Source organism: Eumetopias jubatus, unplaced genomic scaffold (assembly GCF_037043125.1).
Source record: "Eumetopias jubatus isolate StellerSeaLion01/CBP00866 unplaced genomic scaffold, mEumJub1_p1.0 scaffold_11, whole genome shotgun sequence".
Classification (NCBI taxonomy): Eukaryota; Metazoa; Chordata; class Mammalia; order Carnivora; family Otariidae; genus Eumetopias; species Eumetopias jubatus.
In genome coordinates, this window is record NW_028274817.1 from 76,578,136 (window position 1) to 76,719,470 (window position 141,335).

General features: G+C 39.8%; 1 protein-coding gene and 1 non-coding gene across 6 annotated transcripts; one reads left to right on the plus strand and one right to left on the minus strand.

The window, feature by feature from the left end:
- Nucleotides 1-32,047: 32,047 nt before the first annotated feature.
- On the minus strand, nucleotides 32,048-119,135 carry PHF8 (PHD finger protein 8). Of its 5 annotated transcripts, none has more exons than XM_028092867.2 (22): nucleotides 118,529-119,135; nucleotides 117,310-117,499; nucleotides 98,375-98,460; nucleotides 97,897-98,005; nucleotides 93,501-93,661; nucleotides 92,741-92,882; nucleotides 91,198-91,384; nucleotides 88,819-88,981; nucleotides 84,020-84,107; nucleotides 83,544-83,650; nucleotides 81,942-82,033; nucleotides 79,383-79,472; nucleotides 77,235-77,537; nucleotides 76,372-76,475; nucleotides 71,745-71,923; nucleotides 71,367-71,452; nucleotides 70,676-70,809; nucleotides 69,751-70,064; nucleotides 47,887-47,982; nucleotides 38,879-38,988; nucleotides 34,342-34,678; nucleotides 32,048-33,240 (listed from the first exon to the last, which is right to left on the minus strand). In XM_028092867.2, the coding sequence occupies exons 2-22, from the start codon at nucleotides 117,405-117,407 to the stop codon at nucleotides 33,152-33,154; spliced, it is 3,075 nt and encodes a 1,024-aa protein (XP_027948668.1). In that variant the 5' UTR covers nucleotides 117,408-117,499; nucleotides 118,529-119,135; the 3' UTR covers nucleotides 32,048-33,151. The 5 variants fall into 5 exon arrangements, with proteins under 5 accessions (XP_027948668.1, XP_027948667.1, XP_027948670.1 ...); XM_028092866.2 differs by having other exon boundaries at nucleotides 118,441-119,135; XM_028092869.2 differs by having other exon boundaries at nucleotides 118,562-118,681.
- Nucleotides 119,136-120,958: 1,823 nt separating this feature from the next.
- On the plus strand, nucleotides 120,959-121,066 carry LOC114200657 (U6 spliceosomal RNA). Its single transcript, XR_015769531.1, has one exon. It is a non-coding gene; the product is annotated as a U6 spliceosomal RNA (small nuclear RNA).
- Nucleotides 121,067-141,335: the final 20,269 nt, after the last annotated feature.

A 141,335-nucleotide genomic window follows, 5' to 3' on the forward strand; every position in this document is an offset into this window, starting at 1 on the left:
GTAACAGAAATAACAGTAGGCATGCACCCTCTTCTACAGCTCCAGGTCATGCTGGTGCTGCCAGTAGGTTATGTACATATATGGTAATACCAAGGTAACCACAAAGAAAACTATTCAAAATTATATATTTAAAAATACTAAAATAATTCAAGATGGAGCCCTAAAAATATTAAAGGCACAGGAAGGCAAAAACAAACAAACAAACAAACAAACAAACAAACCCAAAACCAAAAAACAGTGGAATGAGTAATAGAAGAAACTAACAGAAACAAATAGTGAACTTAAACCCTTAACATATCAATAATTAATTTAAATGTAGATGGTCTAAACACACCAATTTAAAGCAGATTCAAAGACAGGATAAAAAACACATCTCAACTGTATGCCATCTACATGAATTTCACTTCCACATAATAATATAGGTAGGTTAAAGGTAAAAAAAAATGGAAAAGGATATGTCATGAAAAAATCATTAGAAGAAGCCCTGTAAGGATGGCTAGTATCAAAAAGTCAAGAAATAACAAGTGTTGGTGAGGATGTGGAGAAAAGGGAACCCTGGACACTGTCGGTGTGAATGTAAATTGGTGTAGCCACTGTGGAATAAAGTATGGAAGTTCCTCAAAAGATTAAAAATAGAAATACCATATGATCCAGTAATTCCAGTAGTGGGTGTTAACCCAAGAAAAATATAAACACTAATTTGAAAGGATATTAAGCACCCCTATGTTTATTGTGGCATTATTTACAATAGCCAAGATATGGAAGCAAGTTTTGTGTCCATTGATAGCTGAATGGATTAAAAAGAATACTACTCAGCCATAAAAAGAATGGTATCTTGCCATTTTTGATAACATGTATGGACAGGGAGGATATTATGCTAAGTGAAATAAGTGAGACAGAAAAAGACACATACCATATTATTTCACTTATATGTGAAATCTAAAAAACAAAACAAACAAGCAAGCAAAGAAAAACCAGAAACAGACCCATAAATACATAGAAGAAACTAGTGGTTGCTAGAGGGAAATGAGGTGGGAGCACGGGCAAAATGGGTAAAGGGGAGTGGGAGATACAGGCTTCCAGTTATGGGATGAATAAGTCACAGGGATGAAAGGTGCAACATAAAGAATACAGTCAATGGTATTGTGATAGCACTGGCTGGTGACAGTGGTAGCTACACTTGTTCTGAACATAGGATAATGTGTCGAATCACTGTGTTGTATGCCTGAAACTAATGTAACATTGTGTGTCAATTTTATTTCAGTAAAAAAAGAATCACTTCAAAAGAAAAGTATGGCTTAAAAAAAGTATGGCTTAAAACTGGGGCTTTCAAAAACTGAACACATAGAGGAAAGGAAATAATTTAAATCATTTTACATTCTAATGAAGATGATCTGGCTTTGAATTTTGGCCCACCTGAAGCTGAAGACTAGAGGAATCAAGGCAAGAACCTAGCTGCACTTGGTATTTATTAGTACCTCATATATGTAGCACCAGAATTGTCATTTGAATTGCAAATTAAATGTCCTTTATAGTTTTGCTGATTCTCTAAAAACAAAACAAACTAAACAGAAAGTAACAAGTGTTGGTGAGGATGTGGAGAAATTGGAAGCCTGTGCACTGTGGTGACAATGTAAAATGGTGTAATCACTCTGGAAAACAGTATGGTGGTTCCTCAAAAAATTAAAAATAGAATTACCATATGATTCAGCAATTCCACTCCTGGGTGTATATCCAAAACAATTGAAATCAAGGTCTCGAAAAGATATTTGTACACCCATGTTCATAGCAGCATTTTCCACAATAGCCAAAATGTGGAAGCAACTCAAGTGTCCATCAGTGGATGAATGGATAAACAAATGGGTAATATTCATACAATGAAATATTATTCAGACTTAAAAATGAAGGAAATTCTGACATATACTACAAAGTGGGTGAACCTTGAGGACATTATGCTAAGCAAAATATGTCAGTCACAAAAAGACAAATACTGTATGATTCCACTTATATGGGGTGTATTAGAGCAGTCAAATCCATAGAGACATAAAGTTTAATGGTGGCTGCCAGGTCCTGGGAGGGGATATGGAGGCAATGGAGAGTTGTTGTTTAATGGGTATAGAGTTTCAGGTGTGCAAGATGAAAAATTTCTTGAGGTTGGTTGTACAACATTGTCAATGTACTTAACACTACTGAACTGTACACTTAAGAATGGTTGGAGGACTAGGCGTTATAAGTAAACAATGAATCATGGAACACTACATCAAAAACTAATGATGTACTGTATGGTGACTAACATAACATAGTTAAAAAAAAAGAATGGCTAAGATAGTAAATGTTATGTATATTTTAAACACAATTATAAAAAATTAAAAAAACAAGGGATGCTAAAATAAATTTATGTTTATTTAATTTAACAGCTGGGTAAAAATGGACCAATCCTCAAAAACCACAAACTACCAAAATGCAGCCAAGAAAATAGACAAACTGAATATACATATAACCATTACAGTAAACAAATATATATTAAAGCCTCCCCAAAAAGAAAACTCCAGGACCAAATGGTTTCACTGGATAATTTTACCAAACATTCAAAAAAATAACACCAATTTTATATACACATGGCAGAAGAGGGAACACTTCTCAGGGGCGCCTGGGTGGCTCAGTTAAGTGTCTGCCTTTGGCTCAGATCATGATCTCAGTGTCCTGGGATCAAGCCCTGCATCAGGCTCCCTGTTCGGCGGGAAGCCTGCTTCCCGCTCTCCCACTCCCCCTGCTTGTGTTCCCTCTTTCGCTGTGTCTTTCTCTGTCAAATAAATAAATAAAATCTTAAAAAAAAAGAAGAGGGAACACTTCTCATTTTATGAAGGCAGAATTACCCAGATACCAAAGAAGAAAAAGATTGCATACAAAAAAGAAAACTAGAGACCAATATCCCTCCTGAATATAAATTCAAGAATTCCCTCCCAAAAATTTAACAAATGGAATCCAGTAATGTATAAAAAGTATTGTATGTCACAACCAAGTAGGATTTACTACAGGTATACAAGTCTAGTTCAATATTCAAAAGTCAGTCAATGCAATCCAGCTGATCAATAGGAAAAAGAAGAAAAATAAAATTTTATATATGATGATATAGAAGAAAAACCATATGATTTTTCAGATACTGTTGATCTTCAGGATTGGCACATAATTTGCACAGAAAAAGGATTTAAGAAAAATCCAACATCCATTCATGATTGCAAGAAGAAAAATCTCTTACTACCCGAGGAATAGAGCAGAACTTCCTCAACTTGAAAAGAGCATCTTAAAAAAAAAAGATTATGCTAAGTGAAATAAGTCAAACAGAAAGACAATTATTTTTCACTTATTTGTGGAACATAAGGAATAGCATGGAGGACATTAGAAGAAGGAAGGGAAAAATGAAAGGGGGGAAATCAGAAGGGGAGACAAACCATGAGAGACTATGGACTCTGGGAATCAAACTGAGGGTTTTAGAAGGGGAGGGCTGTGGGAAGATGGGTTAGCCTGGTGACCAGTATTAAGGAGGGCTCAAATTGCATGGAGCACTGGGTGTTATATACACAAACAATGAATCATGGAACACTACAGCAAAACCTAATGATGTACTGTATGGTGAGTAACATAACATAATAAAAAATTATAAAAAAAATAAATTCCAAGCCACTATAACCACATCCTAGCAAACATATCCTCATCCTCTCATAGTCAAGAATATACTAAATGTATATGTATATACTTATAATAATATGATTTTGACAGATGGTTAATTCTAAATGAATGTTTCAGAATGAATAAAACTTATTTTTCAGGTTTCTTTTAAAAAAAAAACCCACAGGTAATATAATGATGTGAGCTAAATGTTCTTTCTTTAAAACTGAGTACTAAAAGATCTAGCCACTGAACTAAGGCAATTAAAAAAAGGTAATACAAATTGGAAAGGAAGAAATTAAACTCTCCTCACAGATGATATGATTGTCTATGTAGAAAATGAAGGGAAACTACCAAAAACAAAACAAAAAAAATCCACCTAGACTAAGAAGTGAGTTCAGCAAGGTCACACAATACAAGATCAATACACAAAAGTCATTTATATTTCTATATGCTATGGAAATCAAAACACAAAAATGCAATACTATTTACAATTGCTCCAGAGGAAATGATATGTATAAATCTAACAAAAGTGTACAGAATCTGTATGATGAAAATTATGCATTGCTGATGAAAGAAATCAAAGAAAACCTAAATGCCAAGAGCTAGGGGAGAAGCAGTCCAGGCAAACATCTCATCAATATTCAACTAACAGGAAAGAGGAAGGTTAGAACCATGTGGCCTCTCCCTTACACGCTAAAAGAGCACACCATCTACTAGAGAATAGTGACCTAAAAAGATCAGTATTAAGACACATTTTAGCAAAATTACTGGGCCTTTTTTTAAAGGGAAAATATCTAGGGCATGGGAAAAAATAGAACTTGTGACTTACAATGTTAAGAAATTTAGATTATCATCAGACTTTTCAACAGAAACATTTTATACCAAAAGAAAATGGGGTCACATATTTAATAAAGAAAAGTGGTGTAAGCTAAGGATTTTATATCCAGCAAAACTGACTTTCAAGTATAAATGACACAGAGAAACTGTTATCAATATGCAAGACTCAAAGAATATCATTTCCCTAAGCCCTTCCTGGAGAAGAATCTACTGAGAAGATTTAGCTTCAGATAACCAAATATATGTTTATAATCAAACATAAGGACTGATTGTGAGCATTAAATATATAATTATGGTAGAACTAAGAATCGACATGGGTTAAGTGGGAAAGAGTATTATGTAGGCTATCTGCTCTGATACTGTAAATACATATGACTATTTTTAAAAATTGGTGGCAGAAAAAAAATTGGTGGCAGATAAAAATGGGGATAACATGTACCAAAAATGTTTTACTATCTCCAGTAATTATATTAATAGTATTATTGGCATAAATATAAATGGTAAGTAAGTGAAAAAGATGAGGATGACAATACTCAACTGCAGTCTAGGGATTCACATTTGGTTAATAAAACTACAAAAAATTACAAGGAAATGATTGCTATAAAATTCAGGATAATGGTTTCCTATCTGCAGTAAGAGGGTCTGTGACCGGAATGTGGTACATGGAAGGGGCTTCTTAGGTGACTGGCAAAATTCCATTTCATACCTGAGTGGTTTTCACCTTATAACAAATTCATTAAGCCACACATTTATTCCATGTGGTTTTCTATGTTTGTTTTATTTTACAACATAAAGATTATTTTTAAAAAGAGAGTATCAGAAACTCATGTAGAAGTTGTCCCTTTTCCTCTGTAGCTAGGGTTACTATTCTTCATCCCAAACTATTTAAAAGAATCTGACTTGATAAAGTGTTGTGAGGTTGCAAATAGTCACAACAATATCAGTTTTGTTTCTCTGTGCACAATAGAGGCTTCTGTGTATTGAATAACTTATAAATTGTTATATTCTCTCTTTATATAAATATAGCCTTGGAAATATCATTTGTACAAGATATTGTAAGATTCCAAAAACTTGAGAAATTGTTGCAATGTCCTGTTAAAATCACCTCTAAAAGAAGCCTGTAATTCTTATTGGTTGTCTTATTTGATAAAATCTTTGCCCTGGTAATAATGTTGCAATTGACATCTCTGTGTTACTAATGGATTTAAATAATTATTTGTAAGGTTGCTCAATCAAATCAGAAGCCAATCACTAGCACTTTCTTCCCTTTCCATATCAATGACTTTTAAAAGCACCCTTACTTTGAAAAATTTCTCTTTCAACAAAAAAACTATATTATAAGATGGAAAACTCTATAATAATTACAATAAATAAACTACTGTTAGACACAACAGGGTCAAATCTCACAATGTTTACAAAAAGAAGCCAGACACAGAAGACTATCTTACTATATAATTCCATTTATATAAAGTTCAAAAACAAGCAAAACTCATCTAAATTGTTAACAGATAGATTATTACCTATTATTTGGAGAAACTTAGTGACCAGGAGGGAGCATGAGGGGGAGACTTAAACAGAGAAATAACTAGGGAATATTTTGAGGTAGAGCTCGGATCCTACCATTACAGGAGTAGGTGCTATCAAGCTAGCAGGCATTTGGAGTTGCATCTTATATTTCATTTGTTGTTTTCTGAATATATATCTCCATTTAGAACTTTATAGGGAATGTTGACAGTGGCCTGGGAAAAGATTCCATTAACCCTGGGTCCTCTGACAATCATTTGCTCTTAATGCCAGTTAAAAATACCAAAATAACCAATTACTAGGAAAGAGACTCAGAAATTTGACTCATCAAAATGGTGGAAGAAAAACATTGCAATCACAACAAAACTAATTCAAAAGAGAAAGAAAGAAGAGACTTTTCATTCAGCATCATCTGTTTAGTGCATATATTGCATCCAGCAAGACACATACATGACAGGACAGGGAATCTCATGATCATCTGTTGTTGGGTTATGTCCTTGGAAGAGAAAAAAAATCTCTTGTCAGCAAATCTGGCTTCCCTAGGTTCTGCTCCTGGCTGATTTCTCTTGTCCTTGTCTCAGGGACAGTCCTGGCAAGATTACTGGGGAGGTTGACCCCCGGGAGTTGTATGGGTACATCAGCCCATCACTGGCTGGGGCTGGCATCATTCTCCTGGAGTCTGGGAACTTCCAGAGGAGCTAGGACTCCTGGCCATGCTGGTTTAGTTGCATACAGCCTCTGTTCTCAAGGCTTGAGATTATTCTGGTGACATGACTCCACTTGATGATCTGTAAATTTTGATTTTTTAAGACTCTGTTGTCCATAGGACCATGCCAGAAATTGCTCCATTATCTTATAGCATTCAGATTTGGGAATGAAATCACTGAAGGTAGTTTGACACTCTTTCTTTTGTAGGTATCCTTTTCTGTCTGAGAAGTCAGTACAATGTTTCAGAATTACATACATCTGATATTTTTGACCTTTTAAAAACTTTTTATTTTGAAATAATTACAGAATCAAAGGCACAGATCTTATTTTGAGTCTCAGCTCTGCCACTTGCCAACTGTGTCCTTAGCAAGTTATTTAAACTCTCTGAACCTAAATTAACTCTTTGCAACATTTCTACCATGGCACTTAACTCCACACCCAACTCCCAGGACCATGCACTTGCTGGCACTGATCCCCATCCCCAGAATCACTCCATTAGTTAAAAACTGTCCCTGACCATATAGCATCATCTCCACTACCCCAGACCCAGTGCACTAGGCAACATCGCTGCATCTAATCCTTACAGTTTGAGGGTTCTTGACGTTTCCTAAGCCAGAAACACATGGTCCATTGTACTGGCTTTAAAGCTACTCCACCAGTCTGCAATAGAATTCTGATAGTGTTAGTGTCCATTAATCTATGATAAAGACTTACTATCTTGACAATCTAGTGACCTAGCTAATTCCACCCTGCTTCCAGTCCCTGTTTCCCTGGTCACTGCCCGGATCAATACATTTTCTCATTTTTCTCTCTCTCTAATGCTCTGGCTTCATCTCCCTTCATGTACTGCACTCTATCCCTTCTCCTTCATCTCTCAGATCCTTACAATGTACTCCCTGGAATTTCTGTTTTGTAATACAGACTCTTCTACGTTCTCAAATTCTCTGAATATTCTTTTCTTTTCCTGCCTTAACTCAACCATAGCTATCCCCAGTCATCCAACTTGTATAGCAACTCTCTGCAGTGTGGCTGCTCATTCTCATACTCCCCACATATAGCAGGGTGGAGACAAAATTTGGTGTCATCATTACTTCACAGTGCCACCTCAAGCAGTACTTCCTCTTTATTATGAAAAAAACCATGCTTCTTTGAGGCTTCTGCCATTTGGCTCTACCACTCTTCATTACTGTCATCTACAAATGCATTAGACACATCACCTCACACATTTATAACCTTGGCACTTGGTTCATAGTCCTCTTCACCTCAACTCCTGCCATCATCCTGAATAAATCCAAATATTCATCCTATCAAAACACCTGGTCTCCTTTCCATGTTCTCGTCTCTGATGTTTTTTTCTTCCACTCATCTCAGTTCCTTTATGACTACAATTACATTGTGGATTTATCATAAAGTAAAATTTCTCCACCTCAGAAACTTATTTAAATATCTACTCTGACCTTATAGTTTGATACTCCACTGCTTTCACTCCACCTCTTTGTAGACTTCATCAGGATTGATAGAACTGACCCATCTACTTTTTTCCTTTCTTTTTCCCCCCTCTACTCTGTCATTTTCCCCTTATCCAAATTAGAATCCATGGCTCATATTTTCAATGACTGTTTTGCAAATCCTTCATTCATTTTCCCTACTGACTTTTCTTTGCAATCATTAGACAAATCCCAACCATGGATATTATGTCCCCTCCCAGCTTGCACTTGGCTGTGAAGTACAGCTATACAGCTACAGAAAGTCATATAATGTGGCACATTGGTACCACTCTAGATAAATGGTGATAAATGAACCCTTTAAGCTGCCCAGGGGTCCTATCATATTTCTGTTGTGAATTTACTCTTCCGTTATCAACAAAACTCTCATTCAAGCTCCTATGCCTTTACACTTATCAAATGACCTTGTCTTCTCATTTAGACAGAAACTCTCACCTAGAAACAACCTCACCTTTCCACCACTAAATCTATAAAACTATCTCTATTTGCACCAAACCTCACATGTTCCCTCCTCTTTTCTAAACCTCAACCACCACCTGTACTTTCTTTGTCCTTCTGGCATTCTCAGTATCATTAAGTATTGATATCCCCTTGTGTTGTTGTATTTCCAGCTTAACTGTATTGAAAACACTGTCCTCACTTTGTCATTATTCATGCACTTTCCAACCTCCTTTAGTCTGGTTTGGGTCCAACAACTCTTAAACATGCTCTTGCTAAGATCATTAATGACCAACAAATTACTGAACTCAATGACCACTTTTAAGTCCTCAACTCATTGACTTCTCAATATCATTTAACATAGAGTTGATTATCCCCTCCTATTTTGAATATTCAGCTTTAACTTTCTTGGTAACACATACCTACCAGTTTGCTATAAACTTTTACTATATGTACCCATTAAATACAAAAATTCTTCAGAGATATCTCCTAAAGCTCTTCTGTATTTTATGCTATCTCTCTAAAAAAAATCTCATACACACCTATGGATCTAAGTACCACCTATGTGCTGATAAAAAGTGCTTATTATAATAAATTCAAGCAATGTAGAAAAGTACAAGGAAGAAAGCAAAAAAAATCACCTTAAAATGCCACACTCCAAATCAGCCATCATTAACATTAGGTGAACATCATTTCAGACAACTCCCAATGCATGAGAAAATGTTGTCATTAAGTTCTTCTATAAGATGATGCATTAGTGGGCAATTTTCTTTTGTCCTTGGGTTGTGTTTTCCTTCAAACGAGGTTTTAAACCTGTCTTTGCATATTATGTTCCTGTTTACTTTTTTTTTGCTTTACTACGTTTGTGTAATAGTCTGTTTCTTTTCATGTTGCTTATACTTAAATCGAAAGCCATGTTCAGTCTGCTATTTTCTCTGATATGGGGCAGATGAATTTTCCCACACTCTTATTTACCTTATCTGGAAATTTTTCTCCCCCTTCTCAGGACTACACTGTAAGATGTGTGTCCATCTCACTGTAGCTTAAGGGTTCACAGAATGGTGGTAATAGTGGTGGTGGTGAGTAGTCACTTGGAGGGTCTGGGCTCTAACGCTTTTCAGATTTATGACATGGGGTTAGCTTACTTCCTTGTTTTGTTGTGCCTTGTGGGCTTTTTGCTGGATTTTACTATTTTTCTTTGGGGTTCATTTTAGTAGGCATAGGAGGAGGGAAATTCTATGATTTGACTTTATGCCACCATGTTTTTTCCTGGCAGCTGATGGCATAATTTATATTTCCAGTCTGGACTTAGCTTTGTTCTCTGGATTCATATAACCAGTGGAGTCATCGACATCCCCCCTTCTATGTTGTGGCAATCACTGTCCTTGGCCTACCCACAACAATTTCCTGCCTCACCTTTCCCATGCAGATATTTCACAGAGATCCCTTGATTTCAAGGAAGAAATGAGAACTGATCTAAATGGGTGATAGTGTTCAGATTCCTCTTAGTTGTTGATTGGCCTAAGGGTGGGCATGCAAGGGAGGTTAATGTGATACAAGAGGAATTCTACCAGGGAGAAACTTCCCTTTCTGAACAAAATGACAAAGCCTCAAAGGAAGAAAACCTTTTCCTGCTTTTCTCTTCTTCCTGCCTTGGACTTGGATGCATTGAACAGCATTTGTGACCATGAGGAAAAAAGCCAAGAGAATTACAGTGATGTCGACAATGATATTTTGAATCACTGAACCAACTCCAGCAACAACCTTCACATAGAGACCTTTCATTTTGTGAAAGTTTAGGCCCCGTTTGTTTAAACTACCCCTAATTGGGCATTCTGTTGGCATCTGCATTGGTATCAGCAGCCAAAAGAATTACTAACTGTGATGCACACACCTCAAAATGAACGTAAGTGAACTCATGATCCTCTTCACTAAACTCTTTTTTTGAAGATTTTTTATTTATTTATTTGATGGAGAGAGTGCAGGAGAGCACAAGCAGGGAGAATGGCAGAGGGAGAGGAAGAGGAAGAAGCAGGCTCCTGGCTGAGCAGGGAGCCCGATGTGGGGATCAATCCCAGGACCCTGGGATCATGACCTGAGCCGAAGGCAGACGCTTAACTGACTGAGCCACCCAGGCACCCCTCTCTTCACTAAATTCTTTCAGTCTCCTCCATTTTAGTAACTTTTTAGACCACCCACTCAGTTGTCTAAGTCAGAAACACATGAGTCTCCTTTGAATCTTCTGCACTCACACACACCTCAACATCCTATCACCAAATGTTGTCAATTCTACCTCTTAAATATCTCTCCAATCTTTCCATATCTGCTGCTACCTCTCTAGTCTAATTTAGCAGCATCTATCTCCTGGACCACTGAAAATCATTCTTAACACATCTCCTCTGGCCCATCTCCAATACATTTTCCAAAACCAGCAATAGTAATGTTTTTAAAGAAACATATCTGATCAAGGCCATCCCTTTGCTTAATACTCTCTAGTGGTTTCCTACTTAACTTAGAGTTATGTCCAAACTCCTTACAGGGCCTACAAGACCTTATGTGATGTGAACCTTGCCTACCTCTCTAGCTTCATCTCAGCCTTGGTCCTCCTCAATCTCCAGATTGGCATTACTGGCTTTCTTTTACTTTCTTAACCACTTTAAAGTCTTTTTCATGTCAAGAACATATATACTATATATATATTATATGCAACATATTTATAATAATTTTACATGTGATATATATTATACAACTATAGGTATTTAGAATAACCTAGGAAAGTCAAAGATGCCCATGATCTATGATCCAGAAAATTCTACTTTTAGGTGTATATCATAGAGCAATACTTTTTCAAATTGCTAGCTACAGCATTTTAGTGAATGTGTTGTGAAACTGATGTAGTGGGTTGTGACTATCATTAAATTAACTAGAAGAAAACAGAGGGTGGTAAATCAGGATATGTAGTCTTAGGTATTTTAGACACATTCTTTAAATTCTTTTAATCTCTTCCCCCATCTGTGTAACTCCATACATGCTATTTCCTCAGCTGAGATCATCCCCCTTTTATAATCACCTCCTAGAAGTACTACATCTTTCTTCATCTCACAGGCCAGAACTTAGTCACATATATACAATTTGCTGTGATGGAAGCTGAGGAATATAGGTACTTGGTGCCATTTTCTAGAAGCACTTTCACATACTTCTTGCCATGGTCTCCTTGTCTTAATTTTGTAATCTTATTCTTTTAATGCCTGAACAACTGACCAAACCATTTGTGGCTAACCATTACTTAGTACAGATCCTAGCTGTTGCCATCTCACCTTCTAGGCAAAATGAACAATCGCATATAACAGTCAAAGTTTTGCCCCTTGAGAATTCTTTTCTCAATTATCTTTCAGAACCACCCCCTAAATGGAGCTGTTATGCTGCTGTCATCCACTTCCTGCTGTTCAAATCATATGCTCAAGCTCTGGTCTATGGATCTTCAGCAAATAAAGTAAGGAGAGAAGGAAAAATTGGAGATTTGTCAACACCAAAGCAGTGTGTTTACTGGACTCTTTCTGATTTTACAAGGTCACTGTGATTCCTGCTGCCTGCTCTCCTCATTTTCTTTAATTTCTTCCCATTCCCAATCCTGGCCCACTCTTTTCTCATTGATTCCATGAGATGCCCCCCAATCTTCAGCCCAACATGTACTTTCAAGAAATTCTTTTATGCTTAAGTTGACCAGAATTTTATGTTGGTTGTAGTCCAAAATCCTGGCTGACAATGGAAATGATATCAGGAAGTAGGATTCAGGCAATGACCCCCTGGGAAATTTAGGATTTTTTATCAAATTGAGATGGAACAGAAGACAGTAAAGCTCTTTTTTGTTTTAAAGATTTTACTTATTTATTTGAGAGAGAAAGAGATTGAGAGAAAAAGTGGAAGGAGGGGCAGAGGGAGAAGCAGACTCCCTGCAGAGTGGGGAGCCTGATGCAGGACTCGATCCCAGGACCCTGGGATCATGACCTGAGCCAAAGGCAGATGCTTAACCAACTGAGCCACCCAGGCACCCGGCAGTGAAACTCTTATTCATATTTCTAGATAGGAATATAGTGGTGAAATAGTTAAGTTATTGAGCACCTAGAATAAGGTGTCAAAGGAAAACAAATTTTGAATGATTACAGAGCTTCTGTCTAGAGAATGTGAAGAAGACATGAGGAACTCAATGACCATAGGTCATGGTGGCTTTATCTGACCTACTAAATAAATTAAGGCAAGGATGTGATGAACTCCCTAAATTATCATCACAAAGTATGGATTAAAATTCAAGTACGTTACACCTAAAGGAGCTAGAAAAGGAAGAGCAAATAAAACCTAATCCAGCAGAAGAAGGGAATAATAAAGATTAGAGCAGAAATAAATGATATAGAAACAAAAAAACCCCAGTAGAACAGATTAATGAAACTAAGAGCTGGATCTTCGAAAGAATTAATAAAATTGATAAACCCCTAGTCAGACTTATGAAAAAGAAAAGAGAAAGGACACAAACAGATAAGTTCATGAATGAAAGAGGAGAGATTACAACCAACACCACAGAAATACAGTTATAAAAGAATACCATGAAAAATCATATGCCAACAAACTGGGCAATCTGGAAGAAATGGATAAATTCCTAGAAACTTACAAACTACGAAAACTAAAACAGGAAGAAATAAAAAAAACTTGAACAGACCCATAATCAGTAAAGAAATTGAGTCAGTAATCAAAAATCTCCCAAAAAACAAAAGACCTTGGCCACATGGCTTCCCAGGGGAATTCTACCAGACCTTTTTTTTTAAATAATAAGGAATAATAAGCCCTAACATTTTTTTAAATTTACATATAATGTATTATTTGTTTCAGGGGTACAGGTCTGTGATTCATTAGTCTTACACAATTCACAGCGCTCATCATAGTACCTACCCTCCCCAATGTCCATGACCCAGCCACCCCATCCCTCCCACCCTCCTCCACTCCAGCAACCCTCAGTTTGTTTCCTGAGATTAAGAGTCTCTTACAGTTTTTCTTCCTTTCCAGTTTCATCTTGTTTCATTTTCCCTCCCTTCCCCTATGATCCTCTGTGTTGTTTCTCAAATTCCTCATGTCAGTGAGATATAATGATACTTGTCTTTCTCTGATTGACTTATTTTGCTTAGCATAATACCCTCTAGTTACATCCATGTCATTGCAAATGGCAAGATTTCATTTTTTGATGGCTGCATAATATCCCATTGTATATATATACCACATCTTCTTTATCCATTTATCTGTTGATGGACATCTAGGCTCTTTCCATAGTTTGGCTTTTGTGGACATTGCTGCTGTAAACATTGGGGTGCATGTGCTCCTTCGGATCACTACATTTGTATCTTTGAGGTAAATATCCAGGAGTGCAATCCTGGGTTGTAAGGTAGCTCTATTTTCAACTTTTTGAGGAACCTCCATACTGTTTTCCAGAGTAAGTCCTGACATTTACTGATGGCTTAACAGTGTGCCAGGATCCCAGCCCTGCTCCTTTTAGTCTTTCATTTTTATCCTCATAATAGTCAAATCAGGAAGATGTTATTACCTCTCCCATTTTATCAGTTAAAAAAACAAGGATTGTGGAGGTGATTAATTTTTCATCCATACAGATCCTAAGAGGGGGCTAGCATTCACATACAGGCTCTGAACCTCCACCTGAACTGTGCCTATGGTGTTGCTGACAAAGAAAATAGCAATCTTTTCTTTTTTCTGTGCCCCAAGTCCATAAAATTATACACATGCTTCTATTTGACCAAACTTTAAAGCATTTTCTCAAACATGTGTGCCCAAGGTTGTCTTGTTCAGGAAAGGGATTGGGGGGCACCTTTTTTTGTTGTTGCAGGAGGTGATTTAATTTACATAGCAGCCACTTGGGGCCCAGCCAGAGCTGGGACAGTGGGGGGATCTATAACCACAGGGCACCCACTGCCCATTCCCTTGAAGACCAGTTCTGACAGACACTTAAATGAGGCTCCCTGCGTTGTGCAGAGGATGTTCCAGTCAAAAGGAGATTTGGAAATAAGGCTGTCCCTGAAGTTGGGGGAAGTCCATGGCCTGGAGATGGTTGCCTACATGGGGACTGGGGGACACTTTTTTTTTATTATTATGCTCAATTAGCCAGCATATAGTACATCATTAGTTTTTGATGTAGTGTTCAATGATTCATTAGTTGTATATAACACCCAGTGCTCATCACCACATGTACCCTCTTTAATACCCATCACCCAGTTGCCCCATCCTCCCACCCCCCTCCCTTCTGTAACCCTCAATTTAGTTCCTGGAGTTCAGAGTCTCTCATGGTTTGTCTCCTTCTCTGATTTCTTCCCATTCAGTTTTCCCTCCCTTCCCCTGTGATCCTCCACACTTTTTGCTGGGATCTTATGTCCTATTGAAATGTGCACTTTATTTTTTTTAATTTTTCCAGCATTTACATTTTTTACTTTTTTTTCCCACAGGCAAACTCTACCAAACATTTTTCTTTCTTTTTTTTAGTACACTATAAGTATTTAATGTAGTGTTCAATGATTCACTAGTTGCATATAACACCCAGTGCTCATCACAACATGTGCCTTCCTTAATATCCATCACCCGGTTACCCCATCCCCCTACCCCCTCCCTTCTGTAACCCTCATTTTGTTTCCCGGAGTCCAGAGTCTCTCTTATGGTTTGTCTCCCTCTCTGATTTCTTCCCATTCAGTTTTCCCTCCCTTCCCCTGAAGACATAACTTTTGTTCTTTTTTTTAATTTAAAATCAATTAGCCAACATATAGTACATTAGTTTCAGATGTAGAGTTCAGTAATTCATCAGTGACATATAACACCCAGTGCTCATTACATCATGTGCCCTCCTTGATGTCCATCACCCAATTACCCCATCATCCCACCCATCTCCCCTCCAGCAACCCACAATTTGCTTGATCCCAAGACCCTGAGATCATGAACTGAGCCGAAGGTAGACAACCAACTGAGCCACCCAGGCACTCCCTCTACCAGACATTTATTTTTATTTTTTATTTTTTAATTTAATTTAATTTTATTATGTTATGTTAATCATCATACAATACATCATTAGTTTTTGATGTAGTGTTCCATGATTCATTGTTTCCATATAACACCCAGTGCTCCATGCAATACGTGCCCTCCTTAATACCCATCACGGGGCTAACCCATCCCTCCACTCCCCTCCCCTCTAAAACCCTCAGTTTGTTTCTCAGAGTCCATAGTCTTTTATGGTTCATCTCCCCATCCAATCCCCCCCCTTCATTTTTCCCTTCCTTCTCCTAATGTCCTCCATGCTATACCTTATGTTCCACAAATAAGTGAAACCATATGATAATTGACTTTCTCTGCTTGACTTATTTCATTTAGCATAATCTCCTCCAGTCCCATCCATGTTGATGTAAAAGTTGGGTATTCATCCTTTCTGATGGCTGAGTAATATTCCATTGTATATATGGAGCACATCTTCTTTATCCATTCATCTGTTGAAGGGCATCCTGGCTCTTTCCACAGTTTGGATATTGTGGACATTGCTGCTATGAATATTGGGGTGCATATGGCCCTTCTTTTCACTACATCTATGTCTTTGGTCTACCAGATATTTAAAGAAGAGTTCATACCTATTCTTCTCAAACTGTTCCAAAAAAATAAAATGGAAGGAAAACATCCAAATTCATTCTATGAGGCCAGCATTACCTTGATTCCAAAGCCAGACAAAGACCCCACTAAAAAGGAGAATTACAAAGATACAGATGTAGTGAAAAGAAGGGGCACATGCACCTCAATGTTCATAGCAGCAATGTCCACAATAGCCAAACTGTGGAAGGAATCAAGATGTCCTTTAATAGATGAATGGATAAAGAAGATGTGGTCCATATATACAATGGAATATTATTCCACCATCAGAAAGGATGAATACCTACCATTTGCATTGACATAGATGGAACTGGAGGGGATTGTGCTAAGTGAAATAAGTCAAACAGAGAAAGACACTTATCATATGGTTTCACTCATATGTGGAATATAAGGAATAGTGCAGAGGACCACGGGTGAAGGGAGGGAAAACTGGGAAGAAATCAGAGAAAGGGACAAACCATGAGAGACTCTGGACTCTGGGAACCAAAATGAGGGTTACAGAAGGGAGGAGAGTGGGCAGATGGGGTAACTGGGTGATGAGCACTGGGTATTATATACAGCTAATGAATCATTGAATCATTGAACACTACATCAAAAACTAATGATGTACTATATGTTGGCTAATTGAACAAAATAATAAACATAATAAAAAATAAAAAAATAAAAAATAAAAAGGAGAATTACAGGTCAATGTCCCTTATGCAAGAATTCTCAACAGAACACTAGCAAATCAAATTCAACAGTACATTAAAAGACTTATTCACCACGATCAAGTGGGATTTATTACTGGGCTGCAGGAGTGGTTCAATATCTGCAAATCAATCAATGTGATACATGACATTAATAAGAGAAAGGATAAGAACCATATGATCTTCTCCATAGATGCAGAAAAAATATTTGACAAAATACAGCATCTTTTCTTAATAAAAACTCTCAACAAAGTAGATATAGATGGAACATACTTCAACATCATAAAGGCCATATACAAAAGATGCACAGCTAATATCATTCTCAATAGGAAAAAATGAAGAGCATTTCCCCTATGGTCAGGAACAAGACAAGGCTGTCCACTGTCACCATTACTATTAACATAGCACTGGAAGTCTTAGCCTCAGCAATTAGACAACAAAAAGAAAGAAAAGTCATCCAAGTTGGCAAGGAAGAAGTCAAAGTTTCACCCTTCACAGTATAACATGATACTCTGCGTAGAAAACCCAACAGACTCCACCAAAAAATTGCTAGACCTAATACAAGAATTCAGCAAAGTTGCAGGATATAAAATCAGTCAACCTGTTGCATTTCTATACACCAATAACAAAGCAGCAAAGAGAGAAATCAAGGAATCAATACCATTTGCAATCGCCCTCCAAATCATAAGATACCTAGGAATAAACCTAATCAAAAAGGTAAAATATCTCTATGCTAAAAACTTAGAACACTTATGAAAGAAATTGAAGAAGCACAAAGACATTGAAAAATATTGCATACACATGGATTGGAAGAGTAAATATTGTTAAAATGTCTATACTACCCAAAGTAATCTACACATTCAATCCAATCGCTATCAAAATAACACCAGCATTTTTCACAAAGCTAGAACAAACAATTCTAAAATTTGTATGGAACAAGAAAAGACCCCAAATAGCCAAAGTAATGTTGAAAAAGAAAAGCATTAAGGAGGGCACGTGTTGTGATGAGCACTCGGTGTTATACGCAACTAATGAATTGTTGAACACTACATCAAAAACTAATGATGTACTATATGTTGGCTAACTGAACATAAAAAAAAAAAGCAGGAAAGAATATCCAATGGAAAAAAGTCTCTTCAACAAATGATTTTGGGAAAACTAGATGGTGATACTAAGAAGAATGTAACTGGACCACTTTCTTACACCATACACAAAAATAAACTCATAATGGATGAAAGACCTAAATGTGAGGCAGGAAACCATCAAAATCCTATAGGAGAACACTGGAAGTAACCTCTTTTACCGTGGCTGTAGCAACTTCTTACTAGACATGTCACAGGAGGCAAGAGAAACAAAAGCAAAAATGAACAATTGGGACCTCATCAAGATAAAAAGCTTCTGCACAGTGAAGGAAACAATCAACAAAACTAAAAGGCAGCCTATGGAATGGGAGAAGATATTTGCATTGACATATCTGATAAAGGGTTAGTATCCAAAATCTATAAAGAATTTATTAAACTCTACACCCAAAAAACAAACAATCCAGTTAAGAAATGGGCAGAAGAGGGTTACCCAGGTGGCTCAGTCATTAAGTGGCTGCCTTTGGCTCAGGTCGTGATCCCAGGGTCCTGGGATTAAGCCCCAAATTGGGCTCCCCGCTCAGCGAGAAGCTTGCTTCTCCCTCTCCCACTCCCCCTGCTTGTGTTCCCTCTCTCTGTCAAATAAATAAATAAAATCTTTAAAAAAAAGAAATGGGCAGAGGACGTGAATAGACACTTTTCCGAAGAAGACATCCAGATGGCCAACAGATACATGAAAAGATGCTCAACATCACTCATCATCAGGGAAATACAAATCAAAACCACAATGACATACCACCTCACATCTGTCAGAATGGTTAAAATTAACAACACAAGAAACAACAAATGTTGGTGAGGAAGTGGAGAAAGGGGAACCCTCTTGCACTGTTGGTGGGAATGCAGACTGATGCAGCCCCTGTGGAAAACAGTATGGAGGTTCCTCAAAAAGTTAAAAGTAGAACTACTGTATGATACATCAATTGCACTACTAGGTATTCACCCAAAGGACACAAAAATACAGATTTGAAGGGGTACATGCACCCTGATGTTTATAGCAGCATTATCAACAATATCCAAAATATGGAAAGAGCCCAAATGTCCATCAACTGATGAATGGATAAAGAAGATGTGGTGTATGTGTGTGCGTGTGTGTGTGTATGGTATATAATGGAATATTATTCAGCCATCAAGAAGAATGAAATCTTGCCATTTGCGATGATATGGATGGAACTAGATTGTATTATGTTGTGAAATAAATCAGAGAAAGACAAAGACCATATGATTTCACTCATATGTGGAATTTAAGAAACAAAAGAAATGAACATAGGGGAAGGGAAGGAAAAATAAAATAAGATAAAAACAGAGAGAGAGGGATGCCTGGGTGACTCAGTCAGTGTCGACTTGATTTTGGCTCAGGTCATGATCTCAGGTGAGATTGAGCCCCGCCTCAGGCTCTGCACTGGGCGGGGGGCCTACTTAAGATTCTCTCTTTCCCTCTCCCCCTCCCCCCCCAACTCTCTCTCTGTCTGTCTCTCTAAATAAAAACAAAACAAAACAAAAAACAGAGAGGGAGGCAAACCACAGGAGAGTCTTAACTATAGAGAACAAACTGAAGGTTGCTCGAGAGGAGGTGTATGGGGGTTGGGCTAAATGGGTGATGGGCATCAAGGAGGGCACTTGTTGTGATAAACACCGAGTATTATATGTAAGTGATGAATCACTAAATTCCACCCTGAAACCAATACTACACTATATGCTAACTAATTTGAATTTAACAACTTTGGGAAAAAGACTATCTTTCCTCCATTGAACTGCTTTTGCACCTTTGTGAAAAAATGAGTTGGCTGTATTCGTGTGTAGATAGGTTAGCTCTTTCTGGGTTCTTGTTTTATTGATCTCTGTCTTTATCACTGTGGCTATAAAACTTGTTGAAGTCAAATAGAGTAATTCTTCCTACTTTTTTCCTTCCCCAGAACTGTGTTATCTATTGTCTTAGCTTTCCATTACCTATTACAGATTATCTATTACTGGCTTGGCTCAAAACAACATAATTTTATTCTCTTAAAGTTCTGGAGGCCACCTTAGAGATGTTGGTAGGTTTGCCCTCTTTCCAAGAGCTACAGGGGAGAATGCTTCCTTTCCTCTTTTAACTTCTGGTGGCTCCAGGTGTTCCTTGGCTTGTGACTGCATAACTCCAATCTTTGCCTCTATCTTCACATGCCTTATCCTTTGTGTTTGTGTCATCTCTTCTAAGGACAGTTGTCATTGCATTTAGTGCTCACTCAGATAATCCAGGATGATCTCATCTCAAGATCCTTAGCTTAATCATATTTTCAGGGATCCTTTTATTGAATAAAATCACATTCACAGATTTGGGGTTTAGGATGTGGATGTATGTTTTAGGGGACCAACATTCAACCCATTTCAATTATTCTAGTTCCTTTGCTTTTCCATATAAATGTTAGGATAATATTATCTGTCTACAGAAAAATCTTGCTGGGAGCTTTCGTAGGAATTCCATTCAACTAATATATCATTCTGAGAGAAAAAATATCCTTACTATGGTGAGTCTTTTAATCAATGAGCATGGAATGTCTCTGTTTATTTAGATCTTTGATATCTGTCATTAGCATTTTGTAGTTTTCAGCATACAAGTCTTATACATATTTTGTTAGATTTACATATAAGCACTTTGTTTATTTAGCAATTGTTCATTTTAAATTTATATAATTTAATTTTATGCTACTATATAAAATACAATTGATATTTTTGTATGTTTATCTTGTATAGCCTAGCTGATGTCACTTTTCAGTTCCAGGAACTGTGTTCAACTGGGTCATTTCTATTCTATCTTCAATTTCTCTGGTTATTTTCTCATTTGTCTTCATTCTGCTGTTGAAACCAGCCACTGTTTTTAATTTTAGTTATTTTGTATTTTAGTTCTAAAATTTCCATTTGGTTCTCCATTATATCTTCTATTGCTTTGTTGAGACTTTTAATTTTTTAAATTTATTTCAAGTGGGTTTGAAATTGCTTGTTGAAGCATTTTTATTATGCCTCCTTTACAACACTTGTCAGATTTTATCATCTGTGTCATCTTGGTGTTAGCTCTGTTGTCTTTTCTCATTCAATTTAAGATTTTCCTGGTTCTTAGTACAACAGGTGATTTTTTTTATCTAAGCCTGGAAATTTTAGGGACGCCTGGGTGGCTCAGTCAGTTAAGCATCTGCCTTCGGCTCAGGTCATGATCCCAGGGTCCTGGGATCGAGTCCTGCATCAGGCTCCTTGCTTAGCAGGGAGCCTGCTTCTCCCTCTGCCTGCTGCTCCCCCTGCTTGTGCTCTCTCTCTCTCTCTCTCTCTGACAAATAAATAAATAAAATCTTTTAAAAAATAGAACAGATCCTCCCCCAAAAAAGTAGAACAGGGGCACCTGGCTGGCTCAGTTGACAGAGCATGTAACTCTTGTCCCACACTGGGAGTAGAGCCTACTTAAAAAAAAAGCCTGGACGTTTTGGGTATTACTTCATGAGACTCTGGACCTTAGTTAAATCTTCTGTTTGAGCTGGCCTCTTTGAGAAGGCTCTGGCAGGGGAAGGTGTGGTGTCACCTCTTTATTGCCAGGTAGGGGTGGAAGTCCTAGTTCTGCACTTGGCTTTCTCTGATACTACCTTGATGGTGGGTGGAGGGAGGTTGGAGACTCTCAAAACAACCCAGAAAGTGTCTAGACTCTTTGCTTGGTCTTTGTTCGCGAGGGTGGGGGGTGGAGTCATAGCATTTCTGTGATTTGCTGCAGTAGAATAGTCATTGTCTAAAAGTTTTCTATATTGCTTTATTGGTCCTTTGGCCAGAGAAAGCAGGATTTTCATGTCTGCCTCTGTCAGGTGTTTGTGGGTTGCTGGCTTCTCCAGTATCCAGTTTAGGATGTATGAGGCAAAAAGTAAACCAAGGAACTTACTACAGTGTTGTTCCTCAGGTCCCAATGCCCTAAGTGGACCTGATTTCTCTCTACCATTCAAAGTCCTATCCCTGTTTTCAATATAATATCCAGGGTGTTTAGTTGTACTTAGTGTATGGAATAGGGAAAAGTATATCTTCATCTTCTTTGAAGTAGAAGTCTCCAACATCTTATTTATTTATTTATTATTTATTTATTTATTTATTTATTTATTATTTATTTATTTATTTATTTTTAGAGAGAGAGAGAGCAAGTGAGTGGGGGTGGGGGGACAGAGGGAGAGGGAGAGAGAGAATCTTAAGTAGGCTCCACATCCAGCAGGGAGCCTGATGGGGGGTTTGATCTCACGACCCTGAGATCATGACCTGAGCCAAAATCAAGAGTTGGCCATTTAACCAGCTGAGCTAACCAGTTGTCCCACCAACATATTTTTTAAAAGATTTCTCTTGATTCTGTGTTGAGATTAGACTACAGGGGATAAAAATGGAGGAAACAGTGAGATAGGTTAGGAGGCTATTGTAGTTTTCCAGGTAAGAAATGATGATGGTTTTGGCTAAAGTGACAGCAGTGGAGATGGAGAGAAGTGGTGAGATTCTGGAAACATTTTGAAGGAAAGCCAACAGGATTTCCCTACAGCTTGGATATAGGTTGAGAGAGAGAGATGAACCAGGGATTACCCAAGTTTTTGACTTGAGCAACTGGAAGGATGAAGTTGCCATCTACTAATATGAGGGAGGCCAGGGGAGAAGCAGGTTCAGGGAGGGGAGAACAGGAGTTACATTTTGGATATATTTCCAAGTGAAAATGTTTAGTAGACAATTATACATTACTTTCTCCCCTTTCCCCCTATTTATAACTTCTGCAACTCCAATTACTCCTTTATGAGACCTTCTCATTGTTTTCCACATATTCTAACCTCTTACCTTTTTCCTCTAACTCTATGTGCCATTTGCTGAGTAATTTCCTAAGATCTGTCTCCCATTTAAATGATCTCTTCAACAGGGTCTAATCTGTTTAATTCATTCATTATTTAATTTCAATTATTGCATTTTTCATTTCTAGAAATGTTTTGGTTCTTTTTTTCAAATTTGTCTATTGTTTTTATTTATTTAAGATTTTCTTTATTTATCTGACAGAGAGAGAGACAGCTAGAGAGGGAACCCAAGCAGGGGACAGTGGGAGAGGGAGAAACAGGCTCCCCGCTGAGCAGGGAGCCTGGTGTGGGGCTCAATCCCAGGACTCTGTGATCATGGCCTGAGCTGAAGGCAGATGCTTAATGACTGAGCCACCCAGGTGCCCCTGCCTGTTGTTTTTAAATAGTGTTTTGTTCTTCTATGTTTTTTATTTCTTCTTTTATATCCATAGTCAATTTTAACATACTTTATTGGGTTCTTCTATTATCTGAAGTTCATGGAGGTTTAATCCTCCTATCCGTTATGTTTGTTCCTGCTTATTGTGAATTAATTTATGTTCACCTGGGTTGTATTTATGAAATTCTTGTTCAACCTGGTTTACAGACATGTTCATACTGAGAGGTTTGGTGTTTGCTTTTGCCAGATGCCCCAGAGAAACCAATTTTTCTGTTCATTTCACAAGTTGTGGATTCTGGGACCACATGAGCAGTATAGGCTTGAATCACAAACCCATGTGAAGCTCCATTACATGATGAAGAATTCATATAGGAGAAAAATTTGCCCCCCTTCCAAAGCCCAGGCCAAGACAGACAAGCTACCTCATTGTGTCCATATGCCAGTGGGAAGTCTACTTTAGAAAATATACCTTTCCCTGAGGGTATAGATCTTTAAGGACGTCCTCATCTCAAGTGGGTCCATGAGCTTTTCTCCTATGTCTTTTGTGTTAAGACTCAATCCCCTAATCTGTACTTCTGAAACAAATAATGCAATATATGTTAAGAAAGGAAAAAAGAGAGAGAAAAAAAGAAGATAGCAGGAGGGGAAGAATGAAGGGGAGTAAGTCAGAGGGGGAGATGAACCATGAGAGACGATGGACTCTGAAAAACAAACTGAGGGTTCTAGAGGGGAGGGGGGTGGGGGGATGGGTTAGCCTGGTGATGGGTATTAAAGAGGGCACATTCTGCATAGAGCACTGGGTGTTATGCACAAACAATGAATCATGGAACACTACATCAAAAACTAATGATGTAATGTATGGTGATTAACATAACAATAAAAAATTTTTTTAAAAAACTCAATCCCCTAGGTGCTACTCATTATATTTCCTGAACTGGGTAATGATTACACAGATGCATTCACTTTTTTGTAACAATTCCTCAATCAGCACATTTGGAGTTTGTGCCCTTCTCTGTATGCATATTATACTTCAATTAAAAATTATATAAAAAATCTACAAGTATTTAAACACCTGCAACATGTTAATTCTCTCCAAATTGATCCATAGATTTAATGCAATTCCTTTCAAAATATCAGCAAAGTATCTCTAGGCACAGAAAAGCTTATTCTAAAATGTATATGAAAAGGCACAGGCCCTGGGATAGATAAACAATCTTGAAAAAGAAGAATAGAGTGGGAGGAATCACTCAACTTGATATTAAGGTTTACTGTATAGCTACAGTAATTGAAACAGTGTGGTATTGGTGGAAGGATAGAACATATGATTAATGGTCATAGGCCAGAAAAGAACCTTGACCTAAACATCTTACAGTATACAAAATTTATCTTAAAATGGATCATAGATATAAATGTAAAACATAAAACTATAAAACTTTTAGGACGTTGGAGAAAATTTTCATGACCTAAGGTTAGTCAAAGAAATTTTAAGCATGATAATTTATAAAATAAATAGATAAATTAGAATTTGTCAAAATTAAAAAGGTTTGCTCTACAAAAGATAATGATAAGAGAATAAAAGGACAAGCTACAGACTGGGAGAAAATATTTGCAAAGCACATATGAAAGAATTTATATCCTAAATACATAAAAAGTTCTCAAAGTTCAATTGTAAGAAAACAAACAGGCTAATTAAAAATATCAAAAAACTTGAACAGGCACTTTCTAACAAAGAGGATATACAGATGGCAAATAAGCACAAGTGGAAGCATTGTGTTGTGTGCAGCCATCTTGTAACCATGAAGAAGTATCCAAAGACAAAGCTAATACAACGCGAGGGCAGAACTGAGATACTCAGAACCAAAGCTCTGATTAAATTTTGCCTAAAATCCACATACTTCTAAACTTTGCAATTACATGAGTTAATGTTCCATGCTTGACTTGGGTTTTCTGTGTTTTTTGTAACTTAAAACATCTTTGTGTCTACCAATCTTATTATCAAAGTAAACAATCTTCAAGATTTAACTCCTCGCACCTCCAGGAAATTTTTCATGGCTGCTAAATGCTCTTTTTCCCTTTTTCCTCTGAGGTCCTCCAGTCTCAAGAGTCTGAATCTTTCACCTTATCTCTCCCTGTTCCCCAATCCCCTTTCCTCTACACACACATGCACATACACTGCAAAACCTTGTGACACTTATATTTTATCTCATTTTCCATTCTTTCCTGTTATAGCACTGACCCTGGTGCAATGCAACATTCAACATTTGTCACACTGAACTGTGACCATCAGTGTTTGTCTCCCCCTGCAAGACTGTAAACTCCTGAGGGCCTGGCAGTCCCTTGACTCCACTCTTCTCTGCTTCACTGTTTCATGAATTGACCTATAAAGATGAGGCTCTGTGGGGGTATTGGAGAGGCTGAAAGGCATCCATTCAAGTTTGTTTACTAATGCTTGTGTATCCCCTCTGGTTACCTGCCTTCATGACTTCACTGGAGAGGAAGCCACTCAGGCTCTCTCCACCTGGATCATCTATTTTCACACATTTCAAATCCTACACTTTCAAACTCAAGGCCTATTCTGGAAGGGGAAGGGTTGTGATTTCCTGGGAAAGGATACGTGGGAACTCCCTGGGTCAAGGATAATGTTCTGTATCTTGATAGGGGTGTGCGTTATATAGGTATATACATTTATCAAAACATATGAAACTATACTCTTAAGATATGTGCATTTCATTATATGGAAATTTTAGCTAAAAAAAGAATCACAAATGTATATTAAACTCTGTTTAATGGCATGCATGCAGAAGTGTTCAGGGGACATATACAAATGTCTAATTTGAAGTACATAAAAAATAAGATGGGTTGATGGATAGATAGAGGGATGAATAGGTATGTGTGACAAAGCAAGTGTAGTAACATGCTAATTGTAAAATCTAGATGGTGGATATATATGGGTGTTCATGGAACAATTACTTTAATCTTTTTCAGATTTTATTTTATTTATTTATTTGAGAGAGGGAGAGTACAGAGGGAGAGTGAGAGGGAGAAGCAGACTCCCTGCTGAGTGGAGAGCCTGATGTAGGCTCAATCCCAGGACCCTGAGATCATGACCTAGCCGAAGGCAGACGCTTAACTGACTGAGCCACCCAGGCGCCCTTACTTTAACTTTCTGAATGCTCGAAAATGTTCATAGTAAAATGTCAGGGGAAAAAAAGGAGTGTGGTTTAACATCTCTGGTATCTTCACAGCCACTGCCCTGGTTTAGACCTCATTGCATCTTAACTGGAATCTTGCAACCCCTTTTCACACTGGCCTCCACACTAACCCGCTTCTGTCTCTCCCACCCCAAGTATCACCAGAGAAAACATCCATGATCAGATCACTGCCAACCTCTTTAGCTTCATTCCCCAACACTTGCCATCTTACTCTAGCCTTTACACCAGCCAACTCAAGGGCTGGTAGTTCCACCCACACAGCAGGCTTCAACTTTCCACTTTTGCTTATGCTATTCCTTTTGCTTGGAATTCTCTATTCCAATACATTCTTCTGCCTTCCCTTGCCTAGTGAATGCCCTTCAATATTCAACTCAGACTTTCTAAAAGTCCTTTCTGCTCCTCAGACAGGGTTCAGTCTCCTTTTTTCATGCTTCCATAGCACCCCATATTTATTTGTAACATAGTATTTATCCCAGTATGCTGTACTTGGGTTCCAAGTCTGGGTACTAAACTTTATGCTCCTTGAGGATCAAGCCCTCCAATGGCATGCACAGGGCCTGACACAAGAGGCTTTGATAAACCACTGTAAAACTGAACCAGTGATATTGAACTAGCATGGATGATACTCTGGCAAATTTCACCAACTTTGTGTCATGAACTTAGTTAATCTCCCCTACAGGAGCATAAGGCTCACCACACCTATTGACTCAAGTCATTTCTCTGTGTCTTTCAAGCACTTTCATCATGGAGCCAAGTCAATTTCCTACCACAGTTTGGAATATTCTCTCCAATTCCTTTGAAGGCTTGATATTTCTGTATCTTTATAAGATTATAGGATTTATTGGGAAAATTTTAAGTGGGGAAAACTCACTGATCACCTGAGTGTCAGATACTAAATTAAGTTCTTTAAAGAAACTAGCTACTTTAATTCCTCCCAACAACCCTGTGAGGTAAAGATTATATCTTCATTTTACAGATGATGAAACTGACTCAAGGAAATAGAAGGTAGCCAGCTCAAGATCACATAGGTGGTAGAGCTGGAATTCAATTTTGGGTCTTTTCAACTTCCAGGCACATCCTCTTTCTACCACAGCCCATTGTCTTCAGGTTGTGCCATGTTCTGAAAAGCCTTGAAACCCAGAAGGTATAATAAGCAGCAGGAAGCCAGGAATGTTCTTGTGCAGGAGGGGATGATGAAAAGAGGACTTTCAGGGGATAACATTGAAAAGTTGTATATTGATAGAATGGAATGTGAAGGAGGCTTGCTAGGCTCCTGACAAGAAAAATATAAAATGGGTATTGTATATCTCTTACCACATTCATTGGTGAGTGCTGGCATTATGTTGTGGTCCTATGGGGAAGGAGAGGGCCTCAAAAGGTGAGCTATTTTGAGAGCTAAAAAGCCAAAAGGGATAAAGGAGTGCAACTTCTGTCTTGTGGGTTGTATGAGTGGACAACTCCATGGGTCTGCCTCCTGGAAATAGCCTAGGATTTCTGCCCTTTATGAGATGTAGAAGTCTAGGAACAGGTCAGAATTGACTTGACAGTTGGGTGAAGGTTACCTTAGGGAAGTGGCATTTGATAGGGCATTAGAAGATGAGATAGTGCCCTCTCCACCCCTTCTTCACTAACTCCCTCACTGGTCTCCCAGACTTCATCTTGCTTCCTTCTAATCCACTCCTGACTTTGACTGACAAAGGGATATTTTTAAAAAGCAAGTTGGATCATGTCATTTTCTGCTTAAAACCCTTTAATGGTTGTCATTCATGGGATACAGTTTTTTGACTAACATCAAAATTACATCTCTTCCAATTACATATCTGATATTAAAAATAAATATCATGCCTAAAAACCAATCAGCTCTGATCATGTCTTCTCCAACTACACATTCCCCCTTGGAGATTCTGTATGATGATCCCCCAGGTGAAAGTCACAGCTGCAGTTATACTAAATTGCTTGTCCTCTATACACACATGGGTGCCCCCCTCCCACTTGTTTTTATTCATGCTACTGCCTTGGCTTGGACTACTCTTCCCACTGTTCTCCACCAGACTGGCTGATTACTTTAAATGCTTCAGCTCAGGAATCACCCCTGACAGGAAGACCTGCTTCCTGAATTCCCTGCTTTTCCTCAGGACAAATTCCCTGACTACCACCTGTGCTCATCTCTATCACCACACTGTACCATATGGTGCTCTTCTGCTCCACTCAGTTTAGTGGAGGGCAAGTGCCATTTCAGTCAACTTGGCATGAACAGGGTCCTGTTGGAAAGGGAAGGGCCTGTGTACTTGAGGCAGGGAACCCCATATGAACAAGCAGATTTGGGGATCTGTACTCAGGACAGGTCAGGTCTAGGAAGATTCGGTTTGGGAATCAACAGTATCCATAAAGTTTGGGGGTGACCATGCTTCTAGAAGCCTTCATAGTTGAAATAATTCCATCTGGGCAGTGTAGAAACTGAGATCCAGACGATGAGCAATATCCCCCAAATTACTTGGTCATTGAAAAGGCAGGCTCTTAGTGACAAGTCCTGTGTACTTTTCCACTCTATATTGGAAAGAGGAAAGACTGGAGTTGGGTGCTCGTTTTCCTAATTTTTAGACAGGAGCCTCTGATCTGCTGGCACCTCCCGCCTGGATGAGAAGCAAGGTGACCAAGACTCTAACTTATCCTTTAACCTGAGGCTGGTGACCGTGCTTTGGGCCCCTTCCTGGGGAGGGTGGGTTGGGAGTTGATGACAAAGAGAACCCAGCCCATCGTTCCTGCAAAGGCTCTGAAATCCCTCCTCTTTCCTGTAGCATTTCTACCAGAAGACACAGTTCCCCATGCCCCAGACAAGAACTCTTTCTCTTTAGATCCTAATACCAAGATTCAGATTGAAAGAGCTGGAGGAGGCCATTCAGCCAGCAGGTCCCAGATCCACAGTAGTAGAATCTCTAGGATGAAGAAATTCTCACTGGGTCCAAACTCCTTTTACAGTGACTCTCAGACAGTAAGCAGTCCATCCTGAGTCACACAGAGTCAGGGTGGTAGTGGATTTGGAACTGAGGCTCCTGACATTATCCCAGCGGGCTCTCCTCAGGACATAATTCTCAATGCTACATTTTGCACACAACAGGTGCTCAATAAACATCTGTTGGTCATTGATCTGCAAAAGATTTTCTAAGTGAGGGGAAAGAACGAGTTTTGGACTCAGGTAGATCCTGCTGTGGAAGACCACTGGCAAACTTCAGTCTCCTTTACTGTAAAATAGGACTAACAACTATCTCAAAGGTTGTCAGTGAGAATTAAATGGGATATCCTAGTAAAACCTTTAGCCCATGCCTGGCATAGAAAAGGCACTTTATAAATAGTAGTGGTTATCAGTAAGCGGTAGAACAGCGATAAGAACACAGACTCTGGAACCAGGCTGGCCCCACAACTTAAGATGTTTGATGCTGCAAGGTTTCTCTGCCTCTGTTTTCTTATCAGCAGGATGAGGATGTCAGTGAGGATGAAATGAATCACTATACATAGAACACTAAGAGCATGTCTAGCGCAAGGAAATGAGCGTGCCGTGTTAGCTCTAATAATTAATTCTATCCCTTGAATGGGACTTAAGCACAGTAATCAAGTTCAGCCTGGAGGAGCATGTCAGAAAAAGAGAGAGGGAAGAAAAACAAAACCCCCAAACTCTACACTCAAAGAGGATACAGGTATAGCTACTAAAAATAGCCCATGGGAGATATGGAAAGGCTTCCCAACAAACTTGTCAGCCACTTTGAATTTCTGCCCCCTTTCTTTTCTGCTCACTGTACTTCTACTATTTGTTTTTGGTGTGTCAATTGTGTCTCTCATGAAGGCTGGGATTCTGTCCCTTCCCCACCTCAGGTGTAAGGTTGTGCTGAGTTCATGAAAGGGAGGGAGAGAGAGAATGTAAAGAGAAGGCGGCACTCCTGGACCCATCCCACCACCCCACCACCCACCACCACCAAAAAAAGAATTCCAAGCAAAGCAATTGCCAAGATAAATCACTTTTATCTCTATAGGAAAGGGAGGATCTAAAAAAAATATAAATTACATTAGTAACACAACATAAGAAAAAAACAGGGGAAAAAAAACAACAGAGAAGCCTGTATGATGCTATTCTAACCTGTTTATAAAAAGGCCCTGCATCAGAAATTCACAATCCTACCCACTTCTAAAAATATATTTAGACATGTACAGAAGCGGTGGGCTTGTTTTTAAATTGTTTGCTTTTTTTGTAAAAATATATTAAAGGTGAATAGAAATCCTCTCTCCCTGCCCCCTATCCAACCCCCAGCTCTGTGCCGGGGATTGGAGACCAGAGGTAACTCTCACCATGTTCTACACCTTAGTTACTACCACTCCCAACCCCTCCCCAACTCACTTCACTTAGAACCTGAAACATAAAAAAAAAAAAAAAGCACACTAGCCTCTTTGGAAAAGCATAACTCTGAGGGTAAACTTGCTTTTCATTTAAAACACAAAACAACAAACAGGAGACTCTGAGAGCCCAACTAAACTAAACGGAAACCCAGTCAAATGGAGGTTGGGTTTCAGCTCCACAGAAACTTCTAACAAAGAAACAGGGGAAAGAGGCCTGGAACCAGGGGGATTTGCTAGCAATTAGCTGCCTTTGAAAGATCAAGGGGGTGGGTGTTAATGGGCAGAAGGGCTGGGGTCCTGGTCTTGGTTACAGCAGTCAGGGCCTAGTCAGGCAGTTGCCTACACAGGGACACAGGCTGCCCCCCTTCCCTCCCCTCACTACCCTCTGCTGCCTTGAAATTCCCAAGAAAGCAAAGCTGGGTGGAAACCGAGGAGAGGGGAGTGGGGACCTCACGTGCTAGGGGGGAGGTAGCCAGGCTTTTTGCCTTTGGTGTGACTAGATGGAGGACTGCATGGCCCCTGGGGTCCCCAAAATAAAAAAAAAAAGCGGATGGGTTTAAGGGACCCCTGATTCCAAATAAGGAGAGTAGATGTGGGCTGTAGAGAAAACAAAGACAAACTGGAGACACAAAGACGACAAGGGAAGCCTCACATCCTCCTGTGGCCTGCATGGTAGCTGTTAAGTTCCCCAGAAGCACTGGGCAAACTGGGGTGAGGTTGAAGTGGGGAGTAGAGGGCAAGGATGCACTCCACTTGGGCAGTACCAAAATGGAGGGAGTGGGGCATTCTCCATCCAGCCTAGGGTGCCAGGGAGGCAAGACAGGCAAAGGTGGAGGGAGCTGGGGGGGAGGAGGAGGAGGGAGAGGGGTTGGGCACTATCTGGACAATAGAGACATCCACAAGGGGAAGACAGGGAGTGGAGGATCAGGTGATCTGCTCCTTTACAGATGGGCATCTGCTCTCCCAGGCTCAGGCTCCCAAGTAACCCATCTGCACTCTGCTTGAGCGTTGACCAGATGTCTTGGAGCACAAAGGCCCAGGAGTGAAGATGTGAGTTCTGAGGTCTTCTTCAGACCAAGACCTTAGGTGGGGAAAGAAGCAGGGAGGCTCCTGATGGAACCCAGGGGTGAGCTGTCCTGTCATCCTCTCCAGAAGGTCCAGGCTGTGCTCTGTGGTACAGGTGAGGAGAGCAGGCTGTACACACAGCCAGGGTTATCTGCTTCAGTGGTAGGAACTTTCAGGCTTTTGGAAGATGGTTTTTCACCTGCTGGGGCCCAGCTATAGCCATGTGAATAATGTTCTGCAGGACCTCAAAATCCAGGCAAATCCCTGAAGCTCACCCTGGGACAGGAGACCTCATCTGTAGCCACCCGAAAGTAGCTTCCTCCAGTGGGCTACAAAGTCATGGTTAAAGGCTTGGGTGTCGGTCCTCTCCCCACCTTGAGAAGTGACAGAAATCTCTCTTCTTCCCAAAGATGAGTGAAGTCAGCCCATAACCTTTCTAGTCCACCTCTGAAAATGGCCCATGGTGGGGCAGTAAGGAGACTCTGGAATCTCCTCTTTATTTTCATGAAACATTTGGCAAGAGGGGGCAGAGGCTAGACCCTTCTCCCAGGAACGAGTCTGGAATGGGACATGTCCACTGGGTTGGGGGAAGGAAGGGGAAGGAAATATGGGCAGAGGTGGACAGGCTTCTGGAGACAGGGCTGGAGCTGCAGGAAGTGTTGAGCACTGGGCCTCCCATTTCATGACCAGGGAAACAGCAAGGGGCCCAGGCTCACTTTATGCCTCTCCTCATCCTGCCTTCCAGCTTTAAGTGGGGATGAGAGTAAAGGGCAGACAAGGCTGGTACAAAGGAAATGGGTTGGAGCAGCAGCAAAGAGGGTTCTAGTCAGCCAGAAACCTCTCCCATTCACCTGCTACTCAGAGGTATGGAGAAGGAAGGCAGGATGCTCTAGTGGAAGTAGGGAAGGGAGTTAGGGGAGTTGGTGAAGGGGCCCGTTGGGGAGTCCGTGCCTTTGGTCAGTTCCAAGAAAGCAGGACAGTGCGCCTCAGCACCTTGTCCGGGGCAGAAAGGATCCAGGAGTGCCCCGAGAGTTGACAATGGAGAAGGCAATGGGGGTGAAGGGGTGAGGGGCAGGACACTAGGGGGTTCACAGAAGTAGTTTGCCATTTCTGTGGATTTTCAGGATACGGCCAAGTCTCTGTTTTGCTGTGGCCAGACCCTTTTTAGGACGCTTTCCTGTGGGGAAAAGAGAGGTAAGTAAAGGCTATGGCACGGGCTTCAGCAGCAACTCCAGCACCAACTATCTTCAGTCTACCCCCCTCCTCTGTTCCTCTGCCCACAGAGTCTCCCCATCCTTATGCTGGCTCCAGGCACATCTTGGGCAAGAAGCCTTCCTTACCCACTTCCATCCAACACCATATGCCTTGGCTCTTCCTCCTATGACCTGCAGCAGCTATCAACTCCCTGCTTAGTCTGTCTGGTTCCTTTTCCTCAGATTTTTTGGTCCCAATCATTTCCTTCCTAAATTCTGTGGGGGTTGTGGTTATGCCTCCCTGTCCTCTTACCCTGACCACTGGGATTATATAAGCACCTGGTTAGTGATTAGAGCTCAGTGTCCCTGAAGGTGCCATCCCCAGGGTTTTGTTTCATTAGAAACCCCCATCTTAAAAGAAAAGAAAAGAAAGGAAAGGAAAGGAAAAGAAAATTAAAGGAAAGGAAAGGAAAGGAAAGGAAAGGAAAGGAAATAAAAGAAAAGAAAAAGAAGGAAGGAAAGAAGGAAAGAAAGAAAGGAAAGAAGAAAAGAAAGAAAAGAAAGAAACCCCCATCCTCATCACCCAATGCCACACTGATCTCACCACCCTTGAGTGGCATATCTAGGGACTGGGCTTTGAGGGCCAAAGTGAGGAAAAGGAGGGCCTGAGCACCCCTCCCATCACCTCTTCCTCTCTCTCCCCACATCAAATCACCTCTCATGTCCCATGGAACCTCCTTCATACTGGATCAATTTATCCCCTCCCTCTCCATTCCCTCTGCTATAGCCTCAGCCTCTCTTCACAGCAGCCTGAACCTATGTATATGCCTCCTCCCTAGGCTTCCCACCTGGAGCCCACCCTCTCTACTCTGGTCACCAGAAGGCCCCTTCTAAACCCACACCTGAAATGCCTCTGTTTAACACCAGTTAATGTCTCTTCATGGCCTAAGAGATCAAATCCAAGCACCTTAGGTTGGCCAACAGTGTCCCTCCCTCCCAGGTATTCTCATCTACCAGAGTGCTTAGGGTTTGGAGCTGGTGACCCTAAGATCCTTCTCAGTTCTGCAACCATATGGCTGTCATACCTTGTCCTGCTTGGTTGCTCTGAGAGCCAACTGAAGGGCGCCGCTGGGTCAAGAAGACGCCAGGGGCCATGGGTGTGGTGCTGCGGTTTGCCTGGGCCATACCAAAGGCATTGGGACGAGCAGTATATTCGTGGTCAGCGAGACTCCCTGAGAGGGCCTCTTGTTTAGGTTCAGGAGGAGGAGGGGGTGAGGAGGAGGTGAGAAGCTGCGGTGTAGTGGCCAGAGTTGGGGCTGGTGCTGCCACACTGAGATTAGACTCTTGAGGGCGAGGCTGTTCTACCTCCTTCAACAAAGGCTTCTTCTTGATATATTTCTTCTTTTGGGCCTTCTGCAGCTCCTGAAATACAAGCCAAGTGGGAGGTGAAAATTCAGAAGTGGAGAAAAGAAGATAATTGCCCAGACAGGAAACTAGACACTGGTCAATGTGGTCCTGCAGCCTCCACCCCAAGTCTAGCCTGGATGTATGTACACACAAGACACAGGCCTTCTAACATCTGAGATCAACTCTTTGGTACCATCCATCCTTAAGTTACCACTGCCACGAAACAGTACAGTGGTAATGGAAGGGTAAATGAATTCAGAGAGTTGGGTTTTGGTCCTAGCATTGCCATTTATGAGGTGGACCATGGACACTTCTAATAAGAATAGCTAAATTTATGACAGCAGCTAAGGCCCTTTATACAGTTGACCCTTGAAAAACGTAGGGGTTAGGGGTACTGACCCCCCATGTGGGCAAAAATCCACATTTAACTTTTGACATCCCCAAACTTAGCTACTAATAGCCTATTGTTGATTGGAAGCCTTACTAAGAACATAAATGGCTGATTAACATATATTTTGTTATATATATCCTTACAATAAGGTAAGGCAGAGAAAAAAAATACTAAGAAAATCATAAGGAAAATACAGTTATAGTACTACTGTAATAAAAAAAAAATCTACGTATAAGTGGACCTGTGCAGTTCAAACCCGTGTTGTACAAGGGCCAACTGTATACTTACTTCATTTATTCCTCAGAGTAGCCATGAGAAGGAAAATCTCTCAGTTTATAGATGAGAAAACTGAGGCGCAGGGATTAAATAAGTTGAGCCCAAAGCCTCACAGGCGAAGAGTTGTTGGGTCCAGGATTCAGCCAGGTCTATCTGAATACCCACCCTGCACATTTCTCAAAAAGGGGCCTCTGTTAGTGAAAGAGCAGTAGTTTTGGAATGAAAAAAAACTTGGGTTCAAATCTAGGTTTGTGCTAAGTGGGATGACCTCCGTCAAGTTACTAACCTTTGTGAATCTCAATTGCCTTATCTGTAAAATGGGCAAAATAAATCTGTTTTTTAGGGTTGTCAGAAAGATTAAATAATGATGTAACAACATATACCACATAGAAGGTACTCAACAAGTGGTAAACTATTATTCCATGTTCATCTCTTACAATGGTTTCTCTTCCTCCTCCTGGTCTTTTCTTTTAATAGAGGACTTGGCAATCCTCCAGGTCACTGGGTCTTAAAAACCTCAATTTTGGATGGGAGGGATAAATAAGGAGTTGTGTCAATTCTCCCAGTATCTTGGATTTCATCCATCCATTGCTCTATGGATCTACTATCCACTGTGTAGTGGGTACCTGTACAGTAGGCATCTGAAGCCCTGAGAACCTGGAAAGGTGCTGCTGAGAGCATGTGAATGACTTCACCTCCTGAAATGCTACACAGCCACACCAACTCAGTGATTACATTTCTTTGCCTTGGCAACACGGGCCTATTTCCGCCTTTGGAAGATCTGACAGGCTGTGGCTATCATAGGAATTTCTGGGGGATAAGAATAAGAATATTAGTAATACATGCCAGGTACTGTTTATAATTTAACTCATTTAATACTCAGAAGAAGTGAGAAGAAAGAATGAAAATCCCATTTTTAAGGAGAAAAAACTGTGGCACAGAGAGATTAAGTCATTTTTCCAAGGTTATAGGACCAATATGTGGCCAAGCTAGGATTCAGACCTAAGCCATCCGGCTTCAGAATCTCTTTTCTCAACCATACTGCTACTCCACCCGTACCAGAAACTACATTTCTGTCCCCATTTCTCCCACCTGAATCCAGAAATTATCTATCCACACCTAGATCATATAGCCTAAATTTTTCTATCTTTGTTGCCAATCTCCTTGTATAATTCATCCAGATTCCCTCACTGAACACTAGACCGTCTTAGGACAGGACCACTTACACCTTGCAAATTTCCTTGCTCAAAAACCTGTTAGCAGATCTGACTTTCATGGTCTTCCATAGTCTGGTCATTCATACTTACCCAATCCATAATGATAACACTGAAAAACTAACACGTCTATAGTACTTGCTCTGTGGCAAGTGCCATTCTCAGAGCTTTCCCACACATTACCTCATCTAGTCCTCAAAGTTTAGGAGGAAACTGAGGCACAGAGAAATCAAGTAATGTGCTAAAGTGGTAGAGTGAGGATTTGAACTCAGGCAGGCTGGCTCTACAATTCCTTTTTTCATCTGAATTTATCTTACCCCATTCCCCAACATGAAGCATCTCCAATGCTCATTCATTCATGCATCCATTCACTCACTTGCCCAACACGGACTAAACACTTGTTTAGTATAGTGCGGATATCAAGTTAAATTAGATATATCCCCACCCTTGAGGCACTCACAGTTTAATAAGGGACACAGAAAAGTATACTTATAAGTACCATGAGAGAATATGACAGAAGCACAGAGGCCACTGAAATAAATTGGTGGTAGGTGGTATGAAAGAGTGTTAGGTAAGGGCATCTGAAAGGGACGATCCCCAATGCGCAGAGGAGACAACCTGTGCAAAGGCACAGAGGCATGAGACAATGTGATGTACACTAAGCAAATTACAAGCACCATGGTGCAATAGTATGGCTGGTGCAAAGCGGGGCTGGTAGGAGGTTAGGGAGGAGAGGTGACTAGAGACCAAATTAAGAGGATCTTGGGTGCTTTGCCAAGGATTTCCCTTCTCCTGGAATGCCTCCCTGTTCCTTCTAAAAGCTTAGCCTGCAAAACCCCTCCCAAATTTCAAATCGTCTTCTTTAAGGTCATCCCTGACCAAACCGAACAGAAGTGAGCTCCTTAGAAGGCACTAGAAGTAGTTTTCACACCTTTAATTAATTTATCTGTTTATTTAAAACAGTAAAATCCCACTCCCTTTTTTTCCAAATTACATCTTAGATGGCACCAGGATATACATAACAGAAGTTCTGGTCAAAGAAGGTTTGCTTGGCCTGCTTGGTCTCTGCTGGCTCCCAACAACAGCTACTGAGACATTTTTAAGCAACTCTAGAGCTCCATATAACAGCATATTAAAAACATCATTCTATTAAATTCTACTTAAATAGGATATAATTATTAAATTATGTAAACATTTAACTGTTTTATTGAAATAGCCAAGTTACAGGAAGTTTGAAGTTAGAGGGTATGAGTTTGAATCTTGTCTCCTCCATTTACTGGCTGTATTATCCTGGACTAGTCACTTAAAGAGAGCCTCATTTTCTTCACCTGCAAAATGATGAAAATATCACCTACTGAAGCAGGCTACTAGGCAGATTATATGAAACATTGAACATGGAAGCACCTAACGTAAAGTAGATGCTCAACAAATGCTCTAAGCATAAGTAGCCAAGGGGATGTTGATAAGGAGAGAATCAGAAAATTCAACTCCAACTGCTCCCAGGGCTGCTGAGCACAGTATACACATTAAAGAACTTTGCAAACTGTAACCTGCTAGGAGGTCAAGTTGGTTCTAGTGAAGTGACCCTGTAGGATAAAAACTAGTGGGTGAAGTTTTCTTGGGAAGTAGGGAGTAAATATTAAGGCAATAATATTTGGTATACCTCTGGTTCTTTCTTTTGTTGTGAATTCCTCCTAGTCATTTTGCCCAGAGAAGAATGGGTAAACAAGAGGACAAAATCAAAAATATCAACCATGACGCAAGCGAAATACTCATATGTGGAATATAAGAAATAGCATAGAGTATCAGGGGAAGGGAGGGAAAACTGAATGGGAAGTCATCAGAAAGGGAGAAAAACCATGAGAGACTCTTAACTACAGGAAATAAACTGAGGGCTGCTGGAGGGGAGGTGGGGGGGATGGGGTAATTGGGTGATGGGCATTAAAGGAGGGAATGTGATGTGATGAACACTGGGTGTCATACGCAACTGATAAATTACTGAACACACTACATCTGAAACTAATGATGTACTATATGTTGGCTAACTGAATTTAAATTAAAAAAAATAATAATATTTGGTATAGAGGACAAGGAAAGCTTCTCCCCCAAAAACAAATTCTGATACTGGCTGGGTGGCTGTGAACTCAAATATACTCAGCTGGTAACCTCCTCGGGGCTTCATCTGAAGGCAAATGCTCTCATTCAAGGACAGAGAGAGTTGGCCTGCTTAGTCTCCGCTGGCTCCCAACAACAGCCGCTGAGACATTTCTAGTTTTTGTCCTAAAGGCAAACTGGGATCAGTAGCAGGGCCACTGCCTGGGTGTCAGCACCTACCTGCTGGGCTAGCTTCGCAGCTGCTGCAGCCAAGCCTGTCTCAATGGAAGCTACCCGGGTCCCCTCACGCACAGGACGGTCCTGCTTTGGTAGAGTTGGGGTCACACGGGCTGCAGAGGAAACAGGATGAAAACATTTATCTCAATGTCAAGCATATTCCCTACCTCTGAGCCCCCCAAAGGTGGTCTCATCGGTCTCCCAGATTCTAGCTTCTTACAAAGTCCGATTTTGTTTCCCATCAGGTAAGAAGCTAATTTACAAATGCTCAAAGTACACAAAGCACACAATGATTGTAGGATAAAAATTAACTTTGCTGAACTGGCATTTAAGGTTGTCCATGTTCTGCGCCTGGCGTACCTACCTCCTCAGCCTTATTTCCACACCCATATTCTCAGCTTTTCTAGACAGAATGGATTCCTTATTATACCTCCAGAATATGTACAGCTCACCTTCTCTCCCCCTGCCTTCATCCTCACCACCCACACTACCTACAGTATCCTCTTTCCTTTGTCCACCTATTCAAAACCTGACCGTCCTTGAAAGGTAAGCTGAAATCAACCTTCTATACAAAACCTCAGGTGCCTGGGTGGCTTAGTCGGTTAAGTGTCTGCCTTCGGCTCAGGTCATGATCCCAGCGTCCTGGGATCGAGTCCCACATCGGGCTCCTTGTTCGGCGGAGAGCCTGCTTCTCCCTCTCCCTCTGCCTGCCACTCTGCCTCCTTGTGCTATCTCTCTGTCAACTAAATAACTAAAAATCTTAAAAACAAAAACAAAAACAAAAAAACCTCTCAGTCCTCTCTTGCTCACATTGACCTCTCCCTCTCCTAAATTTATGATGTGCACCAGTCACTTAATATATAGCACCATACCATCCTGTCTCATTCCCTAACTTTGATGTGCTGTTGTGCATGTTATTTTGCCAACCCAACAGGCTGTGAGCTCCTGAAGACGACTGTCTTCTTGTATAACCCTTTTATAGTGCCTTAACAACCTTGAATCAAAAAAGTTATTTAAAAAAATAGCTATTTATCACACATTTTACACAGCGAATGTATTTTATCAAACAGCCCCAGATGATGAAGAAAAGCTCCCGTTTACAGAAGAACACCAGCTAACAAATGTAGAAGGAATGACAAAATTGGAAAATCACATGTTTGCAAGCCCTAATAAAACAATTGATTCTAGGGACCTGGATACTGACACAGTACCAAACTATTACCTCACATATTACTTGCTAGCCTCAACAAGGAAAAAACTAACTTTACAATGGTGAGATCATATCACCTCCTTAACTAAGTATTAACCTGATTGTTACTAATAGTAAGACAGCTGACTTCATGTGCCTCCTGATGCAATGCAATACAAAATTCACAGCATCACCTTGGAAGTAGTTTTGCCAAAGATCTAAAATCGAGTAAGTGGTTCATGTTACTTCCAGTTTTTAGGAAACAGAGATAAGAGAACAAGTTAAATGACACCATGAGAAAACAATCAGACATTCTACTAGATAACTGGCCTGGTTTCATTAAAAAAAAAAATGTCACAAGAAAGCAAACACAAATCTAGAAGGTGGGATGGGTCATAGGACAAATATACTAGTTTTTACAACAAATAAATAGCAAAAAAAAAAGGGAGGGAATGCTCTAGATTGAGACTCAAAAGGCACAACAGCCAAATGCTAGGTAAAACTCTGCTCGATCCTGATTTAAACAAACCCACTGTAAAAATACCTTTTTTTGGTTAGACAATTGAGGATATTTTATTATGGACTTAGTATTAGATAATGTACAGGAATTATCAAATTATTACTAATTTTGTTATGTATGATAACAGGATTGTGGTTATTTGAGAAAATGTATTTTTTAGAGATGTATATTAAAGTACATTGGAAATGGGGAATGACACAATATCTAGGATTTGCTTTAAAGCACAATTTTGAAAAAAAAAAGAAAATAATAGATGAATCAAACATGGCAAAATCTTGATAACTGTTGATTCTTAGTGGTGGGTGTATGGGAATTTATTGTACTATTCTATTTTTAATTAATGAAAAAAGTGAATGTCACAGAAAAAAAAGAGGTGGTAGTGCTACCAATCTAGATTTGAAGATTCCTTGGTCGGTTAGCTATTATTATTATTATTGTTATTATTATTATTATAAAACCTTTCTGTATAAGTAGTATGCAGATTCTAGAATAAGCAATTCAGGAGGCTGAAGTCCTTTCTTTAAAGGTGATACTTTGTTTAAAAATGATCTGAAGCAAGAAGAACAAAGGGAAAAAGGGGCAGAAGGTTTATTGGAACAAATTATAGCTGAGAATTTCCCTAATCTGGGGAAGGAAACAGGCATTCAAGTCCAAGAGACACAGAGAACGCCCCTCAAAATCAACAAAAACAGGCCAACACCAAGACATGACAGTGAAACTTGCAAAATACGAAGATAAAGAGAGAATTCTGGGGGCGCCTGGGTGGCTCAGTTGGTTAAGCGACCGCCTTCACCTCAGGTCATGATCCCAGGGTCCTGGGTTCGAGCCCCACATTGGGCTCCCTGCTCGGCGGGAAACCTGCTTCTCCCTCTCCTACTCCTCCTGCTTGTATTCCCTCTCTCGCTGTCTCTGTCAATTAAATAAATAAATAAAATCTTAAAAAAAAAAGATAAAGAGAATTCTGAAAGAAGCTAGGGACAAAAGGTCTTTAACTTACAAGGGTTAGGTTAACACATAAGGTTAGCAGCTGACCTGGTCACAGAAACATGGCAGACCAGAAAGGAGTGGCATGATACATTCAACCTGCTAAATGGGAAAAATATGCAGCCAAGAATACTTGGTCCAGCAAGGCTGTCATTCAGAATAGAAGGAGACATAAAGAGTTTCCAGGACAAGCAAAAACTAAAGGAGTTCATGAACACTAAACCAGTCCTGCAAGAAATATTAAAGGGGACACTTTGAGCAGGAAAGAGAGACCAAAAGCAACAAAGACTAAAAAGGCACAGAGACAATCTACAGGAACAGCAACTTTACAGGTAATACAATGGCACTAAATTCATATCTATCAATAATTACTCTGAATGTAAATAGACTAAATGCTCCAATTAAAAGACACAGGGTATCAGAATGGATAAAAAAAAAAAAAAACAAGACCCATCAATATGCTGCTTACAAGAGACTCATTTTAGAACCAAAGACACCTCCAGATTGAACGTGAGGGGGTGGAGAACCAGCCATCATGCTAATGGACATCAAAAGAAAGCTGGAGTAGCCATACTTACATCAGACACACTAGATTTTTTTGGAGGAGGGAGACAGGCAGAGGGAGAGCGAGAATCCCAAGCAGGCTCCACAGCCAGTGCAGAGCCCAGTGTGGGGCTTGATCTCACGACCCTGAGACCACGACCCAAGCCAAAAATCAAGAGTCAGATGCCCAACCAACTGAGCCACCAACTGAGCCACGAGGCACTCCCAGACAACCTAGATTTAAACCAAAGACTATAATAAGAGATGAAGAAGGGCACTATATCACAATAAAGGTGTCTATCCAACAAGATCTAACAACTGTAAATATTTATGCCCCTAACTTGGGACAGCCAAATATATGAGTGAATTAATAACAAAATTAAAGAAACTCACTGATAATAATATAATGTTAGGGGACTTTAACACCCCACTCACAGCAATGGACAGATCATCTAAGCAGAAGATCAACAAGGAAACAATGGCTTTGAGAGACAGGCTGGACCAGATGGACTTAACAGATACATTCAGAGCATTTCATCTTAAAGCAGCAGAATACACATTCTTCTTGAGTGCACATGGAACATTCTCCAGAACAGATCACACGCTGGCTCACAAATTACCCCTCAACCGGTACAAAAAGACTGAGATAATACCATGCATATTTCAGACCACAATACTATGAAACCTGAAAACAACCACAAGAAAAAATTTGGAAAGAACACAAACACATGGAAGTTAAAGAACATCATACTGAAGTATGAATGGGTTAACCAGGAAATTAAAGAAGAAATTAAAAAATACATGGGAGCAAATGGAAATGAAATCATGACAGTCCAAAACCTTTGGGATGCAGCAAAGGCAGTATTAAGAGGGAAGTACATGGCTATACAGTCCTACCTCAAGAAGCAAGAAAACTCTCAAATACACAACCTAAACTTACACCTAAAGGAACTGGAAAAAGAACAGCAAATAAAGCCTAAAGCCAGGAGAAGGGAAATAATTAAAATCAGAGCAGAAATAAGTGATATAGAAATAAAAAAAAAACAGTAGAACAGATCAACAAAACTAGGATCTGGTTCTTTGAAAAAATTAACAAAACTGATAAACCCCTAGCCAGACTTATCCAAAAGAGAAAGGACCCAAATACATAAAATCACAAATGAAAGAGGACAGATCATAACTAACACCAAATAAATATAAACAATTATAAGAGAATATTATATGCCAACAAATAGGGCAATCTGGAAGAAATGGATACATTCCTAGAAACACATAAACTACCAAAAGAGAAACAGAAAGAAATACAGAAGCTGAACAGACCCATAATCAGCAAAGAAATTGAATCTGTAATCAAAAATCTCCCAAAAAACAAGAGTCCAGGGCCGGATGGCTTTCCAGGGGAATTCTAACAACCATTTAAAGAAGACTTAATACCTATTCTTCTGAAACTGTTCCAAAAAATAGAAATGAAAGGAAAATTTCCAAATTCATTCTACAAAGCCAGCATTACCTTGATTCGAAGACCAAAGACCCCACTAAAGAAGAGAATTACAGACTAATATCCCTGATGAACATGGATGCAAACATTTTCAACAAAATACTAGCTAATGGAATCCAACAGTCCATTAAAAGGAGTATTCACCATGATCAAGCGGGATTTATTCCTGGCTGCATAGGGGTGGTTCAATATCCACAAATCAATCAATGTGATATACCGCATTAATAAAATAAAGGATAAAAACCATATGATCCTCTCCATAGATGCAGAAAAAGCATTTGACAAAACACAGCATCCTTTCTTGATAAAAACCCTCAACAAAGTAGGGATAGAAGGAACACACCTCAACATTGTAAAGTCCATATACGAAAGGCCCACAGCTAATATCATCCCTCAATGGGGAAAAACTGACAGCTTTTCCCCTAAGGTCAGGAACACGACAGGGATGTCCACTCTTACCACTGTTGTTCAACATAGTACTAGAAGCCCTAGCCCCAGCCATCAGACAACAAAAAGAAATAAAACACATCCAAATTAGCAAGGAAAGAGTAAAACTTTCACTCTTCACAGACGACATGATACTCTTTGTAGAAAACCTGAAAAGACTCCACCAAAAAATTATGAACTGATACAAGAATTCAGCAAGGTCACAGGATATAAAATCAACATACAGAAATCTGTTGCATTTCTATACACCAATAATGAAACAGGAGAAAGAGAAATCAAGGAATTGATCCCATTTACAATTGCACCAAAAATCATAATGTACCTAGGACTAAACCTAACCAAAGACGTAAAAGATCTGTATGCTGAAAACTATAGAACACTTATGAAAGAAACTGAAGAAGATACAAAGAAATGGAAAAACATTCCATATTCTTGGATTGGAAGAACAAATATTGTTAAAATGTCTATACTACCCAAAGCAATCTACACCTTCAATGCAATTCCTATCAAAATAACACACCAGCATTTTTCAGAGCTGGAACAAACAATTCCAAAAATTGTATGGAACCAGAAAAGACCCCAAAAAGCCAAAGGAATATTGAAAAGCAAAGCGGGAAGCATCACAATTCCAGACTTCAAGCTGTATTACAAAGCTGTAATCATCAAGACAGCATGGTACTGGCACAAAAAGACACATTGATCAATGGAACAGAATAAAAAACCCAGAAATGGACCCACAACTGTATGGCCAAGTAATTTTCGACAAAGCAGGAAAAAATACCCCGTGGAAAAAAGAATGTGAAGAATGAAACTGGACCCCTTTCTTACACCATACACAAAAATAAATTCAAAATGGATGAAAGACCTAAATGTGAGACAGGAAACCATCTAAATCTTAGAGGAGAACACAGGCAACCTCCTTGACCTCAGCTGCAACAACTTCTTAGTAGACACGTCTCCAGAGGCAAGGGAAACAAAAGCAAAAATGATTTATTGGGACTTCATCAAGATAAAAAGCTTCTGGACAATGAAGGAAACAATTGACAAAACTAAAAGGCAACTGACAAAATGCGAGAAGATCTTTGCAAATGACATATCAGATAAAAGGTTCTATCCAAAATCTATAAAGACCTTACCACCTCAACACCCAAAAACCAAATAATCCAGTTAAGAAGTGGTTAGAAGACATGTATAGACCCTTTTCCAAAGAAGACATCCAGATGGCTAACAAACACATGAAAAGATGGTCAACATCACTCATCATCAGGGAACTACAAATCAAAACCAACTGTGCCCCCCAAAATGTCTTTTTAAAAAATTTTTTTTAATTTAAATTCAATTTAGTCCTTGAATAGAACCTGGTTTGAATAAGCAAATTATAAGATATTTTTGGTACAACTGGGGGGAAATTTGAATAAGGATTTCGTACTAAATGATATGAGAAAATAAATGTTACTTTACTTAGGTGTCATAAAATGGTACTATGGTTATAGAAGAAAATGTCATTTTCATAGAAATGCATACTGAACTATTTAGTATGTTACGATGGATGACAACAGCAAAAATGGCAAAGGACCTCCAAACACTCACTCCTGAATTAAAACAATGAAAAAACTGGTAAAAAATGTCAGAATAAACTTTTTCAGAACCCTGGAAATTAACTAAAGGCTTAACAGCAACCCTCCAGTGGAGAATTCTAGTCAGGAAGTGAAGGCTGTGGAACAGGGGTGAGAGGGAAAGATTTTACTATATACCCACGTGTAAGTTTTGTCCTTTTGGAGTTTAATAGGGATACATACTAAGTAAATAATCAGACACACCAACACATATAAATATGTTCACCCCAAATGTGAACTAGGCAATAGGCTAAATGCCTCACATTAAAGAAGTTAGGTAAAAAAGGCATATCCATGGGATAGAATATTTTGTGGCCATTAAAATATTTATAAACAATGGCATAAGGACATACTTATGAAGTAATATTTAAAAGGCCAGGTTTATGAATTGGTTTTCAACTTTTACAGTCAACCCCTAGTTAATATAGAGTATTAATCACAAGGCAATGTAAATGCTAACAACCTTGACAATGTAAAGGAAAATGTGCGATTCACAGAAGGTCGGAAGAAGAAAGAATATCTATCTTAGAAAGTGGGTAATCAAGAGAGACTGACAGAAGCTGAGAGGAAGAGAAACAGAGGCTAAGTTTATACATCAAAAAATGGTGGTATAAACCCTATTAGCTTGAGTTTTGGAGGTAATGACCAGAAAAAAAGAAAACTAGAAGGCTGTCTCTCAGGCATGGGACTGGAGGTGAGGAAAGCAGAGGCGAAGACCACTGTATTTCATCCTAAACTCCTCTGTGCTATATGATTTGCTACCATATACACATTAATTTAAAAGTAAAAAAAAAATTAAAGCAAGATACAGGATTGTATACACAGTGTAATTTCAGCCATAAAAAGAAATACATAGGAAAAACAGATTTGAAGGTAACACGTCAAAACATTAATACAGGGGCTGCCTCTGGGTAGCAGAATCATGGGTGGTTTCTTCCTTACATGTTCTTCTATTTTCTGTATTTTCCAACTTTCCTACTTTGCTAATCAGCCAGAAACTATAGGAAAAAATACAATTGGAAAATAGTAACATTTGCTGACTGACTCACTAAGAGAGCACTTCTAGGATTACCCTACCACCCCACTCCCCCAACCCCAAGCAAATAGCAGAAAGGCCAGATAGGATGGGTGGAACCAGCAGGGGTTTTCCTAGGGAACCATGGGTACTGAGGTGCAAGCACCGTCTGTGGCAGACTGTTGCAGTAATGGCTTTCAATTTGCCCACATCTCCCTGCATGCAGATGAGGATTCTGCAGCTCCCTATCTCAAGAGATGTAATCTACATCTCCACCCCCGGAATTGAAGCTTGACCATGTAACTTGCTTTGGCCAGCGGGACAACAGAAAACATGACACAGGCAGAGGCTTGAAAAGTGCTTGCAAATGGGCTTTCCCTCTCTTGCTAATGGACATGCTTCTGCTTTCTTGTGAAAAAGTGCTTGTGCTGGCTTCCTGGTGGACCAGGAGAGTCCACATGGAGAGAGGCACTAGCCACCCCAAATTAGGTCTAGACTCCTGAAGATCTTTTTAGACCACCTGGCCCGGGGCCAATCCAGTCGAGACTAAACAATAGCTTAGCCAACCTACAGAATCATGAGAAATGATTGGCTGTCATTGTTCTAAGCCACTAAGTTTGGGGTCGTTTGATAAGCAGCAAAAGCTAACCGACACACCCTCCAACTTGAAACCACCCAACCAGTGAGATGAATAAAATTTTTATACCCTCTAAATTCCATGTTCAACTCAATGATCATTCTTTCTTCCTTCCTCAGAGCTGGACTCTCAGCTAGTAAAAGTGACAATCTAAGGAGTCTTGGGCCTTGTAGAGTTCAACAGTCAGCAGAATTTCCTTCATTTGATAACATGTTACTAAAGGTCTGGGATGATGGTAGCAGAATGTTCTCAGAAGCCTCAGACTGCTGGCTGGAATCCGCTCAAGGTCTTCTTTTCATCTCAAGCCATATAACATCAGAAGCAACATGCTCCATTACCTCTGACTTTGCTGAGCTGAGTGCACGAAGTGTGTCTTATCATGATCATTTTTACTCCAGCACCTAACATGGTACCCTAGCATACAGGTGGTACTCAACAAATGTTTGCTGAGTAAACAAATGAGTGACTGAATCATGTCTTCTTATGTTAAATATCCCAACTACCCCCAGCCTATTTTCCCCAAACCATACCTACAGAGTTTAAGGACAGAACACTGAATCACCTTTAGGACTCCATGGAGCATCATCTGAATTCTTCTTTTTCTTGGGTCGAGATTTCAAAGCAGGGTCATCATCATCAGACTCCAGGGAAGGGTAAACTGCAGTGAGAGGGAAAAGCAGGGTAGACTGAGATTTCATCCAGAAGGGTGAAGACAGAATGACACATCTCAGCTCCTCCCACTCCCCTACCAGTAGACCCTTTACTAATCCAGACTCAAGTGCAGGAATCCCTGAATGTACCACATACTCTTCATGTCTTTCTACTTTTGTACCTTTGCTACAAATATCCTTCTCCAAGCATCACCTAATTCTGATTCACTCACTCAACATCCATTTAATGAGTAACCTCATGAGTTACTTTACTGAGCCTGCAAAATTCAGCTCTAGATTCACTTCCTAAGAAGTCTTTCTTGTTCTAATCTGATTCAGATGCCTCAACTCTGTAGAGTATCCTGGGTGTACCTCTACTGGAGTTATTTGTTATATAGTATTTGAGAGTTGAAAAGTAAATATGTCACCCCCAATTTACTGTGACGGCAGGGATAAGTATTATTTGATTTCAAAATAAGGGAGCCTAACACAATGCAGAGTAGGTACTCAATAAATGTTGGCTGAAATGGAAAAAGAAATGCTATACAATATTATTCACACAAAGGGAACAAAAAGACTACTTGGGCTGAACTGGCAACAAGATTACTGAAACTGAAATGATCTGAACGGCAAAACACACATACACAAGTATCTCATTCTATACACATACACACAAGCATCCAGTTTTATCACACTCTCCTCACAATCCACAGGCAACACCTGTAGAATTTAATGGGACAACGATGTAGATAGATCCTACTGATGAAGTCAAACTCTGTTGCTACTGCTTCTAAACCTAAAAGAGAAGCAAAGTGAGAGTGAAACTTCTTCCTAGTGATCCTACTCCTCCTAATGACCAGCCTCAAATTTCTCTAGAATTCTGCTTCATCAGAGGAATCCAGTCTCATACTTCCTTCTAGTAGGACCTCTTTATAGGAAAATGAGTTCATTTTTCAGGCCTTCTTTTCTTGGGCAAAGAGGTAAAACCCCTGCCTTTATTAAAGAATCTTTTTTTTTTTTTTAAAAAGGGGGGGTCAACCGATTGTCCTTCAAAAGAAATGACTGCTGGTAACAGTTGTTTGAGAAAGGTCCCATCCCTAATAGCTCCAGTGGCTGTCAATGTTATTTTGTTGGGTCTGAAAGGGTTTTCCGTCTCAAGGAAAGAAGTATGGTATGGTAGAAAAACAATGAGTCTAGGGATCAGATATTACTTTGAAATCCTGGACTGACTCACTATCTTTGTAACTTAGGAAAACTTCTCTAGGTCTCACTATCTTCACCTGTAAAATTGAAATAATACCACCTGCCTGGAAAAGTTGTGAGGATTGAGAGATAATAAGTATAAAGTAACATGCAAAAAGAAATTCCATTCTAAGGTTCATGTCTTACTCAAGAGAGGTTAAGATGTAAATAATAAGTTAAGTCTAGACATTTAAAGAAAATACAAGATAAAATATGCATATTAAAAATATAAAGCTAGAAGGAGTGATGCCCCCCAAATGGAGTTAGGAGCTCCAAGTATTTGTCCCTCCACTGTAGCAACTGTTGAGCTAGCAAAAACTATAAGAATAAACATTTTGGGTACTCTGGAATACAATCAAAAACTTAAAACAAGGGGAAGGCTTAACAACAACAACAAAAAAATCTGCTTAGTTTGGTATTTAAGTAAATTTCTGTCAAGAAATCTCAGTTGACCACTGAGGCTACAGAACGGATACTTCAGTGACCACACACAAAAGGACACAGTCTACAAAAATCCTTTGAAAAGTCACTAAATAAACATAACTTGTAGCTCACAATAAGCAACAACAGCAAACTCTGGGGAGGGAGGAAAATAGGACTTCCAGAGTTACCACATTATATAATATTCAAAATGTCTCAGCTTCAGAAAAACGTATGAGGCATGCAAAGAAACAAGAAAGTATGTCCTACTTACAGAAAAAAAGAAATTGATAAAAACTCTCCATGAGGAAGCTGACATTGGACTTACTATACAAAGGACTTTAAATCAACTGCCCTATATGATCAAAGAGAACCCTGTTTCAACAAAAAATAGAATATCAATAAGGACATAGAAAATATAAAAAGGAACCCAATAGAAATTCTGGAGCTGAAAAGTACAATGTGGTGGTGAAAAATTCACTACAGGGATTCAATAGTTAAGTTTTTGAGCAGACAGAAGAAATAATCAGTGAATGTGAAGAAAGCACAATTAAAATTATCCAGTCTGATGAGCACAAAGAAAGAAGAAAAACTGAACAGAGGCAAAGGGACCTGTGGGATGCTATCAGGCTTACCAATGTATTCATATGGGCGTCCCAGAAGGAGAGGACAGAGAAAAAAGAGGCAGAAAGACTATATGAAGGTATAACAAACAAAAACTTCCCAAACTTTACGAAATACATGAAGATAAACATCTAAGAAACTCAATGAATTCCAAGTAGGATAAACTCAGAGATCCACAATGAGCTACATTATATTCAAACAGTCAATAGATAAAAACAAGGAGAGAATTTTGAAAGTACCCAGACACAAGCAATTTGTCATCTCAAGAGGATCCACAATAAGATTAACAATCAATTTCTAATAAAAAACAATGGAGACCAGCGGGAAGTTAGGTGATCTATTTAAAACACTGAAATAAAAAACTGTCAACCAAGAATAATATATTGGGTAAAACTATCCTTCAAAAATGAAGGCAAATTAAGACATTCTCAAGTAGACAAAATCTAAGAGAGCTTGTCATTAGTAAACCCGCCCTTTAAGAAATACTGAATAGCATCTGTCAGGCTGAAATGAAAGGATGTTAGAGAGTAACTCAAAGTTACATGAAGAAGCAAAAACCACCAGTAGAAGTAAGTACAGAGGTATATATATAAAAGCCCATATTGTTGTATTTGTGGTTTCTGACTCCTCTTTTTGTTTGCTATATGATTTAGAATTCCAATGCATACAATAATAACTATAAATCTATGTCAATAGAAACACAATATATAAAGGTTTAAGTTGTGACAAAAATAACAGATGCAGTAAGACAACTGTATACGAACAAAGTCTTTGTATGCTATGGAAGTGAAATGGTACTGATTCAAACTAAACTTATAAAGTTATATAGTTATTAATTATAATCTCCAGGGCTTACCCTATGGAAAAAAAACCTAAAAAACATTTAAAAAATGAGGAGTGAATCAAATCGGTAGACTACAAAAAAATCAATTAAACACAAAGCAAGCAGTTACAAGGAAATGAGGAACAAAATGATACATGGAAAACAAATAGCAAATAGAAATAAGTCATTCCCTATTGGTAATCACTTTAAATGTAAATGGATTAACTAAACTAAATCCAAAGCTAACAGAAGGAAATAATAAATATTTGAGCACAGGTAATTAAATAGAGAATAAAAAACAATAGAGAGAATCAGTGACACCAAAGTTGGTTCTTTGAAAAAAAGATCAACAACATAGGCAAATATTTAACTAGAGTGACCAAAAAAAAGGAGAAGACACAAACACCTAAAATGAGAAGTGAAAGTGGGGACATTACTGCAGACCTTCCAGAAATAAAAAGAACTGTAAGAGAATATTATGAACAATATTATGAGCAATTGTATGCCAACAAATTAGATAAACTATATGAAATGGACAAATGGACAAATCACTTAAACTAACTTAAAAAGAAATGGAAAATTTCAACTAACGTACAAGTACAGAGATTCAATCAGTAATCAAAAAGCTTCCAACAAAGAAAAGTGCAGGACTAAATGGCTTCACTGGTGATTTCTACCAAGCACTTAAAAAAAAATTAACATGAATCCTTATCAAATTCTTCCAAGAAATAGAAGAGGAGGGAACACATTCTAAACTCATACTATGAAGCCAGAAAAAGAAAACTACAAACAATATGCTTTATGATTATTGATGCAAAAATCCTCAATCAAATGCTAGAAAATTCAGTAGCCTATTAAAAGGATTATACACCCTGACCAAGAGGAATTTATCCCAGGAATGCAAGAGTGGTTCAAAGTAAGAAAATTAATCAACAAAATCAATCTATCAATGCATGATGGATAAAGAAAGTGTGGTATATATGTAATGGAATACTAGTCAGCCACAAAAAGAAGGAAATCCTACCATTTGAAACAACCTGGACAGACCTTGAGGGTATTATGCAAAGTGAAATAAGTCAGAGACAGGCAAATACTGTATGATCTGGCTTATATGTGGAATCCAAAAGAAAAAAATCCAAATTCATAGAAAAAGAGATCAGGTTTGTAGTTACCAAAGGCAGAGATTGGACAGTGGGGGAATTAAATAAAGGTGGTCAAAAGGTACAAACTTCCAGTTATAAGGATCAGTGTACAACATGACAACTACAGTTAATATAACTGTCTGGTTTATTTGAAAGTTGCTAAGAGAATAGATCCTTAAAAGTTCTCATCACAGGGAAAAAAACTTTTTCTTTTTTTGTAACTATATGAGACCATGGATGTTAACTAAACATATTGTGGTAACTATTTCACAATATATGTGCCTGCTACCCAGGCACCCACAGTCAACTGATTTTTGACAAGGGTGCCAAGATCATCCTATGGGAACAGGACAGTCTCTTTAAAAACTGGTGTTATACAGGGGTGCATGTGTGGCTCAGTCGGTTACACATCTGCCTTCGGCTCAGGTCAAGATCTCAGGGTTCTGGGATCGAGTCCTGCATAGGGCTCCCTGCTCAGCAGGGAGTCTGCTTCTCCCTCTACCCCTCCCCCCTGCTTGTGCTCTCTCTCTCTATCTCAAATAAATAAAATCTTTAAAAAAATCTAAAAAAAAACTGGTGTTATACAAAGAAAAATAGTAAAATTTTAACTCAATTGATAAATGAAAATCAAATACTAAAATTTATCCAAACAATCCAAATGAGGGGGAGAAGTGAGAAAGAGAGAAACAAAAAGCAGAGGAAACAAATATAAATGACATAATAAAATGGTAAGCCTTTATTTGAATGTATCATTAGTTACATTAAACGTAAATGGTCTAAAAATAGATTATCAATACGGTTTTTTTTTTAAAAAAACCACAAGATTCAACTAAATGCTGGCTACAAAAAACTCACATTAAATGAATCATACAGATAAGTTAAAAATAAAAGAATAACAGTCACTTAAATTTCTCCTGAAAAATATCTAGTGTTGTGTGCATTTTTAATTTGTCAAAATGTCATTGTTTCTTAGTTTCTTATTCAATGCTACATCTGAGATCTGTATGTTTCTGTGTGTAAATCTAGCTCATTATTTCTGACTGTGCTAACATTTATCACCCTTGACTTCTCCTTTCCCCAAGGGATGGGCATCAAGGCCCCCTACAGGAATATTGGCAGACTGGTCTCCTGATGGATTTGTGGGAGACATTGTCTGGGCTACATGTTCCACAGTGAGATTTCAGGATTAATGTTCCTGTCACCAGACTGCACCAATTTGGTCCCGCCACATCCCTGCAAGCACTGAAGTAAGAATTCTAAATTATACTAAGTAATTATGTGGTTGTATCCATTTGCATTTTCCTGCTGATAAGTGAAGTGTATAGATGTTTCCTGACCTACAATGAATGGGTCAGTTCAATCTTAGAAGCTTATTTTCCTTTCTTTTTTTTTTTCAAACAGTGAATACCAGTTTCCTCTTGGATTGGTTGAGAGAAATGAGGCCTCATATTATTCTAAATTATTTCAGTGACTAGCAGAGAGAACAGATTTAAGCTTTTTTTCCCTCAATTCTGTGTGACCGTGAATTGAATATCACTTGGGAAACAAAGATAAATGATACAGACAGAGTTCTGGGTCATGGTAAATATAAATGAATGAATGAATAAATCAACAAATAAATGAGGATAGAAAAAGATATACCATACCAACATTAATTAAAGAAAGCTGGATTGACTATATCGTCAGACAAAGTAACTTTACACCAAGGAAAATTACCTGATAGGAAATAACATAATAACATAATGACAAGAAGACATAACCATCAATCAACTTGATCTAATTGAAACACTCAACCCAACACTAGTAGAATACACATTCTTCTCAAATTCACAATGCAAAATTATCAACATAGACTAAACCCTGAGTAATAAAACAAATGGTAGTAAATATTAAATAAAACCAAAAGCAGGTCCTTTGAGAAGATCCATTAAATTGATAAAATGCCAGCAAGAAGGACCAAGAAAAAAAGACAAGACACAAATTACTAATATCAAGAATAAAAAGAGAGAGATGCTAAAGACCTCATAGACATTAAAAGGATAATAGGAGGATACTACAAACAACTCTGCACCCATAAATTCTACAACTTAGCTGAAATGGATCAATTCTCCGAATGACACAAACTATCAAAACTCACCCAAGGAGAAACAGATAACCTGAATAACCCAAACCTACTAAGGAAAATAAAAACCATAGTTAAAACCTGAAAAAGAAATCTCTAGGCCCAGGTAGTTTCACTCACATATTCTACTAAACCTTCGAAAATGAAAAGAATTGCTAATTCTACCCAACTGCTTCTACAAAATAGAAGAGAAGGGAGTATTTCCCAGCTCATTCTTTGAGGCCAGTACTGCCCTGATACCAAAATTAAAGTCAGAGAGTAAAAGAATATTATGGACCAATATCCATCATAAACATAGACACAAAAATCCTCAGTGAAATTCTAGCACATCAAATCCAGTTATATATAAAGAGAATAATATACCATGATCAAGTAAGGTCTATACTATAATTTTAAGTCTGGTTCAATATTTGAAAATCAATCAATGTAACCTACCATATTAACAGACAAAAGAAAAACCATGTGATCATATCCATTGATGGAACAAAAACACTGGGCAAAATTCAACACCCACTCGTAAACAAACTCTCAGCAAAATAGGAATAGAAGTGAACTTCCTCGGGGTGCCTGGGTGGCTAAGTCATTAGGTGTCTGCCTTTGGCTTGGGTCATGATCCCAGGGTCCTGGGATCGAGCCCCAAAATAAAACAAACAAACACTAAAGGCATAGGGAAAATATAAACAATAAAGTAACCCTTTAAAAAAAAAGTGAACTTCCTTAACCTGATAACCTACAGCTAACATTGTAATAGTGAAAAAACTGAATGCTTTCCTCCTTAGATTGAAAACAGGTAAGGGTGTTCACTCTCACCACGTTGTGCTGGAAGTCCTAGCCAGAACAAAAAGGCAAGAAGAAATAAAAGACTTACAGATTAGAATGAAATGAATAAAACTGTCCATATTTGCACATGGCATGATTATCTATACAAAAAAATCCCAAGAATATATTTTAAAAACTCCTAGAATAAGTGAATATACCAAGGTTGCAGGATACAAGGTCAAAACACAAAATTAATCACATTTATGTATCCTATCATTAAACAATTAGAAACCAAAAGTTAAAAAAGGTACCATTTATATCTCCAAAAAATACAGAACTTTGGGATAAATCTAACAGAACATGTGCAGGATCTGTATTAAAATCTAAAAACACTGATTAAAGATATTTTAAAAAAGACTAAATACAGAGGGAATACCATATACATAGAAGACTCGATATCTAAGATGCCAATTGTCTTGCAGTCATTGTAGAAACAGCCTGATGATTTCTCAAAGAGTTAAACATAGAATTACCATACAACCCAGCAATTCAACTCCTAGGTGTATGCCCAGGACAAATGAAAACATATGTCCACACAGAAACAGATGCAAATGTCTGTAGCAGCATTATTCATAATGGCCAAAAGATGGAAATAACCCAAATGCCAACCAGCAGATGAACAGATAAATTGTGGCATATCCATACAATGAAACAACTATTCATCCATGAAAAGGATCAACATACTTATATATGCTACAACTTAGATGAACCTTGAAAACATTATGCTAAAGAAAAGAAGGCAGACACAAAAGGTCACATATTACATGATTACTTTTATATGAAATATCTATAGTGGGCAAATCCATACAGAGAGCAGATTAGTGGTTACCAGAGGACAAGAGGAGGGGGCGGCATGGGTAACAATCACTTAATGGATATGGGGAGTTTTTCCTGGGGTGAAAAAAATGTCTTGGAAAATGCACTAAATGCCACTGAATTGTACACTTTAAAATAGTTAAACTACACGTTTTGTGAATTTTACCTCAATAAAAAAATAAAGATGCCAACTCTCCCCAGATTGATGTATACATTTAAACACAATTCCAATCAAAATCCCAGTAGAAATTTTTGTGGATTCAGACAAACCAATTCTAAAATTTACATGGAAAGGCAAAATTGAAGAATTCATACTACTTGATCTTAAGAATTGCTGTAAAGCTACAGTAATCAAGACAGTGAGGTATTGGCAAAGAGACAGATCTATACATCAATAAAAGAAAATAATCCAGAAACAGAACCACACAAATATGGCCATTTGATTTTTTACAAAAATGCAAATGTAAGTCAATGAGGGAAAAAAAAGTCTTTTCAACAAATGGTCTTGGAACAACTGGACATCCATACACCAAAAAAAGGGTGAACCTCAACCTAAACATACTTTATGTAAAACTTTAGTCAAAATAGATCATGGTTAGAAATGTAAAACCTAAAACCGTAAAATTTTTAGATGAGAGGCAAAAACTATTATGACCTGAGTTTACATAAAGAATTGTTAAATGAGACACAAAAAGCATAATCATTAAAAGATAAAACTGATACATTGGACTTTCTAGAAAATGAAAGTGCTGTTTTAAGAAAGGAGGTGTTAAGAATGAGAGAAGCTCAGACTAGGAGAAAATATGTATCTGACAAGAGACTTGAACTCAGACTATATAAAGAACTTTCAAAGCTCAACATTTAAGAAAAAAAAAACCCAATTAAAAACAAAGTTGGAAGATGGAGGAATAGGAGGATCCTGAGCTCACTTTGTTCCAGAGACACACCAAGATAACAGCCACATCAGTGCAACTGACCCTGAAAATGACACAAAGACTGGCAGAACAGACATTACACAGTTAATTATAGACAGGAGGCCACATCAAAAAGGGTAGGAGGGATAGAAACAAGACTAACCATAAACAGAAGGGACATTACAAGCACAAAGAAGTGAGAGGATGAGACCCCACTCCAGGCACCCCAGGCACAGAGGACCCACACTGGGAAGACAAATTTTCTATAACCTTTGGTTTTGAAAACAAGTGGGGCTTCGCTTTGAGAGTTTTTACAATCAGCAGGGTTTACCTCTGGGTGCTTTAAAAATCAACAGGCTTAGATCCTAGAGAGGGCTTAGATCCTGGAGAGCTGGGGGGCAACAGGGAACTGGGTCCTAGCCCCTTAGGGGCCCGTGTAACAACCCAGCCAAGATAAAACATAGAAGCAGCAGTCTGAAAAGCACCTGGGGTATACTGAAGATTTATTTACTAATCTCAGAACTTGTGCTGGAGGGGCAGGGATTTTTAGGAGACCTCTCCAAGAACAAAACTGTTGGTGGGCACCATTTCTCTTCCCCCATCCCCAGCCTAGATGGGCCACTTAGTGGGAACCAGTGCAAACACTGTCCACCTATCTTGCTAGCATCATGTGCCCTAACCCCCCAAGCTCTCCTGCCAATCAGCCCATCCAACATGCCCAACTCAGGAGGCAGGGCTCCCTCCAAAGCTACTCCTCCTGTCCCAACACACCCTGCAAGCAACCCCAGCAGGGAAGAGTGCCACTCCAAAGTGACTACTGCCCTGGGGAGAAGGGAAGATAACCACACACACCAGAATGCCCTCAGTTCCAGCACCCAAACCTTATAACTGGCAGCACAGAGATAGTGCTCTGCTCATCAGTCCTGGACTGGGGGCAGGCATCTGGTCAGTCAGCCCCACCAACCAATGAAAGCCTTCCAGAGTACTACATAGGGAGATTGCCCTGCAGGTCAATGTGACTACAGCCCCAGCAGATGGGCTGAGGGCAGGCAAGTGTCTAACTACTGATACCACCCAACTACAAGCTCATGGCAACCCCAGACAGGCCCTTTAACAGCACAGGGACCAAACCCTGCCCTGTGTGCCCAAAGTAGGCAGAGAGGGCCACTGCAACCAACTGGACTGAAGGCAAACACAGATCAGCTACAACAGTAGGGCACATGCACCCACATAGGAGACACCCCTAAATTGCCTGGTTCTGGTGAACAGGGGGCATTGTGCTACAGGGCACTACAACACCTCTTCTTCATAAGGCCACTACTTTCCCAAGATCAGGAGATGTAGCCTAATTTCCTAATACACAGAAACAAAGACAGTCAGATAAAATGAGGAGACAGAGAAATACGTATCAGATGAAAGAACAGGACAAAACCACAGCAAAAGAGCTAAATGAAATGAAGATAAGTAATATGCCTGATAGAAAATTCAAAGTAATGGTCATAAAAATACTCACTGGACTTGAGAAAAGAGTGGAGGATCTCAGTGAGACCTTCAACAAACATGACAGAAAATATAAAAAAGAACCAGTGAGACATGAAGAACTCAATAACTGAAATAAAAATATACTAGAAGGAATCAATTGTAGATTAGAGGAGGCAGGAGAATGGATCAACAATCTGGAAGACAAGATAATGGAAAGCAACCAAGGTGAACAGCAAAAAGAAAAAAATGAGATTAAGGAACTCTGTGACATCAATCAAGTGTGATAACATTCACATTAGAGGGATTGCAGAAGAAGAAAAGAGAGAGAAGGGGGCAGAGAATTTATTTGAAGAAATAATAGCTGAAAACTTCCCTAATCTGGGGTAGGAAACAGATATCCTGATCCCATAGGCACAGAGAGCACCCAACAAAATTAACCCAAGGGGAAAAAAAAATTAACCCAAGGAGGTCCATTCCAAGACACATAATTAAAATGGCAAAAAGTGGTGAAAAAGAGAATTTTAAAAGCAGCAGGAGAAAATAAAACAGTTACATACAAGAGAAACCCCATATGGTTATCAAGCTGATTTTTTTCAGCAGAAACTTGTCAGGCCAGAAGAGAGTGGCATGATACATGCAAAATGCTGAAAGGAAAAAACTTGCAACCAAGAATACTCTACACACCAAGGATACCATTCACAATAGAAAGACAGATAAAGAATTTCCCAGCCAGGGGTGTCCGGGTGGTTCAGTCGGTTAAGCGTCTGACTCTTGATTTCAGCTCAGGTCATGATCTCAGGGTTGTGAGACTGAGCCCTGCATCAGGCTCCATACTGTGCATGGAGCCTGCTTAAGATTCTCCTCTTCCTCTCCCTCTGTCCCTCCCTTTACGCCCTCTCTTTTAAAAAAGTTTCCCAGCCAAACAAAGGTTAAAGGAGTTCATCACCAATAAACCAGCCCTGCAAGAAATGTTAAAGGGAATTCTTCGAGTGGAAAGAGAAGGCCATAATCATGAGTAAGCAAATGATGGGGAAAATTTTCACAGGTAAAATGCAAACACATAATAAAAGTAGTACATGAATCACTTATCAAACCAGTATGGAGATTAAAGCACAAAAACAGTAAAATCAATTATATCTAAAAAAATCAGTCAAGGGATTCACAAAATAAAAGGATGTAAAGTATGACATTGTATACATAAAACACGGAGAGTGGTAAAAATGTAATGCTTTAAAATGGGTTCAAACTTAAGTGACCATCAACTTAATATAGACTGCTATATGCATAAGATGTTATTATGAACCTAATGGTAACCACAAATCAAAAATCTGTAATACATACACAAAAAATAAAGGGAAAGGAATCCAAGCATATCATGAAAGAATGCAATTAAACTACAAGGGAAGAGAGCAAAGAAATATAAAAACAATGGAAAAATAACAAAATGGCAGTAAGTACATACGTAGCAATAATTACTTTAAATGTAAACAGACTAAATGCTCCAATCAAATGACACAGGGTGGTGGAATGGATAAAAGAGGAAGACCTATCTATATGCTGTCTACAGGAGACTCACATCAGACATATGCAGATTGAAAGTGAAAGGATGGAAAAACATTTACCACGCAAAAGGAAGCAAAAAGAAAGCTGGGTAACAATACTTATATCAAACAAAATAGACTTTAAAACTAAGACTGCAACAAGAGACAAAGGAGGACACCACCTAATGATAAAGGGAACAATACAACAAGAGGATAGAACAACTGTAAATATTTAGGCACCCAACATGAGAGCACCTAACTACATAAAGTAACCATTAACAGACAAAGGAAGAGACAGTAATATAATAGTCAGGGACTTTAACACCCCACTTACATCAGTGAAAGGATCATCCACACAAAAAAATCAACAAGGAAACAACAGCTTTGAATGACACATTGGACCAGATGGCCCTAACAGATATATTCAGACTATTCCACCTAAAAACAACAGAATACACATCCTTTTTATGTGCGCGTGGAACCTTCTCCAGGACAGATCACATGTTAGGCCATGAAACAAGTCTCAATAAATTCAAAAAGCGTGAAACTATACCATGTATCTTTTCTGACTACAACAGTATAAAACTAGAAATCAACCACAAGAAAAAGAGCACAAATAATTGGAGGCTAAATAACATGCTACTAAACAATGATTGGGTCAACCAAGAAATCAAAGAGGAATTTAAAAAATACATGGAAACAAATGAGGATGAAAACATAATGGTCCAAAATCACTGGGATGCAGCAAAAGCTGTTCTAAGAGGGAAGATTACAGCAATACAGGCCTACTTAAAGAAACAAGAAAAATCTCAATAAACACCCTAACCTGACACCTAAAGGAGCTAGAAAAAGAAGAACAAACAAAGCCAAGCTAAATAGAAGGAAGGACATAATAAAGAGTAGAACAGAAATAAAGAAAACAGAGACTAAAGAAACAATAGAACAGATCAATGAAAAAAAGAGCTGGTTCTTGGAAAATATAAACAAAATGGATAAACCTTTAGCCAGATTCATCAAGGAAAAAAGAGAGAACTCAAAATCAGAATGAAGGAGGAGAAATAACAATCCTCACCAGAGGAATACAAAGAATTATATGAGAATACTATGAAAAATTATACGCCAACAAACTGGACAGCCCAGGAAAAAATGGATAAATTCCTAGAAACATATAACCTTCCATAACTGAAACAGGAAAAAATAGAAAATCTGAACTGATTACCAGCAATGAAATTGAATCAATAATCCAAAAACTCCCAACAAACAAGTCTAGGACCAGATGGCTTCACAAGTGAATTCTGCCAAACATTTAAAGAAGTGTTGGGGCACCTGGGTGGCTCAGTCATTAAGCGTCTGCCTTCGGCTCAGGTCATGATCCCAGGGTTCTGGGATAGAGCCCCGCATTGGGCTCTCTGCTTGGCAGGAAGCCTGCTTCTCCCTTTCTCACCCCCCTGCTTATGTTCCCTCTCTCGCTGTGTCTCTCTCTGTCAAATAAATAAATAAAATCTTAAAAAAAAAGAAGTGTTAATACCCACCTATTCTTCTTGAATTATTTCAAAAAAAAATTGAAGAGGAAGGAAAGCTTCCAAATTCATTCTGCAAGGCCACTATGACCCTGATACCAAAACCAGATAAAGACACCAAAAAAAGAAAACTCCAGGCTAGTATCTCTGATGAACACAGATGCAAAAATCGTCAACAAAATAGTAGCAAACTGAATCCAACAATATATTAAAAAAATCATTCACCACGCTCCGGCGGAATTTATTCCCAAGATGCAAGAGTGGTTCAATATTCACAAATCAATCAACATGATACATCACATCAGTAAGATAAAACCACATGATCATTTTAATAGATGTAGAAAAAGCATTTGACAAAGTACAACATCCATTCATGATATAAATTCTCAACAAAGTAGGTTTAGAAGGAACATATACCTCAACACAATAAAGGCCATCTATGAAAAACCAACAGTGAACATCATACTCAATGAGGAAAAACTGCGAGCTTTCCCCCTAAGATCAGGAACAAGACAAGGATGTCCACTTTCACCACTTTTATTCAACACAGAACTGTAAGTCCTAGCCATAGCAGTCACACAAGAAAAAGAAATAAAGGGTATCTAGATTGGTAAGGAAAAAGTAAAAGTTTCATTATTTGCAAATGACATAATACTATAAATAGAAAACCCTAAAGACACCACCAAAAATCTAGGAGAACTGATAAATGAATTCAGTAAAGTTGTAGGAAACAAAATTAAACACACAGAAACCTGCTGCATTTCTATATATTAAAAATTAAGTAGCAGAAAGAGAAATTAAGAAAACAAATCCAGTTACAACTGTACCAAAAATTATAAATACCTAGGCATGAACTTGAAAGACCTGTATTTTAAAAAACTATAAAACAATGATGAAAGAAATTGAAGATGACACAAAAAATGGAAAGATATTCCATGCTCATGGATTGGGAGAACAAATAATGTTAAAGTATCCATACTACCCAAAGCAATCTACAGATTTAATGCAATCCCTTTCAAAATACCAACATTTTCTCACAGAACTAGAACAAATAATCCTAAAATATGCATGGAACCAAAAGACCCTGAATAGCCAAAGCAATCTTAAGAAAGAAGAAAAAAGCTGCAAAGCTGGAAGTATCACAATCCCAAATTTGAAAATATATTACAAAGCTGCAGTAATCAAAACAGTATGGTGCGGGCACAAAAACAGACACATTGATCAATCAAAAAGAATAGAGAACCCGGGAATAAGCCCACACTCATACAGTCAATTAATCCACAACAAAGGAGGCAAGAACATACAACGGGGAAAAGACAGTCTCTTTAATAAATGGTGATGGGAAAACAGGACAGCTACATGCAAAAGAATGAAACTGGACCATCTTCACTGGACCATACAAAAAATATACTCAAAATAGATTAAGGACCTAAATGTGAGACCTGAAACCATAAAACTCCTAGAAGTAAACGTAGGCAGTAATCTCCTTGACATTGGAAGTAGAAACATTTTTCTAGATAAGTCTCTTCAGGCAATGGGAACTAAAGCAAAATTAAACTATTTGGACTACACCAAAATACAAAGCTTTTGCAGACATCAACAAAACAAAAAGGCAACCCACAGAATGGGAGAAGATATCTACAAATGATATAGTCAATAAGGGGTTAATATCCAAAATATATTTAAAAATTATATAATTCAACACCAAAAAACCCCAAATAATCTGATTTAAAAGTGGACAGAGGACCTGAAAGGACATTCTCCCAAAGACATACAAATGGCCAACAGACACATGAAAGATGCTCAACATCACTAATCATCATGGAAATGCAAAACAAAACTATAGTGAGATATCACCTTACATCTGTCAGAATGGCTGAAATCAAAGACAAGAAATAACTGTTGGCGAGGATGCAGAGAAAAGGGAACTGTGGTGTACTGTATGTGGGAATGTAAGATGGTGTGGCCACTGTGGAAAACAGTATCGAAGTTCCTCAAAATTAAAAAGAACTACCACATGATCCAGTAATTCCACTACTGGGTATTTGCCCAAAGAAAATGAAACACCAATTTGAAAAGATATATGCACTCCTATGTTTACTGCAGCATTATTTATAATAGCCATGATATGGAAGCAACTCAAAAGATAAGTCCATCCACAGATGAAGAAGATACAAGATATATATATATATATATATATATTTATATATTTATATATATATATCTATATACACACACACAATGGACTATTAGCCACAGAAAAGAATGAGATCCTGCCATTTACAACAATGTAAAGGGACCTATAGAGTATAATGCTAAGTGAAATAAGTCAGTAAGAGAAAGACAAATACCATATGATTTTACTCATTTAAGAAATAAAACAAAGAAACAAGCAAACAAAAAACCAGAATATTAAACAAAGAGAACAAACTGCTGGTTGCCAAGGGAGGTGGTTAGGGGGAATGGGTGAAATAAAGGGGATTAAGAGTACACCTATCTTTTTTATAAGATTTTATTTATTTGACAGAGAGAGAGAGAGAGAGAGAGAGAGAAGGAGAGAGCGCAGAAGCAGGGGAAGCAGCAGAGGGAAAGGGAGAAGCAGGCTTCCAGCTGAGCAGGGAGCCTGACACGGGACTCGATCCCAGGATCCTGGGATCATGACCTGAGCCGAAGGCAGACACTTAACCAACTGAGCCACCCAGGGGCCAAAAGTACACTTATCTTGATGAGCACTGAGTAATGTACAGAACTGTTGAAGCATTATATTGTGTACCCGAAACTAATATAATACTCTATGTTAATTATACCTCAATAATAAAATAGGCAAAAGTCATTCAAAGTCTCTGTTTAAAGACATCTCAAAAAAGAGGATGTATGCATGAATGGCCAATAGATACATCATTAGCCATTAGACAAGCCACTAAATGAGCTATTCATTATATGCATATTAGGATGGCTAAAATAAATACAATGACAACACCAAGTGCTGACAAGCTTGTGGAATAACTGAAACGCTCACACATTACTGGAAGGAACGTAAAATGGCACAACCACTCTGGGAAACACCTTGGCCATTTCTTATACACTGCCCATACAGTCCAGGAATCCCATTCTAAGGCATTTACCTAAAGCCTGCACGTGCATGTTCATAGCAGCTCAATTCATAATCACCCAAAGTTGGAAACAACCCAAATGTCCTTCAGTGAGTGAATGGATAAAGAAATTGTGGTATACAATGGACTACAACAATAAAAAGGAACAATCTATTGAAACACAACAACATGGATGAATCTTAAGGGCGTTATGCTGAGTAATAGAGGCTAATCTGAAAATATTACATACAGTGCAACTCCATTTATGTGACATCCTGGCAAAGGCAAAAACCACAGGGATGGAGAGGAGCTCAGTGGTTGCCAGGTGTTAGGGGTAGAGGGAGGGAGGGACAACATAAGGGAGTTTGCTCAAAATATGCTCATTTTGGTGGTGGTTACAAGAATCTAAACATGTGTATACCAACAAAGCCAATTTTACTTCATGCTAATTTAAAAAAATAAAAAAAAACCTTTATCAAAAGGGAAAACACACTGAAAATAAAGGAAAACAGCTTTCAACCTGAGATGTTGTACAAAGAACATTAAGAGAAAGGAGTAAAATAAAACCAGAACTTAAGAGTAAACAAACAAGACGATTAGTAATCAAATGAACTAAACAAAATTGTTAAAATACCACGATCAAGTACAGCCAATCCCAAGAAGGAAATGTCAGCTCAAAAGCAGTAATTCTATTTCTTACTGTAAACCACCACTAACAAATTAACAGAGAAAAACAATGTATTTATAATCAAAAGATGCCAAAAACCATTTGCTAAAACCTAATTCCATTTCTGATTTAAAAAAAAAAACCAAAAACCTCTAAAACTAGAGATAGATACTCTCCTGAATTTCATGAACATAGCCTACCAGAGACCTACAGAGCCCTATGTATTAAGTGGGAAAACACTGGCAGCATTACCTCTAAGGTCAGAAATAAGCCAAGGATGCCCCCTTATCACTGTGACTACTCAACACTGTAATAAAACTAGAAAAATCTAGATGTATGAATACGTGAAAGAAAAGGGATATTATGAGCTAAATTGTGTCTCCCCAAGCCCCTCCAAAATTCAAATGTTGAGTTCCTAACTCCCAGTACTTCAGAATGTGACTGTACTTGGAGATAAGGCTTTCAGAGAGATAATTAAGTTAAAATGAGGCCAATAGGGTGGGCCCTAATACAACTTGACTGTGTCCTTTAAGAAGAGATTAGGATATACACAAGGACATCAGGGGCCCGTGTTCACAAAGGGAAGATCAGATGAGGAAGCAGCAAGAGGGTGGTCTTCTGCAAGCCAAGGAGAGGCCTCAGGGGAACCCAACACTGCCAGCACTTTGATCTAGGACTTCCAGCCTCCAAAACTGTGAGAAAATAAATTTCTGTTGTTTAAGCCATCCAGTCTGTGGTATTTTATTATGGCAGCCCTAGCAGACTAAAATAGGGGACAAAGATCACCTTCCTCAAGAGCCCAAGACAATTAACTGAAAAATTAATAAAACTAGTAAGAGTATAGTAAGGCGGTCTGATACAGATCAAAATGGAAAGATCAATCATTCTCCTGCATACTTGCAACAGCCAAATGGAAAATGTAATAGATAAAAAGATGCCACTTTCAATAGGAATCAAACTAAAAAACACCTAGTAAATAAGCTGAAGAAGACATATATAAGAAAACCCAAATAGAGAGACCGACCATGGCTGAAGACAGAAGGACAAGGTGGCCTGTTTTGTGACTGGTCATGCCCAAAAGGTAAATAGCAGAATGACATCAAAGCCATCCAGAAGTCGCACTGAATTTTCTCACAATTACCGAGAAAGCCTTAGCAATATATGAATACCTATAGACAAAAGCTAAAAATCCCACAATAGTGCTTCCCATTAGAGGAAGAGCAAATGGTGCCTTTGTTTTCTACAAAATTAAGCTCTGATGAGAGAAGAGGCTGGCTAAGGAAGCACATCATGGAACTGTGGAGACACTTGCCCTGTGTTTAAAAAGACAAAAAGATTGCTGAAGCTTAGGCCCTGGATCAGATTTTAATTTGATGATACGGATATCTATCTTAAGCAAATGCCCTCAAAAACCTATATCTGCAAAGAGGAAGCCTCAGCCCAGGGGTTACGGCTACCAAGAACCCACTGACTCTGATGCTAGGGGCAAATAACAGCAAATCCTAAAACACCCAAATAATGGCAGTCCTAATAATAATCCTGTTTTGGCTTCAAAGCCACAGAAATTTTGAGGCATGTGCCCCTAACCCTCTTTTTCTTGTAAGCCCTATTATTTTTAGTGTACAAGTTTTCAGGACATGAAGTTTTTCAAGAATACATACATCCTATTATAGCAGAAAGGCCTCTGATGAAAGATGATGGTTTCCATAAATCTACCAATGCCATGCAATACTAATAAAAAAAAAAAATCCCAAAAGGATTTTCCATAGAATTTGACAAGCTGATTCTAAAATCCATCTGGAGTAGAAAAAAACACAACAGTGGCCTAGAAAGTCTGGAAAAATAAGAACAAGTAGGTTGGCATCTCCTTATTAAACTGCCTTTCTCATGTCGCTGGGCAAAGCAGGAAGCAGAGGGGAGTAGTTAGACCAGGGGCAGATGTTTTAGCTATAGGTTGATGTGACTGTCTGCTGAAGGTAGGGTGAGTGGCCAGGAGAACATGGCATGCCCCTAAGACCAATCACAGTTCCATTCAGAGATGATGGGCTTGCTGGACATCTGTGCCCTCCCTAGGTCTAATGCAAGTTCTGCAGAGGGGATTTGCCCTACCAGATACAAGGCCTATAGTAACTAACCTATGTGGTATCCCAACAGAAATGGACAAATTTTAGAGAACAGAAAAATATTAATAATATCTAACACACAGCATTTACCACGTGCTAGGCAATGTCCTAAGTGCTTTATGTATATTAATTTATTTAATCCTCACAACAACCTGTGAGGTAGGTACTATTCTAACAGAGAAGCACAGAGAGCTTGCCCAATGTCACACAGCTATTAAGTGACAGAGCTGGGAACAGAGTAGAAAAACAAATCCACATACAGATGGGAATTTAGTTTATGACAAAAGAAGAATTTCAAACCAGGGGGATAATGATGAACTACTGAATAAATGGTGCTGGGGCAAATGACTAACCATATGGAAAAAAATTAAGTTAGATTCTTACCTCCCACAATTCATAAAACTTAATTCCAGAGAAAGAGATAAAATTTTAACATCTATACAGGTTTTTGGTAAAAATATATGAATCTTCTTTCACAAAACAAAATATTAAAAAAATTGATAAAGGTAACTACGCAAAAACTGAAATCTACATGCTAAAAGTTACCATAACTAAAATTAAAATACAAGCAGCAGACTAAAAGAAAACATTTTGCAACATTTCCAGAATATATTAAAAAAAACACTAAGAAATCTAGACTACATAGAGAACTACAAATCAATTAAAAAAAACCCAGCATCCTAATAGAAAAAATGGGTGAAAGATTGAATGAATTAATTCACAGAAAAGAAATAAAGAAGGGGCGCCTCGTGGTACAGTCTGTTAAGCGGCCGACTCTTGATTTTGGCTTGGGTTGTGATCTTAAGGTTGTAGGATCGAGCCCCACGTCATACTCCAGGCTCACTGCAGAGTCTGCTTTGAGACTCCCTCTCCCTCTGCCCCTCCCCTGCCCTGTGCTCCTTCGCTCTCTAAAGTAAATAAATCTTTAAAAAAATAAAGAAAGAAGAGCCAATAAACATATGAAACCAACTGAAACACCATTTTTTTGCTATCAGATTTCCAAAATCTCTGGAAGACACTGGCTCTTTCAGAGGAGAATTTGGCACTGTTAACATTTATTTTGTACATACTGTTCAACCTAGCAGGTCTAGCACCCTACAGAAATGTTAGCGGGCACACGGGCACAAAGAGTTATTTACAAGAATTTTCACTGCAGCATTGTTAGTCAAACTATAAAATTAGAAACAACCTAAATGTTAATCAGTAGGGAATGGTTAACAATATGATGGCACATCTATGCTATAGACTACTACACAACAGGTAGATTTCAATGTACTGATGAAGTAGATAGATCTCTATGTACTGATGTTGAAAGATGTCCAAGCAAGTTGTAGAACCACGAATACTACACAAAACTGTATTTGTGTCTACATGTGGTTGTAAGTATAAGAAAATGAAAGGTATGTATCAACTGATAACATAGTAACATAGTTTACCTTTGGGTAACCTTCCTCAGAGAAAGAAGAGTATTAGTCAAAGGTAACTTTTGCTTTCTCTGTCTTGTTCAAATTTTAGTCAATTAGAATTAAAGGTGCTATACACAACTAATGAATCATTGAACATTATATCAAAAACTAATGATGTACTATAAGCTGGCTAATTGAATTTAAATAAATAATATTAAAATCCACATTAAAGTCAGCTGCACTACACAAAACCGTGCATTATATAATGTAGCACTTAATAAATCTTAGCTTAAAAAAGGTCATCTCTTAAATGTAAAAAGCCCGCCGAAAGGTCATTATATACCTTTGCAAGGGATGTTCCAAACAACAGAGAAGGAAGTGGAAGTGATGGAAATAAAACAGGCAAGAGAGTTTGAAAAAAAGAGTTTCCAGCAAAGGTTAGACAATTTTAAAAGTGGATGTGATGAGCACTGGGTGTTACACTTAACTAATGAATCACTGTATATCAAAAACTAATTATGTACTATACAGTGGCTAACTGAACATAATAAAAAAAAATGGATGATAGCTGCAGCACCTGGGTGGCTCAGTTAAGCGCCCGACTTTTGATTTCAGCTCAGGTCATGATCTCAGGGTTGTGAGATCAAGCCCTGTGTTGGGCTCCACGCTCAGTGCAGAGTCTGCTTGAGATTCTCTCTCTCCCTCTCCCCTTCACCCCCATATTCTAATAAATAAATAAATCTTTAAAAAAATGAATGACAGCTAATTAATTTCTGAGGGTCTTCCATGAACAAGACAATCTGCCAGGTGCTCTGTACAAGCATCATCTCTAATTCTTGCATCAACCTGTCGATATTTCCATTTTACAGATGAAGAAAACATGACTCAGAGAAAGCAAGCATCAAGCTTAAGGCAAGGTCTTTGCTCATTGTTGTCACAGGCTGTCCTGGATTGGGACTGGGTCTGAGACTGGGGCTAGGGGGAGCACTTCTGGCCTGGACCCAAGTGCTCGGCTGCCCTTACTATACTCTGCATCCTTGAAGCATGCTCCCAAGCTGTCCTGTTCATCCAGACTGGCATTCTCTTCCTCCTCCTCGCTCTCGGTTCTCCAGTATGCTGGCCGCTTGATGGGCCGCTTCCCTGGGGTGCGCTGGGAAGCAGGACTGCTAGACACTGTGCCCAGCCCACTGCTGGAGCTCCCACTGCTTCGGTCCTGGCCCCCAGTCCACCAGGCCTGCAGGCTGGAGGTAGCTGGTGAGGACGATGAAGACTGCAGGTTGGCCATGCACAGCATGCCCTGGATGGCCTCCTGAGTGCTGGGAGAGGCAGGGGCCTCGCTGCAAGGGACAGAGGAGAAATGCTTGAGGGAGTTTCTCTAGTTGTTGGAGGAAACCAGTCATCAGAGTAGTCAGGGAGGAGGGACAATAGCTACGGGAGTTAGGGCAGGAGGAAGGAGAAGAGGACCATTCTAGATGAGAAACCAGAAATTAAACCAACAGATCAAGATAGTATACCAAAGACTGTTTTCATGTAAAGGCCAGTCCTTCTTGCCCCAAGTCTTTCCACAGAGAGCAAGGAAGGTGGCAAAAAGAGGGGTGCACCTCCCTCCCTGTTCACCCATGCTGAATTCTTTCATTTTTTAAAAAAACAGGGCCCAGAAAAGGCCCAGTTTTCCTTCCATGCCTCTTCTAGCCCCTCTTCCAACTCCCAAAGAACCCAAAACTAATCCCCCTTGAAGTTTATACATCTACTCTCCGTCAGATCTCAAGTTCCTCAGGATGGATTTCATGTCTACTTTATTCTTTCAGCCCAAATGCCCTTGCTAATTCTTTGTCCCTTTAAATGTCTCAATAAATATCTGCTGATTGGCTGATCTAGCCTTTTGGGTGGGGGTGAGAGGGTGTGCTGTCTGATCACCTGAAAAGGGAAGATGAAAGCCAGTACTCACGTGAGGGTAGCATAGTCAGGTCCCCCCACCTGCCTGCTGGCCTTAAGCAAATCAAGAATTCCACCAGCGCCACTCCCATTCCCAAGCTTGCCTTCAACCCCTTCTACCATGTCCTCATCTGTTGTATAGTCCTCCTGTTGGGGAAAGAGGATATAATCTCAGCTGCTGAGGGATGGTCTGGTCAGGCCCCAGTACAGTGTTGACATTTTCACTTGGGATGCTAATATCTTCTGAGCACCAAATATAGACCAAGTACTAAGCAGAATATTCACTCTTTCATTTTAATCTCCATAGCGTCTTTGTGAGGTAGGTATTATTATTTTGTGTGTGTGTGTGTGAGGTGGGTATTTTAACTTGTTTTACATGTAAGGAAACTAAGGCTCAGGAAAGTAATAAGTTGTGTAAGGTCTTAACCAGATATTCCAAATCAGATACTCTTTCTGCTACATCACAATGCCTTTTATTCTACCCTGCATTAAAGGATTTTTAAAATATTTCAACTCAATTATGGTCTTCCTGTTATATGCTCAGCTGCACTGCACTTAGCACACCATCTTTCACTCAATAAATATTTTAGGAATTGAATGCATAGGGTATCTTTCCCGACCCCCCGCCCTAACTAGAATGACAATCTGTCTTCTATCTCTATAACCAGAATGTCAGAAGACCAGACAACAGGGCAGGCTCCTACCTCAATGTCAAATTCAACTTCTCCTGGTTCACGAACTCGGTTGGGGTCAGAGCAAGGCTTCGCACGGGGCAACTTTCGGGGAAATTCTAGAAAATAATGAAATTCACGTATTGTGAAGCTAAGATTAGCATCTGAGCCAAACATCCAGGGGAAAAAAGAAAGAATATAATTTTCCTAAAAGTAATGACCACAGACAACTAATTTAGGGAGGTTAGGAATTGTTTTATAAATAACTCTCTAGAGCAAAGAATACATGGAAGCCTAAAGAGCTGGTAAGTCAGAATGTCAACAAGCTCAGGCCTAAGGCCTTTGGTCTATCAAGAGGACCCAAAACATGTGAAATGGGCAAGAAAGGAACAAGAAAGAACAGGTACACACTTGGTCTTATTATCAGGGTCGCCTTCTCCTTTCCCAATCTCTCGTCAATCTGTAGTTCATCATCTGAATCCAAGTCAAATTCATCCTCCATCACCTGTTCTGCCACCAGCCTAGCCTTGTCTGCCTTCTTTGTGAGCTTCGCTCGCCGAGACTTGGATAAGCTCTTTACCCTCTTGGTACTAAAAAGAAAGAGAAGGAGAACATAAAGACAGTCACATTCAGTATTGTTAAAATGGCAATTCCCCCCAAACTGGTCTATAGATTCAATGCAATCCCTATCAAAATCCAGCTAATTTCTTTTATAGAAATTAATAAGCTGATACTAAAATGTACATAGGCATACAAAGGGCCTAATATGGCCAAAAGAATTTTGAAAAAGAACAAAGTTGGAGGACTTATCTGCTCAATTTCAAAATTTACTAAAAAGCAATAGTAGTCAAGGTAGCGTGACATTAGCAAAAAGATCAATGAAACACAGCTGTGAGTCCAGAACCAACCCTTTAATTTACGGTCAGCTGATTTCTGCCAAAGATGCTAAGGCAATTCAGTGGGGAAAGGATGGTCTTTTCAACAAATGGTGCTGAGATAACTGGATAACTGGATATCACATGCAAAGAAATGAATGTGGATTCTTACCTCACATCATACACAAAAATTAACTCAAAATGGATCCTAGATCTAAATGTAAAAGCTAAAACTATAAAACTTCTAGAAAAAAAATATAGGAAACTATCTTTATGACCTGGGATTAGGTAAAATTCAAAACATTTGTGCTTCAAAAGATACCACTAAAAAAATGAAAAGACAAGCCAAAGACTGGGAGGAAATATTTGCAAATCATTTACTTGGGAAATGATTTGTATCCAGAACATTTAAGTAACTGTTAGAACTCAATAATAAGATAAACAAGCCAATTTAAAAATGAGCAAAAGATCTGAATAGACATTTCTCTAAAGATGATATACAAATGGCCAATAATCACACAAAAAGATGCTCAATATCATTAGTTATAGGGAAATGCAAATCCAAACCACAATGAGATACCACTTAATATCCATTAGAATGGCTATAATAAAAAAGACAGACAATAACAATTGTTAGCCAGTATACTGCTGGTGGGAATGTAAAGTGGTACAGACACTTCAGAATAAATTTTCTGTTTCTCAAAGAGTTAAGCATAAAGTTACCATGTGACCCGAAGTTTTACTCCTAAATGAGAAACGGAAACATACATCCATACAAAAACTTGTATGCAAATGCTCATAGCACCATTATCCACAACAGACAGAGAGTGGAATCAATCCAAATAACTGTCAACTAGTTAATGAATAAACAAAATGTGGTATATCCATACAATGGTGTACTATTCAGAAATAAAAAGGAACCAATTAATGATATACACTACATCATGGATGAACCTCAAAAACATTATGCTAAGTGAAAGAAACCAGACATAGAAGACCACATTATATTATTCCATTTATATGATATGTCTAGAAAAGGCAAATCTAGAGACAGAAAGTAGATTAGTGGTTGCTTGGGCCTGGGGAAGAGAATCAAAGGTATAAGTGAGTATGAGGGATCTTCCTGGGGTGATAGAAATGTTCTAAAATCGGATTGTGGTGATAGTTGCATTGTTCTTTAAATTTACTAAAAGTCATTTAATTGTATACTTAAAGCAGGTTAATTGTATGGTATGTAAAGTATACCTCAAAAAAGCTGTTAAAAATATATAAAGGAAATGGGAAAAACAAAAAATGGCTTAAGTAATCCCATTACATATGGTAAATAGTATTAATCAGTACAAACTGCTGAAATAAAACTTACAGTTAGAAAAGAAACAAGCTTTGGTAAATCAGTATACTTGATATGTACATTCAGCAGTCATTTGGTGAACTGGCTTTCAGTAAATAGGCTGACATTAAATTGACCTGTCTTCTACCTCGCAGGGTTTTAGGAGGATTAAATGAGCTAATGCAGAGACCAACACATGGCAAGTGCCCAACGGTAGCTAACCTTATAATTAAGTTCTCTGGGCCTCAGTTTCCACATTAATAAAATGGAAATAACAACACTTACTGTTCAGGGTTGTTGTGAGGACTAAATAAAATAATGTACTAAACAGCTAAAATAAAGTCTGATGCAGAGCAGGAGCTCAATAAATGGCAGCTATTTCTACCTTGATCTTTTTTTTTAAGATTTTATTTATTTATTTGACAGAGAGAGACATAGTGAGAGCAGGAACACAAGCAAGGGGAGTGGGAGAGGGAGAAGCAGGTTTCCGCCGAGCAAGGGAGCCCAATGTGGGACTTGATCCCAGGACCCTGGGATCATGACCTGAGCCGAAGGCAGACACTTAATGACTGAGCCACTCAGGTGCCCCTATACCCTGATCTTTTATTAACTTTTAAATATGAAAACTGTCAAACATTAACAAAAATATAAAAGTATAACTAACTCTCATGTATCTTTCACCCAGCTACGTTTCAGCAATTACCAACACACAGCCAATCTTGTTTCATCTACACCTTAGTCCTTGCAAAACCCTGGATGATTTTGGAGAAAAGCCCAGATGTAATATCATATTGTCTGTAAATATTTCTGTATCTTGTCTCTCTAGGTTCACTTAACTGCAGTCTCTGGCAGCTGCAGGAGGTAATAGAAGCAGCATAAAGACTAGTGGGAAAGGGGCGCCTGGGTGGCTCAGTTGGTTAAGCAACTGCCTTCGGCTCAGGTCATGATCCTGGAGTCCCGGGATCGAGTCCCGCATCGGGCTTCCTGCTCGGCAGGGAGTCTGCTTCTCCCTCTGACCCTCTCCCCTCTCATGCTCTCTATCTCATTCTCTCTCTCAAATAAATAAATAAAATCTTAAAAAAAAAAAAAAGACTAGTGGGAAAGGGGAAAATGTCACGTGTCCTCAACAGCTGTTACAAGCTGGACCCTTAGGACTCTCAATTTTTTCCTCCCCAGGAGACCTACAACAGACTAAGGCAATGCTCAACGGTCTCTCTATTATTGTTTAGTTACTAGGTCTCAAACCCAAAGAATAGCCTTGCTGCTTTCAGAATCTTCCCTACTCTCACACTCCCTTGTCCCTTATTTCCCGGCCAGGTGGACCTACTATACTTGCCCTTGGGATCCGAAGACCTTTTCCCACAAAAAGGCTATGAAGGTATCCTTGGCTCTTGACTGCTCCTGTCTGGTGTTCTGAGTGTCCAGATGATCCCTCTTACTGTCTTCCTCTGCCTCCCTACATGTTTCAGGGCTTCTGATGATCTACTTAGCTTCTGGCTATACCCATACCATCAACACCACCACTACCACCATCATCTTTCATCTTCAACATTTTAATTGTAAGAGCTACCATTGATTAAGCATTTACTATGTGCCAGGCCCCGTGATAAGCATTCAACATACATTATCTCATTTAGTCCTCCAACAATCCTAGGGTAAAAGTTTTATCTATAGAAGAGATATAACGAGGACACTGAGGTGCAGGGTTAATTAACTTGCCAAGGTCACACAGTGAATTCTTGTCAGAGCTGGGACTCAAACTCAGGATTGTCTGATTCCCAAGCCTATGCTTTTTGTTGTGAACGCTTTTATTTTAGAAAATATTCTGTTAGAAATTATTTTAAGAAAAGTAATACATGCTCATTGTACAAAATTCAAATGCTACTGAAGTGAAAATTTCCTCTCCTGGCTCCCTATCCTACTTTCCAGAGACAACTACTCTTACAAGTTTAGTGTGACAAGTGTAAAATATATAATATATTTGCATAAATATGTATGATTATCTCTAGAAAGAAAAGCATTGACACTGGTTGTCTGTGGGGAGGGGAGCTGGGGAACAGGGAGGAGCGGGGAAAAAAATTTTTCACTCTATATTGCTGCATACTTTTTCAATTTTAAGCTGCATATATTAAATTTTAAACCTCTTCAAAAAAGTTAAATTAAAAATAAAGAAGTCTTCTATGCCATTTTTCTACACAAGCACACACACACACACACACCTTTCTTTTAAAAATTAAAATAGGACTATTACTATGTATTATTTTGTAACCTGATTTTTTTCACTTAAGAATATATGCTGGACACCTTTCCATGCCAACAGATATTAAACTCATTCTCTCTAACAGCTACATGGTATTCTATTCTACAGAGGTACCATGATTCATTTAACCAACCCTTATTGATGAACACGTTTCTAATTACTATTTACAAACAACGATGCTGTAAACACTGAAACACTGAACATTTCTCTTAACACACCTATGTAAATATTTCTGCAAAATTCCTAAAAATCTAATAGCAAAAGGCATATAAAAAAATAATGCTCTTAATCAGCATGCTATATTCCCTCTTATTTCTGCCAGTGGTTCTGACCCATTGACTTTCTGAAATTTCTAAAACTCATACAAGATTTTTCTTGTTAGATTGCCAGTTAGATTCCAGGCCTCTCCCACACTACCATGGTTCTCTGAACTAAGCAATGATACCCGATAATATCTGGGTATTTCCCCAAATACAGTCCCTCCCCCACCCATGTCCCAGCCCCAGGTCCCAACTCCATGTCCTGTCTCAGTGACATGTTGCCACTGACAGTCCCAGTATCTTCCCACCTCACCTGCCATTAGACATCAACAGGGCCAGCGGGCCCTCATTCCCATCAAGGTCCAAGTCTGGCGAGTCATCCTCTGAGTCATTCACGCAGGTACCAGTGATGTTGAACTGCAGAAGGAGGAGGCTCAGTTGTCACCTGTCTGGGACTCCCATGTGAATCACGATGACCAGTTCCTTCCGGTTTCACTGGCTGAGTTCACTGTTAAAACCACCTGAACCAAGGCCTCCTGCTACACTGTCCCCCACCCCCACCCCCAATGATCACAAGAACAGGAGGTTGAGAACGTATGGCTACCTCAGGGGAAACCTATCAATCTTGCAAAACGTGTTCCCTAAAAAGAAGGGAGAGCATCTTCACGTGCCCATGGAGAGCACCACAATCTTGAAGCAAGGTAGAGCCCTGGAGAAGGGCTTTTCTTAAGGACCTGTTCAAGACTCCAACCTGACACTCATATGCCATGTTCTTAAATGTCATTCCCATCCAGCATTTCAAGATTCAGCTCAAGTGTCATGTTTTCTGAGAAGAGCTCCTGACCATCACTCCTACCCGGATAAACTCATCCCCCCTCTGTGTCTGAGGGTCCCCCACACACCCTTGATTATGGCATCCTCAATACCTCATTGCACTCATTTGTTTTTATGCCTGTCTTTCTCACTAGCCTGTCAGCCCCTTGAGGGTTAAGGTCACAGCACCTATCACAGTGCCCAGCACAGACAAGATCTCAATAAATGCCTGTTAAATGAGTGGGACTGGTAGCCAAACACCAGGGGCCTTAAGGGAGGTGGGAAGACAGGACAATCCTTTCGATCCCCTGCTCTTCCAAGGGACCCAAAAGGGCTGGGCTGAACCCATGGGCCAGCACCCACCTTTGCTTTCTGGGAAGAGCCTGTCTTCAGTGCCTGATGATTGTATGGGTCCATGAGATTATAGCTCAATTGGCCAGCAGGCCCCAAGGCTGAGCTCTCCTTGCCCTTTCGCTCTGCCTTCTTGAAGAGTTCCTTGGGCTTCAGGCCTTTCTTCTTTGAACCACTTTTGGAGGGCAGTGACAGCCTGGACATGGATACTGAAGTGGAATGGACTGGCCTGGTTAAGGGAATGGAGCCAGCTGGGAAGATCCTCTGCAGCCCAAAGATATTGCTCGTCTTCCCAACGTTCTGTTGGAAGATATCCTACAAGAGTATCAGTACACGACGGGGTTAGCGCTTACTCCAGGGTTCTCTCTATGCTAAGAGCAGAGGTCTGTTCATGGCACTGGCAGTACTGCCGTGGAAGCGGCTTCCAGATGCTCCACATCCAGATGCACACCCTAGTTTTTTCACAACGAGTTGATCATCAAGAATTTACTGGGTGGCATTCCTTCACCCGGCCATTGACAAGTAAAGAGAAGACGAGCAAAGAAAAAGCCCAGCACTACTGTCAAAATTGGAGACAAGACTCCAAATGCAGCTGGCACGAGACAGAAAATACTTGAGTACTAAACGGTGTGGGGCCAACCCTAAGGACTGCGGGATGTGAGACAGGTTCTGGTCCGAAGTCTGCTGTGACCTCAGGTAAGTGATCGGACTACTCCGAGGCCCTGTTTGCTCGGCTACAACATTAAAGGAGCAGACTGGAAAGGTGGTTTTCAGAGATGCCTTGTGGCTCCTCTGAACTTCCTGGGAGGAGCCCTGAAGACTGGAGGTAGGTGGAAGGCAAACAAGAGGAACATGTGGAAGATGAAGCCTCTCGCCTTCACCTTATTCACAGCGGCTATGCTTTGATTGGTTGCACATTGACCTTCCAGGTAAGATCTCATTTGACGAAAAAAAAAAAGTTCCATCATTTTAAAACATTTGAAAGCCAGTGGACCAGACATGATCCATCTCTAAGTCCTTTTCTAACTAGCCCAGAGCTTTGTATATACAAAATTGGTTTAAGTGGAAAGAGCCAGAGAAAAGGTAGGCCTTGTAACTAAACTCTGAAGGATTCTGACAGATGGGAATGGAGGAAAAGGAGGTAGGAGGTGGACAATGTAAGCTATGGTGTAGGCAGTGAAACATGCTGCAGGCGGTGAGGCTAGAAGCCCAACCTCCCAGTAGCTCACTCTGACCACCCTTCAGCATAGACTTAGTGCCTATAGCCTGAGTGCTACACAGAAACTGACAGCTCCTGAGCTAAAGGAGAGTTTAAACTTCCTTAAGTCCAATTCTCCTCTGGTGCCTCTGCTACTTCACCAGCCCACACCGAGTTCTCTCTTTGCTGCAAAGTCTATTAATAACAATGGCTCACATTTATTGAGTACTTACTCTGCCAGGCACTGTGCGAGGGGCTCTACATACATTAGCTCTTGAGCCTAACAAAACTCTGAAAAGGTGGTGTAATTCCCCCTTTACAGATAAGGATACTAAGGCTCTGAAAGGCTTGCAAGTGACGGAGCAGGAACCGGAATCCAAGTTTCTCTGAGTCTCTTACCATCTACACCTTACTGCCTCGTGGTATAAGCCACCTGTTGAAAGATGGCTTTGTAATCATGTTTAACCTGGGAGAACTGTCATTTTGTAGAATGCAGAGACTGAGTCAAAATAGTAATACCAACGACTACTACTATGACCTCCACCCACAACTACCATGACCCACCATCAGAATTTATTGAACACCTACTATGTGCCAAGGACTATACTTAGTGCTCGGCCTGTATGACCTTATTTAACCCTTTTAACAACCCCTGAGTAGGTATAATTATCCCCACTTTAGAAACAAGGAAACTGGGGCTCAGACAGTGGACTTTGCCCAGGGTCCTCTACAAGATTCTGAGTTCTTTGTGGGCAGACAATGAATTATTTATGTATTATAAGCACCTAGCCTAATGTGAGGCACACTCGAGGTGCACAATAATTATTTAAATGAATAAACAGAGTCTTTGGTGGGGTTTTCCCAACCCTTCCCCTGAGCTCTCAAGCCAACTGAAGAAGCCTGACCTGCCACTTGAGCCTTGAGCCCTTCCCAAACGCCTCCCCTGCTCCCCTGCTTCTTACTTCCACCAGGCGGATCTCCCTAGCCAGATCTTTAATGAGCTGTACGGTCCGCACTGTCTCTGGAATCTCATCCTCGTGGTCTGGCAGAGCCTGTCAAACAAAAGGCATGAGGAATAGACCCACACATAAATGGACAACTGATTTTTGACAAAGGTACCAAGGTAATTCAATGGAGAAAGGGTAGTCTCTTTAACAACTGGTACTGGACCAACTGGATATCCATATGCAAAAAAACAACCTCAATCCATATCTTGTACCGCCCCCCAACACACACAAACTCAAAATGGATCAAAGGCTGAAATGTAAAATCTAAAACTATAACCCCTTTAGAAGAGAACAGAAGAGAAAATCTTTGTGACCTTGGGTTAGACCAAGATTTCTGAGGACATGAAAAGCATGAGCCTTAAAAGAAAAACAACTGATAAATTGGGCTTAATAAAAAACTAAAGCTTCTCTTTGAAAAACACTGTTAAGACAAACCACAGACTATGAGGAAATATTTGCAAAACCTCACACACCAGGGGTGTGAGGAACTCAGTGGTGGGCTTGGGCCATACCCCTCAAAAAGTCAAGGACCTGGAGGAGATCCCTAGGGACAACCCGGTCTCTCCACTTGTGAGGACAGAGCTCAGGGCTGAGCAGCTACAGGTCCATAGCTAGCTCAACAGCAACCCAGGCTGAGACCTCTCTTGGGTGTCTCTCTTTTAATATGTTTGCAATCTTTTTGAGTCCTCAAGATTTACATCTTTATGTAGACTGATTTCTCAAGCTTTTCCCTTGTGATTTTTTCTGCCAGTTTTCACTTCACTTCTGTATCCAGATGACTGATAAAACTTCCTCAGCATTACCTTATTTCCCATGGTTTGATTCTTTTTAATTCTTTTAAGCCATCTGGAATCTATTTTGGTGGCTGGACAGGGGTGCGGTCTGAGAACCCATGTGATCCAGCTGGATAAATTTAATAGCTCCCTCCTCCTGGCCCAGGGGCACTGGAAAGGTGAGGGAGCAAATACCTCCCATGGAAGTCATCTTCATTTCCCAAGACTATGTCCATGAGAATGGGCTCCTCGGATCTGTGTTCTACTCTTTTCCAGCTCCCTTTGGCCATGCTATTTGGGGCCATCCTGGCTCAGGGCATGAGTAATTAGGACTCATCCCCCTTCTCTTTTGTTGTTCCTGGGACAGAGTCCCTCTAAAGTTCACTTCATGGTGGGGGTGGGGCATAGAAATGAAACCCAAGGTAGCCACACTTGAGGGATATGGAGAAACAGAAGACTAGGCTAAGGCCCAGGTGTAGCTATGTCCAAGGAGAAGAGAAGGCCCAAAACATGAAGTCCAAGGATATCTGAGGGGAAGGTTGGCAACGAGAATGGAGAGATTGTACAAGTTAAGCCTACAATGGCTGGAAGGTCCCCTTAAGCCATTGTACACAGGGGGAAAAGTCTATAAAGAATATCAAAAGCATAAGAGAACATGTTGATATTTCTTCTTCTGTTTTGTTGCATTTCTTAAAATTTTTTTTTAAAGTCAACATTTTGAGTAGGTAATCCATTTACATAGCTCAAAAATCGAACAATAAGATACATATTGAAAAGCCTCAATATATATTTGTCCCTGTCATCAGTCCCATTAACCCACACCCACAGGTAACCACCTTTATTACTGTCTTCTACATCCCTCCAGATTGTGTCTTCAGGCAAATACAAGCACATACAAATATAATTCTTGTTCCCCCCGCCGACACACCTTTTAACACATAAGGTGGCACATTATGCACATGGTCGTACACCTTCACTTGACAAGTTCTGGAGATCTTTCCAAGTCAGTACAGAGAAAACTTCCTTAATCTCTTTTACAACTGTTTCGTATTCAATTGGACAGATGGATATAGGTGTTATTTCTAAAAAGCCATTTTGGCAGTATGCATCAAGGGCCTTATGTTTTTTCATATACTTTAAGCCAATAATTGCTCTTCTAGGAATCTATCCTGAAGAACCGATCAAGAGATGAGGGACAAAGCTTGGTGCAGTCACTGCATGATTTTCTATAACTACCCCCCAAATAAATAAAGCAACAATAAACAAGTGGTTAGGTAAGGATGGTACAACCCTGCAAAAGAATATCATTTAACTATTAAATGTTTGTGGAGAACTTTGAGGTCACAGGAAAATGAACATAAGCCAACAAACTCAGATACGAAACTGTATGTACAGAGTGATAGCAATCATGTTTCTTAAATGCATATAATAAAGACCAGAAGAAAATATACCCAAATGTTAATGTTAATTCCCTCTGAGTGTTAAAATTGCAGGTGATGTTTTTCCCTCCTTATACTCTTCTGCATTTTTTCTAATTCTCTAGAGTAAGCATGTATTACTTTTTATAATCAGAGAGAAAGGTTTAAAAATGTAATCCAAGGAGTCCTAGGCCAGTCCTCCATTCTAACCCCAGGAGCCCACCAGTCTCCCCAGTGTCTTCCACCTCCCCAAAGTATGTACCCAAAGCAAGCCCCTATTGAGGGCAGAACTCTAGAGGACATAGAGAAAAATGTGTATTTACTTCTTTCCTTGTCCAGGCTCTAAAGGCCAAGTTCAGAGCTTTGCCACCATGGACCAGGTATGATGCTGGGTGCCTCCTGTTCTCTCGCAAACCTAAAAGGGGAAAGTGGAAGGCAGAAGGTCAATGAAGCCATGCAGTGAAGTGAAGGAATTGTTACTTTTTTTCAGGCAACCAGAGAAAATACTCAAAGTTCTAAGCATAACTCCAGATCTCAGTTCTTATAAGAGCGTTCATTTAACTCCTGAGGAGGACCTTGACTGCCACCTACACAGATCTGAAGGGCCATTAATAAATGCCCTTATTCTGAGTTATTCCAGGAGGAGGTTATGAAAATTAGCCATATTTTGGCTCAATACAGAATTTTCTACTGAACCGAGCTGTTCTGAACAGGCAATAACTGGTTAGTCATCTAGCCTCTGATAGAACACTTAAGTGATAGCCAGTCTAGGTAGCAGAATAAGGGCTTGAAGTAGCGGGTAGGAGACTGTACTCACTGGACTCTGAGGTTCTTTTTTCAGATTTTATTTATTTATTTATTTGAGAGAGAGACAGTACGTGCACGCACGCAAGGAGGGGAAGGAGCAGAGGAGGGAGGGCGGGCAGGGAAAGAATATCAAGCAGACTCCACAATGAGCACAGAGCCCAATGCAGGGCTCGATCTCATGACCCTGACATCATGACCAGAGCTGAAAGCAAGAGTCAGATGCTTAACCTGACCCAGCCACCCAGGCACCCCTGCCTCTGAGGTTCTTTGTAACTAAAATAACGGATTCCTCATGTCCAAGTTACCTTGAAGAATCTCAGGTCTGAGCAAGGGGGCTGCTCTATTTCAAAACAGACCAGAAAAGAGGACACAAAGCAGGCTGGCTTCTACCTGGGCTGATACCTGGGAACCAACATAATGATGCCAGGCTGGTCAGGACTGGGCCTTGTCCCCACCCCATAGGAAGCACATTCAGGAAACTCTGAGATTGTCCAGATTGAGTTTTACTTTAATTAGCAGCAAATAGGGATAATTTCACTGTAATTCAATTTTTTCAGCCACCTTTGCTAAATAAAGTTAAAATCCATGCTCTACCTTACATTATACTTAGTAAAAGAGCCAATCTCAAAGGTTCACACACTGTATGATTCCATTTTTTTAATTTATTTTTTTTAAAGATTTTATTTATTTATTTGACAGATAGACAGCGAGAGAGGGAACACAAGCAGGCAGAGTGGGAGAGGGAGAAGCAGGCTCCCCGCTGAGCAGGGAGCCCAATATGGGGCTCGATCCCAGGACCTGGGATCATGACCTGAGTTGAAGGCAGACGCTTAACCGACTGAGCTACCCAGGTGCCCCAATGTATGATTCCATTTTATAGCATTCTTAAAATGACAAAATTACGGAGATGGAAAACATATCAGCGGTTTCCAGAAGTTATGGATAGTGCAAGGGGAAAGAATGGGTGAGACTATAAAGGGGTAGCACTAGGGAGATCTCTGCAGCGATGGAACAGTACTGTATCTTCATTGATGTGGTTATCTGCACATACACACACACGCGCACACACACGCTCAGGGAAGCAGGGTAAAAGGGGCAGCTGGCAAAGGGATCCATACCTCGAAAGATGTCCAGGATGTGCTTTCCCACATACCAACAGATGGTCTCAAAGTTAGGAAACTTGAAGAGGTCTGCTGTGCTCAGCCGCTTCTCAATCTCATAGGCTCTAGAAGAGGTAGGCACAACAACAACGATGATAACAAGGATTCTGTTTACTGAGCACCTACTATGCATGGGGTATGTTCTAGAATGCTTTGTATCCATTATCTCTAATCCTCACAACTACCCTGTAAAATCCAACTTTGTAGGTTAGGAAACTTGAGCTCAAAGGTTATATGACTTGCCCAAAGTCACATAAACGACTATGTGAGGAAGGGGTATTCATCCTCACACTGATCATTATCAGGAACCAGTATCTATTCCTTTCTGATCATCTTGCCTCCTCCTATGCTGCACTCCTCACTACAGGGGAGAACCCAAGGACTCTAGCAGATGGGAATGGCCAGCTTGGGATCACAACAGCATCAGCACTCACTTGAGCTGCATTTCGATGTTAAGGCTGTGTAAGAAGTTCCCTCCAAAGGCAAGGCAGTCCACTGGGGTCAGCACAGCATGGATCCATCCTGTAGGTAACATGGCAAAATAACAGCTGGCAGAGGGCCTTACTTCCTCTGGACATCACTGCCTCAACTCAGCTCAAACACAACTTCTTAGAGCAGCCAACCTGGCAGTGACTCTAGAAAGTTCTAGTTCCTCCACTCTCCCAATACCCATTCTGCCACCATCATAACCCTGAACTGCACCAACTTAAGGGGTTATTAAACTCCTTCTACTTCCCTCCTCTCAACTTCGAGTCTCTCTGCTGCCTCGTCCATCTTCTCTCTCATCTCTTAGAAGGGCATTACCTCCTCGCCAAGTCTCCCCTTTCTAACACTACTTTTACAAAAACAAAGAGCTTTTGGGGGCTCCTGGTTGGCTCAGTCATTAAGCGTCTGCCTTTGGCTCAGGTCATGATCCCAGGGTCCTGGGATCGAGCCCCGCATAGGGCTCCCTGCTCCATGGGAAGTCTGCTTTTCCTTCTCCCACTCCCCCTACTTGTGTTCCCTCTCTCACTGTCTCTCTGTCAGGTAAATAAATAAAATCTTGAAAAAAAAAAAAAAAAAACACAAAGAGCTTTTGTGTTGAATAAACCTGAGTTCAAAGTCTGCCATTTTCCAGCTAAACATCTACTTCATAGGTTGGTTGTGAAGTATGCACCTAGTTGGAACTCAATTATTTTCCTTCCCCTTGACTCTACATTGCCTTTTGAGACCTTCTAATTTTTCCTCTTAAACCTCTCTCATACTCATCTCCCTTTCCCCATCCATCCATCCTACCAATGTTCAGATCCCTCACTACCTGTCACCTAGGCTACTTGCAACAGCCTACAAACTGGCTCCTCTACACCAGCAGTTCTCAAGGTATGGTCCAGGGAATTCTGGGGCTCCCTGAGACTCCTTGAGAGCACAGGCAAGGTCAAAACTATACTCATGATGATACTAAGAAGTTATTTGTCTTTTTCACCCTCGTTCACAGGTGTACAGTGGAGTTTTCCAGAGGGTAAATGACATGATATCACAACATGCAGAAGCAGATTTGAGGGTCCAGTTATTTTCTTTTTTAAGATTTTATTTATTTATTAGAGAGAGAGAGAGAGAGAGAAAGCACAAGCAGAGGGATAAGCAGGCTCCTTGCTGAGCAAGGAGCCCGATGCGGGACTCGATCCCAGGACCCTGGGATCATGACCTGAGCCAAAGGCAGACACTTAAGTGACTGAGCCACCCAGGCGCCCTGAAGGTCCAGTCATTTTCTATTAATCCAGACATTAAAAAGGTTTGCAAAAATGTAAATGTCACTCTTCTCACTATATTTTTTATTTGAAGTTATTTTTCATAAAAATTATTACTGATGCTAACATGTAATGAGTTTATTACTTCCCAATGAATATTTTAAATTTTTCTCAGTTTTAATTTATAATGTGGTAAATATTGATGAATACAAACTACATAAATAAAAGCCTTGAGGTCCTCAGGGATATCAAAAAGTATAAAGGGGTCCTGAGTCCAAAGTGTTTGCAAACCACTGCTCTATACCAATCTCAATCTCTGAATTCTATCCTCCACATCTCAACCCTAAGTGATATATCTAAAATACACATCTGCCCATGTCATCCCTGCTCAAAATTCTTCAATGAAATATACATCCACAGGAGAATGGATAAATTGCCATTTACTCATACACAGAATACTGGAAAGTAAGTAAAATGAGTGAACATGTATCAACATGAATCTCATAATCAGTGTTCAGAGAAAAAAGCAAGTTGGGAAGAATTACCTAATATGATTCCATTTATATAACATTCAAAAACATGTAAAACAATCCTAGGTATTGGCTTAATGAGCCATTACCTGTATAATAAAGGAAGAGAAATGCATGAGGATAATAATTGCCAACTTCAGAACAATGGCTAGCTCAGAGAGGGAAAAATGGGAATGGAATTGAGAAGAGGTATACGGGAGGCTTCAAATATATGTGTAATATTTTATATTTTTAGTTGGGTTACAAACACATAAATGTCTATTATATTATTCTTTGTATCTTTTGCTACATAAACAAATAAACCTTCAATGGTCCCCCAGTCACCTCTGGGATAAGTTCAGTCTGCCTACCTTCTCAGCTTCACTTTCTCCTTGATCTTTAGGCTCCAGTATCCATGAACTACTTCACACAGCCTTGCTTTGCTTATGCCTTTCTCTATGTCTGAGAGGACTTTTCTGCCTTTCTTTCCTTGGTCAGTCCATACTTACTGGTCAGGTGTCACTCTTCTGAGAAGATTTTCACAAACTTCCAGCTAGACTAAGTGCTCTTCTCCATGCTCCCAAAACTTGCACTAAATGCCTCTATTGTGGCTATTAGAACATGATACTGAAATGGCCTATCAATCTTTTGTCTCTAGCACCTAGCCCCATGTGGGGGTATTCAGTAGATATGCAATACCTGTGGAACTAAGTAGATTATACCCAGTTCATGGGACTTCATACCAATAAGCGAATCAATCCAACTGAAATCTCTGGTAGGCAAATTCAATTCATCAAACAGTTATTAAACGCCCAGGGTAGAAAAGGTATTACGTGACACCCTATTAGGCAAAGGATTCAAAGATGAATAAATGAATTAATAAATGCCTGGGCAAAGAAAACTATAAAAGAGAAAAGCGGATGGGTATGGGGTGAGGTAACATGGCTCACCATATATTAAACATGCTATATAAAACCAATGTAATCAAATCAACATGATATTGATATATGAATAGACAGATATGTGCAACAGAAAAGAAAATCCAGAATTATACAATATCATATTGGACAAAGATGTTAGAACTATATGATAATTTTATTTTTTAAAAGATTTTATTTATTTATTTGAGAGTGAGCAAGCACACAAGTGGGGGAGGAGCAGAGGGAGAAGGACAAGCAGACTCCCCACTGAGCAGGGAGCCCAATGTGGGGCTCGATCCCAGGACCCTGAGATCATGACCTGAGCTGAAGGCAGTCACTTAACTGACTGAGCCAACCAGGCACCCCTACATGACAGTTTTAAAGGAGCTATCATAAGAATGCTTCAATGAACAATTATAAACATGTTTGAAACAAAAAAAAAGAGAAGATATAAATGAGAAACAAATGGAAATTTTAGAACTGGAAAATACTATATCTGAAATAAATAATGAAATGGACTCAACAGAAGAATAAAGACAATGGAGAAAAGAATCAAAAAAAACTTGAAGACAGAACAAGAAAAAGTACTCAATATGAACAAAAGAGAGGAAATACACTGAAAAACATAAACTCAGGGACCTGTGGGACTACAACAAAATATATATAGCATTCATATAATCAGAGATCCAAAAGAAAAGAAGTTAGAGTGTGGGACTGAAAAAGCATTCAGAGAAATAACAGCTAAAAATTTCTTCACTAATATGACAAAAAATATAAACCTACACATTCAGGAAGCTCAATGAACACATATAATATAAACCCAAAGAAATACATGCCAAGACACATTATAGTCTAACTATTAGGAACTAAAGAAAAAAAAATTACAAATAGCAAGAAATGACACATATAAGGGAAAAGACAATTTGAATGACAGCCAAAATCTCATCAGAAACTATGGAGGTCAGAACGAAGCAGCACAACATTCTTCCAAGTGCTTAAAGGAAAGAACTATCAACCCAGAATTCTATATCCAGCAAAAATATCCTTTAGAAATAAAAGGGAAATCAAGAAATTTACAGATGAAGGAGAACTAAGAAAGTCTATTGCCAGCAGATCTACCCTAAAACTCTAAACAGGGACACCTGAGTGGCTCAGTCGATTAAGCATCTGACTTCTTGATTTCAGCTCAGATCATGATCTCAGGGTTGTGAGATCAAGCCCCGTCTCAGGCTCTGTGCTGGAGGCCTGCTTAAGATTCTCTCTCTCCCCCCTCCCTATTTATTTATTTATTTTATTATTATTTTTTTAAAGATTTTATTTATTCACTTGAGACACAGAGATACAGAGAGGGAGAGAGAGAGCATGAGCAGGGAGAGAGGCAGAGGGAGAGGGAGAAGCAGGCTCCCCGCTGAGCCAGGAGCCCGATGTGGGGCTCAATCCCAGGACCCTGGGATCACGACCCGAGCCGAAGGCAGATGCTTAACCATCTGAGCCACCCAGGTGCCCCCCCTCCCTATTTAGATTAGGAAAATCTAAATAAATGGAAAGACATACTGCGTTCACAGAAGACTCAACATGGTAAAGATGTCAACTTCCCCAAATTGAGACAACTGGGGGAACTTTTTCAAAACACAAACTGAGATCCCACCCCAGACCTACAAATTCATAATTCTAGGGGTGAAGCCTCGGAATGTATTGTTTAGAGGGAGAAGCCCCACCCCACCCCAAGTCACTCTGATTTATAGCCTGCAATGCCAGCCTCCCAGTCACTATCCCTACAGTCATGGGGCTGAGAGACCTATTCCCTATCCATTCACCAAGGTGACATCAGCCCAGTGCAAGGGAGTCCATCAACCTCTTCCTGGACCTTCCCACTTGCAACCTCATGAAGTGACCATGCTGCCCATTGGCCATCATGTGAATTTTCCTGTGGTCCAGTTCTGAGTTATCAGCTGATATGAGAGGGATATCCCACATAATCAAATCAATACATCATGGGAAGGCACTGGCTCTGGTGCCACAACCTCCCATCCGCTTCCCACCCTCCTGAAACCCTCCCAGAGGGACCCAGGAAGACCTGTAGGAATGAAAAGTGTCTGTCCTTGCTTCACGGAACACTTATAGCACTTGTCCACCTGGTCCCCAAAGAACATCTCGTTCTGGTTAGAGGAGCTGCTCCAGCACTCAAAGAGAGTCAGGTTGGCATTTGTTGGGCGGATCAGGTAGAAGATCTTCTCACCCTGAAACAAAAAGAGGTTGAAGTGCCAAAAATATCAAGAGTTTCCAGAAAAATCCTCCAGAGGATCTCCAAAAGGATATTCTCTCTCTCATGCTCCAAGACCATGTAATATGCCAGAATTCTTTCCCAACTCCATCCAAGAATCATTTTCATGTAGATTTGAAAACTTTAAAAGGTCCTTTTGCACTTTGTGCTTTTAAGCTTCTGTAAGATTGACAAAAAAATTTGGAAAGGGCATTTCAAACAAAATTGTTCAACTTAGGACAAATGTACACCAAAAGCTCCTATTTTAGATGCAATGCCAAATGAGAAATGGCCTCTATAGATGAGTAGATCAATACTACTAGCCCTAAGAGAATTTAAGGCCACATTACTGATGAAAAGAAAATTGAATTTGCCTTTAAATGCCATTTACAAAGAGTGTTCCTTCTCACACCTGCAATCAAAGCTAATAAAAGTTTAAAAGTTCAGTAATTGCCCAAGGACTTCTAGAAGATTATATGTTAGGCAATTATCTGTTGGAAAAACATTTTATTTCCTAATTATGTTTTGCCTGGCCAATCACCAGATAGATTATTTGGCAGAAAAGAAACAAAAGCCCCCTAGTACAAAAACACCCCCAACCTACAGCTTGATTAGTTTAACCAATATTTCATGATAATAAATTTCAATGTAGAAAGCAACATTAGAAATTACCTATTGTAAAATTGGAGAAATCTGAATCAGATCAGATTAGATAATAGTATTATATCAATATTAATTTCCTGATTTTGATAACTATACTGTGGTTATAAGAGAATGCTCTTATTTTCAAGAAATACACACTGAATTATTACAAGATAAAGAGATACCACGTCTGCAACTACTCTCAAATGTTTCAGAAAAAAATATATAGAGGGAACTTCTGTATTATGTTTGCTTTAGAGAAAGAATATAATAAAATGGTAACATTGGGCAATCTAAGTGAAGGGCACACAGGAATTCTTCCTACCATTTTGCAATTTTTCTACAAAACAGGAAGTATTTTAAAATAAAAAAGTTAGGGGCATCTGGGTGGCACAGTCAATTAAGCGTCTGACTCTTGGTTTTGGCTCAGGTGGTGATCTCATGGTCATGAGATTGAGCCCCACATCGGGCTCCGTGCTCAGCGCAGAAGTCTGCTTGAGATTCTCTCTCCCTCTCCCTCTGCCCTTCCCACTTGTGCTCTCTCTCTCTCTCAAATAAGTAAAATAAAATAAAAAAGTTAAGTCTAACATTTGCACAATAGTGATTTACATTCTCCAATTTCATGTTAAACCAATGGAAACAACTAGTTTAAGATTCGTGATCACTTGGACAAGAGCCATACCCAAGTTTTCTGCTCTTTCCTTGGCATTTCTGATAAGAAAATTAAATAGTGTGATGGTGGAAAAGAATCAAAATTACTTAAGAAATTTGTTTTCCAGACCTCAAAAGTCCTTCATAGTCATTGACAATCAATATGCTAATTACAAAATTTTAACAACCACTAAAAGGGAAACTATCCATAGGAAGGTTGACATTAAAAAAAAAAAAAAAAACTTGTCATATATGCTGTATCTTTTTTTTTAAATAAGACTTTACTTATTTATTTGAGAGACAGAGAGAACAGGGGGAGAGTAGGAGGGAGAAGCAGACTCCCACCGAGCAGAAGCCCGATGTGGAACTCGATCCCAGGATGCCAGGACCATAACCTGAGCCGAAGGCAGCCGCTCAACAGACTGAGCCACCCAGGTGCCCCTATGCTCTATTTTGATGGTAGTGGCAGTTATATGACTACATATAACTATCAAAACTCATCAAACTATACACTTGGAATAGACTAATTCTATGGTGTATAAATTATACCTCAATAAAGATAGTAAGGGGGAGGGGAAGTTTCTCATGTTACCAAGAATTTCTATAGTAAATATGGACATTTCCATACATAGTCATAGGAGTATAGATTGGTTCAATTAAGATAAACAGTCAGAGAAAACCTTACGTTATTCAAAAAAAATGTTAAGCATCAAAACTGTAGAGACAGTTTATATGGCATATCCACTAAGTGCCCAACCACAAAAGAGTAGTTATATGGAAATGTCACCCAAACAGAATCTGGGAGGCGGGTAGACCTCAGCAGCCTATTTTTTGCTGCCACCTGAAACAAAGAGGGAGGCCCAAGGCCAGGCTGCCTCTAGAAGTCACATTCATTCCTACCTTGAGCACATGATACCAGACCGAGGTGCCACCAAAGTCAATGTGAAAGTCTGTATAGCTATCCCGCACACTCATGAGGCAATACTTCTGCACATTGGGCCTCTCAAATATACACTCCTCTGGCCACAAGTTCTCCACCCATGAGAGCTTCCGAACAATCTTGGGAGTCTCCACAAGGTTAGAAAGCCTAACAAGGAAGGGGTGGAAAGCAGATGTCAGCTGACTGGGAATTAAAGGTTAAAGCCTGAATAAAATGTTCCCCATCCCAGTGAGAGTCAAATAAGAAAAAACACTTACTTCAGTAAGTCTGGTCAGCATCCTCATTCCACTCAGCTCTAGAAGTCCCAAATCCCAACTCCACAGAATTCCCCAGTTAAAGGAGATCATTTCCTCCACTAAATGCTCATAACTCTCCCAACCTGGATCCACTCACTTGGTACTTGGTCAATAACAGTTACTGTACTGTCCCCATCCCATACTGTCTTTATGAGGAATCATTAGAGAAACCTCTCAAGGGCTCAGTTTCAGGTAAAGAAGTACTTCTCCCAAATATCTCGTTGTTTTTATCTTATGTAAAACCACACACCTTATAATATTGCACTCCCTTCCTTGTCCTGACCTTCAGGAAATTCAATGAAAACTCTACAGTCCTTCTCTACCAACTATCCAGACACTCATACATGCATTTTGTGTGCAGATCACCCACCAGATGCATCCTATTTCCCCACCTTTATTTTCCTTTTGTTCCAATTTTGTCTATTTTTCCCCCTCTGTATCTCTGTAAGCTACTTCAAATAGTCTTTCAAGATGAAGTGAGGTACAGTTTTTTTTTAAATCCTCAGGTTGTTAACTTTGTATGTTAAAACCAACAGCAAGGGTTTTAATATTGTACTATAGTTATGTAAGATGTTGCCATTGTTGGAAACTGGCTGAAAAATACACAGGACTTCCCTGTGTATTTTTTACAACTTCCTGTAAATCTGTAATTATGTCAAAATTAAATGTTAAAAAAGTAATCAGACAGTAAGCTTTCTAAGTACAGATATGTTATAATTTTTTGGGATCTCCCACAGTTCTGAGCACAGAGAAGACTACATATATCTATTGAGTCCATGAGTCCACAGAGAGTAATTTAAAGGTTATCAGCTTTTTCTTTTAAATCTAAGAAACCTTATCCTTAGAGAAACTACCTGGGGTTAATTCAGTAAATCTATTTCCAGGGACCTATCCTGGGAGTTAAACAATGACCATACCACAGTCTAAATACCAAAAAAAAAAAAAAGGTCTAAGAAAGCTGCCCTAGCTCTTGAAGGAGACAAAAATTAATTAAAATAGCTATTGTATACTCTATCCAATGCCAGAAACTGTAGAAGAGAAACACAATTTGGTTGTTATAATGTGATCATCTACCCTAGAAAGTATAAACCAATTCATCATCTCAAAGGAAGAAACTACCAAGAGGAAGGGAAAGAAACACTTATACTCAGTATATCACAAGTTCCAGGGACTTTGTTAGCTTTCTACTTACCCCTGCCCTTCCTACCTGGTATCAGAGAATTCCAAACTAATGACATTGAGGACTTTCTCCCTCTTCCCACTGTAATAATATTTCACAAAATCACCGAGCTTCATCTTGCAGTCGGCCTGGCGGGTCACATCAATCACATCAATCTCTTTGTCAGAACCTGGAATAAAGAGATAGGTTCTGCACCAAGTGGTCTTGGACCAGGGAAGCTTCCCTCCCCTCCTCACCTGTCCCTAGAATGGACTGACACTCAAAACTTCTCACCTCAGACACTGTATTTGTGTGCACATGCTTAGGAGGTAGGGGTAGAAATCCCTCACACTCTCCTTAGATCTATGTGCTGGATCCAGGCCTGCTAGAGCAACAGAACAGCCTGACATACAGCCTCACTCACAGTACAATCCACGTACCTGGGCCCTGTTTCCTCACTTCTCTTGCTATCCCCAAACACTCCTGCCCGGAAGACAACTGGCACATGAGGGCAAAAGTCAAAGGCTTTCTCATCTCAATAGAAGAGAGACCACCATGATCCCTGGAATTCCCCAGGTAAAAGAAAAAATGGGGCTCAGCCTGGGGGGTTGTGGCCTACTAGGAGGAAAAGGAAAAGAAAAGCAGGATTTGGGTTCTAGTTTTGCCAAAGAATGACTCTGGGTAAATCACTTTACCTCAGATTCCCAAGATGGCTAGAAAAGAAATGCAAAGGTAGACTGGAGGGGAAGGGTCACAAGACTTGATGGGAGTAAACAATGTCACAGTTAAGAGGGTCCATGGTGCTTACCAACATAGTGTTCCACATCCCGCACAGTGAATGATGGTGAGGGCAGCGTCATCCCCAATCCATCCTTCTTCAACACTAGGATGGGCACACTGAAGCTATTCTCTTCCAGGAATTCCACAGTCAGCTGACTTCCAGTGGGCTTCAGAATCACTTCATCTGAGCTGTGGGCCACATGAGAGAAAGCCTGAGCCCCAGAGGCTCTGCCACTGAAGGCCTCCCTTGATGCTGTCATTCACCCAAGGGGTGGGGCCTTCCTTAGTGGACCTTAATGTGGGCTGGCAACTAATGGCATACACCTCATGTGCCAGGAAAGAAATGACCTGTCCGAGGCAAAAAGCCTGGTCACTGGCAGAGGTGGGGAGCTAAACCTAGGACATCTTGTCAATAGGGTACTCTTCGCTGGATGGCAAAAGAAGAAATCAGCCAACAGCCTGCCCAGAAAGAAAAGATGTATCTGCAAATTTAGCTAATTTCCTCTAACCCAGAGCAGCATCACCCATTTAAAACATTGGCAAATAAAGAGAAAAGACTGATTTTTGAATGACATATCCAACAAAGGGTTAGTATCCAAAATATATAAAGAACCTACACAACTCAACACAAAAAACCACAAGTAATCCAATTAAAAAATGGGCAGAAGACACGAACATATATTTCTTCAAAGAAGACATACAGATGCCCAACAGACACACGAAAAGATGTTCAACATCACTGATCATCAGGAAAATGCAAATCCAAACTACAGTGAGATATCACCTGTCAGAAGGGCTAAAATCAAAAACAAGAAACAAGTGTTGGCGAGGATGTAGACAAACAGGAATCCTCATGCACTGTTGGTGTGAATGCAAACTGGTGCAGCCACTATGGAAAACAGTATGGAAATGCCTCAAAAAAATAAAAATACACGGCGCCTGGGTGGCTCAGTTGGTTAAGTGACTGCCTTCGGGTCAAGTCATGATCCTGGAGTCCCGGGATCGAGTCCCACATCGGGCTCCCTGCTCGGCAGGGAGTCTGCTTCTCCCTCTGACCCTCCACCCTCTCATGCTCTCTCAAATAAATAAATAAAATCTTTAAAATAAAAATAAAAATAAATAAAAATAAAAATAAAAATAGAACTGCCATATGATCCGGTAATCACACTACTGGGTATTTACCCCCAAAATACGAAAACACTAATTCGAAAGGATACATGCACCCTTGTGTTTATTGCAGTATTATTTACAATAGCCAAATTATGGAAGCAGCCCAAGTGTCCATCAATAAATAAATGGATAAGGAAGATGTGGTATCTATGTGTATATATATATATACACACACACACAATGGATATTATTCAGCCATAAGAAGGAATGAAATCTTGCCATTTGCAACGACATGGATGGAGCTACAGAGTATACTGCTAAGCTAAATGAATCAGTCAGAGAAAGACGAATACCATATGATTTCACTCATATGTAGCATTTAAGAAACAAAACAAAAGAAAAATAAAGAGACAAACCAAAAAAGACTCTTAACTATAGAGAACGAATTGATGGTTACCAGAGGGGAGGTGGGTGGAGGGGATGGGTGAAATAGGTGACAAGAATTAAAGAGCACACTTATCATGATGAGCACTGAGTAATGTAGAGAAGTGTTGAATCACTAGATTGTACACCTGAAACTAATATAACACTGTATGTTAACTGTACTAGAATTAAAATAAATTTAAGAAAGAAGAAAAAGACAAGACTGATTTTAAAAAAACAATTTTTACAACCACTTTCTCAACACATATACTTAGTTAACTAGAAAACAGTTTTTTTTTTTTTAAATCATGCTGGAAATAGACTATTTGGCCAAGTTGTGTTGGAACAAACATCTGGAAAAATATTAAGCTCAATGTCTATCTCACTCTTTTACATAATTCTAGATGGATCTAAGATTAAATTGAAAAACATGAAATCATAGAGTAGTAGAAAAAATATGGGAGAGACAAGGCCCAGTAGTAATTAAAAATAGCAATAAATAAATTTAAGTACATAAAAATTAAAATTTCCTACAAAGAAAGTTAGGGGTGCATATATCTTTTTGAATTAGTGTTTTCATCTTCTTTGGGTAAATACCCAGTAGTAAAATTACTAGTTCATATGATATTTTTATCTTTAATTTTTTGAGGACCCTCCATACTGTTTCCACAGTGGCTGCACCAGTTTTATTCCCACCAACAGTGCACAAGGGTTCCTTTTTCTCCACATCCTCTCCAACACTTGTTATTTCTTATCTTTTTTATTCTAGCCATTCTGACAGGTCTAAGGTGATAATCTCATTGTTTACTGTAGCATTATTTACAATAGCTAATATATAGAAGCAACCCAAATGTCCATTCATAGATGAATGTATAAAGATTGGGTGTATACACATACATACACACACACACACACACACACACACACGCACACAACAGAATATTACTCAGCCATAAAAAAGAATGAGCTCTTGCCATTTGCAACAGGGATGGTCCTAGAGGATATAACTAAGTGAAGTAAGTCAGAGAAAGACAAATACTATAGGATTTCACTCATGTGGATCACGTTCATCACTCAGGAATGCATAAAATTGCTCAATTATACTGTATAGTTGAAACTAACATAACACTGTGTGTTAATTATACTTCAACAATAAATACATGCTTAAATAAAATTTTCTTCCAGAAAAGCTATTATAAATCAGTTAAAAAATAGGCAGTAACCCAATAGAAAAATTGTCAAATGACACAAGCAGGCAGCAAACAGAAAAAGAAATAAAGATGACTTATAAAGGCACAAAAATATAAGTGCCTTCTTCATAATTAAATGCAAGGGAAAACAACATATCACTTTTATCAGAAAGGCAAAAAAAAAGTTTGATAATAAACAGTGTTGGCCAGGATATAGGGAAAGAGCCACCCTCATTCAGTGTCTAGTGGTAGTATGAAATGGTATTGTCACTTTGGAAACAATTTAGCAACATTTATAAACATTTTTAAAGTACATTCTTTGTGCTCAATTCTCAATTTCACTTTTAGGTAGTAAATCTACACATATACTTATCCACATATGCAAAAACTTAAGTACAAAGACATTCACTGCAGCACTTTTTTCTAACAGCAAAATACTAGAATCAATTTAAATGTTCAATACGGTATTGGTTAAATAAATTATATATGCATACAATGGAATACTAAACATCCATGAAAAAGAATGAAAAACATCTGTATATGCTATTATGGATTAATCTCCAAGATATATAACTTAAGTTAAAAAAAAAAAGCAAGATGCAGAATACAGAGAGTATTTATGCTTTTTTAGAAAGAGCAGGATACACATACACACACACACATTTATATAAACAAAATTATTTCTTAAAGAATGCACAAGACATTGGTTGACTGAAGAAGAGATCTGAGGGAGGAGAAAGGAGACTCACTGCCTCTGAATAAACAAATCAAAGAATATTAAGTTGAAGAAACACCTATTTTCTAAATAATATTTCAATTACAGGAAAGCTGAAAATGGTTGCATGAATTAAAAATTAAGCAAAAGAGAGTGCCTTTATTCATTACTTTTTCTAACTCATTTTTATTCAAGTAATTTATTTTTAATAAGCCCATTTTAATATTTTTAAAAGGGAAAAAAAGCCACCTGTCTGGCTCAGTCAGTAGAGCATGAGACTCTTGATCTCTGGGTCATGAGTTCGAGCCTCATGTTGGGCACAGAGTTTAATTTTGAAATAAAAATTTAAAAAATTAAAAAAAACAGATTAAAAGGGGAAAATATTTTTTGATTTAAAAGAAATACTTGACCACTCAAACATTTTTTTTATTTTTAAAGTTTCCTTTTCTCTACAATGAGAGAATTAAACTTTCTGATTTTTAGACTCCTAATTGAAGCATTCCTTAGGTGCGTGTAACTATCCTCTCCTGACAGGCGAAAACTGATTTCCAATCTACCAAAAGTTTTTACAAGCAAACGTTAACATACTCTGCATGTTAAATGAAACTCTAACAATGTTTCTTAGAAAATGACTAAAACAGGGGCGCCTGAGTGGCTCAGTCAGTTAAGTGTCTGCATTCGGCTCAGGTCATGATCCCAGGGTCCTGGGATCGAGCCCCACATTGGGCTGCCTGCTCAGCAGGGAGTCAGCTTCTCCCTCTCCCTCTGCCATTCCCCCTGCTTGTGCTCTCTCTGATCTCTCTCAAATAAATAAAATCTTAAAAAAAAAAGAAAATGACTAAAACAGAATATCCCTCCCCAAAGGGAACACACAGAACCCTGCAGATATTCCCAAATGGGGGAGGTACCTAATAGGACAGCCAGTGGGAAAGTTGGGAAGAGATGGATCCTAGGCTCCCAGAGCCCTGGCATTCACCAACCCTCACCTGTCAAAGGTCCTACTCCGGAGCTCTCGAATGAATGTAGAGCTTCCAGTCTTCACTGGCTTCCCCTTGTGTGTGTCATGCCCTTTTGAAGATACACGGCGTTTTTTCACTAAGCCAGAAAAAGACATGAGACTGTGAGTCCGAATGGCCATGAGCTATGGTTCCAAGAGCAAAGGCTTCAGCAGATTCTGCTTCTCTTCCAATCTAACAACCTCTTGGAACACCTGGAGTCAATGAGGCCCTGACAAACTCAGGGCAAGTTCCTGGTGAGGCTGGTGCTTCCTCCAGGGAAGTTCCGAGGGAGATAAAGCTCTACACTTCTGCCCTCTCAGTGGGGCAGCTGCTATAGCCTGCAGGGCCTACACAGGCTTTTGATACTTCCCAAGCATTCAGGCAAAGGCAATCTCCCTTCCAAGCTTCCTTTGCTTTGTCTCACCTCTGGACCATCTCCTACTTGGAAACCCCAAGATCTACTTACTAATGGAGGGCCCATGTAAGACTTCACAGTTGGGGCAGTGGTAGAGGTCAATGTCAGCGGCCTTTTCCTCTTCGACACCAACGCAACTAGAAAAGAGAAAAATCAGTCAAGGTTTATAGAAATTTAGTTTTCATAAGGTCTAGAACTGTGCTGTCCAGTAGACATCGCTATTTACATTTAAATTAATTCAAGTTAAATAAAATTTAAATGCACTCCCTGCATCATACTAGCTATATTTCAAAAGCTCAGGAGCCACATGTTGTGGCTAAAAGTTACCATATTGGGCATATCATCAAACATATTCATCAATACAAAAAGCTATACTGAACCACACTGGTCTAAAACAATTATAACAGAGCTTAAAATGTAGACAGCAAAGCTTCATTAAGACTCAGAATGGTCAAGGGGAGGCTGGGTGGCTCAGTCGGTTAAGCATCTGACTCTTAATTTCGGCTCAGGTCATAATCTCAGGGTCCTGAGATTGAGCCCTGCATCGGGCTCCACGCTCAACAGGGAGTCTGCTTAAGATTCTCTTCCTCTCCCTCTCCCTATGCCCCTCCCCCTGCTCACACACACTCTCTAAAATAAATATTTATTTTTTTAAAAAAAGACACAGAATGGTCAAAGCTTCTAGAACAGTGCTGTCCAACAGAAATATAATGTGAGCCAAATATGTAAATTTAAATGTTCTAATAGCCACATTAAAAAGGTAAAAAGAAACAGGTGAATTTTAATATTTATTTTAACCAATATGTGCAAAATATTCTTACTTCAACATATAATCAAAAATTTAAACTTTATTGAGCTATTTTACTTGACTAAATGAAAAGGACTGAAAAGAGTATTTTATAATCAACAGTGGTTCTGAGCAAAGGATCACAGGTAATCATTTTTCTCTTCCTTATTTGCATTTTCTAATTCTCTACAATGAACATGTGTTACTTATTTCATACTGTAATGTCTAAAAAAGATTTCATTTTGAAAATTTGAGTTTGCATGTATGTGAGGTGGCAATCTTACAAAATCAAACCCTTCCTCACCAAAGAAGTCATCAGCAGCCCCCCTAATAACCTCTGGCTAAGATCAAACTCCTAAATTACTTGTTCAGCCACACACAGCAGGGAGCATAAAAATAGGGCAGAACTCTATAATTGTTTCATCTGAGATCATGTTCACAAACTGACTTCCTGGGATCAGGACCCCACCACCATCCCAACCGCTAATCCTATGCCTGTAAAACCTGCTGCATATCAATATAAATTGGGAATATCACCATCAACTTGGTAGGTTTTTTTTTTAAGGGCTCAGAGAATGTATATAAAGTGCTTAGCACAGTGAGCACAGAGAAGCACACCTCACCCTTCACCTGCCTAAACTTTTTTTTTTTTCAGATTTTATTTATTTACTTGAGAGCACGAGAGGAGAGAGAGAGAGAGAGAGAGAGAGAGAGAGAGAGAGCGCATGAGCAGGGGGCGAGAGGCAGAGGGAGAGGAAGAAGCAAGCTCCCCACTGAGCAGGGAGCCCGATGTAGGACTCAATCCCAGGACCCTGGGATCATGACCTGAGTTGAAGGCAGCTGCTTAACCGACTGAGCCACCCAGGCATCCCTAAACTTTCTGTAAATATATTCCCCAGACCTTGTAGCTAACTCACTTCCTCGGACTATATGCTTTCTGTCTTACACTCGTTAGCCTTGGACACTGCTCAAGAAGGAACCCCTCCAGTCGTTCCTCTCTCCTGAACTTTCATCCCATATAGCTATGTGTGTTTTCTACCCCCAAACATCCACTGGTCATCAACATTCCTAACTTTTCTCTTGTACCCCCAGCAACCCCATTCCTTGGTAAACTTCTCTAATTCACATCCCCTTCAACAAACTCCTTCTTCACTGTCCTGGCTTAACTGACGGCAGCTTCTCCCAGGAGAAAGCCATTTTCCCTGTATGAGTGCCACTCATTGTGGTCCACAGACTAATGTTGATCCGTGAGCTGTTTCCCACAGCTCTGTGGTAAGTACAAAAAGTCAGAGTAAGCATCCAAAAACCTGTATGGCAATTTGGCTGAGTAATTTTATGTCTATTGTTGAATCTAACAATAAAAAAAATTGGGGCTTGTACTTTGTATAGCTTTTTTTGTTCAACCATTTTTCTAGCAATTCATTTTTGATTTTGCCAAATGATTGGTCCATTACGGATTGGAAAGTTAAAACAAACCAACCAACCTGGTTCTTAGCCATAGAAAGTCTAAGAAGCACTGTGCTAGAGCCCTGTCAGGCAGAAGCTGTGCATTCTACCAGCCCCTTGTAACTCAGGGCTGTGCTGGGGTAGACATTCCCCTCACTCTCCAGTGAGACTTTGAGATCATCTCTCCTCTACCCCTGTGTAAGATCTCTTACTCCCTTGAGCTTCATATCATCTAGCCATGCCTCTTCCCACTCCTCTTCACTGTCAGCTACGCAACTCCCCAACATAACCCTTTCACTTATTAAAGAACCGGCTCACAGATTTCTCTCCATTCCACGTCCTGCCAACATCCCACATGACATCAGTATTGATGCAGAGGCCCAACATCCTGGGCTCTTAGCTCTTTGACCTTCTCATCTTCAGAGGCTGCTCTGCCCACTCCCCTTTCAGCTATCAATTCTCATGGTCATCAACCGGACCTTGTCAACACTTGCAATTGCTCCACATCTGGAATATGAAACTCATACATCACACAATATGACCACAAATGTAATCATCCAGCTCTCATTCATTATACCTGTTCTTTGCCCTCAAAATCCCTTGATCCTACTTTTCACCTACTCTTAACTTTACCCCTCTTCCCCAATCCAGCTTATATTCTAGCATTCCTCACTTCAGCCATTCTCCTACAGATATCCTCCCTTGCCCCGCTGCCTTTCCATCACCCCCATGTGCAAATCCCAACCCTGGCTCAATCCAACCACGTAACACTGGACCATTGGACATGGCTGGAGAAAAATCACCCATTGGATTGGTGCCACAAAGAATTTACACTGTCCAAAATATCTGAGTCACAGAATAGCCAACGCAATACCGAATGAAAACAACAAAGTTGGAAGACTGGCGCTACCTAACTTCAAGACTTACTGTAAAGCTACGGTAATGAGGGGTGCCTGGGTGGCTCAGCCGGTTAAGCAACTGCCTTCAGCTCGCAGGGTCCTGGGGTTGAGCCCACGTTGCGCTTCCTACTCAGCGGGGAGTCTATTTCTCGCTCTCCCTCTGCCCCTCCCCCTGCTCATGCATGCACTCTCTCTTTCTCTCTAATAAATAAAATCTTTAAAAAACAAAAAAGAGGGCACCTGGGTGGCTCAGTTGGTTGGGCGACTGCCTTCAGCTCAGGTCATGATCCTGGAGCCCCAGGATCGAGTCCCACATCAGGCTCCCTGCTCAGCAGTGAGTCTGCTTTGCCCTCTGACCCTCCCCCCTCTCATGTGCTCTCTCTTTCTCTCTCTCTCAAATAAATAAAATCTTTAAAACAAATAAAAATAAAAACCAAAAAAGATTTGAAAAAAAAAAATAAAGCTACAGTAATCAAGTCAGTGTTGTACCGATGAAAGAGACAAACAGATCAATAGAACAGAATAGAGACCCCAGAAGTAGAGCCACATAAATAAAGTTAACTAACCTTTGACAAAAGAGCAAATGGGACAAAAAGATAGTCTTTTCAACAAATGGTACTACAACAACTGGACATCCACATGCAAATGAATGAATCTGGACACAGACCTTGTACACTTCACAAAAATGAACTGAAAATGGATCACAGATCTAAATGTAAAATGCAAAACTGTGGCACTCCTAGAGGATAACATAGGATAAAAATCTAGATGAGCTTGGGTATGGCAATAATGACGTTTTAGATGTAACACTGAAGGCATGATCCATGAAAGAAGGAATTGATAAAATAGACTTCATTAAAATTAAAAACCTGATCTTCAAAAGACACTGTCAAGAGAAGGAAAAGACAAGCCAAAGACTGGGACTAAATAGTTGCATAAGACATATCTGATAAAGGATGTTATCCAAAATATACAAAGAACTCTTAAAAATTAACAATAAAACAAACCCGATTAAAAAATGGGCAAAAAGATCTCTATAGAAACCTCACCAAAGAAGATATGCAGATGGAAAGTAAACATATGAAAAGGTGCTCCACATCACATGTCATTAGGAAAATGCAAATTAAAACGAGATATCACTATACATCTATCAGAATAGCCAAAATTCAGAACACTGAAAACACCAAATGCTGATGAGGAGGCAGAGTAAAAGGAACTCTCATTCACTGCTGGTGGGAATGCAAAAATGTACAGCCATTTTGGAAGACAGTCTGGCAGTTTCTTACAAAACTGAACATACTCTTAACATACAATCCATCAATCACACTCCTTGGCATTTACTCAAAGGAATTGAAAACTATGTCCACACAAAAACCTACACATGGATGTTTATAGCAGCTTTATTCATAACTGCCAAAATCTGGAAGCAACTAAGAGGTAGGTGAATGGATAAATAAACTGTGGTACATCCAAACAATGAAATGTTTATTCAGCGCTAAAAAGAAATGAGCTATCAAGCCATGAAAAGGCATGGAGGAAACTCAAATGCATATTACTAAGTGAAAGAAGCCAATCTGAAAAGGCTACACATTATATGATTCTAACTACAGGATATTCTGGAAAAGGCAAAACCACAGGGACAGTGAAAATGTCAGCAATTGCCAGAGGTTAGGAGGGGAGAGAGCGATGAACAGACAGAGCACAGAGAATTTTTTTAGGGCATTGAAACTATTCTGTATGATACAAAAATGCTATAATGGTGGATGCATGTCACTATACATTTGTCCAAACCCATAGAATGTACACTCACCAAGAGCAGACACGGATGTAAACTATGGTCTTTGGGTGATAACCATGCATCAGTGTAGGTTTGTCGATGGTAAATGTACCACTCTGGTGAGGAATGTTGACAGTGGGAGAGGGTATGAATGTGGGGACAGGAGGAATATGGGAAATCTCTCTACCTTCCTCTCAAGTTGACTGGGAACTTTAAACTACTCTAAAATATAAAGTCTACTGAAAAAATATCTGGGTCATGCTTCCTCACAAACCTGTATTTCCCTGCTCCGGTCTCTCTCCCAGTATCCACAGTGGCTATTTCAAATCCTTGATTCCACTACCTCCCTCTCCTCTCTCAGAAAATGACTCTGCCTGCTTCTTAGACAAAATGAAGTAATTAGAGGGGAACTATCTCAGCTTCCCACACTGACGCCACCGCCTTCTGCACCCGTCCTTTCCTCCTGTTACAAAGAAAGGAATATCCTTCCTCCTTTCTAAAGTCAGCTTTTCCACCTGGGTCACACCTTTTTTATCTTCTCAATTAACCCTTCTTTCTTCAGTATCTTCAACCTCTCCCGCCCTCCCTTTCTTCCTTCACCTTCACAATAGCATTTAAACAGGCTCACCTGGATCTTTACAGATAAAAAGGAGAAGACGCTCCCTCCCGTCTGCCCCTCTCTGCCACTTCACAGCCAAATATCTTCTTTGCTTAAACCTGTGCAGGTTCATAATGATTTATCTGGACAGTCGTCACTTACATATAGTACAAAACTCGAAAGGTACAAAACTGTATACAGTGAAAAGTCCACCTACTTCCTGCCACCTGGTATTGTCCAGAGACGTTTTACCAGCCAAAACCTTCTTTAAAACAGTGCTCATCGATATTCTGACCTCCTTAGGGATACACGCAATAAGCACTTCTCTCCTTTATCTCACTCGATCTCTTAGCGGCATTATCACAGAGGATGCTGACCCTCTGCTCTCTCCACTTGACAAGCTCTCTACCCTTGACTTCCAGAACACCCTGTCTGTCTGATGTCCAATTCTTCAGTTAACAGTTGATGAGCATCTGCCAGGCCCTGGTCCAAGTGCCGGGGAGATAAAGACAGAACAAAGCATATAAAAATACCTGCCTTCATGGAGCTGACATTCTAGTGGGGGAAGCAAACAACAAACAAAATAAATCAATGTAATTAGTAAAATATATTGTATCATAGTGAGAAAAGCCAAGTGGAGAAATCCAGCAGGAAGGGGAATATATATGCATGTGTATATAACTACACACACACACACACACACACAGGAGTTGGGGATGACAACAGTGCTGAAATTTTAGGTAGGGAAGCCAAAAGGCACTGAAATTTTATGTAGAACTCAATGACAAAATGACTTTTTTTAAAAAAAGATTTTATTTATTTATTTGACAGAGAGAGAGAGAGCACAAGCTTGGGGAGCGGCAGGCAGAGGGAGAGGGAGAAGCAGGCTCCCCACCGAGCAAGAAGCCCGATGCTGGGCTTGATCCCAGGGTCCTGAGCCGAAGGCAGACGCTTAACCCACTGAGCCACCCAGATGCCCCACAAAATGACTTTTGAATAAAGACCTGAAGGGAGTAAGGGAGCAAGCCTCATATCCATATGAGGGATATGAGGGAAGAGCATCACAATTACAGAGAAAAGCAAGTACAAAAGCCCTGTGGCAGGAGTGTGCTTCTTACTGAAGCGATGGAGAGGAGGACAGTGTTCTGGAATGGAGAGAGTGGAGGGGACAGTGATAGGTCAGAAAGGTAATGGGCTCATGCAGTAAGGACTTGTAGGCCATCATAAAGGACGTTGGCTTTTCCTGAGTGAAAAACTGGATGAAATCCATGGGACAATTATGAACAGGGACGTGATGTGATCTTAATTATGTCTCTGGCTGCTGCTTCTGTTTCCCACCACACTCTTTTTCTTCTGCTCACTCCTTAAAGGTTGATGTTTCTGAGGCCTTCTTGCCTAGGCATTCTTCTCCCCTCACTTTCCCTTGTTGATCTTACACACCTCTAACAGTAAGCCAGATCTCTCTGCTGAGTTTCAGACCCCTCCCTCAAAATGCCTTCCGGTACTTTACTGGATAGCCTCCTTACATATTTCAAATTTCACATGCCCAAATTCCAACTCTCCCTCTGCCTGCACCCTAAACCTGCTCCCTCTCTTGGCAACTGGCACTGTAACCTCAGACTGTCTGAGTTTATATCCTGGCTGTGCCTGACACTTATTAGCTGTGGGATCTTTTTTTTTTTTTTAAAGATTTTATTTATTCATTTGACAGAGAGAGAGACAGCGAGAGAAGGAACACAAGCAGGGGAAGTGGGAGAGGGAGAAGCAGGCTTCCCACTTAGCAGGGAGCCCGATGTGGGGCTCGATCCCAGGACTCTGGGATCATGACCTGAGCCGAAGGCAGACGCTTAACGACTGAGCCATCCAAGCGCCCCTAGCTGTGGGATCTTGGGCATGTTACCTCTCCGTGCCTCAGTTTCCTCATCCCTAAGGTGGGGATAAAAATTGTATGTACATCATAAGGTTATCAAAAATAAATGAGTTAATCCATACAAGGTGTTTACAGCAGTGCCTGGTACACAGTTAAGTGTCTGTACGTGTTGCTATTACCATTCAAGTTATCATCATGTCCTATCGTTCTATCTCTTGATTAGCTATCAGCTGTGCCCTGCTGTCATCCTTCCAGCCCCTGCCCTAATCCAGGCCCCTGTTACCTCTAACTGGGATTACTGTCCTGTCTTCCTAACTGGGCTCCTGGCCTCTACTCTGTCTTCACCCAACTGGCCCTCCACACTACAGCCAGAGTGATCATTTTAAAAATACAAATTGATCCTGTCAACCCTTGCTCAAAACCCCTCACAGGCTTCCTATTTTTCTTAAGGTAAAGTTTAAACTTACCACGGTCTAAAAGGCCTTGCCTCTCTGGCCTCACCTCTGGCCTCTGACACGCAGTGTCAGCTACATAACTGGTGAGGCCTGGTGCAAATCAAAATCAGGGGCCCCTTGTTCATAAAATGGGGGGGGGAAGCTTTTTCCTTTTTTCTGTAGTCTCTCTCTCAACTTGTCATAGGGCTTTTTGTTATTTATTGTCATGTTCCCTTGGCATGAGACTACTCAAGAGGCAAGTACAGGCCACGGCCTGTGACTCAGTGCATAGGATGTATGCACCTAACCCTGACTCTCTTGCACTTGCATCTGGGCCTGGCGCAGTCAACAGAGAACCTGTTTAGGAAGTAGGGAGGCTGCAGGAGGGAGGACCACATGTGAGCGAAAGCTCTAAGTCCCTAGGACACACTCCACTGTCCCACTGGATTTCACATACAATACACAAATTCAAAGGTAAAGTTATTTTTTTAAAGATTTTATTTATTTATTTGAGAGAGAGAGAGAATGAGAGATAGAGAGCACGAGAGGGAAGAGGGTCAGAGGGAGAAGCAGACTCCCCGCTGAGCAGGGAGCCCGATGTGGGACTCAATCCCGGGACTCCAGGATCATGGCCCGAGCCGAAGGCAGTCGCTTAACCAACTGAGCCACCCAGGCGCCCCAAAGGTAAAGTTATTAAGAATTTCAAGATGACAACCACAAAGCATTAAAACTCAAGCATGGGGTCCCCTTCCAAATGAGGCTGTGTGTGACTGGTCACACGCCCATGATGTCAGACCTGCTCTAAAAAGTCAGCTGGTCTCTCAGCGCCATGCTTTTTCTGGTTTTTGGGTCTCATCACACATGGCTCCCTGTGCCTAGAACATTCCTGCTCTTCCTCTTCCCTGCCACCATGGCACCCCCCACACACTATCCCTATTTCAACACTCACCATGTGGACTTGCAACTGCTCATTTACTTGCTATCTGCCCCCACTACATTTGGCAGACAGCACTGATCTTGTTCACCAGAAGCCCTCACCTTATCCATCTCCCAGTCTTGTTTTATTTATTCTTCAACTCAATCCAACATTCATTGGCCTAGAGAATTCCTCACATCAGGAAGAGAGATGGATGAAAATCAGACTTCTGGCTGCACTATCTCAATAATCATCACCTGGGGGGAACCTGGGTGGCTCAGTTGGTTTAGTGGCTGCCTCCGTCGGTTAAGCGGCTGCCTTAGGCTCAGGTCATGATCCCAGGGTCCTGGGATCGAGTCCCACATCGGGCTCCCCCTGCTCTGCGGAGAGCCTGCTTCTCCCTCTGCCTCTGCCTGCCACTCCCCCTGCTTGTGCTCTCTCTCTCAAATAAATAAATAAAATCTTTAAAAAAAATTATCACCTGGGACCCAGGGTCCTAAATGCTAATTTGCTTCCTTAGTGAAGAGGCCAATTATCACAGCATCAGGTCTCAAGATTAAGATGAGTTATCCCCAGTGTGTGCCAGAGAGCCTGGTACATGGTAGGCATTCAACAGGATTTGTTAAAGGAGTGAATGCACAAATTCAATAAATACTGATTGAGAATAGCCACTGCCCTCATGAAGTGGACAATCTAGAGGGGGAGACAGGCAAGTGGTGCCTGTTTCATAAGTGGCAAAAAGTAGAAGAGCAGGCTAAGGGGGTGAGGGGAAAATGAGCGAATTTGAAGCCTGCATAGAAGGAACTGAGTAGAAAACTGAGCTATGAATATGAATGATACATGTATTATCACATTTAATCTCCATAATCAATCGGGGCATTCACACAGTATTCAGAGGCACTATAGCACAGAGGTTAAAAATACAGCGTTGGGAGCCAAACTGCCTGGGTTCGAATCACCTCTGCCACTTACTGGATGCATGAACTTAGATGGAGATAAGAAGGCAACCTGACTAGGGGCAGCAGGACCTGAAGTAGTGGGGGTCAACAGAGACCAAGAGACCTGGACTTCTATTCCACCTGTCAGTAACTAAGTAGCACTCCCTTCCCCTACCACTAAAGTGCAGTGTCTAAAGAGGCCTGCAAAACCAGAATAATACCCAGAATCTCATAACATAATACCCCAAATATCCAGAAGATCATGAAAATAAGCACTCGTTATATGAAAAACAGGGAAAATCACAACTTGAATGAGCAAAGGAAATCAATAATCTCAGAGCTGAGATGACACAGATGTTGGAATTATCTGATAAGGATTTTAAAGGCATATCATAAAAATGCTTCAACGAACAATTACAAACATGCCAGAAACAAATGGATAGAAAATGTCAACAAAAAAATAGAGAATTTCTGCAAAGTAGAAGACATAGAAAAGAACCAATGGCACTTTTAGAACTGAACGCTACAATAACTTTAATGGGAATTCATTGGATGGGCTCAACAGCGAAATGGAGACAACAGAGGAAAAAACAGTAAACCTGAAGATAGAACAGAGATTACCCGACTTGAACAACAGAAAGAAAACAGACTGAACTATGAACAACTCTACACCAACAAATTAGACAACCTACAAGAAATGGATAAATTCTTAGAAACATACAATCTACCAAGACTGAATCAGGAAAAAATAGAAAATGTGAACAGACCAATTACTAGTATGGAGACTGAATCAGCAACAACAACAATGAAACACTTCCAGTTAATAGCAGCCCAGGACCAGATGGCTTCACCAGGGAATTTTACCCAAATATTTAAAGAAGAATTAATTTCAATTCTTCTCAAACTCTTCAAAAATAATCAAAGAAGAGGGAAGACTCTCAAACTCATTTTAGTAGGCCAGCATTATCCTGATACCAAAGCCAAATAAAGACACTAAAAGACACTACAAGAAAACTACACACTAATATCCCTGATGAATATAGATGCAAAAATTCTCAATAGAATACTAGCAAACTGAATTCAGCAGTAGATTAAAATAAGCATTTACCATGATCAAGTGGGATTTATCCTTAGGATGCAAGGATGTTTCAATATAAGCAAATCAAGAAAGGTGACACATCACATTAATAGAATGAAAAAAAAAATCATGTAATCATCTCAGAAAGCACAGAAAAAGTATCTGACAAAATTCAACATCTGTTCATGATTAAAAAAAAAAAAAACTCAAAAAACAGGCTATAGAAGAAATGTGCCTCAACATAATAAAGCCCATATACAACAAGCCCACAGCTGACATCATACTCAGTGGTGAAAGGTTGAAAGCTTTTCCTGTGAGATCAGGAACAAGACAAGGGTGCCCATTCTCACCACTCCTATTCAACACAGTACTAGAAATCCCCACCAGAACAATCAGGCAAGAAAATTAAATAAAAGGCATCAAAATTAGAAAGGAAGACGTAAAATTGTCACTATTTGCAGATGACATGATTTTATATATAGAAAATTGTAAGATTCTCCACTAAGAAACTTAAATCTAATTAATGAATTCAGTAAAGTTATAGGTCACAAAATTAATATACAAAAATCAGTAATATTTCTCTACATTAATAAGTCATCTAAAAAAGAAATAAAGAAAATCAGCCCATTTACAACAGCATCAAAAACTGTAAAGTACTTAGGAATAAAAATAACCAAGAAGGTGAAAAATCTCTACATTGAGAACTATAAGACATCAATGAAAGAAATTGAAGATACAAATAAATGGAAAGATAACCTCTGTTCATGGATTGGAAGAATATCGTTAAAATGTCCATACAAGGAACACTTGTACACTGTTGGTTGGATTTTAAATTGGTACAGCCACTATGAAAAAAAGTATGGAGGTTCCTCAAAAAACTATAAATAAAACTACATGACTTAGTGATTCCACTTCTAGGTAAATATCCAAAGGAAACAAAATTGCTATGTTGAAGAAATATCTGTACCTCCATGTTCACTGCAGAATGGAAACAACCTAAGTATCCACCAAAAGATGAATGGACAAAGAAAATGTGACACATACACACACACACACAAAATGGAATACTATTTTATTAAGCCATAAAAAAAAGAAATCCTACTGTTTTCAACATGGATGGACCTTGAGAGCATTTTGCTAAATAAGTCAGTCAGAAAAAGATAAATAATATAGGATCTCACTTATACATGGAATCTAAACAAAAAACAAAACAAGAAAACACAAACTCATAGAAAAAGAGCTAAGACCTGTGGTTACCAGAGGTAGGGGGACTGGGGATGGGGGAATTAAGAGAAAGGCTGTCAAAAGGTACAAATTTCCAGTTATAAGGGATATAATGTATGATATGAGAACTCTGGTTAACACTGCTATATGGTATATCTGAAAGTTACTAAGAGAGTAAATCCTAAAAGTTCTCATCACAAGCAAAAAAAAGTTTTGTTTTCTTTTGTTTTTTTTGGGTATCTATATGAAGTGATGGATAGTAACCAAACTTACTGTGGTAATCATTTCATAATATATGTCAAGCAATTATACTCTACACCTTAAACTTATACAGTACTATATGTCAATTATATCTTAACAAAATTTAAAGAAAAAATAGATTAAAAAAACAGAGCTTCAGCAACCTATAAAACTAAAACCAAAGACAATCTGAAATATTTCTACAATGAAAAATAGCGTCATCAAACTCCTGAACACAAAAGACAAAGGTAAACATTTCTTTTTTTTCAGAGAGAGTGAGTGAACACATGCGAGCAGAGTGTGGGGAGAGGGCATGGGGCAGCAGGGGAAGAGGAGGAGAGAATCTTAAGCAGGCTCCATGCCCAGCATGGAGCTCAATCCCACAACCCTAAGATCATGACCTGAGTGAAAATCAAGAGTCCGACGCTTAACTGACTGAGCCACCCAGGCACCTCCAAAGGAAAAATTTTTAAAGCAGTGATAAAGAAATGACACATTACCTAAAGGAGAACACCAATTCAAGTGACTGAGGATCTCTCATCAGAAACTATAGAGGCCAAAAGGAAGTAGCACAATAGTTTTCAAGTGCTAAAGGAAAAGAACTAAAAACCCAGAATCTAATATCAAATGAAAAGACCTTCGGGGTGCCTGGGTGGCTCAGTTGGTTAAGTGTCTGCGTTCGGCTCAGGTCATGATCCCAGGGTCCTGGGATCGAGCCCCACATCAGGCTCCCTGCTGAGCAGCGAGTCTGTTTTTCCCTCTCCCTCTGTGATCTCTCTCACTCTCACTCTCTCTCAAATAAATAAAATATTTTTAAAAAAAGACCTTCAGGAATCCAAGGGAAAGCAAGACATTCTCATATGAAGGAAAAATAAGAGTATTTGTTGCCAGCAGACCTATCCTGAAAGAATGGCTAAATGAGGCTCTCTAAAAAGAAAGATAATGATAAAGGAAGGAATCTTTGGGAAGATCAGGAAGACAGAACAAGGGAAGGAGTAAAAATATGTGTACAGTATACTTTCCTGACCCTCTTGAGTTTTCTAAATCAAGTTTGACAGTTGAAACAAATATTTTAACACTATCTGATGTGCTTCTCAATGTATGTAGAGAAAATATTCAAGATAATTATATTATAAACAGGGAAGCATAAAGTAGTGTAAAGGGAAGTAAGGTTTCTACTCTTCACTCAAACTGTTAAGATGTCAATACCAGTTGATTGTGGTATATGTTATGTATGTATTATGTTAGTACCTAGAGCAAGCACTGAAAAAGCTATACAAAGAGATATATTAAAAAACATAACAGATAAGTCAAAGTGGAATTCTAGAAAATTCCACAGGAGGGTAGGATAAAGAAATCAGAGAAAAGAACAGAGGAAACAAACAGAAAATAAAACAAAACAAAACAAAATGACAGACTTAAGCCCTAACATATCAATAACTGCATTAAGTAGAAATGGTCTAAATATACCAATTAAAAGGGACAGGCAGAGCAGGTAAAAATAATACTCAACTATATGCTACCTACAAGAAACTCACTTTATATACAATGATGTAAACTGAAAATAAAGAGATGAAAAAGGATATACCATGCAACCTTTTATCCAAAGAAAGGAGTGGCTATCTTAATATCATATAAAGTAGACTTCCATGCAAAAAAATTACCAGAGACAGAGAATGACATCATAATAACAACAAAAGGTCAATCCACCAAGACATAGCAATCTTAAATGCATATGCATCAAACAACAAAGCTGCAAAATATGAAGCAATAAATGATAGAATTGAAAGGAAATAGACAAATTGACACTTGTAGCTGGACACTTCAATACCTCCTTCTCAACATCTGACTGACCTAGATAGAAAATCAGCAAGGACAGAGAACAATTCAGCAACACCATCAACCAACAGGAGTAAATCGATATTTATAGAAAACTCAACCCAACAACAGCAGGATTCTTTTCATGTGACCATGGAACATTTACCAAGACAGAGCATATGCCAGACCATAAAACAAACCTCAATAAATTTAAAGAAACTGAAATCATACAGAGTATATTCACTGACCACTATGGAACCAAACCAGAAATCAGTAACAGAATAACAGGAAAATCTACAAACACTCGGAAACTAAACAACACTCTGCTGTGTAATTCAAAGGTCAAACATGAAGTCTCTAAGGAAATTAAAAATTACATTGAACTAGGAACAGTTCAGTCAGTCAAGCATCTGACTCTTGGTTTCAGCTCAGGTCATGATCTCAGGGTCATGGGTTCGAACCCAACATCGGGCTCTGTGTGGAGTCTAGAGATTCTCTTCCTCTCCCTCTGCCCCCCACCCTCTCTCTCTCTCAAATAAATAAAATCTTAAAAAAAATTACATTGAACTACACAAAAAGGAAAACATCAAAATTTGTGGAACACAGCTATATCAGTACTAAGAGGGAAATTAATAACGCTAAATGCTTACATTAGAAAACAGGAAAAGTCTCATATCAATAACTGAAGCTCCCACCTCAAGAAATTAGGTAAAGAGGAACAAAATAAACCCAAAGCAAGCAGAAGGAAATAATAAAGGCAGAAATCAATGAGATTGAAAACAGAAAGACAATAGAGAATGCCAATGAAACAAAAAACTTGTTCTTTGAAAAGATCAACAAAACTGACAAATGTCTACCAAGTCTGAGAAAGAAAAAAAAAGATAACAAATTTTCACTATCAGGAATGAAATACCACCACACAGCCAGCCTGTGGGAATACTGTGAACAATTCTACACACTTATACATTTAACACCTTAGATGAAATGTATCAATTCCTTGGCAAACGCAAACTACCACAATGTACCCATACCCGATATTAAATATATAACTTTAATAGTCCTAAAACTATGAAATAAATATAATCCATAATTTTAAAATGATTACATTTTTAAAAGATTAAACGAAGTTAATTAGGCAAAGTATTTAGCATAGTGGCTGGCACATCAGCTAGTACTTGATAAACAAAGGTCATGATTATTTTTTTTCATTATCATTTTATTTAAATCATCACAACCACTCGGGGAAACTGAGGCTTCAGAGAGATGAAATCCTTTGCTAAAAGAGTCGGAATTCGAACCCAGTTCTGAAAGCAGTGCCATTTCCTCTAGAGTTTAGAATCACCCCCAGGGGATATGTCAACCAATACTTCCTTTATAGATAGGAAAAGTGCAAAGGGGTAAAGTTTTGCCAAAGCCCCAGACATCAATAAATGCTCACCAACTAACTCTCCACCAGTGTACAATAATGACTCTCAAAAGTTAGGGTGCATCAGAATCTTCCTTTTCATTAGATTGCTGGATCCCGGCCCAGGAATTCACATTTTTAACAAATTCCGTTAATGAACCACACTTTGAGAACAGTGTACAGTAATATGTTAGCCTGCCCATCCCCCAACATCAGAAGCTGTCACACTCCACAGAAAGGGAAGGAATTGAGATAGAATAATGCTCTAAATCAGTGGTTCTAAGGGTGGCCCCCACTCATCTACTAAATCAGAAACCCTGCAAGTGGGGCCTACCTATCTTGTCTTTTAATAGGTCTCCCACATGATTCTGATGCATGCTAAAGTTTGAGAACCACTGCTCTACAAATCAAAGTGATTTGCAAAAACCCAGCCCTACTATAAAGTAGGAGAAATAAAGCTAATACCAACTTTTTTCCACTTTTGAGAACCTGGGCTCTGGAGCCAGCCAATCCTAAATTCAAATCCAGACTTAGAAAGTAATTCCATGAATTGTAGATTCTCACTAGCAAAATGGAATAGTCACCTTCCTTGTTATAACCTGTCCAGGAAGTAACTTGGCATTACTATTCCCTAACCGGACTTTAAGAAATCTAGCCTATGGAAGTCATCAGAAACGTGGACAGGTTTGTATCACCTACAGGCATTTGTGGGCTTAACTACTGTGAGCAACCATGAAAAGTCCACAATATCGAGTCACCTTTCAATTGTGCTTAAGTACAATCTTATATGGAGCACTGTGAGCCTGGTGTGTGTGCATGCATGTGCATGCACACAACACACTGAGTAAGCAAGAGCAACCCACCAAGGACCTGATTCTCAGCTAGCTTCCTTGTTTTCTGCTGGCCCATAGAGAGAAGCATGAAAAGAGATAAAAACTTGTCTCTTTCATAGAAAAAAAAAATTAAGGCAATTAACCTGTGTCAGGGTGTTCACAGAAACACAGGACTTACCACAGAAATGTGATTAAGGAGGAGACTGGCCCATAAACCCATTTCCGTATTTGTAAATTTGGAATTCTTAAAGGCCTCCGTGGCATTCGTTATAAGTGTCAAGTCTCTACTGGGCAACAATATTCACCATAATGGCTTTCTTTTTGTTTTAACCAGCACCCCATATCAAAATGAAAAACACTTCCAGAATTCCCCAAGTTTCCCTCATATCACAATATTTTATTATAAAAAAGTAGAAATGTTAAGTATCCAACCACAGAGGAAATGAACAGGTAATTGATGACACATACATATGGTGGGATATCAGAAACGAAGTTTAGAAGAATATTTGATGACCTGGTAAAATACATTATAATGTTAAGTAGGAATAAAAATCAGGCTACAAAATGGTATTTATAATACAATCCTGTGTTATTAAAATACAGTTTCATATTTTAAGTCAAAAGACAGGCGTTAATGCAACGAAACATTTAACAGTGGATTATGCAGGATAGCAGATTCATAGATTATTTTTATTTCCTTCTTTTATTATTTTTTCTTTTCTACAATGAGCATATCTCATATATATAATCAGGAAAGAACTTAAAATATTATTTAAAAAAGGAAATATCTAACTTTCAGGGTTGGGTGTGGATTGAAATAATTTATGCAAAGTCTCTGTCATGGGGCCTGGCACCTGAGAAAGCACTTGTTCCAGTTTTCTGTTCCAAGATTGTGCAGTTAGGGTCTCTATATTGTGCACAGGATGGAATTCACTTTCCAGGTTTGAACCTACACACCTCTCACATAATCCAAAGCAAAGGCCACATGCAATAGCCTTTTTAAAGAAGACACATTCATTCATTCATTCATTCACTCACTCACTCACACACTCGCTCATTCATTCATTCAAAAATGCACTCAGTATCTATGACATGTTTAGCACTGAACTAGGTTCTGGGGATACTAAAACTGAAAAGATGGTATCTCTGCCCTCAAGTAGCTCTGGCTAATGAGTGACACAGGTGTATTTATGACTATGATATGATGAAATAATTACTTTCAATAAAGATGTACACAAAGGGCAATGGGGACCAGGAGGAAGGAGGCCTTTTAGAGGAGGTATATGCTGTGAGTTGTAAAAGGGAGGACATTAGTGGGAATAGCATGCACAAAGAAAGAGGCATAAAGGAGTATAAAATTTTCCCAGAACTATAAGTAGTTCAGTCTTGCTGGGACATAAAGAAAGAACCGGGAGGAGGAGTGGCGGGAAATGAGACTGAACAAGTAGATCACAAAAGGTCTTGTCTGTCACACAAAGGAGACTGAATTTTATTCTGTAGGGGAACCACCAAAAGAATTTTAAACAGAGGAGTGACTTGATCAGCACTAGCAAAGATACCAGGAATCCTGAGAATCATCTTAATCTCGTTGATTTCCAGAGGAAAGAAGACCCCACCCTCTAGTTCTGTCCTCTCTTAAATGAAATAACATGAAGCAGCAAACAGAACTCCACACCTGGCACACAGTAAATACTCAATAAAGATCAGCTGAACATGAATGTGAATGTGCTACAAGGGGCAATCCCTGCTGAGAGCACAATTTTAGCAGTACCAGCACCTTCAGTTTGGTCTTGGGTCAAACAATAGAAACTCATTTGGAAGGGACTAGCGACAACTGAAAATTGTAGAATCTTTAACACGCAGCAGGAGAAGGGCACCATATACCGTTCTGTTGTACTCCAGTGCAGAAATTCCTCTCATGGCTTTCTTTCCATAGCTGGGATTTAAGTCCCAATAATGGGATAACATCAGTTTTTTTCCCACACACACTAATCTACCTCTCTGGGATCCTGGCTGACAGGTGCTTATGTGCACACATGGTTAACTGGAGGAAATTCATTAGTGGTTTTACTCCTGCTGTTTTACCCAATCTCTCTTCTGCTTACCTCAATTAAGTTGAATGGTTCTGCAGATAAATACTGAAGAAATATACATACTATTGTATTTCTGCCTCCACTCACTGAGTGCATGCAAAATGCTTTAAGTAATCAGGACAGATGTATTAGATATATTTTATAGGCGAAGACAATGGGGCTCAGAGAGGCAAAGCAACTTACCCAAGGACACTCTGATATTAAGTTGCAAAGCCACAACTGAAAGCCACACTTGTCGGACTCAGTTATCTCAAGAACAGGGTACTGTATCCTACAAAGTCGGAGTCTAAGGCAAAACAAAATTGCCAGGATACAAAAATGATACATTCTGTGAGGCTGAAAAAATATTTTGTAAATTAAATAAACTCAAAAGGGAGCAAAGAAGAAACATATATGGGAAAAGAGAAAAAGGGGAGAGAGACACCAGAAGCCAACGTCAGCTAGCCCCTGGTCTGCAAGGAGGCATGAGAGAACCTGGGTCTGGGAGGTGGGTTGGAGGTAATTCTTCGCCCCCGAGTCGTGCGGGGGCGGGGGATTGCAGGGGAGAGTGTTTCAGAGCGGGAACCTGAAACAGGGCCGAGAAAGGAGCGAGCAAGTGAGCACCTGTCCAGCCTGGCCTGCCCTCCTTACCTGCCATGAAACCAGTCCTGGCACATGTCACACTCGATCATGAAACGGGTCACATCATAAGGCAGCCGGCAGAGGCAGTACACTGGCACTGAGGCCATCTTCGCCCGGCCTTGGAGCGCTCGGCGGCGGGCCAGGTTCGTAGCGTCAAGAGAAGCAGGAGGCAGCAGCACGCGTCCTTTCTGGACGATGGCTGGGCACAAACAACACTTTTTACCTAGTGAAACAGGTCCCCCGGGGGTACCAACCCTCAGTTCACGAATGGGCAGTTAGCGCTGCCGGGATGCAACACAGCTGGTGTGGCTGTAGGGGGCAATCGGAGAAAAGTCCACCCGCCTCCAGAATTTCCTTAACAAATAAAGGACGGCGTTCGACCGTCAAGGGTTTTTTTGTGGTTTTGTTTGTTTGTTTGTTTGTTTTTTTCCCTCCCTACCTCCTTCGGGCCCCCAGAGTCAGTGATAACTTCTTTCCGGGTTTCAGGGAAATATCTGACGCCTTTTCAGGAAGCTTCTTTAATCCCTCACGGTACCCTCTCCTTGCTCACACCTTTCTTCATAGGGCTCTATTCTGACGTAAACCAGAACCTGATGAAATAGGCTGGGGTACCTCAGAAAAAGCCTCTTCTCTCATCCCCAAAATAGGGGCAACTAGAGAGAGATGAGGGATCCCTGGAAGTTGGCTCAGATTACTCGAGAATTACCTCGATGCCTTCAAGAACAAGGCAAACAAGACTAGGCGCCCAACTCAAATCACAGTTCTGGGGTCGTGCTGAGAGTTTAAATGGTCTTCTCCTTCACTCTCAAAATCATTCCATTCCCAAAGGAGTATCATCACCCCAACAAATGAAATAAATCTTAATTTCAGAACTGATCCGATCGTCCTCTACTTCAAAGACGACAGGCTCCCGTTGCACCCCCAAAACTAAAAAGCATCTCCTCCAAACCCCTGAAACTGACTAGAATTTCTTCACACTCCTGCAACTAAGCAAGGATTTTTTTGCCTCACCGATCAGAAACCGGCATTTCCTCACAGCCCCCTCAAAGTGACGAGGACTCCCTTGTCCCCAAAACTGACAGAGATCTCATCACAGATCCCAAGACTGCCAGGAATATTCTTGCAGCCCCCGAAACTTACGAGATCTCCTCACGCCTCCCAAATGACAGGAACCTCCTCACGCCCCAAACCTGACAAGAATGTCTTTCGTCCCAAGCCCTACAGAGACCTCCTCATCTGCAAAGCTGCAGGGATTGCTCACACTCGCGGAGTTCAGTTCCAGCGACGCGCCGGCAGCTGGGCTCGCTCCGGAGCGCCCGGGCGCCTAGCTCAGCGGACGATCGGCCAGCAGTTCCGGCCCCACCGGCAGCGCGCGCCGAATTCTGGGATCGTCACGGCAACACTGAGAACCTTGCTCGCCTTCCCCCAGAACCACCCGCTGGGTCGTGCGGCCCTGGGCGCCCGGCGGTGCTGCAGGGCAGCTTTAGCCACGGTTTTGCCCCGGGCCCGGCGTTAGGGCCTACTGGAGCCCGCGGTTCGGGCCTAGTCCGGTGGCCGCCCGGTGAACAAGCAAACGGCGTCGTCCCTGGGCCAGCAGGAGATCGCCGTGAGCAAACCAACCACGAATGAGATGCGCCGGCGGCTAGGTCGGAGGGGAAACTGCCCGAAAAGTCGCCGGGAGAAGCCCGGTGGCGGTAGTAGAGGATTCGAAGTAGTCAATAAAGTTTATTCAAAACAAGGAGGAAGTTGAAGCGGAGAGGGGAGGAGAAATACGGGGTAAACAGCTACCATATTGAGAGTGGCGGCGCCGCCGCGGGGAGGCTATCCGACCGCCATCTTATGAGGGCTGGGCACACGAGGTAACCGCGGCAGAGGCGGGGAAGGGAGGCTACCGGCTCCCGCGTGACGCCAGCAGAGGCGGGGCACCACCTTGAGAAAAGGGGACGGGATTCGGCTACCTCTGGACCCGCTCCTTTCCTCTAGGTAGCCAATCGACGCTGAGGACCTTAAGCCACCATCTTAGGCGAGGCAGTCGCTTGGCTCCATTTTGAGTGGGGCCAGAACCTTCCCAGCCTTGCTCCTCCTCCGGGTAAACAAGGAGTTAAGCACCCCCACCCCCACCCCGGCACCAACGCACACACACATACTCACTCACTCACTCACTCCTTCCCTCCTCCTACACCCCCTCCTCTCCCTCCGCAGCCTACTTGTCCTATGAGAGGAGGTGAACTCAGTGACTGCAAACTGCAAAACTAACGGGTGGCGGCGGGGGCGGGCTTCGGCCAGGGAAGGGGTGGAGTACTCACAGCAGCTCCTGTTCTTTGAGCACATTCAGCGGGCTAGGCTCTTCTGCACGGTCTCCGAAACGTTATTCTTCACCCTGTAAGGAAAGCTCTGTTATTATCCCCAAGTGAGGACGCGGACTTAGGGAAGACAAGTGGCTTGAATTTCAGAGCCGGGAAGTTGAACTTTGCACCCTCCACTAGCCCCACGTTCTGTCTTTGATCCCTCAGTCGGTCCCTCAATCCTAGTTCCTCCATAAAGCTGCTGTCGACTTCCCAACACCTCTGAACTCTCTTTTCTTTGACTCCACTGTTTCAGTTCAGTTTGCTTCAGATACAGTGCAAAGATTTTCATGCCCAAGCCCCAAGATTTTCTGACTACAGCCTGAGGGTGGGGTGGGAGAAGAGGTTACGTGAATGGAACTCCACACACATGCTTCAAGATGGCGCTGGTGTTTCCTGACATTATAGAATATTCTCTAGGAATCCTCAAGCTATTTCATTTTCTTAAAGGGTCCCACCACTTTAAACAAAATAACGTGTGTGCACACCAATTTCCTAAGTGGTGGTGGCTTAGGCCCTGGGATACAATGTTGAAGAGGGACTGCAGTGGGGAAATTGCCAGCCAGGGCAGGAGACAAGCTTGCAAGTCAACCATTGGATTACAAGGTCCAGTAAGCACACAGGTACCTCTTGCAAAGTGCAAAAATAAAGTCAGGAAAGTGCATCAGAAGCTGCTTACTCCTGTCAAGGAAGGTTTCAGGGAGCCTGAAGGTTCTCTAAATTAACAAGAGCATTGTAGATAAAAGGATCAACATGTGCAAATGCATGGAGGGACATGGGAAAACATTTACAAAGAGGTGTTAAATATTAGATTTTATCCTGTAAGCAATAACAAACCACTGAGAGTGTTTGAGCGAGAGCAACTGAGTCACATTTTTGTCTTAGCCAGGGGAAAATCAAGGTTCAGTGGGATCTGAAGCTTGTACAGTTTGTGTGGTAGGACTTTAAGAAAAGAATATAGACTTGTGAATACAAAATTAGGCTCAAAGGTAGACAGAGTATTTCTAGAAGCTATTCCTACACCTGGGTAATAACTATAAACAGAAGAGATTCAATGTCTCACTAAACCCAAACTAAATGTAACCCCTAAATCAACTTCCACTTAGCTGAGTCTCAAAAATATCAGGCAGCTCCAACACCACCTAATACAAGAGAAAGTGTGACTGACTAGGAGGAAACCAGTGGAAGGGGAAAGCAGTTTTAACCAATTGTGCTTTAACCATAGTTTGCAAACTTTATAAAAACATATGACCATGTGCCCATATGACAAGTGATAGGTCCTGCAGCTAAAGCTTTCTTAGCTTCACAAGGAGGCAGGAGGGGCTCACTTTGGCCATAATAAAATTGGAAAGACACAAAGAAGATTAACATGGCCCCTGCACAAGGATGACATGCAATGTTATGAAGTTTTCCATAATTAAAAGGAAAAATGAAGGGAGATAGGAGGGAGGAGGCTGTTGCATTAGTAATGAAAAAAAGATGAGGCCTGAATCAGGATAGCTGCCACACAGGTAGAAAAGGATTAGATAAGTGGTATATTTTGGAGGTTTAATAGACAGGGCTTGGGTACTAATTGAAAATAGTAGGTGAAGGAGTGAAAGGAGTCTGAGTTCATTTCTGGGTTGGGTGTCAGGAGTGGATAATGGTGCCATTGACTGAACTAGAGTGCACAGAAGGAAAAGCAGGTTTGGTGGGGAAGAAGAAACTAAGTTCAGTTTGGAGCACGTTGAGTTTAAGTGTGGGGGGGACATTAATTCACTGACCCAGAAATTCTTGAGCATCTACTATGCACCAGTGCTAGGTGCTGAGGATGTAGTGGTAACCCAGACAAGATCCTGGCCTCCATGGACCTGACATTCTACTTGGGGATCAGTCAATAACCAAACAAATACAGTCTCATTCATATATTTATTGAGCATCTGTTATATACCAGTCACTGTTCTAAGCACTGGGGACTCAAGGCAAACACAAAAAGACCAGGTCCCTGCCCTGATGTGATTCACATTCCAGCTAGGGAAACAGACAATGAAGTGAGTCAAACGTGAGAATCTCAGATTGCAGTGAGTGCTATGAGGAAAATAAAGCAAGTCATGAGATAAAGATTCAGGTCGAAGTTAGTTTGTTTTAGATAAGGTACTCAAGGAAGGCCTCTTGGAGAAGGTGACATGTGATCTGAGATCTGAACAATACTAAGTGACCAGGGACAGGGCAGAAGGAATAAAAAGCGCAAAAGTCTTAATGTGGTCGGCGGGGGGAGGGCAGTTCAGGGCACCCTTTCAATAACACTTCCTGAGCATTTATGATGGACTGGCCCAGATACAGGGGGTGACTGGGGTGGGGTCTCCAGCCATGAATAAGAGACCCTGTATTTACCCTTAAGGAGTAGACAGTCTAAGGAGGGAGTCTAGGTTCATTGAACAATACAAGGCTGAAAAAAGTCAAACCCTAAGTGCTGCCTATACAGGTATCAGCAACATGTGTGGGAACAAAGAGCCACAATTGATTCAAACATGTTCGGTTGGTATGTCAGGAAAGCCTTCACAGGAGCTGGCATCTGACCCAGGTATAGTAGTACTCATCCCTGAAACTTCCTCCCCATTGTTCTCGGGAGGTGGGGTGGGGGTGCTAAAGGATAATGGGAAAGGCAAAGCTGACAGGGAGGCTGCCCTAGAGTCTTTCCTCCCCTACCCCACCTCCACTTAACAGTTATAAAAATTTCCTTTTAGGGGCACCGGGGTGGCTCAGTCCTTAGGCGTCTGCCTTCAGCTCGGGTCATGATCCCAGAGTCCTGGGATCAAGCCCCGCAAGCCCTGCATCGAGCCCTGCATCGAGCCCTGCATCAGGGCTCCCTGCTCAGCAGGAAGCCTGCTTCTCCCTCTCCCACTCCCCCTGCTTGTGTTCCCTCTCTCGCTGTCTCTCTCTCTCTGTCAAATAAATAAAATCTTTTAAAAAAATAAAAATTTCCTTTTAACTGTAGAAGCAATACTAAATGCCTTCCCATTGTAAACATTCAAACAGGCTGAAGATACCCCTGCCCACCACTCAATCCCTGTTTACTTCCTTAGGGGGAACCTCAGTGGCCTCTTTTCCAATTCATCTCTCTGCATATGTTATGTACATTTAACTGTTGAGATGCAAAATGAGATGGGCTAAAGTGGACTATAAAGTACAGGAGAAAGAAGGGAAAATGGAAAAAATAACACGAGGAAGAACAGGCTTGCTCCAAAACAGACTGAGAAGTACAAGGACAGTGAAAACTAAAGAAAAATAATGACAAAAGAAAAATAAAGATAATAACATTATCTGAGGACTTACTATGTGCTAAGCACAGTTCTAGGCTCCTTACATGCATGTGTTAACTCCCTCAATCCTTAAAGCAACCCTATGAGTTAGGGACGGGTACTATCCCCATTTTAAGGATAAGGAATACAGGCATATCTTGAAAATATGGTGGGTTCAGTTCCTGAACACTGCAATAAAGTGAATATCGCAATAAAGTGAGTCAAATGAAATTTTTGGTTTTTCAGTGCATGTAAAAGTTATGTTTACACTATACTAGTCCATTCAGTGTGCAATAACAGTATGTCTAAAAAACCAACATAGATACCTCAATTTAAAAAATACTTTATTGTTGGGGTACCTGGCTGGCTCAATCAGTAGAGCGTGTGACTCTTGATCTTGGGGCCATGAGTTCAAGCTCCATGTTGAGCATAGAACTTACTTAAAAAAATACTTTATTGCTAAAAAATGCTAACAATCATCTGACCTTTCAGCGAGTTGTAATCTTTTTGGCAGTGCAGGGTTTTGCCTCAATGTTGATGGTTGTTGGCTGATCAGGGTGGTAGATGCTGAAGGCTGGGGTGGCTGTGGCAATCTCTTAAAATAAGACCACAATGAATTTGGCCACGTCGACTGACTCTTCCTTTCAGAAATGATTTCTCTGTAGCATGTGACGCCATTTGATAGCATTTTACCCACAGTAAAATTTCTTTCAAAAGTGAAGTCAATCCTTCAAGCCTTGCCACTGCTTATCAACTAAGTTTATGCCATATTCTAAAGCCTTTGTTATTCCAACAGTCTTCACAGCATCTTCACCGGGAGTAGATTCCGTCTCAAGAAACCACTTTCTATGCTCATCCATAAGAGGCAACTCACCCATTAATTTTATCATGAGATCATGGCAGTTCAGTCACATCTTCAGGTTCCACTTCTAATTCTAGTTCTCTTGTGGTTTCCACCACATCTGCAAGTACTTCCTCCACTGAAGTCTTGAACACCTCAAAGTCAGAAATTATCCATGACTTTTTAAAAAAAATAGCTCACATTTTATTTAAAACCAACCAAGCACTGATAAAAATATCTATCACGGCAACCAAAACAAATGATGTAATATATGGTGATTAACATAACAATAAAAAATTTAGAAAAAATATCTATCACGGCAGCTGTGATTGCACATCAAACCTTAACAGTAAGAACTTGGCATGGAATTCATCCTTCACATCATGTGCTGGGCCCAGCAGAAGACACCCACCTCCACCAGAACCTCAGGGGAAGAATGAGACCCCTGGTAGAGAGGGCTCAGGTGGCAGGCACTCTGCCCTTCTCCAAGCTGTGAAGGGAAGGGGCCCTGCAGCTCTGGTTGTCTGCTCTGCCACTTGGGTGGATCCTGATCAGCAACTCCTTAGTGGCAGTGAGTGGAGGGAGAGGGGTGAAGAACCATCTGGAGCTGTGCAGACAGGATTAGTCCCCCTTTCTCCTTCAGTATCTCTGAAATCCCCTCAGGGGATCTGACGGCCATTGCAGGTTCTGAGATATAGGCACAAGCCTATGAAGCAGTCACCTTTTCTTTGGTTGAAGGGGGATCAAGATTCTGATAGGGAAAACTCTCTGCTTGGAATCAACTTCTTCTAAACTCTTGTTAATATTGATATGTTGACTTCTTCCCATGAATCATGAATGTTCTTAATGGCATCTAGAATGGTGAGTCCTTTCTGGAAGGTTTTCAATTTACATTGCCTAGATTCATCAAAGAAATCACTATGGCAGCTATACTGTTAGGAAAGGTACTTCTTAAATAATGACTTGAAAGTTGAAATTACTCCTTGATTCATGGGCTAGAGAATGGATGTTGTGTAGCAAGCATGAAAACAACATTAACTTCATTGTACATCTCTATCAGAAATGTTGGGCGACTGGGTACATTGTCCTTTGGAAAGGAATCCTTTTTTCTGAGCAGTAGGTTTCCATAGTGTGCTTAAAATATTCAGTAAACCACATAAACAGATGTGTTGTCATCCAGGCTTTGTTCCATTTATAGAGCACAGGCAGAGTAGATTAGTATCATTCTTTTTTTTTTTTTAAGTAAACTATGCCCAATGTGGGGCTCAAACTCATAACCCTGAGATCAAGAGTTGCATGCTCTACCAAATGAGCCAGCCAGGCACCCCATTAAGGGCCCTAGGATTTTCAGAATGGTAGATGAGCCTTGGCTTCAGCTAAAAGTCACCAGCTGCATTTGCACCTAATAAGAGTCAGCCTGAAGCCAGAGATTGGCTTCTCTTCTCTAGCTATGAAAGTCCTAGATGGCATCGTCTTCTAATCGAAAGCCATTTTGTCTCCAAATTTAGTGTAGCCACCTTCATAAATTACCTTAGCTAGATCTTCTGGAGAACTTGCTGCAGCTTCTACATCAGCACTTGCTGCTTCACCTTACACCTTTGTGTTATGGAGACTACTTCTTTCCTTAAACCTCATGAACCAACCTCAGCTAGCTTCAAACTTTTCTGCTGCAACGTCCTCAGCTCTCTCACCCTTCACACAACTGAAGAGTTAGGGCCTTGCTCTGGATTAGGCTTTGTCATAAGGGAATGTTGTAGCTGGTTTGATCTTCTATCCAGACCACTAAACTTCCTCCATATCAGCAATAAGGCTGTTTCACTTTCTTTTCTTTTTAATAAAGATTTTGTTTATTTATTTGACAGAGAGAGAGAGAGAGAGAGCACAAGCAGGGGGAGTGGCAGGCAGAGGGAGAAGCAGATTCCCCCCTGAGAAGAGGGCCTGACATGGGGCTCGATCCCAGGACCCTGGGATCATGACCCGAGCTGAAGGCAGATGCTTAACTGACTGAGATGTTCAGGCACCCCAAGGCTGTTTCTTATCATTTATGTGTCCACTAGAGTAGCAATTTTAATTTCCTTCAAAAACTTTTCTTTTGCATTCACAATTTGACTGTTTGGTGCAAGAGGCCTAGCTTTCAGCCTGTCTCGGCTTTCAACATGTCTTCCCCACTAAGCTTAATCATTTTTAGCTTTTGATTTGAAAACCTGTAACTCTTCCCTTCACTTGAACACTTAGAAGACATTGTAGGGTTATTAACTAACCTAATTTCAATATTGCTGGGAATGGGGAGGCCTGAAGAGAATGAGAGAGATGGGGAACAGCTGGAGGGTGGAGCAAACAGAACACACACAATATTTATCAATTAAATTTCCTGCCTTATATGGGCAGAGTTCATGGTGCCCCAGAACAATGACAATAGTAACATCAAAGATTGCTAATAAGAGAGCACCATAACAAATATAGTAATAATAATGAAAAAGTTTGGAGTATTGTAAGAATTACCAAAATGTGACACAGAGACACAAAGTGAGCAAATGATGCTGGAAAAAAAGGTGCAAATAGATTTGTTGGATGCAGGGTTGCCACAAACCTTCAATTTAAAAAAAAAAAACAAGAACAAAAACAACACCCTACTATATGCAAAACACAATAAAGCAAAGTGCAATAAAATGAGGTATGCCCCTATAGAGACTTTATCACTTGCTCGAGGTCATATAGCTAATCCGTATCCAAGATGGAGTTCCTGGTGATACAGGTCCAGAGTCTATGCCCTTCACCACTCCATTATTCCACTAGCTGGATTTAAAAACAACTGGTGTTTCTAAGATCAATGTAGTGGGGGGAAAGTAATCAACCATTCTTCTCATAATTTGAATCACAGAAAGCAAAATAGGGTTTACACTCACTTGGGATAAAAACTAGCAGGATGGTCCCTCAGGTGCCAAACCAGGTAGGTTAAGGACACCAACCCACTCCCCCAGGGCTTGCTTTAAGAATGTGCCACTTGTGGGATTGCTGTCTTGACATTCTTAATAATTTTGTCTTTGACCTTGTGTCTTGTAATTGTAGTCCAACATGACCATGGAGTATACACGCGAACGGTAGAGATACACTGGATGGCAATGTGCACAGCACGGGGGCACAGTAGGTTATGTGCATGCTGAGCAGTTGGTCAGGCTGCCTGGCGTGCACGGGCACATCTGGGGCAGTCCGGGGCACCATGCAGCCCAGAGGGGAGACAGCGGGCCAGTGACAATGGTGGTAGCAGTAGCAGAAGCAGCAGTGGTGGTGGGGCGACTATAGGCCCGAGAGAGAGGATGGCTTCTGCCTAGAGGCGGTGATGGGGCCTGGGATGAGAGGCAATCTTGCACTTCTGTCAGCTGAGTGTGTCCTGGCAGCGTCTGCACAAATATTAACTCTGGCTTGAGCACTGGGACTGCTGGTGCCCGGGCAGTAAACTTTGTCAGGAAATTGTTACAAGATAAAAGTGTATCCAAGGACGTTGCAGTACAGTACATCGGGAGTTACAATTCTTTGAAGAGTTTAGAATCTCTGGTTCTGAAAACTGCTGCAACACTGCAACAAATAACCACAGGCATAAAAATGGAAATGAAATTTAAAGATCATCACATTAGACACATTTGATGAAAGCTTCCGATGAGCTGATTATTAATGAGGAAGACAGTTTAAAAGTGTTTTCCTTGTAACTGAAGATACAGTGCTAGAATACATAAACAGGCATTTTGAGTTTTAAATTGTGAAGCCATTTTCCATGTCTTGTATGACCCTGTCTTAGTCTGTTTAGGCTGCTATAGCAAACTTTTATTTCTGGAGGCTAGGAAGTCCAAGAACAAGGGCTTGGCAGATTCAGTGTCGGGTGAGAGCCCACGTTCTGATTCGTATCTATGGCCATCTTCTTGCTGTGTGGAAGGGGTGAAGGAGCTCTTTGTGGCCTGTTTTATAAGGGCACTAATCCCATTCATGAGGGCTCTGCCCTCAAGGTCTAATCATTTACTAAAGGCACCGCTTCCTAATACTGTCATATTGGGGGTTAGGATTTTAACACATAAAGCTGGGGAGGGGGACACAAGTATTCAATCTATAGCAACCTCCACAAGTTACAGGAAATGTCAGAGGAAACATCAAATGCCATTGTATAAATTTATATCTAAAATTCAATTCAGACTTTCACAAAAGTGATTTGTATGAAGAGTTAATTTTTTTAAAAACATTTTATTTATTTGACAGAGAGAGAGAGAGCACAAGCATGGGGAGTGGCAGGCAGAGGGAGAGGAAGAAACAGACTCCCCGCTGAGCAGGGGTAGCCTGATGTGGGGCTTGATCCCAGGACCCTGGGATCATGACCTGAGCTGAAGGCATTCGCTTAACTGAGGAGCCACCCAGGCGCCCAAGAGTTAATTTTTTTTAGAAAAATTCTTCCACAAGAATCATCAGCTCTAGATGCAATAAAATTTTTCTTTTGAAACAATTTATCAGAAATCCATCATAATGTTGCCACAGCCTACAAAAAACAGTCCCAGTAACAGTTGCACCAACAGAGAGTCCCTTTCAAAATGAAAAGTTACCAGATATTATTTGCAACATTGTGACTGATGGTGCTTTCCATTATATTGATTGGAAATAAAGTTGCTAAATCTAAGAAACAAAATGAATGAATAAACAAAAAAAGGATCAAACATATAACTACAGAGAACAAACTGATGGTTGCTAGAGGGGAGGGGTTTGGGGGGATAGGCAAAATGGGTGTAGAGGAATGAAAGATACAGGCTTCTAATTATAGAATGAATAAGTCATGGTAGTAAAAGTATGGCATGAGGAATATTGTCAATGATAATGTAATAGTGCTGTACGGTGACAGATGGGAGCTACACTTGTGGTGAGCACAGCATAATGTATGGAGGAGTTGAATCACTATGTTGTACACCTGGAACTAATGTAACATTGTGTGTAAACTATACTCAAATAAAAAAATTTTTTAAAAGAAAATGAGGTTCCTAAAAATATAAATTTTGATGACTAATTGAATTTGCCGAAAAGGGAGCCAGAAAAACATTTTTTAAATTCTTTCTTTTAAAGTTTCTCTTTAAATTGCGGCTAGTTAACATACAGTGTAATATTAATTTCAGGTGTACAATATAGTGATTCAACACTTACATACATCACGGGGTGCTCATCACAAGTGCACTCCTTAGTCCCCAAAACCTATTTAACCCATCCCCCCAACCACCTCCCTCCTGGTAACCATCAGTTTATTTTCTGTAATTAAGAGTCTGTTTCCTGGTTTACTCTCTGTCTCTTTTTTTCTCTTGCTCATTTCTTTTGTTTCTTAAATTACCCAGAAGAGTGAAATCGTATGTTATTTGTCTTTCTGTAACTGACTTATTTGGCTTAGCATAATACTCTCTAGCTCCACCCACGTGGTTGCAAATGGCAGGATTTTGTTCATTTTTATGGCTGAGTAATAGTCCATTGTGTATGGATATATACACACACACATATTTTTATATAATGTGGGATATATATACATATATACATGTATATAGATATATATGTATATGTATATAGATATGTATAGATATGTATATGTATAGATATATATTCCACATCTTCTTTATCCATTCATCAGTTGATAGACACTTTGGCTGTTTCCATAATTTGGCTATTGTTGATAATGCTTTTATAAACATCAGGGTGAATTTACCCCTTTGAATCTGTATTTTTGTATTCTTTGGGTAAATACCTACTAGTGCAATTGCTGGATCATAGGGTAGTTCTATTTTTAACTTTTTGAGGAAACTCCATACTGTTTTCCAGAGTGGTGGCACCAGTCTGTATTCCCACCATTGGTGCAAGAGGGTTCCCCTTTCTCTGCATCCTTGTCAACACTTGTTTCTTGTGTTATTGACTTTAGTCATTCTAACAGGTGTGAGGTGATATCCCATTGTATTTTTGATTTGTATTTCCCTGATGATGAGTGATGTTGATCATCTTTTCATGTGCCTGTTGGCCATCTGTATATCTTCTTTGGAAAAATATCTATTCATGTCTCCTGCCTATTACTTAATTAGGTTATTCATTTTTGGGGTGTTGAATTTTATAAGTTCTTACATATTTTGGATACTAACCCTTCATTGGATATGTCACTGGCAAATATGTTCTCCCATTTTTTAGGTTGCTTTTCAGTTTTCTTGATTGTTTCCTTCACTGTGATGTATAGTCTCAACAATTTATTTTGCTTCTATTTCCCTTTCCTCAGGAGACATATCTAGAAAGAAGTTGCTATAGCTGATGTGAAAAAAGTTACTACCTGTGTTCACTTCTAGGATTTTTATGGTTTCAGGTCTCATATATAGGTGATTAATCCTTGTTGAATTTATTTCTGTGTATGGTGTAAGAAAGTGGTCCACTTTTCCCAACACCATTTGTTGAAGAGACTTTTTCTTTTTCTTTTTTTAAAAATTTTATTATGTTATGTTGGTCACCATACAATACATCATTAGTTTTTGATGTGGTGATCCACGATCCATTGTTTTCGTATAACACCCAGGGCTCCATGCAGTCTGTGCCCTCCTTAATACCCATCACTGGGCCAAGCAATTCCCCCTCCCCTCTCCCCTCTAAAACCCTGTTTGTTTCTCAGAGTCCATAGTCTTTCATGGTTCATCTCTCCCTTTGATTTCCCTCCCTTCATTTTTCCCTTCCTTCTCCTAAGGTCCTCCATGCTATTCCTTATGTTCCACAAATAAGTGAAACCATAGGATAATTAACTTTCTCTGCTTGACTTATTTCGCTTAGCATAATCTCCTCCAGTCCCATCCATGTTGATGTAAAAGTTGGGTATTCATCCTTTCTGATGGCTGAGTAATATCCCATCGTATATATGGACTACATCTTCTTTATCCATTCATCTGTTGAAGGTCATCTCGGTTCTTTCCACAGTTTGGCTATTGCGGACACTGCTGCTATGAACATTGGGGTGCATATGGCCCTTCTTTTCACTACATCTGTGTCTTTGGGGTAAATACCCAGTAGTGCAATTGCTGGGTCATAGGGTAGCTCTATTTTTAAATTTTTGAGGAAGCTCCACACTGTTTTCCAAAGTGGCTATACCAACTTGCATTCCCACCAACAGTGTAAGAGGGTTCCCCTTTCTCCACAACCTCTCCAACATCTGTTGTTTCTTTCCCTGTCCATTTTTGCCATTCTAACTGGTGTAAGGTGGTATCTCAATGTGGTTTTGATTTGAATTTCCCTGATGGCTAATGATGATGAACATTTTTTCATGTGTCTGTTAGCCATTTGTATGTCTTCTTCAGAGAATGTCTTTTCATATCTTCTGCCCATTTTTTGACTTGATTATCTGTTTTTTGGGTGTTGAGTTTGAGAAGTTCTTTGTAGATCTTGGATACCAGCCCTTTATCTGTGGTGTCATTTGCAAATATCTTCCCCCATTCTGTGGGTTGCCTCTTTGTTTTGTTGACTGTTTCCTTTGCTGTGCAGAAGGTTTTTATCTTGATGAAGTCCCAGAAGTTCATTTTTGCTTTTGTTTCACTAGCTTTTGGAGATGTATCTTGAAAGAAGTTGCTGTGGCTGATGTCAAAGAGGTTACTGCCTATGTTCTCCTCTAGGATTTTGATGGATTCCTGTCTCACATTGAGGTCTTTCATCCATTTTGAGTTTATCTCTAATGAGAATGGTTGAGTTTCATTCTTCTGCATGTGGCTGGAACATTCCTCAAGTTCATAAGATCCATCTATGAAAAACCCACAGTGAATATCATCCTCAATGGGGAAAAGCTGAAAGCCTTTCCCTTAAGATCAGGAACATGTCAAGGATGCCCACTCTTGCCACTATTTTTTAACATAGTACTAGAAGTCCTAACAACAGCAATCGGACAACAGAAAGAAATAAAAGGTATTCAGATTGGCAAAGAAGAAGTCAAACTCTCTCTTTTTGCAGACGACATGATACTTTATGTGGAAAACCCAAAAGACTCCACCCCCAAATGACTAGAACTCATACAGCAATTCAGTCATGTGGCAGGATACAAAATCAATGCACAGAAATCAGTTGTTTTCTTATACACTAACAACACAACTGTAGAAAGAGAAATTAGAGAAATGATTCCGTTTACAATAGCACTAAAAACCGTAAGATACCTCGGAATAAACCTAACAAAGAGGTAAAGGATCTATACTCTAGGAACTACAGAAACCTCATGAAAGAAATTGAAGAAGACACGAAAAGATGGAAAAATATTCCGTGCTCATGGATTGGAGGAATAAACATTGTTAAAATATCTATGCTACCCAGAGCAATTTATACCTTCAACGCCATCCCGATCAAAATTCCAATGGCACTTTTCAAAGTGCTGGAACAAACAATCCTAAAATTTGTATGGAATCAGAAAAGACCCCGAATCGCCAAGGAAATGTTGAAAAAGAAAAACAAAGCTGGGGGCATCAAGTTGCCCGATTTCAAGCTATATTACAAAGCTGTGATCATCAAGACAGCATGGTACTGGCACAAAAACAGACATATAGACCAATGGAACAGAATAGAGAACCCAGATATGGACCCTCAACTCTTTGGTCAAATAATCTTCGACAAAGCAGGAAAAAACATGCAATGGAAGAAAGACAGTCTCTTCAATAAATGGTGCTGAGACTGTCGTTTTCTAATTGCATATTCTTTTCTGCTTTGTTGAAGATTAATTGACCATAGAGTTGTGGGTTCATTGCTAGGTTTTCTATTCTGTTCTATTGATCTATGTGTCTATTTCTGTGCCAGTACCATAATTTTTTTATTACTACAGCTTTTAATATAACTTGAAGTCCAGAATTATGATGCCTCCAGCTTTGCTTTGCTTTTTCAAGATTGCTTTGGCTATTCGGGATCTTTTGTGGCGCCATACAAATTTTAGGATTGTTTACTCTTGTTCTGTGAAAAATGCCATTGGTATTTTGATTGCATCATATGTGTAGATTGCTTTGGGTAGTATAGACAGTTTAACAATATCTGTTCTTCTAATCTATGATCATGGAATGTCTTTGCATTTCTTTCTGTCATCCTCAATTTCTTTTGTAAGTGTTTTATACTGTTCAGAGTACAGGTCTTTCAACTCTTTGGTTAGGTTTATTCCTTATTATTATTATCTAGTTATTTTTGGTGCAGTTGTAAATGGGATTGTTTTCTTAATTTCTCCTTCTGCTTCTCTATTATTGGTGTGTAGAAATCCAACAGGTTTATGTACATTGATTTTGTATCCTGCGACTTTACTGAATTTGTTTCTCAGTTCTAGCAGTTTTTTGGTGGAGTCTTTCAGGTTTTCTATATATGGTATGTCACCTGTGAATAGTGAACGTTTGACTTCTTCCTTGCTAATTTGGATGCCTTTTATTTCTTTTTGTTGCCTGATTGCTGTGGCTAGGACTTCCAGTACTATGTTGAATAAAAGTGGTGAGAGTGGACATTCTTGTCTTGTTGCTGACCTTAGGGGAAAAGCTCTCAGTTTTAACCCATTAAGGATAATGCTCACACTGGTGTTATATATAAGTGATGAATCACTAAATTCTATACCTGAAACCAATTTTACCATATCTAACTAGAACTTATATAAAAACTTGTAATAAATTTTTTTTAAAAAGGATGATGTTCGCTGTGGGGTTTTCATAGATGGCCTTTAGTATGATGAGGTATGTTCCCTCTAAACCTACATTGTTGAGGGTTTTTATCATGAATGGATGATGTATTTTGTCAAATGTTTTTTCTACATCTATTGAAATGATCATATGATTCTTATCCTTTCTCATACTAATGTGATGTATCAGGTGGATTGATTTGCAAATATGGAACCACCCTTGCATCCCAGGAATAAATCCCACTTGGTCATGGCAAATGATTTTTTAAAATGCATTGTTGGATTCAGTTTGCTAGTTTTTTTGTTGTGGATTTTTGCATCTATGTTCATCAGAGATATTGGCCTATAGTTCTCTTTTCTACTGGTATCTTTATCTGGTTTTGATATCAGGATAATGCTGGCCTCAAAGAACAAATTTGGAAGTTTTTTTCTCTTTTTTGGAATAGTTTGAGAATAGGTATTAGCTCTTCTTTAAACGTTTGGTAGAATTTGCCTGTGAAGCCATATGGTCCTGGACGTTGGTTTGTTGGGAGTTTTTTGTTATTACTGATTCAATTTCTTGGCTGGTTATCAGTCTGTTCAAGTTTTCTATTTTTTCCCGTTTTCAGTTTTGATAATTTATATGGTTTTGGAATTTATCCATTTCTTCTAGGTTGTCCAATATTTCGGTGTATAGTTTTTCATCATATTCTCTTATGTTTATATATCTGTGGTGTTGGTTGTTATTTCTTCTCTCTCATTTGTGATTTTATTTATTTGAATCCCTTCTCTTTTTTTCTTGATAAGTCTGGCTAGAGGTTTATCAATTTTATTGATTTTTTTTTCCCAAAGAACCATCTCCTGGTTTCATTGACCGGTTCTACTGTTTTTTATTTTGTATATCACTTATTTCTGCACTAACCTTTATTATTTCCTTCCTTCTGCTGGTTTGAGGGTTTGTTGCACTTTTCTAGCTCCTTTAGGTGTAAGGTCAGTTTGTTTATTTGAGATTTTTCTTGCTTCTTGAGGTAGGCCTGTATTGCTCTAAACTTCTGTTTAAGAACCACTTTTGCTGCATCCCAAAAGTTTTGGACTGTGGGTTTTCCTTTTCATTTGTTTCCATATTTCAAAAATTTCTGCCTTGACTCCCTGGTTGACCCATTCATTCTTTAGTAGCATGTTCTTTAACCTTCATGTATTTGTGGTCTTTTCAGAAATTTTTCTTGTGGTTGTCTTCTAGTTTCATAGCATTATGGTCAGAAAAGATGCATGATATGACTTTGACCTTATTGAATTTGTTGAGGCTTATTTTGTGGGCTAATATGTGATCTGTTAAATGTCCATTTGCACTTGAAAAGAATGTGTATTCTGCTGTTTTAGGATGGAATGTTCTGAATACATCTGTTAAATCCATCTGTTCTAGTGTGTCATTCAAAGCCATTGTTTCCTTGTTGATTTTCTGCTTAGATGATCTGTTCATTGATGAAAGTGGGAATGTTAATTCCCCTAGTATTATTATTGATTAGTTCTTTTATGTTTGCTATTAACTGTATTACGTATTTGGGAGCTCCTATGTTGGCTGCATAAATATTTATAATTGTTACATCTTCTTGTTGGATTGACCCATTTATTTTTATGTGTGTATTTCTTTGTCTCTTATTACAGTCTTTGTTTTATTTATTTATTTATTTATTTATTTATTTATTTATTTATTTATTTATTTATTTTAGAGAGAGAGCAGTAGAGAGCACCAGTAGAAGGGGCAAAGGGAGAGGGAGAGGGAAAGTAAACCTCAAGTGGACTCCATACTGAGCACAGAGCCTGACGTGGGGCTTGACCCCAGGACCCTGGGATCATGATCCCAGCTGAAACCAAGAGTCAGAGGCAAAACCGACTGAACCACCCAGGTGCCCCTACAATCTTTGTATTACAAAGTCTCTTTTGTCCAATATAAGTATTGCTACCCCAGATTTCTTTTGACATCCATTTACATGATAGATATTTCTCCATCCCTTCACTTTCAGTTTGTAGTTGTCTTTAAGTCTAAAATGAGTCTCTTTTAGGCAGCATATAGAGTGGTCTTGTTTTTTTATTCATTCTGTCCCTCTATGTCTTTTCTTGTTTGCACTGACTTTTTAAAAATTATTTTCAGAGGTAGAATTTAGTGATTCATGAGTTGCATATAACACCCAGTGCTCATTACATCAAGTGCCCTCCTTAATGCCCATTACCAATTATCCCTTTCCCCCACCCACCTCCCTCCCAGCAACCCTTAGTTTGTTTCCTAGAGTTTAGTGTCTCAGGGTGCCTGGATGGCTCAGTCAGTTAAGCATCTGCCTTTGGCTCAGGTCATGATCCCAGGGTCCTGGGATCGAGCCCCGCATCAGGCTCCCTGCTCAGTGGGGAGCCTATTTCTCTCTCTCCCTCTACTGCTCCCCCTGCTTGTGCTCTCTCTCTGTCAAATAAATAAATGAAATATTAAAAAAAACAGAGTTCAGGGTCTCTTATGGTTTGCCTCCCTTTCTGTTTTTCTCTATTTTATTTTTTCCTTCCCTTCCCCTATGTTCATCTGTTTTGTTTCTTAAATTCCACATGAGTGAAATCCTATGATATTTGTCTTTCTCTGACTGATTTATTTTGCTTAGCATAATACCCTCTATTTCCATTCATGTCATTGCAAATGGCAAGATTTCAATCTATTTGATGGCTGAATAATGTTCTATTGTATGCATATACCACCTCTTTATCCATTCATCTGTCGATGGACATCTGAGCTCTTTCCATATTTTGGCTACTGTGGACATTGCTGCTATAAACATTGAGGTGTGTGTGCCCTTTCAAATCACTATGTTTTTATCCATTGGATGAATACCTGGTAGTGCAATTGCCAGGTCGTAGGGTAGCTCTATTATTAACTTTTTAAAAATTAAAAAAATTTTTTTTATTATTTTTAACTTTTTGAGGAACCTCTATACTGTTTTCCAGAGTGGTTGTACCTATGTCTTTGATTAGAGCATTTAGTCCATTTACATTCAAAGTAATTATTGATAGATATGTATTTATTTTCATTTTATTATTTGTTTTGTAATTGTTTCTAAATATTTTCTCTGATCCTTTCTTGTCTTTCTTTCATGGCTTCCTAATTTTCTTTATATATTTGGATTTCTTTCTCTTTATTCTTTGCATATTTATTAGTGTTTTTGACACATGGTTGCCATTAAATTTGTATAAACTCTCTTCTGTATATAGCAGTCTATATTAAGTTGATGATCATTTAGGTTTGAACTCATTGTTACTCCTCTTCTCCCCACGTTTTAGGTATAGGTTTTTATATTGTGCATCCTTCTATTTTGTGAGGCCTTGGATTGATTTTTTATGGAAATATTAATTTTTACTGCTTTTTATTCCTACCTTTATGCTGTCATTTATGGTCTCTCCTTTCCACTCAAAGAATCCCCTAATATTTCTTACAGGGCTGATTTAATGGTCACGAACATCTTTAGCTTTTATTTGTCTGGGAAACTCTTTTATCTCTCCTTCTATTCTGAATGATAGCCTTGCTGGATAGAGTATTCTTGGCTACAGATTTTACCCATTCAGCACTTTGAACTTACCATGCCACTCTCTTCTGGCTTGCAAAGTTTCTGCTGAAAACTGCCCTGTTAGTCTTATGGAGTTTCCACTTTTATGTAACTGTCTTCTTTTGGCTTCCTTTTATAATACTTTCTTTATCACTATATTTTGCAAATGTAATTACAATATGTTTTGGGGTAGGGGCACCTGGGTGGCTCAGTTGGTTAAGCGACTGCCTTTGGCTCAGGTCATGATCTTGGAGTCCCAGGATCGAGTCCCACATCGGGCTCCCTGCTCAGCAGGGAGTCTGCTTCTCCCTCTGACCCTCTTCCCTCTCGTGCTCTCTATCTCTCATTCTCTCTCTCTCAAATAAATAAAATCTTTTAAAAAAAAACCAATATGTTTTGGGGTAGATCTGGTTTTGTTGACTTTTTTAAATCATTTCCTTTTTTTTATGTTATGTTAATCACCATACATTACATCATTAATTTTTGATGTAGTGTTCTATGATTCATTGTTTGTGTATAACACCCAGTGCTCCATGCAGTACGTGCCCTCTTTAATACCCATCATGAGGCTAACCCATCCCCCAACACCCCTCCCCTCTAGAACCCTCAGTTTGTTTCTCAGAGTCCATAGTCTCTCATGCTTTGTCTCCCTCTCTGATTCCCCGCCTTCATTTTTCCCTTCCTCCTATCTTCTACTTTTTTTTTAACATAAAATGTATTATTGTTTCAGAGGTACAGGTCTGTGATTCAACAGTCTTACACAATTCACAGAGCTCACCATAGCACATATCCTCCCCAATGTCTATCACCCAGCCACCCCATCCCTCCTACCCCCCACCACTCCAGCAACCCTCAGTTTGTTTCCTGAGATTAAGAATTCCTCATATCAGTGAGGTCATATGATACATGTCTTTCTCTGACTTATTTCGCTCAGCATAATACCCTCCAGTTCCATCCACGTCATTGCAAATGGCAAGATTTTATTCCTTTTGATGGCTGCATAAAATCCCATTGTATATATATACCACATCTTCTTTATCCATTCATCTGTCGATGGATATCTTGGCTCTTTCCATAGTTTGGCTATTGTGGACATTGCTGCTATAAACATTGGGGTGCATGTACCACTTCAGATCACTACATTTGTATCTTTGGGGTAAATATCCAGTAGTACAATTGTTGGGTCATAGGGTAGCTCTATTTTCAACACTTTGAGGAACCTCCATACTGTTTTCCAGAGTGGCTGCACCAGCTTGCATTCCCACCAACAGTGTAGGAGAGTTCCCCTTTCTCCACATCCCCGCCAACATCTGTCCTTTCCTGACTTGTTAATTTTAGCCATTCTGACTGGTGTGAGGTGGTATCTCATTGAGGTTTTGATTTGGATTTCCCTGATGCCGAGTGATGTTGAGCACTTTTTCATGTGTCTTTGGCAGTTTGGATGTCTTCTTTGGAAAAATGTCTGTTCATGTCTTCTGCCCATTTCTTGATTGGATCATTTGTTCTTTGGGTGTTGAGTTTGATAAATTCTTTATAGATTTTGGATACTAGCCCTTTATCTCATATGTCATTTGCAAATATCTTCTCCCATTCTGTCGGTTGTCTTTTGGTTTTGTTGACTGTTTCTTTTGCTGTGCAAAAGCTTTTTATCTTGATGAGGTCCCAATAGTTCATTTTGGCCCTTGCTTCTCTTGCCTTTGGCAATGTTTCTAGGAAGAAGTTGCTGTGGCTGAGGTCAAAGAGGTTGCTGCCTGTGTTCTCCTTTAGGATTTTGATGGACTCTGTTCTCACATTTCGGTCTTTCAACCATTTTGAGTCTATTTTTGTGTGTGGTGTAAGGAAATGGTCCAGTTTCATTCTTCTGCATGTAGCCGTCCAATTTTCCCAATGCCATTTTTTGAAGAGACTGTCATTTTTCCATTGGACATTCTCTCCTGCTTTGTCGAAGATTATAGTTGATCATAGAGTTGAGGGTCCATATCTGGGTTTTCTATTCTGTTCCACTGATCTTTGTGTCTCTTTTTGTGCCAGTACCATACTGTCTTGATGATGACAGCTTTGTAATAGAGCTGGAAGTCCGGAATTGTGATGCCACCAGGTTTGCTTTTTTTTTTTTTTTTTTTTTACAACATTCCTCTGGCTATTGGGGGTCTCTTCTGGTTCCATACAAATTTTAGGATTATTTGTTCCATTTCTTTAAAAAAGTGGGTGGTATTTTGATAGGGATTGCATTAAATGTGTAGATTGCTCTAGGTAGCATTGACATCTTCACAATATTGGTTCTTCCAATCCATGAGCATGGAATGTTTTTCCATTTCTTTGTGTCTTCCTCAATTTCTTTCATGAGTATTTTCTAGTTTTCTGAGTATAGATTCTTTGCCTCTTTGGTTAGATTTATTCCTAGGTATCTTATGGTTTTGGGTGCAATTGTAAGTGGGATCGACTCCTTAATTTCTCTTTCTTTTGTCTTGTTGGTGTATAGGAATGCCACTGATTTCTGTGCATTGATTTTATATCCTGCCACTTTACTGAATTCCTTTATGAGTTCTAGCAGTTTTGGGGTGGAGTCTTTTGGGTTTTCCACATAAAGTATCATATCATCTGCAAAGAGTGAGAGTTTGATATTTTGCTGATTCGGATGCCTTTTATTTCTTTTTGTTGTCTGATTGCTGTGCCTAGGACTTCTAATACTATGTTGAATAGCAGTGGTGATAGTGGACATCCCTGCCGTGTTCCTGACCATGTTAGGGGCATAGATATTTATAATTATTAGATCTTCTTGTTGGATAGACCCTTTAGTTATAATATAGTGTCCTTCCTCATCTCTTATTATAGTCCTTGGTTTAAAATCTTATTTGTCTGATATAAGGATAGCCACCCCAGCTTTCTTTTGGTGTCCATTAGCATGGTAAATGGTTTTCCACCCCCTCACTTTCAATCTGGGGGTGTCTTTGGGTCTAAAGTGAGTCTCTTGCAGATAGCATATTGATGGGTCTTGGTTTTTTTATCCAATCTGATACCCTGTGTCTTTTGATTAGGGCACTTAGCCCATTTACATTCAGGGTAACTATTGAAAGATATGAATTTCATGCCATTGTATTGCCTGTAAGGTGACTGTTACTGTATTTTGTCTCTGTTCCTTTCTGGTCTATGTTACTTTTAGGCTCTCTCTTTGCTTAGAGGATCCCTTTCAATATTTCTTGTAGGGCTGCTTTAGTGTTTGCAAATTCCTTTAGTTTTTGTCTGTCCTGGAAGTTTTTTATCTCTCCTTCTGTTTTCAACGACAGCCTAGCTGGATATAGTATTCTTGGCTGCATATTTTACTCATTTAGTGCTCTGAATATATCATGCCAGTCGTTTCTGGCCTGCCAGGTCTCTGTGGATAGGTCTGTTGCCAATCTAATGTTTCTACCATTGTAGGTTACAGATCTCTTCTCCCAAGCTGCTTTCAGGATTTTCTCTTTGTCTCTGAGGTTTGTAAGTTTTACTATTAGGTGTTGGGGTATTGACCTATTTTTATTGATTTTGAGGGGGGTTCTCTGTGCCTCCTGGATTTTGATGCCTGTTTCTTTTCCCAAATTAGGGAAGTTCTCTGTTATAATTTGCTCCAATATACCTTCTGCCCCTCTCTCTCTTTCTTCTTCTTCTGGGATCCCAATTATTCTAACAGTTTTTCGTCTTATGGTATCACTTATCTCTCGAATTCTGCCCTCGTGATCCAGTAGCTGTTTATCTCTCTTTTTCTCAGCTTCTTTACTTTCCATCATTTGGTATTCTATGTCACTAATTCTTTCTTCTCCCTCATTTATCCTAGCAGTTAGAGCCTCCATTTTTTATTGCTCCTCATTAATAGCCTTTTTGATTTCGACTTGGTTAGATTTTAGTTCTTTTATTTCTCCAGAAAGGGTTTCTCTAATATCTTCCATGCTTTTTCCAAGCCAACTAGTATCTTTAAAATCGTCATTCTGAATTCTAATTCTGACATCTTACTAACGTCCGTATTGATTAGATCCCTGGCAGTCGGTATTGCCTCTTGTTCTTTTTTTTTCGAGGTGATTTTTTCCATCTTGTCATTTTGTCCAGAGAATAGATGAATGAGAACAAAATGCTAACAGGGTAAAAACGACCCCAGAAAAATATACACTAAACAAATCAGAAGAGACCCGAAACCAGGGGAAAACAAAGGGAAAGAAAGGAAAAAGAAAAAAAAAAAAAAGAAAAAGATAAAAACAAACAAACAAAAAAATAGAATATGATCAAATATGATCAGGCTGGTGCATAGATCAGTGCCACACACTAGATTTTGGGCGTATTTTTGTCTGTTAGAAGAAAGTGCCTCCCAAAATT

Coding starts and splice junctions, on each gene's coding strand:
- PHF8 (XM_028092867.2), bottom strand. CDS start 117,407: ATGGCCTCAGTGCCAGTGTACTGCCTCTGCCGGCTGCCTTATGATGTG. Junction 70,810..71,366: donor AAGTTGAATTTGACATTGAG/GTAGGAGCCTGC, acceptor TTTCCCCAACAG/GAGGACTATACAACAGATGA. Junction 70,065..70,675: donor CCTGACTATGCTACCCTCAC/GTGAGTACTGGC, acceptor TGTCCCTTGCAG/CGAGGCCCCTGCCTCTCCCA.